This window comes from Pseudoliparis swirei, chromosome 10 (genome assembly GCF_029220125.1).
Source record: "Pseudoliparis swirei isolate HS2019 ecotype Mariana Trench chromosome 10, NWPU_hadal_v1, whole genome shotgun sequence".
In the NCBI taxonomy this organism is placed as follows: Eukaryota; Metazoa; Chordata; class Actinopteri; order Perciformes; family Liparidae; genus Pseudoliparis; species Pseudoliparis swirei.
In genome coordinates, this window is record NC_079397.1 from 6,107,256 (window position 1) to 6,218,094 (window position 110,839).

Consider the following 110,839-nt stretch of genomic DNA (forward strand, 5'->3'; position numbering starts at 1 on the left):
CAGGGAGGATTTAATGCCATTCAATAGAATGTTTTTGTCCAAGGATGGTGACTTGTATGCAGTCAGGTTGGTGATTGGCATGTTGAATCATCATGAATGTGTATGAATGCGAGTGTGTGTGTGTGTGTGTGTGTGTAGCTAGGCGGAGGAACTGAACCCCCCGCCACCGTCACATTGCATTACCGACTCAGCGGCACGGTATCATCACATCAAATTAGTCTTAATGAACACAAGCGAGTCGACTGAGGAGAGAGATAATCAAACTTTTATTAAATGACTTCATCTTCTGTACATGCATAATGTCATGGAAAGAGAGAGATGCGTGTGTGTGTGTGTGTGTGTGTGTGATGTCTGCCCGCGACGGGGTTGATTACGTGGCAGCTTCCTATCCATCGGCCGACGACCACCTGCAGATGATTGGGCCGCCGTGTGGAATGAAATGATCTAAATACAGAGAGCAGAGGGCCTCGACCGTCGAGACGGTTCCCTTGAGCAAACCAAAGAGAATCAAAACATTGTGTTCCCGAAGTTCATTTGGTCCTCGTGTAGAACATTAAATGCACTGCGGCTCACTCCACACATCGTAGACGCCATAAACAGAGCAGCGGAGCATCTATCAAATATCGCAAAGATGTTAACTTGTAAACGAATTACAGGGAGATGAAAAAAGAAAAGAAAAAAATCCACATCCACAAAACATATATTGATATATATATATATGCAAGTGTTTCACCCTAAGGACAAGCAGATGTTAACGTTGAAATGCGCAAAGCATATAATTCATATAAAGTCTCATTTAAATTTGAAATACAGGTTTGTAGAAGCCCCACTGGGATTCAAATAAAACAGGAAACGATTAGAGGGAAGTGAATCTGGCACTAAGAGTTGTCAACAAGGCGCCAGACTCGCACTGTTTTTTTCAAAAAGAAGAATCGTGCCTCGCATGTTTCGCGCGGCACTCGGGCTGACGGTGCGGCCGCAGAGTTCCAAGAGTTTGTCGACAGAAGCTTCAAGTTCTCTGATGGACCTCGGACACACGTCACGCGTCTGGACGTCGTCGTATAGATCGGACCCGGGTGGCTGCGGTGTGTGTTTTATAAACCTCTAAACTTTCTTTAAATCCTTTTGGTGTGTGTGTGTGCGCGCTCGTTTGTGCAGCACATACATTCATTTCACTTTTTAAAATCTTATCAGAAATCCCACCCCCAAAAAAAATCTAAATGGCCCTATATACAATAAATTTACATTAAATATGTACGACGGCAGAGTCCGCTCAGCTTGCACAACAAATGGAACAAATCCTCCTCGTGGAATGTATTAAAGGCCGAGCGGCTCTGAACGGCTGGTTTACGGTTTCGGAAGAAGAAAAAAAAGAGACGCGATCAAACGGATTCGAGGCCGCGGTGCTGGACGTGACCCGGGGGCGGCGCCGCTCTACCTCGTCAGCTGACCCACCACCTTCAGCAGAGTCTTGTTCTCCTGCTTGAGTTGCTCGTTCTCATCTTCGATGTCATCCAGGTCCTGGGGGGGGGGGCGAGACACAAGAAGGAGAAGAGAACCGCTCCGGGGTTAGAACCGTCACATGAGAGTACTCTCAACCCTGCTGCGATGCCTCTGGGTACCCAGTCGGGTGGCAGTACTTGCCAGACCTGATAAGAGAGAGGACTCTTCAGAAGCCGTGAGCTCTCAGACGGGACTTCTCTCTTCAAAGCGAACATCAACAGGCAGATACAGCAAGTTGGCCGACATCAAGCTTTTCCTTTCTCTCCTAAATAAACTCAGAGAGTCACCGAGGGTCCAATCTTCCTCCGACTGGTTCGGCCGCTATCTGCTGCTCTCCCATCAGGCCTTGCGGGAGCCTCTCGGGGACATGTGTGATGGCTATCGCCACGCTGACCGCCACCTGACAGAAAGGGGCCCCGTGTTACGACCAGCTTCCTGCACAACGGACGCTATCCGCCTGACGCCTTCCGCAATATTGCACTCTGAGGGGAGATGGCGCGTGGGGTATGAATCATGGCGATGCGAGGATCAAGATAATAACCGAGCGACGTTCGTTCGGCTCGTGGCTGAATGTGTGCGTCGAGCGAGATCGCTCGTTTTCATTCGATTGGCTCCGCGGGGGGCCGAGCGGAGATCGCCGTCCTCGGAGCATTCGAGACGCGAAGGTCTTCGAGGTTTATCCCGTCCCGCTACGTTTCCCTTTAGAGACGATACCACAATTAGATTAAATCTACCACCTGCTCTGTGACCCAGAGACGCGGCAAAGAACTGCGAGTCGAGGAGGAATTATCGAAAGTCTGGAATGGGAGATCGACGAGGGTTCGGGGGGGAGAGTTCCCTCCGGCGGCTTGAATATAAAGAGACTTCAGCTCACATGAATATCTTCTGTGGTCTGGCTCTGATGGACGGCTGTGATTGGCGGCTGCTCTGAGCCCGAAGCTCAGAACTTGTGCACAGGTCGCACTTGCGCAACACGTGACGCCTCAAGACAACATGTGTTGACGTGACGATGGAAACGAGCGACCAAACTGTTTACGACGGGAGCAAAGCAGGAAGTCAGGTGACATTACGAGCCAGGAGCTGGAGGACGAGTCACGAAAACAATCGGACTTCCACACGGGAGAAAACGGGACGCTTCAGTTTGGAATTCCTGCGACCGACTACGCCACTGGCCTGTTGAGACTCCGCCCACTGTTGAGACTCCGCCCACTCCTCTCTACCGCCATCTGCCTGATGGATCGTGGAGGTCTCAATCGTGGAATACGCCTACTATGAACTATTCATACACTCTGTCATATTCATTGAATGTATTTTAACTCTAAATCTGTCCTTCTGTACACATTACATCTATTGCATCTGTCCATCCTGGAGAGGGATCCTCCTCTGTTGCTCTCCTGAAGGTTTCTTCCCTTTTTTCCCCCTGAAGGGTTATTTGGGAGTTTTTCCTGGTCCGATGTGAGGTTTTGGGGCAGGGATGTCTATGTGTACAGATTGTAAAGCACTCCGAGACAAATTTGTAATTTGTGAAATTGGGCTATACAAATAAACTGAATTGAATTGAAATTCAGTTCATCGAAGCTCGTTTAAAGTTTAACTGGAGCGGTCAACACAGCAACACGTCCTGAAGCCCCTGACCTGCAACCAGTGTGGGTTCAAGCTCACTCAGCTAGCTGGACTACCACCACAATGTATTGGGGGTGGAGCCAATAGAATTTCAAAAACAAATGACAGCTTGCAGGCAGCTGTAATGTGTCTGATTGTAATCTATCAGAGGCAGATTGACTAATCCAGAGTGGTGGAAGACGGCGATGTTGTCGTCTGGTGATCGTTGAGTTAGGGAAGTGAGACAGTGAGTGGTTTGTGAACTCAGTCCACTGTCTCGTGTTTCCCCGAGTGTTTTTAGCTGCCCACTGACAAGGTATTACTTATTGATCTCTTCATTCGCTGGGTTTTTCCAATATGACAAACAAAAACCTAAAATTGATGGTGACAAATGACAAAAAATATGCTTGAGACAGACAATAATGTCTAAAATTCTTATCCGCCAGGCAGCAAATTTGTTTTTGGTGGATAATTAAAAAGTATATGACTTTAGATAATGCAAAACCAGCTTTAAAGTTTAAATGTCCTAAACCACTAGTTAGTTTTTTAAATATAAATCTCACATACATCACACATCTGAATACAATATCTGCTGTCATCTGTGGATACATTCATACATAAGTAAAACCCTAATAGACCGCAAAAAAATAGCTAGAATCCCCCGTAGCCATGAAGATTTTACAACCCACACACGCCGCCCACACAAGAAAACAAAAAGGAACGCTCGAAATATCAGACATCAGAGACGAGAGTCACGTAGGCTGGACTCACTCTGTTCAGCAAGTTAATCTCCTCCCTCAGCTTCCCGATGAGGTCGTCTTGGTCCTCGTTGGATTTCAGCAACCGGTCGTTCTCCTGGCGCTCTCTGGCCAGCTCCTGAAAACCACACAGACAAACACACACACACACACACACACACATTAGCCACATGAAGTCAAAGCTCACACTGCTCCTGATGATCTTTGTTCTCACCTCTCGTTCTGAAAAGTAAAGCCAATGCGGAAGTGTCTTACATTTGCATTGTATCTTCTATAAGGGGGACAATAAAAGTAACCTTGACTTTACTACTGTCCGGCATTAGAAGGCCTCATGAGCTACGACTGTAAACAGCTGTATCCAAAATGTGAGAATAGTCAGGCCTGTGTATTAATCTGTCGGCACGTTGAGCTTCCATTAAACCTTTTACTTCCAAAAGCATCATAGGCACATTAAGAGGCGTGACAGTTTGAGTCAAATATATCATTTCAGATTTTTAACATATTCTTCAAAACAAGCAATCCATCATAATCAACATAACAGATTGTCGGTGAACAATGCATCAATGGCTCCATTTTGTTGCTGGGCTTTTGTGTTTCTTTCCAACGTTACTTGGTTGGCAGCCAGTGTGTTCCTGTTCAACACATAAACACGTGGATATTGTTCCTCACGCAGAGAGTCTCTATAAACAGATGTTTTGACACGCTCACACGTTGAAGCTGCTTTTTGTGCTCATGGCTGAAGTGAAGATCACTGCAGAATTCCCACTTCCCAGAAAAGCATGGAAACGGTTTCCATAGAAACCAATCAGGCAGAGACAGTAGAAGAAGAAAAGCATTAATGAAGCCCACATTAATGTGCTCACCGATTGTGGAGGTCTTTGAACGTCTCATTCGCTTTTTTCACAAATACAGTAATGCAGGCTGAAGAGATACTCTATATAAATGTTTATTTATTTATTAAGATCCAACATACTATACGTCTCTGTCCTTGTGAGGCTTTCATGTGATGTGTGCTGCAGGCTCAGAGGACGTAGAGATTTATTCCCCAGAAATCTCATGTGAACAGGCTTTTCGACATCCACGCCTCCGCCTTTAAAGACAGTGCACACAAATAAGTGTGTGAGATGGGATTGTGTAAGTGCTCCTGGTCATTCAGCTGAGAGAAGCGCCTCACGGTGACATCAGAGGTCAAAGCAGTACTTACTTTAAAAACATTTTTTTCCCCGAAAAAGCTGCCCGAGTGACATTTAATTCCGAGTTGAGTTCCCACGGTGGCAGCGTGGAAGGGCTGAGTGTGTAACGGCGTAGGAGGGAATCTGCACTCTGAAAGGTCGCCGCTTCAACGACACCGAGGAGGATTTCTGCCGGCGCCGAGCGGAAGTTTCCAGCCGGAACGTCAGAACGCGGGCCGGCCGCTCGCAAAGAACTCAGAGAACGTCGACGGGCCGGCACGTTTCCGTGGCGGTCGGGCTCGATTTAGATTTGGACACACGTTTTTTTCTTGTCTACTTTGCTGCTGATCAGCAAGAGACGGTTATAGCATGTATTATTGATCCGGTACGTTTCGGCGTTTGAAGGTGAGCTTTAAGGGGTCCAGTAAGAAAGTCATGATGAATGTTTCTTACCGTTTCCTTGACGAACTAATCTAATCTCTTCCTGGCATCAGCTCCGTTTTGATCTCCTTATACAATTCTTGGCGAGAAAATATCAAACTATTCCTTTAAAAGACTATTTAATTAATTAATAATTAATGCCTTTTACCTTTCTTTAGTTATTTTACTTTGTACTCCATGCTTATCATTTGGTGGTATGTAGTTTGATTGTTTGGCCCTTCCCTCCCTCCTCATTGGGTCCTACTCTTGGAGGGTATAAACATGTGGGAGGGGATGGGTGGGAATCTTTGGCGGGTATTTATGTGGATATGGATGGATTTAGATGTGTGCTGATTTTATTTTTTTGTAGATATATTATTTATTTTATTTTTTTCCTCGATGTCAAGGAATAATCTGTTTGTGGAAAATGCAAAATAAAAAGTTATAAAAAAATAAAAGACTTTAACTGGCCTGTGTTCCCACTGATGAGTATTAGCCGTGACTGTAACCAACGGTAATACGAACGGCGGGGTCTGAGGACGTACCTTCTCCAGCTCCTCCATCCTTTTCTCCAAAGTCCCCGGCGCCGCGGCGCCTTCGTCTCTGGCGTGACGGTTGTGTCGTTGTCTGCCGTTGCCGCCCACCTCTTCCTCAGATCCCGCAGAGCTGCAACGAACACACACAGGACCGTGAATACGAGACAGGATGCAACTCTCAACGCTCACGTTCCTCTCCACGTGACGAAGAAGGATTTTGTGCACATCTCCACCATTCAAGGAGTCCAATACCGGCTTCACACCGGCGCCGCTTTAAGGCACGAGTCACACCCACATGATTACGCTTCAATGGAATGAAACATCCATCATCGAAAGAACAGGTGGGCATATCGTCTGCGTCTGCCCTTTCAATTAGACGTGCATTATTAACGACCCCTCCGCCTTTCATTCCATTCATGGAGAAAAAGCCGTCGCGGTTTTTTACAACTTTGGTGCAAAACGGATTCTGATTAAGATCAAATTGACATAATAACTTCAAATAGGCTCAAGAATGGCAGAGGGAACACGTGCGTCACTGTTCTTAAGGTGAGAAAAAAATAAGTGGGTTTGCACGTAGCTCGAGCGGAAACATTAACCTCATCGCCTCTTCACCTTCTCACCACTCAGAGACAGATGATGGTGGGAAGCCGGGCAACAACATTCACGTGCGGTTCATTCGCTTATTGCCCTCGTTTCGATAATCGTCGACGAGGAAACTTTGGAACGAGTTGCTGGCTCTGCACCCCGACTACAGCACGCCCCGCTCCCCAGCAGGAACAGGTTGTACCAGGTTTCGACTAAATCTCCCTGGGAATCAAATTATTGTGCGTGCGACTGAAGGGGCCGTGTGCACATTTCTACAGCTGAAACAGACATGAGAGCTGCTGGCAAGACAAACGGACAAATACCACTCGTTTGTACCAAATATAATGTTCCCAGTACGTTACTCTACATGTGAATGCTCTGAATATCCTATATAGAAAGAAAAAATGTATGTGCTTTGGAAATATTTCCAAATCGTGTCTTTGTCCAGTGCTGCCACAGAACACAGCATTGTGGATTATTAGCAATGCTGCAGTTTTATTATTCATCTAAAAGTGAATTATTCCAGAACGCCAACCATTCCCTTTAATCGGTCGTTACCCGTGTACGCCAAGATGAAGTGCATTTTGTTTGTCTCTCTCATTGTTGTCTCTTCATTACAAAACGAGACAACAAATACATCCCCACAGCGTGAGGCCGAAGACACACACACACACACACACACACACACACACACACACACGTCCCCAGAGCAGTGTTGACTGCGTGTTACCGGCTGCACTTGGTGGTGATGAATCTGGTCAATAAGTACATTTTTCTTCAAGTGCTACAAAAATTGGACTATTATTTCAGAAATATTGTAATATAATGGAAGCAGATGAAAGAACAGTTATTTTTACCAACATGTTCTTGCTCTGCGCCAAAACGAAAAAGAAGAAAAAATATCGACCGTAAATTGAACGAAATGAAAAGAAAAACCTTCTGCCCGGGAGCTACAAACATCAATCTCTCTTTTTTGGAGGTTTCTTTGGGAAGAAGTTTGAAAGCCCTCATCAAACGCAATCTCGCAGAGCAATCTCGACCGCAGGGACCCACGCAGTTTAGAAACGTTTCAAAGCTAATTATTTACTTTCAGCACAGCGGTGTCATCGACAGTCATCTTTCTTCAGCCATAAAAGCAGGAAAAGAGCAGCAGCGAGGGAGATAAAAGTTTTTTTTTTTTTTAAAGGATCGTCTCTGCTCTCCTAGTTAATGACTCAAAGTGCCGTTTCTCATCCCGGCCGCCGTCCCCTTCCCTTGAAGCAGATAAACTCCTCTCGGGGTCGGGATGTGAAAACCATTCTCACCTCTTCTGGCGGCCGCTCCCAGATCTGGGGGTCTCCTGAAACAAAAAAAGGAAACAATCACCTTCAGTCCACAAACCGTAAACGCCGTATTTATAATGGAAAAGTGCTGTTCAATTTCAGAAAAGCGGTGGATATCGGAATTAGTTTGCAGGTGTCGTTTGTTGTGTTCATCTGCCCTGGGTGGCGTTGGCTCGCCACAAAACCATCTACAGGACCAGATCAATTCATCAGGAGCAACATTCATATAAAAAGCCTTTAGGATGTGTATGAGCTGATCTATAGATGAGCTTTGTTCCATTTAATAGTTCAGCAGGAGCTCTGTCGCCCCAAGACGAAGAAGGCAATCTCGTTTTGCAACACGGAGGTGCGCGTTCATCTTCTCTTTTTCCCATTATTGTATCATCTAAAGCTTGTTTAGATCTGTACTGCAGCGACGCTCCAATAAAACAGCCTTCGGTTAATAAAGCGTTTCCCCTCAAAAGAAAAAAAACCCAGGCGCGTTAGATGAATGCGCATCACCTCCTTCCTGAGGTCCTGTGCAGTGAAGGGTCCCGGGGTTTGATCGAGGAGCCGTGGCTCTGCTGCAATCCGTCAGGCCCGACGTGGCTTTACTAAATAATACATCATCTGCACACAACACCCGGTTCGAGAAGCGCCTGGATTTGGGACTTGGGAGCGCTTTGACACAATTTGTTTTAGAGATTTACATTTTTCGAGGATTTGGTGAAATCAGCCAGCTGCCACGCCCGGACTCCACACGCCAGTTGTGTAGCCGGTCAGATTTTTCGGGAATTCAGTCGAAGGCAGACAGATGGTGTAACTCGTCACGTGTGCCGAGTTGGAAAAGAAGAACCAGACTGTGCACGCTGGGTTTTAGTTTATTAAACGTCCGTTTAAATTTCCCGACAATTTCCAAATTGCTTGTTTTGTGTGATTGAGAAGTTCCTGATTTCACATCGATTGATATTTGCGTTGATCCAGTCTGCGTTTCAGACATCCTCCTCCTCCTCCTCCTCCTCCTCCTCCCAGAGTAATTGATGAGATAATGGGGTACCAAATCAGTCATCTAAAGACGAGACAGAAAAGGAGGAAGAAAGACTATATTTCGGTCGATGTGTGATGGATATTGACACTGTAAGCCTCCAACGGCCTCCAGTCCATACAGATCCCGGCGTAGTAACAGAAAATGCTGTCTATATGTAAATGTGTGTTTACGCTGTGGCCTCGACAGTCAAGTGTAACTTGAATAAACCAACAGGAGTTATTTGAATATACAATTGACCTGGAAACCCAGTGTGCTGTCCAGGAACACAGTCCACTTCCTGACTATGTAGGAAACAGGCGTTTGGCTTCACATCTCCAAAGAAAACGTTAATACATCCGTTTGATAAGATCTGGCATCAATATCGGGAGTCCGTTTGTCTTCTGAGGAGTTCTTGAGATTATAATTGAGAGCGAAAGCAGAAGGGTTTTTCACCCGCTGCATCTCAGCAAAAGTTTGGGGTCACTTGGAAATGTCTTTATTTTTCAAAGAAAAGCAGTTTTTTCAATAAAGATAACATTAATCAAAAATACACACTATACATTGTTAATGTGGTAAATGACTATTCTAGGTGGAAACGTCTGGTTTCTAATGAAATATCTCCATAGGTGTATAGAGGCCCATTTCCATCAACTATCACTCCAGTGTTCTAATGGTACATTGTGTTTGCTAATCGCCTTAGAAGACTAATATCTGATTAGAAAACCCTTGTGCAATTATGTTAGCACAGCTGAAAACAGTTATGCTGGTGATATAAGCTATACAACTGGCCTTCCTTTGAGCTTGAAGTTTGTAGAACAAAATTAATACTTCAAATATTAATCATTATTTCTAACCTTGTCAATGTCTTGACTATATGTTCTATGAAATGTTCAATTCATTTGATAAATAAAAGTGTGAGTTTTCATGGAATACACGAAATTGTCTGGGTGACCCCAAACTTTTGAACGGTAGTGTATGTATAACTCCTCACTAATACCAAGGTTTACGCTTGTATGCGGCAGCTTGCAGGCCATCGTGCCTTCCGTCAGCAAGGAACGACGAAAGGTTCAACGCCCTCGTCTCCGACAACCCGAGCAGGAAATCACACGGCGTTGACAGAAGACCTCCCAGACTTCATTCGCCGCTCTTTTCACGGTGCCTCGCGTCGGGGACGCCAAACTGCGAGACGCGGCCGGCGCAATTCATGCGCGACTTCGTCACTGCGCACCACGCAAGCAACTTTATTCATCGCGCTTGAGCTGCGCCGACAGCTGCCGTGAGCCCGACTGCAGAGCTCCTGAGAATAGAGACGAATATCAACAATAAAACGAGTGCTTGATGATCATCATCCAGCAGGGTGCAACCTAATGTGCATTTCTTTGTGTAGGGGGGGGGGGGGGTATCCTGACGTGAAGTATGATTTAAGTCGACTGCTCGTTAAATGCAGAAATCAGTCAAGGAATGCCATTAAAGATGATATTTGCTTTGCCCGCCCGTGCAGCACACTGTACAAAGCTGATGGAGGTCACGATTCTACAGGAGGCCTCCAGTAGGAGAAAGAGATGCTCTTTGAAGAAGCTCACATGATTGACGTAATGATAATTCATGATAAGCAGACAAGGGAAACGACCCTGGGAGAGATCTCTGGCGAGTAAATACGGTGACGTGTCGCTGTATTGTTGGAGCAGCGATGCTTTGCAGTTCTCACACACACTTTTTTAATTTATTTACATGCTAACCAAAACTGTCTGTCTCGGTCTTTGATGTCGGCTGGAGAAATAAATGTAAAAATAGCAACATCCATCCATCCATCCAGGTCTGAAGATGAAAACACTGGAAACAGCTGCAGACAGTCAGGGCGACGCTCGCCCCACACAATGCCTGTAATATAATTAATTTAAAAAACAGGCTGCCTAACATGCAACAGCCCCTCCTTTTTAGGTTTCAAATGGCATCTGAATAAAGTTTGATTAGAGCTGGTTGCGCTGTGAAAATGTTTATCAGTTCCTCGCCAGCTACCTAAACTATTTTTGCAGCTCAAAGTCCCGTCACGGATAAACATTGGTGCCGTTCAGTTGGCTTGGACAACAGCAATCCTTCAAATCTTGAATCAACAAGTGAGTGTGATCCAAATATTGTTTCAGGCAACCAGATGAAATTCGCTTCGCAGCGATTACAGAGGCTCCAGTCTGGAAGCGCCATGCGCTCATCTACCGCATGGCGCTCATCTACCGCATGGCGCTCATCTACCGCATGGCGCTCATCTAGCGCATGGCGCTCATCTAAGGCATGGCGCTCATCTACCGCATGGCGCTCATCTAAGGCATGGCGCTCATCTAAGGCATGGCGCTCATCTAGCGCATGACTCATCTACCGCATGGCGCTCATCTACCGCATGGCGCTCATCTAGGGCATGGCGCTCATCTAACGCATGACTCATCTACCGCATGGCGCTCATCTAGGGCATGGCGCTCATCTAACGCATGACGCTCATCTAGGGCATGGCGCTCATCTAGCGCATGACTCATCTACCGCATGGCGCTCATCTAGGGCATGGCGCTCATCTACCGCATGGCGCTCATCTACCGCATGACGCTCATCTACCGCATGGCGCTCATCTAACGCATGACGCTCATCTAGGGCATGGCGCTCATCTAACGCATGACGCTCATCTAGGGCATGGCGCTCATCTACCGCATGGCGCTCATCTAGCGCATGGCGCTCATCTAACGCATGGCGCTCATCTAGCGCATGGCGCTCATCTACCGCATGGCGCTCATCTACCGCATGGCGCTCATCTACCGCATGGCGCTCATCTAACGCATGGCGCTCATCTAGCGCATGGCGCTCATCTACCGCATGGCGCTCATCTAGCGCATGGCGCTCATCTAACGCATGGCGCTCATCTACCGCATGGCGCTCATCTACCGCATGGCGCTCATCTACCGCATGGCGCTCATCTAGGGCATGGCGCTCATCTACCGCATGGCGCTCCGGTCGGAACGGTGCAAATCAGGCTCCTCAGAAAGCGATGGATGCCGTAAGTGTTTCCCATTTGAGAGGCAGAGGCAGAACAACAGAACTGTTGTGGACCTGGCGCCACATTTAATGCAGATGATCCCGAGGAATGTTCCAGATGGTTCTGACGGCTAGATCACTGGAACGGGTTTTCTTGTAGGACTTAGGACATACCAGAGGGGGGGGGGTGTAAGGCCCGATAACAAGGACCACATGCCTGCAGAGGGCCTCTCTGACCGGCACATATTGGAGACAGAGCTCTCTCTCTCTCTCGCTCTCTCTCGCACTCTCGAAGCAGATCTAAATGGAGCACAGGTCCCGAGAAAGAAAGAAAAAACAGGGAAAAGGAGAATAATTAAAACGGCCAAACTTCCAGGAGTTTCCATTCAGTCTTCCTCCTGTTAACATCCTCGGAGACCTGCGGGGAGGCTGTTAACAAAGATTCCTAAAGGAGAAGCGTTCTGTCCAGATATCTTGATACCCGCTCAGCCCGGCTGGGCGCTGTACATCATGACGGGCCTGACACGCCGATTGCTCGTCTCCCGCTTGAGGCCCGAGGGGGGCGGCACATTTCTTTGGGATGCTCCATCTTTACAGATGTCTTACCGACAGCTCGGCAGTAAATCCACTGACCACACTGGAGCCCTCCGGCTCTTTATTCCCCTCTTCGTGAGCAGGCTGGCGCAGCGGAATACGAATGTCAGTTCCATACGAGTACCAGAGAGACATCTAATGTGAACTTCAGCGGCAATAGATTCAGCCGGCATTAAGGGACACCGCGCCTTTAAATGACGGGACTCTAGAGACCAACAGGTAGAAGCTGCAGCGCACGGATTCTCTTGAAATGCTTGTCGTTTGTTTGTGTGTAGTCTAGCTCATGTAAATAGGGAAAATATTCCTTTGTGTGACTACGGGGGCTTCTTCTCAGCAGGTGCCGTCACAATCTTCTCGTGAGTGTGTGTTGTTTGTGTACATATACATTCACAAGTCCTCGCGGCGTGTAAACAGCCTCAGACGGGTCCAGCCCAAAAAGCCAAATAAGCCCGCTGACGCATTGCAGCCGATCCATCTGGACCGCAGCGCTGAGCCACATCCACAAGAGGGGCGCAGCCTCGCGAGGTTTATATTTATTTAGTATTTACTTTAAAAAAATAAAAAAAGTTCATGTAAATCAGATGACGTTTTACAGAAATACAAACAGGGCTCTATCCGTCGTTACACAGGTGGATGCTTTTCATATCCTGCGTGTGCGTCGTGCCCTCCTGCACCACTCGATGTGAACTACTACTCGAGACATGATAAAAAGACTCAAATTACGAGCGTGTCATTTCTGATTTGGTTTCCTGTTTTCCAACTGATTTGTGTCGGTTATCTGGAGGAAGAGCAGACTGTCTGCACGGATTAACTTTTGATCTAATAAGCACAATGTTGCTCGCTAAGATTAAAAGAAAGATGACAACAGTTCCTGACTCACACGGTGAGGAAGCAGACACCTTGTACACAAAGCAGATCCAAACCCCCAGTTTGATGAACGTGTCTTTGACCCTCGCGCTGCACAGAATCAATAACGCTCATCTAGATACAAGCGAAACACATCTCTAGAAAGTCACATGAACATTAACTACTTCATTAGTCAACCAGCTTGACGTAAAAGAAAATTTCTGGTTGACACCGGCCAAAAAATTATAAAAAAGGGCCCCAGACCTGTGAGAAAGAGTCTCTCCAAGTAGCTTTCACAGGATTCCAGAGCGATTCTTACCCTCACTGATTTCACACAGTGATGATGAAATACCAAAACACCTTTTGGGTTTTGCGTCACCGCAGATTTTTTTTTTACTCGGCTCCTGAGCTCTCCGGGTGTCTCCCTGAGCAACAGTGCCTCTGTTTGGCAGCAGCGATGTATCGATCTGAACAAATATTCTGCTCGAAAAGCAGAGCATCACACGGCTGGATGGGAGAAAACACCGGTCGAGACATGCAGTCTTTTTTTGGATCCTGGCTGGATGACTCAGAACACTTGTGTTTATTTAACCTTCAGTGAATTAAAGTGGCGGCTGAATTATCGAGAGACACAACCAATATGTAGCAAGTCTTCCTTCCTCCTCCCGTCGCGTTGCTTCTTACCATTAAGTGGCCGATGGCAGGGTCAGCTGTCATGGCCTCGTTCTGGAAAGTGTTGGCCTGCACCAGCTCCTCCTCCTTCCTGTCCTTCTGCCCGGCGTTGTCGTCGTCCAGCTCATCCAGGCTCTGCGAGAAGAGGAAGACAGTGATAGATCCGATCAGATCGGCATCGGGGGGGAAGCGAGTGCAGCCACAGAGGACGCCATTACGTGAACAAGGGAGCGGGTTACGGGGGGGAAAGTGTTGTGAGGGGACAATTGTCTGCAATCGTTTGCGAAATGAGACAAAGCAAAGATTTGCTGTGCAGAAAAATCCCGTTCATCTAATTTCCTTACGAACTAGTGAATCATTTATTTAACCCTTGTGTTGCCTTAGGGTCATTTTGACCCGAATCAATATTACACCCTCCCCCCGCTTTAGGATTAATTTGACCCCATTCAATGTTTAATGTCGGTGTTCTTTCGGTAGTCAACAAACAAACATAAAGTGCCTCACACTTAAACTTGGAAAACAATATTAATTCTAATAATTTTCTGGAGGTTTTAATTGCTGGCGTCAAATTGAACCCAAAGGGTAAAATATGTTAGTAAATATAAAGGTAACAGGAGGGTGAAACATTGATTCGGGTCAAAATGACCCTAAGGCAACACAAGGGTTAAGAGTGTTTTTCATCTCTCAATCACACATTACTAACTCTGCTTTCTCCCCGGAGTCCTTTTGACTTCACGTCTCATGGGGTCATCGGACCCTATGAGACGGCATAGATCCTATCTGCCTGATGGATCATCGAGGTCTGGGTCGTGGAATTCCTGCTCCTGACTACGCCACTGTCCTGTTGAGACTCCGCCCACTGTTGAGACTCCGCCCACTCCTCTCTACCTCCATCTGCCTGATGGATCGTGGAGGTCTCCATCGTGGAATATGCCTACTATGAACTATTCATACACTCTGTCATATTCATTGAATGTATTTTAACTCTAAATCTGTCCTTCTGTACACATTACATCTATTGCATCTGTCCATCCTAGGAGAGGGATCCTCCTCTGTTGCTCTCCTGAAGGTTTCTTCCCTTTTTTCCCCCTGAAGTGTTATTTGGGAGTTTTTCCTGATCCGATGTGAGGTTTTGGGGCAGGGATGTCTATGTGTACAGATTGTAAAGCACTCCGAGACAAATTTGTAATTTGTGAAATTGGACTATACAAATAAACTGAATGTCTCGTATGCTGAATGTCATGCAAACTGTTAAAATAAATGAGCTGATAGCAACATGAATTGCGTTCCACTTCGGATTAACAAAAGCTAATGAAGATATTACAATCCTGCTTATTTGCATAGAAAGTTTGAAACAGGTTGTACATTTGTCATTTAAATAGAAGCAAACAGCGCAGATGGACTGAGACGCTATGTGCTTCTTCCCCTGTGTGCAGGTTTTGGGGTCGCAAACGCTGTAAAATCCTTTTGTGAATTTGCCCTTCAGTATTGGATTTTAGCATTTTGGATACAGAGATGAACAGCTGTGTGTTGAAGGCCCCTTTAATCCCACGACTAATGCTGCCTCAGCTATACCTTCTTATTCGTCGGGCTCTTGAAAGAAGACAGACGCGTGTTAGAAACGTGCTCGTACAACCTGGCAGAGAAATCAGCTTTCTGCAACACATAGCCAGGTTCCTCTAATCCCCAACTCTGGTTTTTGAGAAACTTCTGCCTCCATGAAGTTCAGTCAGAGGTAACTCGTTGGAATGTCACTTGAAAACCCAACAAGAGACAAACATCCCTTTAACAGACGAGTCGGGGGGGGGCAGAACCTCCCAACTCTCCTTGTAATCCGAGCTTTATCGTGAGATATGTGCACAGCCTCGGCTTCCTATTTGCGTTGCTCGGCGGTCGTCTGTGCGGCGGAGTTCATCCGTCGGGGAGCGGTGACGGAAACGGAGCTCCACGCTCGGATGGGTGGACGGTTGGAACGCGACGAGGCCGCGGCCAAACTCCCAGAGGGGTCGCCGTGCAAACCAGTCCTTCCCGTTTGGAGCGAAGCGGCGGAGAACCAAAGGCGGCCGCTCAAAAGGCCTTTTAGCAGTCAAAATAGCCGTACAAGGTCAACGAGGAATGCAGTCATTTGCGAGGCCTTTCCTGTCAAACGGTTTATCAGTTGTCCTTGGAGAGGGGGGGGGGGGGGGGCAGCGCCTTTCTTTTTGACTCCAACTGTGGGTGAAACCATAGCCTCCTCCTCCTCCTCCTGATGCAACTCACTGCCAACCATCCCTCTCTCCATCTCTAGCATGCATGTGCGCACAGGGGTGGATGCAACAACGCAAACAAACACTGGAATAAACTAGAACGGGCACCTTCGCATATCACAAGATTGGGCATTGAATTATGAACATTTTGGCATTAGTTGCATGCCAATTGGATAGAAATTGACCGTGCTATGGTAAAAAGAAGATTTTGACCTTTCCATGACCTTGACCTTTGACCAGATCGATCCCAAAATCGAATCAAATGGTCCCCGGATAATAACCAATCATCCCACCAAATGTCATGCGATTGGGTTTAAAACTTTTTTTGTTATGCGAGGAACACGCATACAAATAAATAAATAAATACACGGCGATAAAAACATAACCTTCCGCATTTTCAATGCAAAGGTAATCAAGCCGATCTGATGTCAGAGAGATGTTGTGCTGAAACGTGAAACTTCTTCTTGCAGCAGCTTCTGGTCGCCAACTCGACAGCTTCAAGTTGAGGACCCGACTCCATGTGGGAAATAGAGGGCAGAGGTTCTGGAGATTAAAAGCTAAAAAGTAAACAGCAGTTTGTCTGTGTCAACACAAAGGGGAACTGTGCAGTGACTCACCACAACGCGATGCACAAACTTGCTTGAAATGTGGAATCGGGAATCTGAAAGTTTACTTTGGATAGAGATGCAGCCCGTTCTGCCCTCCAGAGTCTAGTATTCCAAATTGATGTGCATTTCTTCTATTTAAAAAAAAAAAAAGAAGAAGAAGGGGAAAGCGGGATCTGTGTGCAACCATATAAGGGATGTTTTTGCATCTGAATTCATAAAAACAAAAAAGAAGAAAAAAAAGGAGTCAGTGTAATTTTCGGGCCAATTTCTTACCTTGGACCGTGGAAACAAGCGACGAAAGGTGTGGAGGGATGAATGAGCGGGGCTTTGACTTTGAATGTTTTGAGGAATGTGTTCACATATGTTCGCCGCAACGCGTGCAAAACGAAGAGTTACCCAAGATGGGGTCATTCTGAGCACAAACAGTGACACGGCTACAGAGCACGGCGTCCACTTCTAACGCTCCTCTTCAGTTGATATGACCAATTGTGAAAGAAGTGTGCAGCAGAGAGTGTTGCCTTGAAGAAAGTGAAAGAGAAATACACTTTATTTGGAGCCTAACAGAGTGCATACCTTTTGTGTCCTGCATTTTCTGAGTTATGGGAACATTTTGCACCAGTTTTCTTCCCTCCATAAAGGGTCATAGTAAAATCGGCTGCTGTCAATCTCAATTACACTTTCGGTTACTTTTAAATTGATGAATATACAAAAATCTCAAATACTGCTAAATTGCATGATTATTTATCCTGGAAATAAAGTAAATATACATTCATCTCTGATGAACCGACCCCGAAGGAGTTAGAATTCCGGTTAAAGCTGTAAAATGCAGCCCCAAGTCGATGCACGCGGCAAAAATCTAAGAGATTAGAAAGACGTGCAGCCAGATTCCCCAGAATCCTCTCTGCTTCCTGTTTACAGCAGGACTGAAGAGTCATCGCCTCGCGAGAGTGTGTTTACTTTAGTGAAACAAGTAAAACACATATTGTGGTCCGGCCTGGAGAACCATGTCCACGACTCCACACGGGAAGAATTTAAGATGCTTCCTCTGCAGCGGAGCTCCTCGGTTTACTGGAACGTCTGTTGGAGCTAGAAACCGTTTCTTTGGAGAGGAACATATTCAGCCACCTATTCCAGAGCTGAAGGCAGTTTGATTCTTTTGTCTGCACAACAAAAGGCAGCGGGCTTTAAGCTCTTCTCCTCTGTCACAATGTTTCATGAAAGGAAAATATCAAAGTGATGTGAAACAGTAAGAAATCATCACCCAAATGTAAACTGCGGTGGAATTTAGGCGAACAAATCCATTTGAAACTAGAACGGGCACTCGGTAGAGCGCATAGCTTCGCATATCACAAGATTGGGCATCGAATTATGAACATTTTGGCATTAGTTGCATGCCAATTGGATAACAATTGACCGCGCTATGGTAAAAAGAAGATCATGACCTTGACCTTTGACCCAATCGATCCCAAAATCTAATCAAATGGTCCCCGGATAATAACCAATCATCCCACCAAATGTCATGCGAATCGGTTTAATACTTTTTGAGTTATGCGAGTAACACGCATACAAATAAATAAATAAATAAATACACGCCGATCAAAACATTACCTTCCGCATTTTCAATGCGAAGGTAATAAAGATGGAACTCTAAATGAAGCATTAAAAGGGACAGTGTGAGGGATTAAGTGGCATCTTGTGGTGAAGTTGCAGATTGCGACCAGTTGAATACGCCTCCACCCACCCGTCCTGTCAAAATGCAAAGAATTTTTTTTCTTTTTTCCGGCTCGAACCCAAACCCTCTTTGAGATCCAGTATGAACATCCATGCGGCCCGGTCAGCCTGCCAGTCCCCGGTCCACTTAGCCCACAGATGTATCTCTGAACAAGCAAAGGGCACCGGTGGAGGTGCACTCGCATATAATGACTTGTGTGTGTGTGTGTTAATCACCTGCCACTCGCCACAGCACAGTGGCTTCATTAAGATGATGTATTGGAGAAGAGGGGAGGCGGGCACACCGACGCCCACTGTCCGTCACTCAGGGCTGCCCGTCAGCTCCGGCATCAGAGCGGCGCTGTGCTCGGGTATGGCGGAGATCAAAGTGAGGACATCCACCCCGGAGCTGCTGGCTGATTAGTGCGACACCGCAGACGGCCGGGGTCACGCGATAGGTCCAGGAGGGGGACGCCAACTCTGAGCCGGAGCGAGACATCAACACCCGACAGCCTCAGAAAAGGTGCGACTGAACCTTCGCTGATGAGTGGGAAACATATTACCTTTAATCCTGTGAGGGAAGACTAATATGTTCCGTCACCCGCTGGGACCTTTATCCCAAATAATTACGTATTCTTCAAGATATCGCGATGTGACTGGGTTGTCCGAGCAAAGCTAAGTGGAAGGTACTCGATGCCCCCATCACCACCGTTATATATAAAACTAGAACAGGCACTCGGTAGAGCGCATACCTTCGCATATTACAAGATTGGGCATTGAATTATGAACATTTTGGCATTAGTTGCATGCCAATTGGATAGAAATTGACTATGGTAAAAAGAAGATTTTGACCTTTTCATGACCTTGACCTTTGACCCGATCGATCCCAAAATCTAATCAAATGGTCCCCGGATAATAACCAATCATCCCACCAAATTTCATGCGATTCGGTTTAATACTTTTTTAGTTATGCGAGTAACACGCATACAAATAAATAAATAAATAAATACACGGCGATCAAAACATAACCTTCCGCATTTTCAATGCGAAGGTAACAATCCAAGCTAATTGTTCTCAGCATGTGTTCAACCAGAATGGATCACAATGTCAAGTTGAGGTCAAAATGGCGGCGTAATTATGTTCCACGATCCGAGGAAGAAAAGTTATGACGGGAAGGAAAATACAAAAAGTCATTAAAAGCAGATTTAAAAACACAATTGGTCAGCAAAAAGTAAATCTGCGCATTTTCCTGGTTTACAACCACTCCACTCAAGATGCATCCCCATAGTCTGCTTTCATGCCCGCGTTCCAAAATCTGATGCAAAGTCGGGGTTGTTTGGGGACAGAGTCGAGTCAACCGGCGAACAAAACACTCCAGAATCAAAGTTTGTACTGGCCACAAAGCCTCAGCTTTCTCTCATCTTGAGCGTTTGTAATATTAGTTAGCTTGACCCTATATTCCCCCATATTCACTCAAAGTCAGACTTTAAAATTTGAATCAGCACTCAGCCAGGCCTCAACACCGGTTGGCTTTTCAGTGGCTATTGCAGTGAAATAAATAAAAAACTCAGCTTTTAAAGCAAACAAACAGGGGGTCAGGCTGTGATTGTTGACCCAGAGATAGCAGCATCAGCATTCCTCTGGATGCGTCGGACGGAGCTGAGGCCCTGCCGGTCAGACTCAGCAGGGCTGGACTCAGATCTTTAACTGTCTAATACGTTTGTGGGGAAACGGCCATTTGTACACTTTAAGTTTGCCGAACTTGTTCTCTGGTCTAAAACCTCCAAAGTCGGTTTGGAACAAAGCGACGGTTTTCCACCGGGCTCGAGTCTGGCTGCTGGGGCTCACGTGTTCGAAGGAGACTTACACTCCAACACCGTAGACCTCCACAGAAAAACCACGTAGCCCCCACTCGGCCCTCCGCTCCGAGACGTCTGGCTTGGCGAGAAGAGGGCAACTGGAGCGGCCCGGTGCTTCGGCAGGCCGATACCACGGAGCCGTCTATCGGTGTTCGCCGGCATGTAGAAAAGAAGTGGCGAAGCAGCAAACGGCAGTTTAAAAAATCGGCAGCGATTCTACGACGTGTTCTCGTTTCAAAATACCAGGGCAACTAACCGCCAATCATCCTTCCAACGCCTTGGAGCAGAACAGCGGGCCCCGTGGCCAAAGGGGCTCTTCAAGGGGCCAATAGAAGACCGCGAATAAATCTCTGCACTGCTTTTTAAAGCGGCTTACTCGCAGCCCCACGCTGTGCCTCTGACCCTCCGCAGACCATAATGGCCTCGTGACTGTGGCCCCTCCGCATGCACAAACGGACGGGCTTTCAAGGAGAGTGTGGTTTACCGAGCGTTTACCGACATCACCGGCGCTGTGTGAGCTCCACCGAGCTGAATGTTAAGCCGATGAATAGCCGATCGGAAAAAAAACGGCGACGCGTCAACCTCGGGTGCAAAACAATGATTATCAATTCCAACCTGGATCCAGCTGTGGATGAGCTCCCGAGGGCTCATCGAGGGCCGCGCAATCCAAAAGACGGGTGACATCCAAAGCTGCACGGAAGCAACACTTAATGAGTCATCCAGCAAAACCACGAGGTTACGTGACAGGAGGCGTGAAACGGCTAAACACTGCCAGTGGATGACATGACCGGATTACATTTAATGCCAAGGAATTATTCAGAATCAAGGAAAATTGTGTAATTACGTGGTTAAGTTGACTTTATGCATCGCGGAAAATGCCAAATCTGTTTGATTAACTGAAAATGCCATATTTTGCCTCTCAAGATGCAAAATAAATAAACAAAAAACAAATCACCTCCATCCTGTAGCTGAATCTGAGTTTTGCATCCACGACACCTCGCTGAGGATACTAAAGAAACAAGATTTGAGTAAAGACAATTTTAAAGTGTGAAACACATTTGCTCTTGGTTAACCCTCCTGTTACCTTCGGGTCAATTTGACCCCATTCAATGTTTAATGTCGGTGTTCTTTCGGGTCAATTTGACCCCAGGCTGTTTTTCACTGTGTCAAACATATAAGAAATATCAACTTTTTTATATATTTAAAGGGCTATTTAGGTAGTCAACAAACAAACATAAAGTATCTCACACTTAAACTTGGGAAACAATATTAATTCTAATAATTTTCTGGAGGTTTTAATTGCTGGGGTCAAATTGACCCCAAGGGTAAAAGATGTCAGTAAATATAAAGGTAACATGAGGGTTAAACATTGAATGGGGTCAAATTGACCCTAAGGCAACAGGAGGGTTAATAAAATCAGAAGAATGTCTGTTTCCTGTTTCTTGTTTCTTGTATTATTTTTCCCTTCAGGTATAAACATTGCCATCCCCGGAAATTGAGTGCAGGATAACTTTTTTTCCTCCTGTTGTGCTGGAAGTCTTCGTCTTGAACGCTGCTCACTGGCTTCCCAGTGGAGGTTTTAGAAGTCCATGTCACCGAGCAGCAGGTCGAGGCACAATTACATCTCCAGTTTATTAAACTGTTGCCGGAGATGTCGAGATGTTCCGTCATGTTTTCTCACATGGAATCGAGTCATTAAATTAAGTGAAATCTGGATGCGTCGCTCTGGTCCTCCGGCTAGACAAAGGCTTTGATTTCTTACTGCAAGTGCAGAATAAAAGACTCTCAGCCGTCATCCGAAACCTGAGTTGTGCAATCCATCACAGTGAACGTGTCAAAACTACATTATCATTACACAAGTCTTTTTTTATAATCTGCACTTTAAGCGCATTACCGTGCGACAATAATGTGACACGGCCGATGATCACTGGGAAGGATTATAAAACTCAAGCAAGTGATAATGTAATTTCATACTCTGACAGTAATGGCTGTAAAACAATGGTAGCCGAGAATAATATGGGTATAAAAAAATGCGGTTTTATTGAGCCAAAACTCGCACACAAAAAGGAAAACAAGGCCATTAAAACGGTATAAATACCGTCTACTTAATACGAAATGAAGGTGTATCGAGGAGGAAACTCGATAGCGTACGATGTTTAAATGAATATAACTGTTCGTGAAAGCAGCACATGTGTGAAATATGACGACTACGGTTGCTTTCTGCAGAGCAGCACACATGTTGAGCCGCCCTGACGTCCCCGTACTGACACGCATCCTCCTGATGCTCGACGCTGAGTAATGACCGCTCGCTCCCTCGGCCTGGACGCCGGCTCCGGGCTGAGGGAGCGAGGCGGGATGGTTTTGCCATCTGTGCGTCCCGGCCGCAGACCGGGTCGGCTGCAACTCGAGCCGGATCGAGACGGCGGGGCATCGGGCCGGCGGCGATGGCTGCAGGAGCGTTTATCCCGGCGGCCCCCCCAGAGCCCCGCGTCCCGGTAATGAATCCTGTTCCTGCAAACCGGTCCTGTGTTTTGTCGGGCGCACGTCTTCCTTCCTGTCTCGATGTTTTCCGTCCTACCGAGCTGCTGCACTTTTATTGTGCGTTATTTCTGCCTCTCACGACTGCATTTTCATTTCTCAACCCTCCCGTTACCTTTAGGGTATATTTGACCCCATTCAATGTTTAATGTCGGTGTTCTTTGGGGTCAATTTGACCCCAGGCTGTTTTTCACTGTGTCAAACATATAAGAAATATCAACTTTTTTATATATTTAAAGGGCTATTTAGGTAGTCAACAAACAAACATAAAGTACCTCACACTTAAACTTGGGAAACAACATTAATTCTAATAATTTTCTGGAGGTTTTAATTGCTGGGGTCAAATTGACCCCGAGGGTAAAACATGTTAGTAAATGTTAAGGCACTGCAACTGATATTCAATTTAGTGTTTTTTTTTTTAACCCTTTTTAAATGTTTCAATGAACGTTTCTAAATGTTTTCTTTCGCATTATGTTTTGATGCTTTTAATTGTTTCATGTGAAGCACTTTGAATCGCCTTGTTGTTGAAATGTGCTATACACACAAACTTCCCTCGTCTAGATAGAAATGTTTCTACAGAACCGCCGACTCACCCGGTCGTTTTCTATCTCACAGCGTATCGTCCAAATGCAGCGAGGATTCAGAAAGACTGATAACACAGAGGAGCGAAAGGAGGATGAAAAGCCAGGAAGTGAAAGGGCACAGGAGCGGCGTTTAGACATCCCGCTGAGTTCAGGTGTCACACTCCAGCCTCCATCGTCTTCTGCTCCTCCGCATTCGGGCTATTTAGGTTTTCTAAAAACAATAGTACAATGTCACATCCTGGTGACCCATGTGTTAAATCACCTCTACACTGATCCCCTGGCATCCGTCCACTGCCTGCTGTCTAATAAAATAAAAAGGAGAATTATGTATTCCTCTGCGTGGGGATCGAGGAAAGTTCATCCAATTTTGAAATGTTTGAGAAGAAGTATTCAATGAGCTGCATTTCCTGGTCTTCATCGGCAGACAGAGTGGTTATCATCGCTAGAGGACGCCGTGTCGTGTAAACGGAGGCGTCTTCTTGCAGCTGGAAGCAGAACACCTTTTGAGAAACAAAGGCCCATAAAAACTGGTATTGTTCTCGATTTGATCAGACCTGCGATCTGCCGTTTGGATATCTCGGAAATCAAACACCAAGCCCCGATAACTGTGAGCCTCGGCCGTCTCTTTAATAAGTTCGGCGTGCGTCCCGACTGCATGCATGTTTGCACTCGTGACAGAGATGGACAAGAAGGAGATCTTGTGCCTCCGAGTTAATAACTTCTTATCTCGCGGGTATTTTATCAGCAGACTCCAACGTGACCTCTGACCCGGCGCTGTTCTGGTCTCGCCGTGTTGAGGATATGGCGTCAGGTTCTCAGTTGAGTCTGTTTCTAATTATCCAGAAATGAACTGGATTATGTTCATTTCCCCGTAACAAGTCCCAACACTGAGATTTGAACACCGATCTCATATCTACAGATGTAGAAGGTTTAGTATACACTCCAGAATTAATTGTATTTTTTACATATTTTTATTACCAATTATATTGGTAATAGTCTCTTGTATCGACATCAGAGACTATAATGGAAATAAATGCTGAACTTTGCGTTGTATTTAACTTTTTTTGGAAGTTACGTGTAGTTTCACATTTTTTATTTTTGTCACGTCAATTAAAATGCATAGAAAATACCGTATCTGGCAGAACCCCTTGAGCCATCACGGCGAGTATTTCCTGCAGCTGCTTTCAGAATGCGTTGCGTTTGATGCCCCCAATTATCACATTATGCACCAGAGTGAGCGACCGCCGAGGCCAGAGTGTAAAGCGACACACAATCAAAGTGCCGTGTGGAAAAGTAAAGAGTGAATTCCTCTTCCGTCGGGAGCAAAAGGAAACGCAAAGCCCTACGACGCCCACGACATGCCCGTGTGCAATAATAGACTCTTCTGCACAGCGCACACGGCCAGAACCGAGATGGCCCGTACCTGCTGAGTGACTGATTATGAAGACAGCTGCTGAGAGAACAGAAGTGGGAAGTCAGCCTCGCCCTCAGCATGTGTGCGCGTGTGTGTGTGTGTGTGTGTGTGTGTGTGTGTGTGTGTGTGTGTTTGCGTGCCTGCAGCTGGAGAGCAGTAGCAGCCTGAGGGCACCTGATGGCAGTGCTTAACCATCCAACACCTGAACAACACACCTGGCAATAAAAGGTTTCTGGGTTGTTTCACATCTCCTGGTAAACACAGGTGCTGCCGTCTCACCGGAGAAAGACCAAAAACCATTCTGGAAAAAACACCGGCGTGGCTGAACGGTCCTTTCGGAATGTGCCGGTCCATTTCTTTTCGTGCCAAAATCTATTTCTCTAATCTATATCTATTGCTTTTTTTAAATTCTCGAACAGTGGTTGTCCCCTCCCACAGGCGGTACGGTCACGTGACCCGCTTTCATCTTTAGTCAATGCGACGCAAACTGCCTTTGGCTGAGGTCTCTTTGAAGATCTGTTTGCAGAGAGTTTGGAAAGCGTCCGCGTAGACAATCAGTAAGGTGGCCAGGAGGTTTGTTGCATCACCTGAACAAATCGACTCACCTCTGCGACCTTCTGAGTGCTCACACTTTTGCTACTTCTTGTGGCACTGCCAAACCGGATCAAACCAGAAATAACCTCCATAATTGAATTTATTACGCCTTTTAATGGACAATATGCACGTTTGTGATATTTTCATGTCCGAGCTTCGTATTAAAGCAAACTTCCAGATACAGGAATGCAATTAAAAACTAATTTTCCGGTAAAAACAAGAAGAATGTGTTCTGCTCAAGATGCCACAGCGCTCGGGTGATGCAGTTTGCTCAGAGCCTTGATCCAGTCATTACTGGAGAGTGGCTCGAAAAGCAACGATTTCCCCCTGAGATTGTTTCCTTTTTATCGTATTAAAAAGGGTCCGGCATGTAGAGGAATTTTTAAGCCGAATTTACAGCCTAATTAAAGATACGGCGTATCGTAGATACATAACAAATACCTCTGGCAAGCAGCTTAGGAACGGGTCACAATTCAATTATTTGTGGACGATACATCTTGCCAAGGGCCGGCTCTGGGATTAGGCTGCTTTAAAGGAAATAAATTGCCTTCTTTGTCATGTTGGCGCCTTTTGTTTTTTTTGTTTCCATCTTTTGAAGATTTTCCCTTGATGTCAAAGAATGGAAATCATCATAGCTGTAATAACTATAACAAAAGAATGCTACGAGCATAAGGGGGCTGTTTGTAGACACGCTGAAGAAACTGGTCTGGGAATTTACAATTTCCTTATAATGCATGCCATCTGGGAGACGACTCTAAAGGGGCGTTCACACCAAAAGCGAAACCATTTTTCGCGTCGCCCAAAACGCGTGAGTTTACTCGCTCGACCATTCGCCGTGTTCAAGCCATGAGCGTCGAGACGCTCCGCGAGGGGCGGGGCTTATCTCCGTGTCTCGTCTCCGTAAAGACCGTGATCATTTCCTTCATCCACCAGAATAACTAACCACTGGTTCTGCTTTATATTTGTTGTGAACATCCCACCCACTAACGCCCTCGTGTTTGGGTTCATGACATCACCCGTAGGATCACTCAGCTCGGTCACTTTCACCGATGAAGTTACTGTTACGTCTGAAAGACTTCCGCTTCCAGCGCTACGAAAGCGGAACTCAAGAGCTGATTGGCCCGAGTTGCGAGATGACCGCCTCAAAGTTGAAATATTTCAACTAGGGGCGAAAATTGCGCCGCTGTAAACGCGTCGCCCCAAACGCGCCGCCCGGGAAAATATCGCGTCTATCGCAGCCACACGCCTCTGTACGTTGACTTTTCATGGGATTCGGTCGTGCGAAAAAATTGTTTCGCTTTTGGTGTGAACGCACCTTTAGAGCTAAATAGGCCCCTTCCACGACAAAAGGGATGAATCCACCAGTCGTACGTGTTATTTGTTCAAACGCCTTTTTTTATTGTAGGATCGAGTTAGCCTAATTATTCACAGGACAAGACATTTCCTTGGATCCCCGGGGGCGTCTGCACTATGGTGGTACAGTAAGGGTGAACGCTTTGGCCCAAGCATTGCATTACTGGGCGACGCTGACATTCAGGCTTTAAAAAGGCTTTAAAAAGGCTTTGTCGTTGTTCAAACAAACGGGAGCTGCATTGCGACTCCCACTTTGCCGACGTGGGTGTTGGTTATCCGGGAATTACCGTTGAAAAGAAATCCATTTAATCCAATATATTATAATCTCTCCATTCATCGTGTGCACTTTGGCTACTTTGGAGGACTTTTTTTGCAGAACATGCGTGCAGCAGAATCCGAAAGGCCTTTTGAAAGGCCACACACGCAGCGCACACGACGTGTACGTGCGTCCGGGTCACCAGACAAGACCGACAGATTTTGTTTTTGGGACCGTTTCTTCAGTTTTTGGGCCGTGAAACTTCTACTTTTGCAACAAGTTTGTTTACTTCGAGTATGTTAACATCTACTGACTACAGCGGGCTATTCGAGAGACAAAGTGACGAAGCAACCTCCGGCTGGTACTGACACACAGAAACATACAACACTGACATCAATATGTTTAGTTCTTGTTCTTTGTAGTTTAATCTCAACAAAATATAGACACTATTAACCATTTCCTGATCCGATGTGAGGTTTTGGGACACGGATGTCTATGTGTTCAGATTGTAAAGCACTCCGAGACAAATTTGTAATTTGTGAAATTGGGCTATACAAATAAACTGAATTAAATTTAATTTAATTGAATTGAACTATTTCTGTGTAAAAGAGCCAAACACACCTCACCTCGTATTCCAGAGTGCCGTGTACCCACGTCAAATCGTGCAGGCGTGCATCAAACCCATTCCAAACCCCACATTTGCCCAACAACATAATCACATGAGAAATGTGCAATGAAAAACGATGCCACATTGTAAGTGCCTCTAAATATCAGGTCTTTAGCTCCCATGTGTGCCTCACATTGCATGACGACCTGCGTGGCTGAGCCCACATGTGGAATCCACAGCTAAGCCCTGTTAAAGCCCGTCGGGGTAGCTCCTCCAAACAAACACAGGGCTGAGTGCCGGCGACCTACCGCACGCCGCAGCAGGAGAGAGGCCTCTGGAGGCGACTGTAGCCGTGATCGACGCCGCTTCGGAGGAAAAACAAAGGAGCGGAAAAAACACGGGGAATACTTCTATTTAAAGCCCACGTCTGCCAGCCTGCTCTCCATGCGATCCCATTCCCCGTTTTCATTTCTATTCACGACGGCTCCCGTTGAGAGGAGAGGCCGTTTCGGATGAAAGCGGATGATGGATACGGCGAAGGAGCATTCGCAATCCAAGAAGAAGAAAAAAAGGGTCGTTACGCGCACAGAGTTCCCTCGTCACTGTGGGCAAGAGCGTCGAAATGAGATGTGAAACAGGGATGCGACCTTCAGCGTCCGTGTTCAACAGCTGCGCACATGTTGCGAGCCCGCAAGCGGCGCGATCACGTCACCGCAACAACACATGCTCAAACCATTTGGGACCGTTTAGACGAGAAGCATGCGCCGTTTACAGCGTGTTCCCTTTGTAAAGCGAGAGGATTACAGGGTGTTCACGGGGACTCGACTGATACACCGGGGTTGTAAAAGTGAGATGTCAACATGAGGCAGAAGTCTGACTTGAGCCGATCGGGAATGCGACGCATGACTGTTCAGCAGATGAGATGAGAAGAGAAGTTAATGGTGTCTTTAACCCTCCTGTTATGTTGCGGGTCAAATTGACCCGTTTCAAAGTTTGAAAATCTAGGAAAAATACTTCAAAGTACTCTTTCTGTATAAAACTTCTTCTGCTTACCTTATTTAGTGTAATCAACGTTAAAAAAAATACAAAAAAAATATCATGTATTTGCAACCCCCCCCTGCAGGTTTATATAACAGAGATGATGTTCCCGGGTCAATCTGACCCGGCTGTGAAAGTGAAGGCTAAAAGTCATCAGAAGAGTCACGTTTAGACTATTTCTTTCTTTGTAAATGGAGGGCAGTCTTTCTTACTCCCTCCCACCAAGTTTCAACACACACACTCACACTAACACACGTGCGCACAGACACCAACACACACACAAACACACATATCAGCACACACACACCCCGTTCACAACCCCATATATAAAGTTGTACACATTTCAAACTTCAAACAAAAGAATCAGGTGGTTGTTATGGGAACCATCTCTATCCTGCTGTGTGCCCATCACCCTACATGAGAAACACACCTTACAGACGAAACAATGTTTATCATCTTCTAACTTTCCCCCTAAATACACCTTTATTGGACATGGGACACTATTGTGAGGGCTTCTTTCATGTCACAACCAATAAATATGTAGTATAGTTCTTCTAATATACTTTCTGTCTGACTGGGAGAGACACACACCCTGTCTCATCCCAATCTCAGACCCACACACATTCTCTTTCTAACGACCCCAGCTGTGCGAGAAATACAGATACTACTTTGACGGGAACCTTTATTTTTCCCTGTGGGAAAACTCCACGCACGCCTTAGCAGGGGAGGGCCAAACATACAAAATGGTTGCTGAGCAGTCCTACAACATTACACTCTGCAGATACATACGAATGCACCAAGAGGATGGCTGTGTGCTGGCCTTTGGTCATCTTTTATCATATAATGTATGCATCTTAACACTAAAAATAAACATAACTAAAGTTTACTTTCAATACAAATCCTTTATGACTCATTTGGCTTGATTTTTAGTGGGCGGGTCATTATGACCCTGAATAGCACAGGTGTCTCATCTCTATTTATCTACATCACCCCATGAAAAAAAAAAATTACAAAATGCAAATAAAATTTAGGAGAAAATACATGTTATGGTAGACTAATGCAATTTAGATTTAGATTCTTTCAATGTTCCTAAAAAATTGTTTGAACATGTATTTTTCATTAAAACGAGTGAGTGCTCCTGATCGAACTCTGATCTATGGAGGGGTAAATAACTCAATTCCACTAAAAACTGATTTAATTGTTAGTAATGTTGTTGGTGATGATGTACAAACTATAGTTTTTAGAATTTTTTGGTTTCTGACCACTTTTGGATGATTCAACATTAACCGGGTCAAATTGACCCGGGAACATCACGGCTGTATGTAAGAAACGAACATAACAGGAGGGTTAAAGAACGGCAAAACGAGTAAAAGAACCAAAAATAAACCTTTAATGAAGGTGTAGACTGGGAGTATAATCTGTATATAAACTATATAAATACATTATTAATAAGTAAGGCTTTCGATCTCTACGGGTAACAATGTTTCTTTTATCTGCTGCCCGAGTGGCCCTCGAGTATTCAACTTATAATTAAAACATTTGAGGTACTTGTGCTTTACTTTATTATTTTCATTGTATACTTTTGAGATGGGAATATTGCATTTTTGACGACCCTACTTTTTAAAGTAACTGCAAATTAAGATGTTATATACAAAACCGTAGCTGGTACTGTTACAGATTAAATATTATAGCTTGCCCGACCTACTTCTGTACCTTTTCTCCTACTACTCGTAGACTTCTTTCACCGCTGTTTTTCTTTGTCTTTATAAATCTTATGAGCTTTTACAAGCAGCTCTTAAAAGCAGTTATTCCTCTGCATGACTCCACAATAATCTATTTTATATCTTAATCTCATCCCCGAAACCGGGGGTCTTGTTTATATGAGAAAGATAACGGCAGAAAGCAAACAATAACCCGATGACTTGAGATCATTACGACGTGGAGGAATACAAACGAGAGCCCTGACCCCTCACGGTGACCTCCCCACCGAGCGGTTTGCTTTTTCTCCACGAAAATGAAAACGTGCCGCGGGAGCGACGGTGCGTGGGAGTTTCTATTGCTGGAGGAACGGATCATCAGCGAGCCGGGTTCCAATATCAGAGGAATTTCAATGAACTGCGAGTTGATCCCCAGAGCCTCGGCAGTGGGACACTCATCAACTTTCTGCGGCTTTGCTTTGGCAGGTTGCGCCGCATTCTCTCTTTGGAGAGAGCTCTCCTCGCCAGCAGAGATGAGTAGCAGACACTTAGGAAAATACCCCCCCCCCACAAGGTGCAGCTGCCGAACATAAACATGGCATCTGGTGGAACCGTTAAACCTGTGTGGCCACTAGTCACTCGGGCCAAACCGGACTCGCTACCTACTTGCAGATTTTTTGTGGGAGTAGAATTTTTTTTTAAACAGAGCTCTAAACGACGGAGGACGCCGTGGCGTGGACTTTGCCCCCGTGAGAACAATGAGACTTATCTCGCTTCGGCAGGCACGTATCAAAACACGAGACGGTCAAGATACCGCGGAGAGGAAAGTGAGTTACTGCCACCGGGCGCGAGAGGGCTCGCCGTGTGCGTCGGCGCCTCAAAACACGCTTTGTTTCCGTTCAGTATCAAATCTTCCAGGTTGACGAATCTTTGAGTTTTAGCAACTCATATTTATTTATTACGTTCTTACACTAAACATTCAATAATAACATTTTGTTTGCTATGGCTTCAGACAGCACCTTCTCAGTCATTGCTCTCAACAGTTCATCACACTGATCCATGTATTGCCGTAAAAACACATGGGTACATTTCTTCCTTTTTATCTTTTATTTCATGGAATAACTTTTGGAAAGCCGGTTCCAAATGAACATAAAAGTTGATTTTTGTTTTGGCTCGGAGACTTTCCTGGAACAAGTCTCGCAACTAACTGCCCACAGCTCGTTTTGAAATCTGGTCCAGCAGCAGCAGCAGCTACTCCTCTGACATAACAATATCGGGCCTTTAGTATGCACACTCAGTGCGTTTACATGATGGTATAATTCGAATCTTGCTTTAGTCGGACTATGCTATCTTTTGGGGGATCTGCTGTTATCCCAATATACATGGCAGTGAGTAATTCGAATCATTGGGGAAGCATGTCATATCCGATACGATAGGTGGCGCTGTTTTCATTACAACTCGTGGTGATACAGCCATTTCCGCTTGACCTCTTCACCACCACCAACAACAACATTTCGAGAAAGATGGCGAACAGAGAGCAAGGCGGTACATCCCTCTGCTATTCTTCCATGGTGTTAATAGGAGTACAGCAAATGCAAATGGCGCTATTGGCTGAATTGATAACGGAGAGAAGACGCCGCCGCTTGCGGAGAATTTAATTTATCGCTTTAACTTCGGGTCCGACATGGGAGGAGGAGGAGGGCGGAGGAGGATCTCTCTGCGCAAAAAGAGCGTCAAGTGTCAATTCAATTCAGAGTTACATGCCGCGAGAGGAATTATCAACTGGATCGGACCGAGCTATCGAGGGTGTTATCGGGACCAGTCGGACCCGCATCATAGCCGACTTAAGGGTGCATGAACGGATAATTCGATTTCAGTCCGACTAAGCCAATAATTCGATTGCATGTAACCGCACTGACTGACACATTTGAGCAAATTTTATTTAATTAACTCAAAAGCTGCTCAGAATTCAGATGAAGTCTGGAGACGAGAAACAGCGAACCCTCTCCTCCCAAAAACAACATGTCCAGCATCGCTGGAAGCTCTTCAACAGTAAGATAAGGGTAGAAGAAGCTGGATATGGGAAGCCTTCAGTGTGTGTGTGTGTGTGTGTGTGTGTGTGTGTGGTGTGTACACAGTCTCTCTCTCTCTCTTCTTCTGTCTCCAGCATTAATGCGTCCATAGGGGGGCCATTATCTGTTTCGGGGGTCTGGTTTTCCAATGCAGGCCATCCCTCGTCCCTCAAGGGGCGAGAACGCCACGGAGAGAAAACGTCAAGCCGCCATCTGCTCTCCTCGAGGCCAAACTCCCTGGAGCAATCGACGCTGCAGCTCCAACCGTAGAGCAGCGGTTGGAACAGAGCGGACTGCAGCAGCCGCGACGAGCCTCGTGGTGCGGTTCAAGTCGACGACACATGCCGACATGCTCGGTGCGGGGACGATCAAACGGGGAAAGAAGAACTCGCCACAGTTACGGGAACTTCTAATTAAATTCCTCCGCGTGCTCCGAGGAAGGCGACATTGCAGCACGGCGCGTAATCAAATTCAACAAAGACAAAACACAAACTGGTGGTCGGTCTTAATGTCGCTGTGGTTTTAATAATTAAAATGGCAGGCTTCTTAAAAAGGCTTTGATGTCACAGATCTTCGACACGTTGGACACAGAAATCGTCGCGATTAATGATTTCAACTGACTATACTGTACTTTGAGATGATAATAGGAGGAACGGTTGACGCTTCTATTAGAACAGTCATGCAAAGCCAACTACCGGTGTCACGGAAAACTAGGGCTCAATCCTCCAGGAGGATGATAAATGTATTTTGGCATTCGTTGAACAGAAAAATGTCAATGCATGTTCTTCAACCTGCAAAAACACGACATGAACAGCCGATATCTTATATCGAATGTCCATTTACTGCAGGAACCACTGCAGGTCAACCAAGACCAGCAGTCGGATCCCAGTTGGGATTTGGGCAGCGCAAACTCTTTACAATACTTTTTTGGAGGTTTTTTTCCTTTCATTGCATTTGTGGCGTTGAAGCGACGAGGAACGGTTCGGTTGGGTTTCAACGTGCCGTTGCGTCTTGCACTTTGCCTGTTGACATTTCCCGTGGTTGCGTTTCACAAGACAAAATTATACTCTGTGAGCGGCTCCGTGTATTTATAGATGGTGTAAAGCAGACCGATTAAAATGGTCCAGTAGCTCTGCAGGGAAGTGGAAAGACAAACAGTCGTGCTAACTGAGTGTTTTAAGTCCTCTTGAATAACTGTTAACCACCGCTGTAAACGGGCCGCCTGTTCTCTGGGGAACTTTAATGTCACGGTAAATCCTAAATAGCGAGATAAATGTGTTTTGGACTGCTCGACCTTTGCGGTGAAGTCTGCTTTAAGAGACACAGTACAAAAGAGGAAAGATATTTAAAATAAAATGTATATACATAATTTGATGTTCGTGATATTATTTTTTTTCTAAGTTATCAGTAGTTCACATTTGCCTTTTATTATTATTTTTACTATGTCTCTTTCTTTTTCAATTTGGAGCTTGCAATGAAGATGCTGGTTAAATCCAGCGGCGGCTCGTTTAGGAGCGACGGTGGAGGCGAGTGGCTTAAATCAGAGAAGCAGAGGCAGTTACTCGATACGTGTGGAGCGCCGGCCTCAAGCAGACGACAACGCCGATCACTTCTTTTCCAATAAAATGGTGGAGATACAGACGGCTCCATTCAGCTTCCCTCTAAAGAGTTTCGAGTAATCTCTGACAAACTGTCGTGCTTGAGTACTCTAATCCCCCCCGGTGCATCAATCGGGACGACGTCATAAGGTGAATACTCGGTTTCCTGACCGTCACCACGGTAACAATCTGCCGACGGGGAGGGGAGCCGAGTGGACCCGATGCCGCTGCATCTCAAATCTGTAATTTCTGTTGAAAATCTGTAATTTCCAGATGGAAAATAGTCTGCAGAATACTCAAAGGGAAGTTTAAAATTAGCCGAATGAAAAAATGCACTCTGCAGGCGAAGCGATCAAACCATTTGATCTCCAGATCCACACTTTATTTTCTGATGGGAGTGCAACAGAGCTGCGATATAGTCGTACTGCAGGAGCAGCGCGGTGGAGGAAACAACACGTCTTATGCAAAGCATGCAGCTCCTGTGCAGACAGTTATTGGTTGACGGGCGTTTACTGTCTCATGAAATATGTTGAAGTCGACACAGAGGACTTTAAGGACACGCTGCGGGGAAACGACATGCGCGCTGCGGATATCTGAGGATGTGAGAACAAAATGTGGGACGGGTGAGTCGTGGAGGCTGTGAGAGCAGAGAGAAGACACCGTGAAGAATACCAGCGAGTGTCGTCCGTGGTGCAGTTCGGCCTGGATTACTGATTGCGTCACAACATTCCCGTCATAGCGAGACAAGAGGGCAGGATTGGGATCTTAAGAGGGATCTAAAACACGTCTCGCTGCTTTGAATCTCGACGTCTTGTATGGAGAGAGAGAGAGAGAAACGGTTGCCAAGTGCAGACAAAAGCCAATGTGGCTGGCAAGGGCAGGGCAGTTACGTGATTAGTGCATTCCTCACCACTCTACCCCATCCGATGACACACACACACACACATCCCTTCTAGCTCTCTCTACAGGGCTGATTCAACGCATCGCTGCATCCCCGTATTTACATACAAATAAGAGAGGCTGTGGATAGTTATATGACCCCACGAGACACACACTTTGACCCCTGCATATAACATATCCAAAGTATGAGGAGCAGTGGGGTGCTCTTAAGTGTCTATATCAAGGGCACTTTGACATGCAGACAGTAGGACATGGGGTAGCCACAGAAGGGACAGATATCGGCCTGCCTCCAAACTTAAAGGTGTGAGCGGACAGCAGCTGGAGGCCGACGGGCTTTTGAATACGGCGTCCTCCTGCGAGCCGCGTGAACCCGCCTGCGTCGCTGCTCCATCGTAGCAGGCGGGTTTACGCTCATCCCGCTGCTCCCCTTCCTTAAGTCTCGCCCGCAGAGAGGATCAACCCAGATATTTGCAATAAACTCGGCGGGGCTTTCAGAAGCAGCCTGGAGATCGAAGGTGAGAAGGCGGCGAGGCAGAGAGTTGGCGTGAACTCACTCCCCTGAGCAAAGCTCTGTTTGTTATTCACGAGGCCGCCGGCTCTCCTCGTGAGACTCGGGGGGGGGGGGGCGGAAATTGGACCGTGGGTCTGGACGCATTAACTGCTTTTCTTTCGGCGCTGGGCTGAAATGGCGGCTGCCAATCCAGTCAGTCTACCGCGCCCTGCTGTGGCTTATGTTGCTCAGCAGAAGAAGGAGAAGAACACAATATATTCGGTGAGTCTGCGAGAGGAGGAGGGAAAGACAGAGGGGAAAGCAAGAGATTGAGTGGGGGAATTAGTTCAGTATTTCGCTAATGGATATCCTTGGAAAAATCCCAACCGCTTATCTGGGCATGGAAAGGGGGGGGGGGAGGACTATGTAGGGAGGAAGAGAAAATGGATGAAGACAGAGTGCAAAGCAAAAGAATGTGCATTGAAGCATGTCCTAAATTGGATTTAAATTTGATAAAGTAAAGATGCCGTGGGGCCAATAGTTCCTTCTGACATTTTTTTTTACCACAAAAGTTACATGAAAATACACACAATCTAAAATAGTTTGAAAAAATTTAAAAAAGTACAAAAGTTATTTAAAGTAAAAAAGTTACAAAAATACAAAGGTAACTAAAAAGTAATTAAAAATTAAAAAGTAATACTAAAGTAAAAAAGTAATGAAAGAAAAAAGGAATGCAAATTAAAAAAGTAATACAAAAGTAAAAAAGTAATGAAAAGTAAAGTAATGAAAAAGTACCAAATTAATTAAAAAGTTAAAAAAATAATAAAAAGTAAAAAAAGTAATGAAAAAGTACAAAAGTAATAAAAGGTAATAAAGTAACACAAAAGTGAAGGCAGTTCCTCCTTAGAGACACACACAACCACGGGATAGCAACACAACAACGTATCGTCACACAAAGTTACTCCGCCAAGTTTCCTTATGAAAGCATGCGACGCCTGTCAATTACCGCTTGTTGCGTGCAAAAGGAACTCAGTCAGGTTTATGCAAAAAACTACTTTAGTAATAGATCATCATGTGGATTAAAATAACCTAATTAAAAAGTGTTGTTACTCAAGTATGGAAGTTACATGAAAAAAAACCAAAGATTGACCTCCCGTTTCATACGGGGATCGGACGGAGTCAACATCACTTGCATTACAGCACATGCACTGGAACGATCCCTAATATATATATATATATACACATTTATGAATCATTCTCCACTGAGGCAGGCGAGATTAACTCGGAGGAGACGCCGTCGTCATAGAAACACAACAGGGACGCCTGCCGCTGCGTTGCGGCCTTCAGAGTTTCATCCTCCTCCCTCCTGTGCAGGAAGACGTGCTAAGTCCTCCACTCAAAAAAAGGACTCAAAGTGGAGGGTGGAGGGTGGACACTATTTTAAGAAGAGACATGCCTCCCATTAACTCTGAGCGAGTGGGAGGAGGGTGGACTGGCGATAAAGACGGCTGGGAAACGAGTGTGCTGTGTGACGACGCAAAAAGGGGAGTTATTACCGCTCGTGGTATTTCAGGGCAGCTTGTTTCTTAAACACCAAGACATTTCCCTCTTGCTCCCCCGAGAGAGACTTTGAGAACAGGAAGGCCGGAGCACACGAGGACAAGCCTGCCATTCGGCATGCGACCGCCTGCGTCTTTAGGCCACACCCCCACAGCTTTCACACAGTAATCAAGAATGTTCATGAATGTGCCGCAAGGTCCCGGAGGAGCTCGACTTCCAGTCAGAAGCGCTGCACTTTGAAACACTTCCCGTTTCCTTCCAAAATGTGTAAAAAAATGTGACATTCTAGTCGTTTGTTTCATTCGTTATTTTGACGGTTTTACATCCTATGGTTTGCCTGAAATTGTCCTATTCAACTTTTGTTTGTTCTAAACCCCGCCCCCTCGTGTCACTTATGGTTACAAAAAACAAGAAACCCAAAACCGTATTTCCAAACGTGATGCTTTAAACCAGCAGTTACAAACCAACAGGTGACATACAGTCTACGGTTGCAACCCAATAGTTGTTTGTGGTAATGATGTACAACTTATTTAATAAAGCATTAGTGAATTATCTATGAACCCATAATAAAGTCAGACAATCATAAACCTGTTATGGAGTGGGCCTTTTTTAGAAAAGCATTCCCATTTAATTATAGGAGTTCCAAAGCAACTAATCTCCTGAACTTTAACATCAACTGACTGATCGCAAAGATTCCAGATACAATCTTTTTTTAAATATATATTTTTAAAAAGGATACCGTGTGCGTTTGTCGGTCGGGGGTGTGTGCGTTGTGAAGGGCACCTTGCCTGCTTGCTCCAGTAACACAATACTCTGATACACAGTATCGGAAACTGTTGAAGAATGTTTTGCATTCCAGCGGGAGAGAGGCCGGACTATTGTGTACGGAGGCCATTGTGTCCGCTGGCAGACAGCAAAACCAGACCGTGAGTCATGCTCAGCGCAGTCTGAGCTCCCCCAGCAGCAGCTCCCAGCGCGGGCTGAGGGAGGTCACCGCCTGCTCGCCACGCAGCCTCTCCATTCAGGCCTGCTTCTACCGTGTGGAAGGTGCCTGGTTGGTCGTGGCAGCTGACGAGCACACGATAGGACGAAAGTACACGAGCTTGGAAATAAATAAAAAAGTGCCGCGGAAAGGGCAGGCAGCGTGTAAATACCGTCTGCTGCAGAGACCGCACACCTGTAGGAGAACGAGCACGGAAAACAGGAAATCCAATTCCCCCTCGTCACTCCGGGATCACGCGGTTGCGCTCCAGTAAACGGGAGACACTCGGTGCGTTTACATGATGGTATAATTAGAATATTGCTTTAGTCGGACTCTGCTCTCTTTTGGGGGATCTGCTGTTATCCCAATATACATGGCAGTGAGTAATTCTAATCATTGGCCTTTGAAGGCATGTCATATCCGATACGATAGGTGGCGCTGTTTTCATTACAACTCGTGGTGATACAGCCATTTCCGCTTGACCTCTTCACCACTACCAACAACTACCAACAACAACAACATAAGCATAAATTCTGTCTGCTCTTCGGTCCAGAAATGTGTGGTGGCTCTTGTGTTCTCCATAGCGTTGTTTGTTTGTTTTCTGCCGGCCAGGCTCCCGGCAGTGACAACTTATCGTCTCTTTCGACTTCCGGGTCGCGACATGGGAGGGAGGGGGGAGGAGGCCGGCGGGATCTCAAGCATGCGCAAAGACGCAAAGTCCAGTTCCTAATCCAATTCACCGTTACATGCCGCGATAGTCGAATTATCAACCGGATGCGGGACTACTTGTAGTTCCTAGTCTTAAAAAGTAGAATGGGAGCCAGAGCCTTTAGTTATCAAGCTCCTCTTTTATGGAACCAGCTTCCAATTTCAGTCCGGGAGGCAGACACAGTCACCTCGTTTAAGAGTAGACTTAAGACCTTCCTCTTTGACAGAGCTTATAGTTCGGGCTGAATCAGGTTCACCTGGTCCAGCCCCTTGATATGCTGCTATAGGCTTATAGCTGCCGGGGGACGTTTAGGATGCACTGAGCACCTATCTCCTCTTTTTTCTCTCCTTAAGGATGAATTTTCATCTCTCAATCACACGTTACTAAATCTGCTTTCTCCCCGGAGTCCTTTTGACTTCACGTCTCATGGGGTCATCGGACCCTATGAGACGGCATAGATCCTATCTGCCTGATGGATCATCGAGGTCTGGGTCGTGGAATTCCTGCTCCTGACTACGCCACTGTCCTGTTGAGACTCCGCCCACTGTTGAGACTCCGCCCACTCCTCCTCCCCACCGCCATCTGCCTGATGGATCGTGGAGGTCTCCATCGTGGAATATGCCTACTATGAACTATTCATACACTGTCATATTCATTGAATGTATTTTAACTCTAAATCTGTCCTTCTGTACACATTACATCTATTGTTCTGTCCATCCTGGAGAGGGATCCTCCTCTGTTGCTCTCCTGCAGGTTTCTTCCCTTTTTTTCCCCCTGAAGGGTTATTTGGGAGTTTTTCCTGGTCCGATGTGAGGTTTTGGGGCAGGGATGTCTATGTGTACAGATTGTAAAGCACTCGAGACAAATTTGTAATTTGTGAAATTGGGCTATACAAATAAACTGAATTGAATTGAATCGGATCGAGTTATCCAGGGGTGTTAATCGGATCGTAGTCGGACCGCACATAGTCGAACAAAGGTGTTTACATGAAACGGATAATTCGATTTCAGTCCGACTAAGCCAGTTATTCGAATGCATGTAAACACGGTCATTGACTCGTCAGATTATGAGGTTGTTGTTTTTTCTCACGCTGGATCTGCCTTCTGTCCTGGTGGAGGCAGTGAGCGAGTTATACCAGAAAAGAAACCAGCAATTGAGTTTTATTTCATCATCAACATATGAAAGTGTCTCGACACGCACACACTACTCCCATGATGAATACGTGCTTTAAAAAGCAACATATGCAGGTCAATGAAGTATTTGTTCACTCACTTGCTCAGGTGAAGGACTATATATTCTAATGAGCCTGCATGAGAGACATGGAGGCGAGCAAAATATGAATGACTTGTTGAGTCATGTCTCCTGATGCAGGCAGCCATCAAACTACTGACTTGGCCGTGTTTTTTGGGTTGGGTGTCCCTCCAGATTCCCAAATGTATGTGCACAAGCACATGCTCCACAATGTGTCCCCTTTGATGCACAACATGGGAAACTGAAAGAATGTCAAATGTAGTCATCACTGCAGTTTTCCACATGAAAATAAATATGAATCAATCGTGTGGCCACAAATACGTCATCTTCTTTTCTTTCACACAAAGACAGCTGGAGCGTCGTTTTCTTTCTTCTTTTTGCTGCCGCTGCTGCAAATTCGGTTGTTTTGAGGCACAACAATAACTCACCAGACTGTCATGGGCCCAATCTGCAAAGCCTAAACTACTTGGTGATACGGCAGGTGTGTTTGGATGTGAACGTCCCGCCTGGCTGGGTGACACGAAAGTCAGATATTATAGAGCTGTCGTGCATTCCTTTCCTCCAGAAGCACCCCGTCTACGATCAGTGACGTCTCTAAATAACTCCCAGGAGAACACGCCGAACACGACGCGATGGCGGGCCGACGTCTGTTTGCACTCGATTGCGTGGCCTCTCGGGGAAGATAAGTCCAGCCCCGAGGACAGACGGAGCCGGTCACACCGGGCCGCTCATCCGGCCCTGGACAGCCTCACATTTGAATGCCGGAAAAGAGCCGAGGAGAAAGAGAGGAGAGGGCACAGAGGCCACACACAGCTACACCTCATGTCTACTTATGAGCTTAAAGCCTGAGCGCAAACCAATCATTATGGCCATAAGCAGGGGTTGAGGTTGGATATACTGACGAGCTGCTGGAGGAGCTTTTTTTATGAGAACAAAAAAGAATGAAAGGGGGAAATAAACCATAAGCATCCACAGGCCAAGTACCAGAAGACGGATGAAATATAGAGAATTGGACCAGAGAAAAATGCAAATGGTAAAAAAAAAAAAGACGTTGAGCATCCTGTGAAGAAAATCCAATGCATCACTCTGAACTGAGGACTTTCATTGGCTATGAATCTTTTAGGAGGCCGTCGACGCCACGGGCGAAGCTGAATGCCACAGGGCGAGGCCGCTCGGCTTCTGAATCTGTCCGTTCAACTTTCACTTCAGCAAACAATTCCAAGCAGCATCAATCATGCAGCGGCTTGCGATCAAGTGAGGGGAGAAAGCAGAAAAAACAGGACCAACGTGTGAAGGTCAGATATCAGAGTCAACACAAATTAAAGCGTCGCGTTCCTGCTCTTCGCCTTGACCTTCCGTCCCGATCGTGACGGGCATCGTGGATGAATTCATTGACAGCGGCACTACTCTTGGAAAAAGAAGAAACAAATCAGTCCGTCTGCCACCCCGTGCGCACGTCTAACCCGCACAGTTTGTTTTATAATCAGTCGCCAACGACATGAAGGGCATTCCGGAGCAATGACCGCGGTGACCTGATTACTGGTGAACGCCCACAAAACGGGCAAAGTCATCACGAAAACATCCGCAGCAACAGGAGAGCTTGGCAATAGGCCGGCCCTTCTGCAGGCTGCAGGTTCCTTTGTTGGGAAGACGGGTTTAGAGATCAAGGCTGCGTGCGATTGGCAGCTCAGGTCTACGTATTCATTCCGGCTGAATTCCTGGGTGGCTCTCACCTCTGTTGTCCTTTCGAAGAGGAACTTGCTGTGATTAAATCCTCTCCATGTATCTAATATTCAGTCCGCCTGAAGAGGAAAATCAAATCAACCCGCTGGCGCTAAAAATATTTTCACTTGGGTCGGAGGTGCCAGATAAATCTTCATCCTCCTTAAATCCTCTTAGTTTTCATTCAAGCGCCAAGAGCACTACTGCAGTTTAGTAGTGACATTTTTTTCTTGCAATTCAGTTTGTGAAAATGTTAATTTTTTGTCCCCCGCAGGATGTAAGAAGTAAGAAGTGAAGCAAAAACACTGGCGAGACTCAAAACCCTCATCCTAACCAGCCATTATTACTCCATCCTAGTCCTAAACGTTCCTTTATCCTAACCAGCCATTATTACTCCATCCTAGTCCTAAACGTTCCCTCATCCTAACCAGCCATTATTACTCCATCCTAGTCCTAAACGTTCCCTCATCCTAACCAGCCATTATTACTCCATCCTAGTCCTAAACATTCCTTCATCCTGACCCACAGGAGGAAAGACACGTTGTATTTATCCTTCCTCAGGAAAAGGTTTGGTTACACAAATATGAATAGCAGCTCGTCATATTACACATACATACACAATATACCTCAACATGCGTTACACGTAAAGTGATAATTGACCCATAATTGGTCAGATTTGGACTGAAACACATCTCAAGGCTTCGCTTTCTGTCATCGGAAAACTTGAAAACGACCGACCTGGTGGAGGTTCAATATTTCAAACAGGAACTCCACATATGTACTGAAAATTAAAGTACTTTATCATCTTTCCATTGAAATATTGGAATTTATTCATATATCGTCTAAACTGATCACAAAAACACACCAACTCAGAAATGTAACTATTTATTTTATTTTTTAATCTGTATTTGTGTGCATGCATAAAAACAGTGTACAGATGGAAATATTTATCTCATTTTATCTCTGTAATTTCACTTTTTGCGTGAACAATCTTAATTGGGTTAGAAAACACTCAGTACTTTAAATTTGTTCACTTATTTAATAGATACAGGAGGATTCCAAAAATAGACTTTACCATTTCAAACACTAGCAAGAAAACATGCTACATCTTCACACGCAAACATGTATCAGTGTGTTATCGCGATATGAAATTACCTATATATTGTGATGGGAGATTATGGACATGTCGCCCGGCTCTATTTAAAAAAACCTCCTCATGATTATAAAACGGGCAACTACGCTCTCATTTGTCTCTCGTGTCATTTGCAAGAAAAAACGATTCATTCATCTTTTCTTTTTTTTCTCTTTAAGTTACAACATCTGGCTTTTGAAAGATCCTCGTTATAAATCTTGAATTCCTCTCCGGCTCGCAGATCACGGCGTTCAGAAGAGTGAAAACAGGCCAACGAGTCCAAGAATTTCAAATAGAACGGAGTGGGGAAAGGGGAGACTCGGGTCTCCAAGTAATTCTACTTTAATGAACACAAACAGACGAGCTCGAAAATGCCTCATCATGCAGAGTGGCCTGATTAGGGCCCACTTACCAAATCCCCACAGACGGACACACACACACACACAGGAATGTCCGACAAATCGCTTCCACATCACAGACGCACAAAATCCCAACAGACCCTCACCTGCAACTCACTTGCTTAACAAACCCCCGCTGTTTGTGTGTCTGCGCGCTGTCAAACTAGCAAGACTGCCGGCAGCAACAACCACACACACACGCACACACACACACACTTATTTCGAAAACTGGAAGTGTAAAAGCGTTTATCGCTCGTCTCGCCACGCCTCCCATGAACTACCGGGATTAAAATCCCAGTACATTGCTATAAACTGCATGTCAGTGACCGCTACACCCCCCCAGGATCTCTAATGTTCTCAGCGTGAAAGCTGGTCATGAGGTGGGAACATTTGAGAGGGGGAATAAACTAATAACTAAATAATAAAGTAGACCAAAAGGCGTACTATCTTTTGAGTTTGAACTTTCAGAGCAAAACAACAAGCCGACTGCGGGGCTTTTCCCTTTTGACATAGTTTTGGGTTGGATTGGGTTAATTATTCACACACTGGGTTCAACCGGTTCATTCATCGCAGCCCCCCCCCCCCCCCCCACAACATATGAATGATGTAAATTCCAGAGGATCAATCATTCCTGCTCAATGGGGTTTACTTTTGGGCATCGTTTCTTCAGAAATAATCTACTTTCTGTTCCGCGAAGCACCTGAGCAGCCATGACTCCAGAGCAGTGACCTGGATTCTTTCCTCTTTTTTTTTTTTTTTTTAAATGGACTTTTAAACTTTGCGCAAATACTGTTGCGATAACAAGCCAAGCAGCATTCAGAGGAGCCTTTCATCTGCTCCTGAAATCAAGTTCACCAAAGTTGATATCAAAACTTCGTATAAACCTTTTACAACAATGTCATGCTGAACCCTAAGAACAGAGGAAGTGTGAACTATTTGGGAGGTCTAACAAACAACTGGATGTAAATCATCGTGTGCCTCATTTACTGGAATCTATCTCTATAATATATAATATATATATATTTCATATTTCCTTCTCACAGCCTCCTTCCGCTCTAATCCAGTGATCTGATGCCATCTGACAGCCTAATGGACCCCTCACCTCGTCAGGGGTCACTTTAATGGGAGATGAAGTTTACGGGAACATTCTGACAAACCGAACAAGACCCCGTGCCGCGGGCCCACTGGGAGGGCGCTGCGCGACGAGCTGCCGAGAGACCCCCGAGGTACCTCTCTGGGAAAAGGGCCCGGGCTGGGAACGACTTCATCGCGGGAAACAGAGAACACTTCCTCCTTCTTTGCCCTCTTTGGAATTCCCTTAAAATTTCACAGAGCAGCTCAGACGGGACTTTTGCTTCCATTCCCCCCCTCCCCCCCCCCTTTGAAACGTGGCCCTCATAAACAATCCAGAGTTCACTCCAGGAAGTAGACCAAACTCAATTGTTCTTCTTGGCTTTGGGGAAACTGAAACAGTTTGAGAAACATGTGCTCTAATTTTTTTTTTTAAAGAGTTTGGCTTCTCTGCTGTTCGACTAAAGTGAAACAAAGGGAAACACAACACCGTGCCTAAATAGCTGCTTGCTTACCTAAGTCCATGATAAAACCCCCGTGGTATTCACTGTGATGATGTGACCTTGTTTGGAGAGGCTTTTAACAGCAAGTCAAACGAGCTCCACCACATGCAAATTAACATTCCTGCCTTCTTTTGCACCGCTGTGAATGGAGAGACTTGTTTTTCATTCAATAAACAAACAACCGGGAGGATGTTTAGGAGGGCAGCGAGTCTCGGGATTCATTAGTCGGGACGTGTCAGAGATCATGTAATAATGTTAAGGGGTGTTGAGAATGCACCTTTAGTTTCCACACAACGCCTTCAGGAAGCCGTCGGAGCAGAAAAGAGGAATCTGCTTGAACATATGGACAAAGGAGCAAATATGTTGCCGATCTATTGTATATTCAGACTTCAAAAACGCATGAGCAGCAGTCAGTCAGCCGACGACACCGGAATAGAGATCGCACCGGGCCGAGGGAGGCAACAGAAACACACACATCAGTGCTCATTTTATTAAACCAGTGTCAAAACACACAGAACCGGACGTCTCCCTCTCTGCCTCCCGCCTTCAAACGCACAACGTCACCCTCCGCTGAGCTTCACCACGGAATAAAATGGAGCATCAGCACATTTGTGCACAAACAAGACGCATCTGCCGATTTATGTCGGCGCAGCCAAGAGAGCAGATGAAAGGGTTGACGCCAAAATGCACACATCCTCATTGGATATGTCACTGTCACACACACACACAATGTAACTTTTATTTGGCATATGAATCAGTCATTTTAAAAGGATGACTTTACAATTTATTTATTTTTGTAATGTAGGCTTTAAATGTCACTTGAATCGAGTTAAAAGGAAGAACACACTTGGCAAACCAACTCCTCTTTCCCCCTTGTTATCACTCCCTGAAGCAGCGATGAGGCTGTTGAAGTCAGAATTGTTCACGCGTTCTGACGGTAACACATCGCATATCGACTTGTTTCTAATGGCTGCGCCACTATCATAAAATGTACTCCTTCGCATTCTATTCACATCATTTTAAAAACCGTTCCCGAGTTATGGGGCTTCTTTAGAAACGTCGGGATCGCAGCTAGAAGCTAAAATTAAAAAAAGATCGGTGTGTTTGAGCAGACTTTGGCAGGCGGGTCAGCGGTGTTTGAGAGGTCGACGTACGTTTGTGTGACATTAAACTTATTAACAAAGGATCCGGTTGGACAAGGACCCCTCTCGTCTGCCACGTCCGCCTATCACAAGAGTGCTCGCGGGAAACACGAGTTCACGCTCCCCATTGTGTGTCCGACCGCGGCCTCGCAACTCAATGAGCTCGTAACAAAAAAAAGAAAGCGCACAATGAGCCACCGGACAGCATGCGGCGGGAAAACATGCTGACATCACAACCCAAAACATTATCATACGAGTGTTGCGGCTAAGCTTGACCGACCCCACACCCACCTCTCTCTCTCTCTGTGTGTGTGTGTGTCTGTCTGTCTGTCTGTCTGTCTGTCTGTGTCTGTGTCTGTTGCGAAAGCAAGTCGTGAGTAAGGTCAAAGGTCAGCGTCAACAACAATGCCCTCTGGTTCGAGGCAGGCGGGCCGGGCGAGAGAAAGGAGACACCTTCATGAGAGCGGGGGGCTCTTTATGGGGCCTCAACGGGCAGAAGAGTGGGGCCCCCGATACTCTGACGCTCAACAGCTGTTCTGCTGCACCGAGCGAGCGGGGAGACCGTCCCAGGCATCTCTTTTCACACCTGTCCGCTCACGCTCACAAAGAGGGCCTGTGTGAGGGGAGGCCTCATTTGCATAGTTTGGTCCTCTTGATACGCAACACCAGCAGAAAGGGGAACGTCACATAAAAAGGAATGAATATCTCCGGTTCCGCCAGTTGTAGCAGATTTTTTTTCTTCATTTCAAAAAAAATGTTTGTCTCTGATTTCCAAAGCTTGCAGAAAAGCTGCGCTGCCAAACAATACACGTTATATTAATTTCATTAAATACATTCTTAGCCAACCGACATTCTTCGGTGACTAGTTTGTTGATTAGTTGAGCGACGGAGCTGGAAAATGTAGTTTCTCCACAAATGTTCTTTGGAAATACGCCAATCAGCATCAACAAAGCATGAAGAACGATTAACCGACTACAGAGATTAGTCAACTGAAAGCAAAGCGTCCGACGAGTCGACCGCTGCACTAAAAGCGGGCAGCACTACGGCGACCAACATTACTATTAAAACATTAGTTAAGTAAATTATCAGGCAGAAAGCAACATATCTACTTGTAACCACGTGGATATGTTTGCACTGCAACTCACAATTATTCTTATTGTTGATGAATCTGTAGATTATTGTGTCAATTCATTGTTTTGATTAATAAAATGTCAGAAAAAAGGGAAAAATGGCCATCATAACTTGTCAAATTGCTTGGTTGACGAAAAGTCCCCAAAAAAATGACAATGTTCTTACTCTTTCTGTTCCTCATATTCCTAAATTAATTAACTTAAGTTCATTAATGATTAGACATCTGTATACCCATCCATCAGAGTATTCCAATGTGAGTCTCCCATCAGAACTCGGACTGTCACATGACACTCCAAGAGGCCAATCACAGCCGGGATACTAGTGGACATGTCAAAGTGCTCGCTGTATCTCGCCGATAAGGAGCCGACTCCGGGACACTTGTGCAAATAGCCTGAGACCACAGGCCTCCGGGTTGGGACTTCCAGTTCTTTCTCTCCGCCTCACTCGCACAAATCAGCAAACCACTTCATCAGATAATCCCCTAACCCCCGAATAACAGTCTGCTCGCCCACTTTACTCCATAATCAGCTGCCCACGGGCTCGACCCAACATATCTGGCACAGCCCAGAGTGCTGAAGCCCAGCATTAAGGCCTGGCCAGGGACCAGCTCTCAAGCGGCTCCGCTGAGCACCTCAGAACAGGATGTGGAGCGCCAACTGCAACGAGAACTGGTCAAACTCCAAGTCGTAGGAGAAGGCGATACGGGAGGCAGGGTGGTTATGGAGCAACGCCGCCATCACCTTCATGAGAAAACATATTCAGACGAGGTTTTAAAGTGAGTGAACATAATCACAGAACAGCCCCGTGAGCGCGTGTTGGCGGCCAAGGCTTCATATCAGAGCTCCTGCATGTGTCCCAAATACAGGAATTAAGCATGAACGCCTCTCTCTCTCTCCCTCCCTCTCTCTCCCCCTCCCCCTCCCTCAGTTTCGTCTCCCTCCCTCAGTTTCGTCTCCCCCTCCCCAACGTCTGAGAGACGCTTACAATTTCTCTCGCCACAGAGGGTCAATTAAAAGCGACACGTACATGGGAGGAACTCTGAGAGTTTTGGAAAGCTTTTCTTCGATTTTATTTATTGATGGACGTCAGACACGCAGAATCCGATGTAAAAATAACATGTTCAGTGACATTATTCCAACCCGAGGCATTCAAAATTAGTATGGCAGGACAAACTAACCCTGGTATTGATATTCATATGAAAATATATAACCCCCGACCTAATCCAGAGAAGGATATACTCTGTATGGAGTCAACTTTATATTTAACAAAATGCAGGTTTACTGTTTGGCTTCTTGCCATTTTAATAACTTTGATTTATATGAACTGGCTGTGATGTTGACAAGTAAATGGACCGTAATTATCTTTTGTTGGCCTGATCAATAAAGAAAAAGTGGTCCGACTTGATCAGCCGACACAAACACAACATGCATCGGCATCTTCGTACACGTCACCGGATAAAATGACAGAGCTGGTAAATTAAAGATGAATGAATGAATAAAGACACATTCATCATTGGTGACACTGTTAGCTTTACTTCATCTCATGTTTTTCATCGCTCAGAGTTCTTAGATTCCCCAGAGGCTCTGGAAAAGTGTGTTTGTGACAATAGACTAAACAACCTAAGTATTACTCCAAAAGTGATTCATGGAAGATTAAAATAGTTTGTTTTGTCCAACTGCATAAATTCTTAACTTAACATCTAAGGGGTTGTATTAAACATATGTGCAGGGTAAGTTTAGGTTGTGTTTATAGTTTCAAATATTGATATTGCTCCAGTAAAACTCATCACCAGCCATCTCGTGGCATCGCTTGACCCCCTGACCCCAACACCTCATCCCCCGGCAGGCTGGTGGAGACTCGACTCCCGAGGAGAAAAGGTGCTTTCCCTGCAGGTAGAATAAACATTACATATTTAAAAAGCAGGCCTGACTCACCTCACTGGATGGTATGCTGACGACACCTGTAGATCTCCTCTTCTCCCTCAGCTTCCTCTTCTCGATCTGCCCTTTGCCCTTCTTCGTGCTGGGCCCGGTGCTGTTCTTCTCCTTGACCTTCCCGGGCGACGGGCTCCCCTTGTCGCTGTCGTTGCACGCCATGGGGCCGGAGTCCGGGGAGTCACACGGAGCCGGCTCCGGCTGAGAGGCGGCCTTCTTCGGGCTGCTCCCCGGCGGGGTGACGGCTGTGGGCGAAGCAGGGCGGGCAGGAGGGTGGTGGTGGGGGGGCGTCTCCTCCTCGGGTCTCTTTAAAGCCGTGCCGGAGGAAGAGCGAGCCACCGCGTAGGAGGAAGAGGAGTTGGAGGAGGCGGCGGAGGGAGGGGGGAGGCAGTTCCCGGCGGAGGCGCTCCGGTCCGGGCTGCCGTTGTTGGTGAGCTCGGCGTGGCGGTTACCGGGGTGGTTGTTCGGGTTGCTGGCAACCAAAGGCGCGCCGGTCGCCGCGGCTATGTCCCCCAACATTTTGATGCGCACTTTCTCCCGTTTCGCCTTCCACTCCTCCAAGAAGTCCGTCGCGGCGTTTGGTTTAAATCCGCCGGTTGCCATTATGCCCTCTTCGTGTTTGATAGGTTGAGAAAATAAAGTTGAAGTTGATGTGAAGTTTCGGCTTAGTTAATGGCCCCGCATTCCTCACGTGAGTACCGAGCGCTGCTGACAAGTAGGAAAGGAAATAAAAGTCACGAAACACTTTAAACCCTGCGCGTGTGTGTGTTTTTTTTAATGGTGCTTCGTTAAAACCACGAGACGTTTATAGCTAAATGACACGTCGTGACACTTCGCGTATCTAAACGTCAACAGCAGCATCTTCATAAAGTTCGCCGCGAGCTTAAAACGCGAAAAAGTTGCAACTCCAGTGCTCTTCTCTCGACTTAAAAGTTCCACAAGTGTTGAAAAGTTGCTCCGAAGTGTCGCGCCGCGTGGGAACTCACCTGCGTGGAGCCGTGTCTGGCGCTGAGCTGCTCTCCTCTGTCCGACCAGGTGTGCCCGCGGTCCTCTCTGATGAATGGCGCTGGTCTCGCGCGTTTTGGAACCGCTGCGCTCGGCGCTCTGCCCTCTGGCGCACCGGGGGAGTCCGACGACGCCCGAACGCTTCCGACTAAAGCCGAAGCGACTGGAAACTCAGCCCGACATTTATTTTTATTTTTTATTAAATATTCCCACAAGAGCTTGTGTTTGACTTTTTAAAGGCGTTGATGGTATTTTTTAGCATTCATGTGTTATTTCCAAAAATGCACTTATTAGTACAGACAGGATCAGAGCAGCGGGTGCACATTAGAGAATTAATACAAAATAAAAGATACAAATAAAACACAATCTAAATACTAATACTGAAATGCTAAATATACAGAGAAAACCAAATATATACACAAGGCAGTGATCAAAGTGAATTCCCAGCAGGTTAAAATATATATATATATATATACATACTTTATTCATGAAAACATATAAATGAAAGTGTATACAGTGTATATAAAGTGAAAGCATTGCAAGGTGTATTGATGTTGTTCAATTGAAGGAGGATCTGTCCCGAGGTGATTTATTATAAAGTATACAGCAGTTATGAATGTTCTCCTGTATATTTGACAGTAGCACGTTTAAAGAGCAACGAGCCATCGTCTCCCACTCAGATCCCACAGAGCGACTCCCTGAGGCTCCGGCCGACTCGTCCAACCAGCTCTGATCCGAGGAGAACCTCCTTGTTCATCTCCCGCGGATGTTCACACTTCACTCCGGCTAAAGGGAAGGTTGATAATAAAGATTGACAGGTGTTTTATTTGCTCTCATCATTTTTACAGCAGGGTCACCAAATGACTTGACATACGAGAAGATAAAGAAATAAAACACGTACACACAAAACTAATGAATACTTTAAGATGAGTTTCCAGTGATACTTCGATCTTAAAACACAGCTTATTATATTTGTGTATGAACACATTGACATGCATATAGGAGGAGGGAGGTAGAGATGGTTTTAGCAAGTTTCATCTTTGATATTATCATTATGTCTATTTATTTGTTTTATTTTAGGTTATATTTATGCTATTTCCTCATTCTAATGTCTTTTATTTGTTCAGTGCATGTTGGTTTCTAAAGAAGAAGTATGCAACACATTACTACTCTAAGTCCAAGTCAGTGTAGCATTACTTGGAAAATGTACTTAAAGTATCAACATTAAAAGAGAGATTCAGAGAAATGTGCCCCTTAATTGCAGTCCAATTATACGTTATATTATTTGGATTATTATTCCCGAGGCAGCAATTCGTAAGCAGGGTTTAACCGTTGTAGTTTATACGCTCATCATACATTTTGTATGTACATATTTAACTGTATCAAACAGCAAGTATAGCATGAAATGCAAAAATACTCAAGTAAAGTACCTCAAATTTAAACTGTACCAAAATTTTAAAAAACAGGCTACTTTTTAAATGTGTTTTTTGTGTGCAGCACTTTGTAATTATATTTTGAAACATGCTACATATAACACAAAGAGACAGAAGAGGCACAGGTCCACGTCGGTGAGTGGGAGACGAGGCTTTCGGCCGTTATCTCTGCCAGTGCCAACACCGTTGTGCAGATAATGAGGACAAACTCGGGTGAAGGAAGGAGGGAGGGATTGAGGGAGGGAGGGAGGCGCCTTCTCCCTCCTCAAAACAAACCCTGATCTGTGGACTCAGGTCACAGTGATGCATGGTTAGCACATTTCCGTCTGCTCTCGAGGAGGAAAAACGAGAACGAGGGTTTGTCGTTGACTCGTTTTCCTCTCCATCACAGACTCTAACTGCATCCTGTCCAAGACTCCACGTTAGTGTTTTATTCAAGGAGGAGGAGCCTCTCTCATGGTCACACACAGTCGTCGTCGTCCCCCCCCCCCCCACACACACACACACATTTAGCCACAAAAAACAAAAAGCTCACATTCAATTTGCAACCACGTACTTCTTTAACAAACTATAACAATTATAAATCAATTATAAATCAATTCCTCGTGAATAAAATCAACATTTTATTAGATGCTTTATCCACAGTCATTTTTTATTAACTGAAACTCCTTCTCCAAATGGCCTCGACTTCCATTCACATATTTAAAAAAAAATTGGATTTTTAATCACATTTAGCGTTTTCTTCTCAAATGGGAATTCTACATTTCAGACATAATACATCAAATTATGCATCCTAAAATGTTTGGAGTTACAGTTTTAACACAATCTTCCACAGACCTTTAATATTCCCTTAGCCATTAGGAGGCCTGAAGATGTCCTCTTGGCCCTTGAGCCAACCAAATGTCACAAAAAGGCATTCAATCAAACCAATTGACATGCCACAGTATTTTTTCTTTAAGCCACAAATCTGTCTAAAAGTGTTGTTCTTATTTAATTTTTCCGCCCGCGCCGGTTGAGGGAGCTCGTCCAGACACAAAGCAGACTCCCCGACAACGTGCTGAGGCAGTGGAAAAGTAGAGAGGCCAGACCCTCCAGCAATCAGCGCAGATCCCAGAGATGATCCTGCGGAGCCTCATCGGCAGGATCGGCGGCCTTCATCCCGGACATGAAGAGAAAGTCTTCATCACCGTCATGTAAATCACACAGTCTGCACCCAGGGATCCCAAATGGAGCCGATTAATGAGTGGGAATGGTTTGAGTCTCTGTAATCAGAGAAGTCTATTAAAACAATGTAGAGTCCACCAGAGCGAGTCTGCAAAGTGTGCACCATCTACTGGTGTGATGGTGGAGAGGCTCAATATCGTCAGTTATGATTCATATTGTGGTATTAATCATGTCGTCGATAGAGACATGAGGGTGAGTGTAAATTTAAATGTATTTAAGACAGAATCGGCTTTTTGCGCTGACGTGTACAATTATAGTTACAAGCACTCACAAATACAATCATTATAAAGCATTTTATTATAAAAAAGTATTATTTAATTAAATGTAATTTATAAATCACATTAAAACCGTGATAATACATTGTGTAGGTGTCAAAGGCTTATATGAAAAGATTATGACATTAAAAGAGGTTAGTTCACCCAAATAGTTCTTTTAAATTATTTTACACCCCTTTACTCTTTATAATCCAAAAACATAACTTTAAAACACAACTATTTTCCGTCAAAGAAACAAATCAGTGACTTTTGATAATACTATCGTTTTATGAAGATATTTTGCTGCGTTGTATTGAGTAATCTCTGAAGTTCTTATTTTCTCATTTTATTTAACATTTATCAAACGAGAAAAGCCTCCTGGGTTAGAGTCCTGGCCGAGAGAGGAAGCAATAACAAGACAGTTGCGACAAAATATCCCACAAAAAAGGATAAAATCTGATTTTATAATATAATAACCGGTCTGATACCATGTAAAGAAGAAGATGTCATCCTCGAAATAAAAATCAAAGCCCAATCAAAAACAATACGATACAGAGACATTACCTTCTAGATCCATTTTTACAAATTAAATGATTGTAGATGAGCATATAATAGTAAAAACACACGTGAATAATCAGACGGGGGAACTTTCCAATGTACAAGTTTATTTTTAATGAACTCTTCAGTGGTTGGTAGTCACAGCACAGCTTGCATGTATTAAGCCACACACCTATTTTACAAGATGACGGGAAATAAAATAAAGAAAAAACAAACTAAAAGGTCTAAACCAGAGTAGATAGTCATCAGTCCATCTACAGTGACTTTTTCTGTAACTTCTTTTACTTAAAATATCCTTAAAAAGGCCACTGAAATGCATAACATGTTTTCAGATGCATGGAATATTTGACGTTGGTGATATGCTTCAACCTGACATAAAGACTCCTCACATGGCATCGACAGTGCATGTAGACATTCGTAAAAAGGACTGGGTTAGCGATACCTAAAGATATTATTTTTCTTTTTTTGTGACAACACCATGGCTCTAATAATACTACAGCGTTTACAAAATAAAAAAAATAAAAAGGAAACAAATTTAACAGCACTCTTCCAAGTTACTGAACACAACGAAAGTGAAATGTAGTGAAGTCATTATTTTCTTTATCTCACAAGTATGTGAACACTTATTTTAAACTGGGAAAAAAAAAAAAAAAAAAAAAAGTAGCGCTGAACACCTGACAGTCCCGTATCGGAGCGAGAGGCTCCAACTGCACTGTATCCAATGTCTTTAGACTATAACAGAAAAATAATTAAAAACACACCTTTTTGTCCTCTGGAATTTGTATACTTTTAATAGTAACAGACGGGAGCCATAAACGCATGCCATGTGCTGGTCTCAAACAAATACATACAGGTATATACAGCATCACTCAGTACCTGCTAAAACAAAGTGAGAAATACAGAGTATAAACGGAATACACTACAAACTTAAAAAAAAAAAAAAAAAAGAGAGAAAGAGGAAGGTGAGCGATGAAAGCGGTGGAAGAGTGACAAATCCTACATGTGATGACTCTTTAAAGCATTTTTTTTTTTTTTTGAAAACAAAAAAAAAGAAAAGAAATGCATATTGCACATACAGTGAAAGCTTAAATTCCACCAGGTCCGCCTCGTTTCGCTAAAGCGAGATTTCAAAACAAACAAAAAAGTTCCCTCTTGGAGGAAGACACAGAGGGTGTGTGTACATGTGTGTATATGTGCGTGTGAGGGGGGGATGAATGGATAAATGAGGGGGCCACAAGGATTTGATATCAGGGTAGAAGTGGCACTTTGAGGGGGTTAAGCGGGGGGAGGGGGGGGGCTGCACAGCACACAACACTAACACGGGGAGAAGAAACACACACACACACACACAAGAAAGAAAAGAAAAAAGAGAGATCGTGGCACGAATAAAATCAGGCGTTGGATAATATCTGTTCTCCGGCGATCGCCGAGACAGGGGAGGAGAGAGCGCTGCGAGTGTTTCTCTTTCCGTTTTCTCGTTATGTACAACTAAGGCTTATTGGTTAAATAGTTTGCAGGCGTCCCCGCCCACAATGCGCTCACATGCTCACCACACAACGCGTTCTCCTTTTGCTCTGTAAACTCAGCGGTTCAATGGGGACAGCAGCCACACAGTCGAGTGGGGAATAGTGGAGGCGGTGGCGCAGGGGTGGGTGGATGGTGGAGGTGGAGCAAAAGGGAGATAAAGAGCTGAGAGGATATAAAAGAAGAAGAAGAAAAGTCTCGTCTCTGATGTCTGTTGCAATTAATAACTAAATGTGCAATTCCATTAGTCACTGCCATGGGGGACTAGGGGGGGGGGTGTTCTACTTGGAAAGCTTGCTAATGACTCGGATGAGCGCTCCGTTCTCGTCCTTTAGTCTCTGGTTGTCTGCTTTCAAGTCTGGGAGCATCTGAAAGGGAACAGAAAGGAAACGAGGAAAGGGAGGAGGAGACAGAATGAGAGAGAGAGAGAGAGAGAGAGAGAGAGGGCTTAGACAAGTCTCCACAGATGCATGGAGTCGTTACACCAGTCAGGCCAGTATCACAAACTGTTAATTGCAGCCTTGCAATCTTGGGAGTCACACAGCACCTCTCATGTTTTGTTTTTCTTCTTAAAAAAATGTAAAACAACTTTCCAAAAAAAAAAACACACACTTCCTTGTTCCAGGTCAAAAAAAGAGAGCACATGAGTAGAAGCGGGAACGCCACAGGCCGACGATCTGGAGGAAGCCATGCACACTCTGAACGGAAAGAGGAGTCCCTGTTGGATCCTCGTTCGGGGACCCGGAGCTCTTCGATTCCTTTGTACAAATTAGGAACTGATGCCGTCAGAAATACCGTGACACGTCACTTTAAGTTACAGGCGGCTTCCATTGCAGACCCTCAACGCGCTACTGTGCGGATGTTGTTACAGCGACATTTAATCAGACACGACTCTACAGCCGAAACCGACATGTTTACACTTTGGTGCGAAATACATATTTAGTCTGCGGCCGATATCGGCCACAAAACATCAGATTTGGTCAACTTAAATTTAAGCTGTCGTTATACGAAACTGAATTAACTGTAAAATATTAAATAGAATGGCCCCTGATAAAACCTCACGTTTGGGCAGCGGTGTGTCTTTAATTCTCGGGGAATACGGATATTAATTTTGAAGTATTCTGGTGTTTACTCTTCTTCAAGGATAAACGTATAGATGCTGTGAGAAGTAGAAACTCATGTTCATCGCTCAACAAGAGATTTCAGTGCCCTTAGAAACAAAAACATGTATAAAATACAAATGACGATCAGCTGCGAGCTCAAATGTGTCGCGGGTTCTTTCATCCTCGATGCTGATCAGACTGTCGGTCCATGCGGCTGACTTCTATGTCATTCGTCGAATGTCAAATGTGGGGAATAAGGAAAGAAGTCTGAAGATTTGGGGCCAAACGGGAAGCCGGTTCATGCAAAGAAGCCAGAACAAGCCAAACTGAACCACTGAGCTCCTCCGGCTCTACAAAGAGGACACTTTCCTTTACAGCCAACTTTGATTCAACTCCGGCTCTGAAGTCGTACTCACCGTTTTGTTTCATCTACCATGAGGGTCGAGGATGTTTTTTGAAAACAAATTTGATGTACTGAAATGTGTTTTGTTTTTTTAAATCACCTGCCAGATGTGTTCTGTAGAAGGAGTGTGTCCTGTTGTAAGAACTAAACAAAAGAAACGCCGTCCCCAAAAGCTCTGGGGAGGCAGGGGGGGGCGGAACGGTTACAGAACCGGAGATGGTTGAGCGGCTGGACACCTGCCTGTCTATGCAGCGCACGGATGGAGCATGAGAAGAATGGTGTTTGAGGAGGGGAGTGGGGGTGAGAAGGTGAGGAAGAAAGAGGAAGAGGAGGAGATGGTGGTGGCGGACAGACGGACGTGGCTTAGAGGTCGACGGTGGGCAGCTGGCTGCAGGCGGACTGCGAGAGCTTCGCCAACACTCGGGACAGGGCCCGGTTCTCAGCCTGCAGCCGCTCCTTCACCTGCCGCAGGGCCTGAACCTGCTTTACCTGGGGGAGGTTCTGCAGGGAGGGGAGGGGGCGGAGGGAGGGGAGGACAACAACAACAACAACCACAACACAAAAAACAAAAAGAGAGAGAGAGGAGGAAGAGAGGAGAGGGAGAATGGTAGAAGAGGAAAAGGAGGAACGTGTTTGAACCAAAAAAAATCAAGAGAGAGAGAGAGAAATGGTTTTAATGAAAGACAGGACAATATAAATTAATAGAGAAGGGGGACCGAGGAAGAGGAGGAGGAGAAGGGGGAAACAGAAGAGGAAGATTGTTAGAAAATGGGGACAGATTTTGGAAACCGACGGAACCATTAAGAGCTTGGAAGGGAAAAGTGACCCTGGTCAGATCAGCCGGCCGCCGGGAAACAAACGCGATTAATCTGTGCTCCGAAAATGAAAAGAACTCCGTCTTCAAGAGAAGGAGCGTTTAGTTCGCCGGCTCGGTAGAAGAGCTTAAATGTCACGTCCAAATAAATGACAACAGCTGACCTGAGATCTGCCCCGGGCAGAAGAGGAGAAGCACATTTAGGAGGTGAACCGGGAGTCCGTCATGGGGGCGGGGGGGAGGGGCCGTATTGGGCAGAATGTAATCCGGTTTAAGGCCGGGCATCACGCATGGAGGAGTTCCAGGTTCTATTATATTCTGGATTATATTAAAAGGTCTATACATGGAAATATTGGCAACATTAGATAGATCCTCTATTGTGTCTTTGTGGTCATAAAAGCCGTGCTCATCTTAGAGAGGTGTATGTGTAACTTTCTGATGATGACGACGCTGCAGATTATTTTTCACGTTGATATTTGTATTAGGTATCCCAAAAAGTTGTTTAACCCGACAGCAGCGCGTGAGACGAGCTTTACGAGCTGCGTGTCTCTGGGGATTAGTTTGTTTTATATTCCGTCCAATACGTTATCTTGGGTTCAAAACTCAACCGAACATCGTACTTGATGACTGGCAGCTGTGTTTTCATCAGCCATATCATGTCCGGCATTAATAGCCCCTTAATAAACAGACCACATGTACACAGAATCCTTTCTGTAGTTCATCCTCCCTCCCGGCAGGATGAAGGCACTCCCCTGCTCGTGTTTCTTAAGATTCTAGAAATCATCTCAACGATCATTAATCCATATAAGTGACGGATAAACCATGACAATAAGACCCAAGACATGAGTGGCATCTGTTGGCACCGTGGTGGAACTCACGCGCTGTGACCTGGACTCCTTTAATGGGAACTCTTCTGAACCTGCGCGTGACGAGAGAATACAGTGTGTGACTGTGTGCGGTGGTACCTTAAGCTCCTCCTCCATCTCAGAAATCTTCCTTTCGAGAGCTCTTCTTTCCTGCGGGGGGGGGGAGAGGGCGACAGGAGAGCGGATTAACTCGGGACTCGGCACACTTCATAATGAGACACTATTAGCAAAAAGCACACTGCATCGAATACGGTGGGGCAGACGGTGAGGGTGGAGCGGTAGCACACACACACACGTCTTGTGAGGCGTCTGCAAGCAACGGCCAGTAACAGACTTGGATATTCAGTGGAAACATCGTTTAGATTTTAAGATGGGGAGCTGTAGATACTTAGAGGTTCGTTAAAGGGAAGTTAAATAAATGACTCATGGACATTTTTGTATTGTACAAAGTTGTGATGACAAATGGAGGATGGTCTTAAAGTTACTGCAAGGATCTTTTAACTGGTTGCAACAGTCTCAGCTCGATACCGATGCCTCTGTAGGATCGACGTATGCCAACGAGACGATCAGACGAAGTTTCTATATCGGCGTTTCTAACGCCCCGACATCGTCCGATGACCCGGACGGCACGCAATCCCACGAGAGACTCGGTGCGCTGCGACACTCCCGCTTCCGTCCACGGGGAGCGAGCGCCTCAACACAAAGAGTAGAGCTCCTTGGAGTAGCTTTAAATGTGGCCTAAAAATAAAAGGGATGGCTTTTACAGATTTAAGAGGTTGTGGTTTCATGGCTACGAAAGAACATGAACACACACACACACACATGCAGAGGTTCCTTCAAAAGCAGTTCAACAGTCTACAATTGCTCTACTTCCTGCATACATTGAGATAAACACACACACACACACACACATAACAAAATAAGCAGTCAAGAGGTGACCACACGCTGCCTCTGAGGTTTTAGAAACAGGTGAGAGAGAAGTTGGCGGTGTTCTGGGTGGCGAGGAGGGAGGAGGTCCCTCTGACCCCCGACTACATGTGTGACACGGCAGCCAGCAGCAGAGAGTAGACTGACACGGAGAGTCAGCTGAGGATCATACCAACACCCAGGTGATATAGGGGCCTGCTCGTTACCTTCAGACATAATAAACCCAGTGGTCGTGTCACCGGCATGTTTGGAGCAGGGCGGATTGATCAAAAACAACAACGGGAGGACTTCGGAGTTCTAGATTTACTTTGAGATAAACTTGAGACAGAAGTTACACGTATGTTCCGTTGTTTGTTCCTAGTGTTGCGAAACAAAAGGACACGAGTGAGAGAGCGCAATGAACTGCCGTTACCCTTTTCTCCATCTCAAGCTGTGATCGGTCGGCATAGCGTTCCTGCCTCTGCAAAGGGAGGGAGAGAGGTGGGGGGGGGGGGGGTAAAGAGTTATCGGGATGTCCCAATCGTCTTATTAACACCGATCAGCCGAAGCAGCGAGAGCTCCCAGTACCTGCGTGGCCTTCTCGAGCTGTAGCTTCAAGTCTGCCAGCTCCAGGTCCGTGTCGCGTAACTGGGCCTTCAACTTCTCGTTCTCGGCTAAGATCTGTTCGTAGAGCTGCAGCGAGGAGACAACTCGGGCAGTCAGAGGGGGGAGCAAGCAAACCACCTTCAGAATGATACAACTATTCAAATATGGCAAAGAAAATAGCTTCAAACCTAAAAAAAAGTGTATAAACATATATATTGATATGAACACTCACACACAGTATAAGCATTATAATATAGCACAAAGAGGCCACTGCATGACATATTGTGATGTAGATTATTATTATGGTATCATGTTGGCTTATGTCAGGGAGAGCTTATAGTGATTGATGTGCTCTCGTCATTCGTCGGCACGGGGCTTTACCGTCTCACCGGCTCACAAACCTTCTTGTAGTCCGTGGTGTCGTCTCGGTCCAGGCGGCTCGAGTACGTCCTCCGACTCTCCCCGTAGCCGCGGGTGAAGAGGATGTCGTTGCGATCTAAAGATGAAGTGCTATCGTTCCTTCGACAGCAACAACAGGCGATCGTTACAAATACAGATATATCACACACAAACACGAGGGACAATGATAAGAGAGAGCAAAATACAATGACGTGGGTGTAACATACCTGGACAATCTGTCGCTCTGTAAGAAAGCAAAAATGAGAGCGGATGTTAATGTTGATAAAGATAAAAAGTGACTTAATGAAACTAGAGATGCAGCGATTGAAGCCGGTTGTGCGCACACACACACTTTTAAGAAGACATAAAAGCTCCAAGAATAAAGAAATAAGCAGAGTGTGTTTTGAGGTCTGTTTAACCGTTTACTTCTGATTCATGATGATAAAGTGAAATACATGACGATGTTTATTCAGTAGTGCTTTTATTTTGGAATTCGTTTGAGTGACAGTGTGAGAAAGTCTTGTTATTTGGCGTTTTTCATTTTTAATAAAAGAAAGGTTTGAAAAAGATTCCGTCTCCGCTGTCAATAAACGTTCTTAGAAAGGAAGAAAATTGGAAATGTACGCGGCAGGTCACATTTAAAAATAATCTACCAATAAAATTACAATCTGTTGATCTTTTCACAGAAACTGAAAGCAGACCCGTCTTCATCTGGTGGATGAACAGGAGGACTGCTTATACCTTTGTAATAAGCATATACATAGAAAAGCAGAAGGATGAAAGAGGGCATTTTAAAACTAAAAACCTCCACTTTCAGACTATTTAGACTCTCTGGATGAATCAGCACCTGGCCAGCAAAGTGCCTCGAGGAGGCCTACCGTGAGAAAAGGGTCCCGGCATCAGATGGAGAGGGGCGGTCTCGATTTCGTGACATTTTTACCAGTAATTCACACGTATTCTCCGCATTACTTAAACTCTGTATTTGTACATGTTGATTGCCATGTTGCCGGGCAGGAATGCCGTCCAATCTCTATGGGGAGATAATTCCTTTCTTCTGTCCTACTGACAGACTGGAAGCTGTGTGTATATCCCAGCTGACTGTACTCAAGTAAACTACAGCCTCCTGCTCTCTGAGTGGGAGTGTCTCCTGCAGCAACAACACAGACCGGATGTTCCTCCAGCCAGCGATATTTCCACAACACTGCGGCTTTCTGCTCTTCCGTGCGACCGGATAAACACATTTAAATTGGTTGCAAAAGCTCATGGGTAGTTTTTATCGTTTATTTTCTGGGACTGCAAGGCTGCTTAGTCCATGTCTTATCAAGTTAATTTTTGCCTATTCTTATTTGCTGACTTCATATGAAGAAGTAAAGAGCACAAACTGAGGGTTGAGACGCGTTCCGTTGCTCCTGAATCTCATTTCAAAATGGAAAACATCTCATTCGTGTGTGTGTGTGGTTTGACCCCAGTGACCCAGACTTCCTTGCCTTTGTCCGTCTGCATGTTTTTAAAAAACCCACTGATCTATGGCTGAGGCCACACGTTTGCACGGTCACCACGGCGACCAGACAATCTCCAGAAGATGGAAGCGGCGGGGGGGAACAATACCAAATTCAAAGGCTGCAGACGGTGCAACGGAAAGATTCGTGGGAGGCGAGGAAATCAGAGCTGCACAGGGAAGAGGAGCGAATATCAAAGATGGTCAAAAGCGGATGATTTATAGAGATTTACAAAAGGTGCATTTTTACTGTTTTTATATGCAAACTCCATTAAATGCACAAGACTCCCGATCGTCTACTTTTACTGAAGAGTTGGCGACGGATTGAATAATGTAGTTCATGCTGAGTAGAGGAGCGAATATCAAAGATGGCTGAACTTCACGCGACACGAGGGAGGACCAGAATTGACAATAAATGAGGAAGGGCGAGAATCAAACAGAGGTCGGGGCCACGCAGGAAAAGAAATAGGACTTCTGGCTGCATGGCTCAATTTGAGCTACTTTCTACCCATTGTATGGGCGTGTGTGTGTGTATGTGTGTGTGCATGTGTGTGTGCATAGTTACCTGTGGCTCTCCCTTGATGCTACTCTCCTCCGAGCCGGACAGCTGGTCGGGGTCATTTTCGTCACCCTGGACGGAGGCAGATAAAAAAGCACGACCATCCAAATGATCAGAGGGGAGCAGAAATATGTTATGAATTGTTGCTCCGCTTCATCAAGAGCGCTTTACATACTTATGAAGGCCAAAAAAAGTTTGTCCTTGAAATCGTACCTCATGGGTCCAGAAGGAGACGCCAGTGGAGCGCCTCTTCTCGCGGGGCCGCCTGCGATCCCGTATGGAGCGGGGCTGGGACTTGTCCTCGCCCTCCTTCTCCTCCTCCTTTTTGTCCATTTCTGTCAAATTCCAGAAGAGCGACGGCACGTTAACGAGACCAAACGCACAGCGGTTATGTTGCTGCCACGACACCAAAATGACAGCAGATGAAAAAAATATATTTCAAAAATTAAATAAATAAAGAGAAGAACGGATGCAAAATGATGAACGCCTGTGTAAACAGCATGAACTACATTATTCAATCCGTCGCCAACTCTTCAGTAAAAGAACACGATCGGGAGTCTTGTGCATTTAATGGAGTTTGCATATAAAAACAGTAAAAATGCACCTTTTGTAAATCTCTATAAATCATCCGCTTTTGACCTCTGGTCAGTATTTCACGAGAGCACTATTTGACGCTCACTATTTTGACATCAACAGGATCACTATGAGGACATGTGCACACTAAGAATAATTCAAAAGTGAGAAGCAGAAAAGTCCAGGTGAAACAAGACTTCAAAAGACACGATGTGGACAACAACTCCACTTGGCTCCCGTTCAGAGAAGAAGAGGCGGCTATTATGTCGGTTGGAGAACAAAGAGGTCAGTGTTTCCTTCCGCTGAAAAGACTCAAACGACCTTCTATTTTCCCAGAGATGCTTCGTGGATGTATTTGTTCAGAGAGGAGTGACATCATTTTAAATGCAACCCAATTCCCCCTCGGTGTGGATGCCCTTAATCAGCGTGTGGGACTGAGCCCATGAGAACGTGGACCTCGCGGTTTTCTCTCCATCTCTGAAATGCGTCACTGATACCGATGTGTGTTTAATTGGGTTTATTCCCTCTCGTTTTGTGCACTGTTATATTGTGCTTTCGCTATGTGAAGGGAGGTGCACATCTGCATTTGAAGAACAGCCAATAGGAGCGCCCTCTTCTCTCTGAAAGTCTCAGACGGTTCAGAGGTCTAGTTCTCTCAAGAGCCCTGGAATTAAAATATGCTGAGAGATTATTATGGAGGAATTAAAACGTCCCTCCCCAGCGGTGAGATAACCAAAGTGGGCTTTTAAACCATGTTAGCACACCACGACTGTTCAAAAGGTTGGGGTCACTTAGAAATGTCCATATTTTTCTACGAAAATAACATTAGATTAATCAGAAATACACTCTATCCATTGTTAATGTGGTAAATGACTATTCTAGGTGGAAACATCTGGTTTCTAATGAAATATCTACAAAGGTGTATAGAGGCCTATCTCCAGTGTTCTAATGGTACATTGTGTCATCGCCTTAGAAGACTAACGGAGGGTTAGAAAACCCTTGAGAACCCTTTATGCTAGCACAGCTGAAAACAGTTATGCTGCTGAGAAGCTATAGAACTGGCTTTCCTTTGAGCGACAAGTTTGAAGAACAAAATTAATATTTCAAATAAAAATCATTATTGATTTGACTTTATTTTTGAAATTAATTTGATAAATAAAAGTGTGAGTTTTCATGGAAAACACAAAATGGTTTGGGTGACCCCAAACTTTTGGACGATAGTGTACATTTAACAAATAATCAAATAGTTCTTGATTAGAAACAGGTAACAGGGGAATAAAGTTCTACACACTATTGCAACAACAACAACAACAACATCTGTGTAGTGACTCTGAATGGGGTTAACACACCCCGTCATGGGGAACTCGATTGGCCATGTCGCTGCTGTAGAGATGCATTTGGGCGGGAAAGGCACCAACCTTTTTCCGTGTCTCTGGAGGAGCGGCTGTAGGAGGAGGTGATGCCCGTCAGACTGTTGGGCCGGTTGAGGGAGCTGGAGGACAACGCGGTGCTAGTGTACGGGGTGGAGGCTGTGGAAATGGCGGAGGTAGAGGAGGAAGACGAAGGCCGGTAGCTCTGGAGAGAGAGAGAGAGAGAGAGAGAGAGAGAGAGAGTCGGGGCTATTCAGATGTTCACGGTGTCGATGCAGTAATTGGTCGTTCCAAAAGCTCGGAGCAGAAACGTACCTCTTCGAAGCTGCGGTACTTCGATCGGTAATCGTCTTCCTTCACCTCCATCTCCTTCTTCTCCTCCTGCTGCTTCTCCTTGTCCTGCTTCTCTTTCTCCTCCTTCTCCTCCTCTCGGGTCTTTGGGGTACGACTCTTGTCGAATGTTTTCTCGGCCTCTTGCAGGTCAGTCAGAGTCACGCCCTGCGAGAAGAGAGCAACGCGCCACCTTTAGCGTTTGAATCATCTAGAAATAATCCCCGAGGAGAAAGTCGGATCTTTACAATGGGAAACATTTTAGTGTCGTCAACGTAGCTCGTAAAAGGAGCAGCTCTTTGTTCAGGACCGTGACGTTAAGCGCCAACTGTGTAAACAAGCAGGAGAAGAACGTCTACGTCGAACAGTCTGTGGCTTTACAACCATAATGCAGACCAGGGACACGGAGGAGTCACTGGCATGTGGAACGCGGTCCTTTTACTGGTTTTAGGCGTAATGGAGGAACACATTTCCACATCAGAGGTGATAATATCGGTAATAACTCACCTGGGTGGACCTCCTTGACTGTCGAGCTTGTCTGGAACGAGCTTTCCTTTGGGACTCTGACTCCTCGTCTCGCACTGGCGTCAGGTATGACCTGAAACACACACACACACACGGTTAATTATTTAAAAGACACTAATCTCTAGAATCAGATGACTGCCGGGTTGGGTCAACTGAATGAACCCAATGCATTAGTTTCTGGTTATTATATAAATAGGTCTGGCAGTAATTGTTCTGCTACCAGACGACACTGGAAACAACCTGTAGTTTAACCACGCAGAACAAAAATAAGTTGCCTTGATCGGTTAGTGTCGTTGCGTCACTTTGGCGTTTTAAAATGTTGAGTTTCGGATTCTTCAAAGTCACACAACGACCCAAAATAACCCAACATAGGGCGGCAGCGGGCGACCAGCCTTCCTTTGTTCCGCAGGTAATGACTTTATTTTTGTCAATGGAGTCTCGTCTTTGAAGAGAGCAGAGATCACGGTTCAGTTCCCCGTCTATCTGCTCTGTAAATATCGATGTGTTGGTTTTCAAGTGGCTGGTTTTTTTTAGGCGTACGTTTTGTGTAAATAAAGAAATTCTGGAGGAAGCGGTTCAGCATCGGGTCCAACAGGCAGCACTTTCTCCGCGTGCCTCTGAAGCGTCAGTGCAGCCTCGGCCTCGAGAAACAAAGTGCAGCTTCTGCACACTTTCCTTAAAAGGAAGCGTCGCTGGAGCGCTCCGGGCTGTGAACCCCCGCCCCCCCCCCGACAGGTGGCTTGTTTCAGCACTGCAGCAGGAAGACGTGCACTTGACCCCACTCGGGCAAACACAAGCTTTCTGTGACACTCTCTGTCTTACATGAGGACAGACTGTCTCCTCCCCTCCCTAATGTGTGTGTGTGTACAGAGTTGAACATCACACACATCTCACGCACACACACACCCTGTTCTCAAACAGAGGAAATGCATCCGGATTACCGTTTGACCGACGGGAGCTTTCTACGGTTCATGCCAATATTTCTGGAAGCCGCTTACAGTAAATGTTTTGTTCAAATCTCCAAGCTACCCAATTGTTTAAAAAAAAGTCATACTAAAAGGAATATAGTCAATAAGTAAAGTTTCAAATAATAACATTTTAAAGGGCACACGTCAAGAGAAAAAACATAATGCCATGGGACGCTGAACGTCGAAATGGCAACTTCACAAAAACTACAAATTATACCCAAACAAACAAAATCCCCATCCAGCATCAGGAAATAAAAACAATGCAACACTAATCCAGATAACATTTACCTGAAGGGAATAAAACAACACAGCGGCACCGTCGGGTATTTAAACGTATGAACACACTACGGCAAAACAATTCACTCCTCTTGCTTCCACGACTCCTCCCGTATTCTCGTTTTCACAGTACTTTTCTAAATGTTGTCGATTGATATCGTTTCAGTGTCGAGATAAAGTCATAAAGTCATAAAGTCATAATCAAGGTATTGACAGCAGGCGGCGCGCTCGCGTTACCTGCGTCTTTCAGAACCAGTGACAATGCCAGTGGTGGTAGTGGTAGATATGGCGCTGGTGGTAGTGGTAGACGTGCTGGTCGTAGTCGAGCCAGTGTTCATAGTGGGGATGACTGCAGCAGACTCCTTCTCCTTCTCCTTTTCCCTCTCTGCACTCTCCTCTGACCAGTACCTGTTTACACACACAAGCATTTTAGAAAGAAACATGCTCAGCCTGACAGATTATTCCATTTGAATTGCTTGTAAGCGAAGTCACATGTCCACTGGCAGCCTCTTTGAAGGTGAAGATAATGTAACATTCCTCTACCCATATCAAATGCAACGCTTATGCTATGCGTCTACTACCCCTTTAGCTCCAAATAAGGGCAAAATATCCCAGAGATGTGTTTTTAAAAATTGAGGAAAAGTTCTAAAGTTCGTGGAATGTCTCCACGCTGTGCATGAAAAGGTGTTCACAGGTATCCCTCTGCTCAGGCCCGGCTGACGGCTGTGCCCACTGTGTACCTGCTGGTGAGACTGGTGGAGCCAGTGCGAGTGGAGGAGGAGCCCAGGCTGGAGAGCAGGCTGCGGTGGCCTGTGGGCGAGGTAACAGATGAGGTGGTGGTGGTGGTGGTGGCGGTGGTGGTGGAGGGCGTAGAGGAGGAGGTGGTCGAGGAACTCAGGTCCTCGGATCGTCTGCCAAAGGAGCCGCTGGAGGACAAAGCGTCAAGACATGAAACATGCAGAGTCAGCAGGAAGTCAGAGCTGGACACAAATACAGCCAAGAGATTAAAGTCACAGAGGCTAATATGTCTGCAATTGATGCCCTAATCAAATTATACTTCAAATGGGAATAGTCAGGATTGTATTCAGATTGCTGCGAATTTGGATTTTCGCAAATCGTAGAGAATATTATTTTTTCCCCTGAATTTTTCTTGGAATATTACTCTCCTTCCCCCAGGCTCATATTTGTTACATATATATTTACAATGGCCCTAACTCACCATCACACTTAAAACACTGATAGTGAAAGGGCCGTTAGTTTTGTCTTTAGGAGAAGTGCTATTTTATATATTTTTGCCATTTCTGAACAAGTTTTATACTCAATGACATTAGTATTCGAACTTGGCAGACTTTCCAATCAAGATCAACAAGCATCTCTTTCTCGATATTCATTTGGACATTGAATGCAACACGGTACACATGGGGGGGGCTACAGCAGAGCAGGGACACGGGGTGCGGCTAGAGTACCTGCGGTAAATGCTGTACGACTGGTAGTGGGAGGAGGGCGGCTGCCAGGGTTTAGTGTTACAGGCGTTAGGGTCCAAGCTGGAGGTGGACGAAGACTTGGCTGGCACGTCCCGCGTGCTGCCGCTCCGCCCTAGTGCTAGCGTGTGGGACGTGCTGGCAGGCGGGTGGGCGGGTGAAGAGAGGCAAGTTAGCGGTGGAGGCACGCGCGCACACACACACACACACACACACTCTGACAGATATAGTAAAAGAAACGGAGCTATTTTAAGACTATTAAGCTTTGACAAACTATGGCTGAATTCATGTCATATGGAGATCAAAGGAACAGAGAAGGTTTCATGGAGAAGCCGTAAATCAGAGTTTGTGTATTTTTTTGATTGCAAACACTCTGTTTAGTAAACACACACACACTTAGTTCTCCGGTGATTTAAAGAGAGAATTAGAAAAAAAAATATTATGATATATGATGCGCTTTTCCCCATATGACATGCATGCATCACAAGTCCATGTTTAGGTTTTGTGCCACAAACAACTCTGGCTACAAGATAAATCAAATTCACAGACAGGTATGTCGGCTTGTAAAATGCAATGAGTGATGCGTCGCAAAGCCAGTGGCACAGCAACCTGACCGGACCGGTAGTCACGCAGCAGACCGTGTGGCAGTGGAAGAGACGAGCTTGTGCGTACACATCTCTAATGACGTCATCCAAACAAAACGTACAGCAGATGATTGGTGAACGGCTATCGATGGCAGTGGATTTAGTTCCACAGCTTTGCACGAACACCATATGAGACGGAGCAGAGATCTGATGAGCGATGGCGGCTTCGCATGGCAGTAGCAGCTCACCTGCGCTGGTAGCTGGGGGTTCGGTTGGTGGAGGCGGTTCCGTCGCTGTTCTTCAGGTCGTCGTCCCAGCGCCGCCGGGTGTACGAGCCGCTCCGTATCAGAGGAGTAGAGTCCCTGGGGAACCACAAGCTTCGATCGTACCTCAGGCTTCCCCAAACAGACACTGATGGCAGGTCTGTGTCAAATGATTATTTCCCCCATTTAACTCTAGTCTACGCTCTGGGAAATCCACCCGAACCATCGCTGCCCAACTTAACGAACTGAAGGCCGTTCTTAGGGCCACACACACAACATGCAGAGGCCTATTGCCTGCAACACATAGCAGTGGGCAGCAGGGGAAGCTTCACCTGTTCTCCTTCTCGTCAATGTCTGAAGTACTGGCCAGTCTCCTGGGGATGGTGGGAGCCACGTAGGCCAGACGAGTTCCTTTATCCTTTTCCTGTTGACAGAGGGACACAAACAGAGGAAATCCTACGTTATGGAAGATGTGTCGTATCAACTTTACTTACGATGAACGATGGACTCCTTTTTCAAATACATGCATGCTGTATTAAGTTGGGAAATACAAGAAAAGACAATGACTACAATTGGATTTCTGTATTCTATACAATAGTTGACCTTCTCTTTGTCTTTGTTGTCCAGAGAGGAGGAGAGGCGAGGGCTCGAGGCCGAGCGCATCACGCCGGTCGTGTCCTTCTCCCGCTGAGCCTCCTTGGTGGCGGTGATCTCCGCTAGCGCCCCGTAGCTGCCCGTCTTCCTCAAACCCAGCCGCCACGATGCCGGAGACTCGTCCTTCCTCTCCTCCTCCTTCCTCTCCTCCTCCTTCCTCTCCTCCTCCTTCCTCTCCTCCTCCACCACTTTAGTCGAGACCTTTTCAGCAGGCTGAGTGAGCTAAGAGGGGTGGGGGGGGGGGAGAAGGGACAGCGGCTTAGTGTGCAGAGTAACCATTAAAAGTGGCGTAAAGATGTTATATTAGTCGTATTGGTGAGTAACACAAACGTCAATCGGGTCAAAAACTGGCTGCAAAGATGAGACCATTAGGAGGACGTTTTTTGTGTCGGGGCATGCCGGTTAAGAGATCACGTCCAATGCCACAACTACCGGACTAAAGGTTATTTCAGATTCTATGCAATTCTCAAAATATGATAATTGTGTAGCGCAATCAAAAAGGTTTGGTTGATGGTTTTCAGATCTGGCAACAAATTATAACTTTTTAGGAATCGATGCAAACCCGTGAGCGAGTAAACAAAACACAGACACACGGTGAAAAGCACAACCAGGACAGTCCTTTTTTTTCCTTTTCTGTTTTTTGTTGTTGATTACAAGTGGCAACAACACCATGTGGGGTTGATGAGTGGAAGTCAGCATCGCCCGGGTCGGGCCAGGGCGGTTAGAGCGGGGGTGGGGGGGGTGAGTACGTTGTCAGTGCACAGGTGCATGTAGGATAAGAGAACGACTCCGGTGCTCACCAATGCCTCACCATGGGTTTTTTGGGCACTAGAGAAATGCCAGTTTTGCGCAAGCCTTGACGCCACAATGCAGGACCGCCTGGCTCCGCCACAGGCATGAGGGGAGTAATACAATCAAGCTAAAGCCAACCGAGACAAGAGCCCAGGATGAGGAAAGACGCAGAGAGAAGGGAGGGCAGGGAGGAGGTTGACAGAGAAAAAGCCAGAATAAGACAGAAGCAGCAGCAAAAGAAACACACTTTACGGCAAGGACAGTTTTTTTCTTCTTCTTCTTTTTAAAAAAAGCGTAGTCACACCACACAATGCTGACTGCCACACCAGTTGGAATAAGTGACGGCTCCAACAAACATGTGGTAGTGTCAAAATCTGGATGTTGTTAATGTTTTTCTCACTCTTGTTAGACAGAAGACATCGTGAGGTGTGAGCGCGAGGCTTCAAAGCAGGACGGGACGAGGAGATCGTTGAGAGTAAAGAAGCAGAAAGAGAAGCAGTAACGACGCCCAGAGCGTCTTTGGATCGGCGGCCGCCGATTGCAGGACGTCGACTAAACGGTGCAAAGTCAGAGCGACAGAAGGCTGTAAAGGAAGAGCTCCTCTGGCGGCTGCAAAGAGTTTGAAATGATGATGAATCGCCTGATATGTCAGACTTAATGGAATGAGCCTCAGGGCTTGTATTCAGGGATTTAGTTCTAAATGTCAACTTTGGGCACACAAAACACTGGAAACTGTTGTTCCAACAGTGAAAGTGGCCTCTGTCATGTCTTGTTTGTCCCAAAACAAGCAAACAACTTCTGTTTATAGATTTAAAAAAAAGCCCCAAACTTATTATCTATTTTATAAATTATTTTCCAGTTGCCTTTGCTCCATGCGTTATGGATTTGTTTCTCTTGTGAAGCACTTTGAGCTGCATTTGATACAGAGAGAGGTGCTTCAATCGTAAAGCATATTATTATTATTATTTATACCCATTATGTCACATTCAGTATTTGTTTAAACCTGTGGACTTATGAAGCGGACTAAAGTCACCGGGTTCCCTGCTTGGCCTCGTGTTGCCAGCAGAGGGCAGCAGACTCACTACCATGCACGCCCTCGTTTACTTCCTAAAAGCAAAACACATTCTCTCGCCACTCTAGCCTCCTGCCTTCCTAAAAGTCTTCGGGGTAAACCGTTAACGTTGTTCCGCCGCCGATGAACTGTGCAGCTCGTTGCCGTGTTGGTTAAACGCCGCCGACGTTTCGTAGTAAATGTCATTCCCAGGGCGTCCGTGACATTTGTGAGCCGCGTGCGCTCACTGCAGATCACAAGCAGGGACAACTATCTCTGCGATGGCCTGGAGTATGAACCGCAAACTCATTGACGCAAACCGCCAGCCGACTGTGAAATTAGGTTTGTGTTCAAGGGGGAGGATAAACTAAATAGACGGTGAATTTCACTGATTTGTGTACAGAATGAGGCGCTGACGTGTCTCCGGAGAGCACAGAGTTACTACTTGAAGTGGTTTGAGGGTAGAATAGTGACGTCGTTACACCACGGATTTGCTGCAGCATTTAATTTACTTTTTACCATTTTTTTAAAACCAATCAGCTGCTAATTTGAGTGAGACCCAGTTTTTCTTTTTCTTTTTTTTGTTATGCCAGTTCTGCGACAGCCGTGTGCGCAGGGCGGGATGACGAACATTTGTGCACCCGGTCGCACCTTGTTTTACCGGCGAAGGGGGGGTTGTCACCTGGTTGGTTGGGCTAGTCGGAGGCGACACGGTGTTGCTGTTGGGGGCGGGCGTCGTGCTGTTGCTCAACGATGCTGAAGGCTTGCTCTTGTCTGGAGGGATCAGGAAGGAAGAAAAACAAAAAAGTGAGAGTTGTTGACGCGCACACACACACACACAAACAAACACTGACAGATATATTCAAAGAAACAGAGCTATTTTAAGACTATTAAGCTTTGACAAACTATTGCTGAATTCATGTCATCTGGGGATCAAAGCAACAGAGAAGGTTTCATGGAGAAGCCGTAAATCAGGGTTTGTGTATTTTTTTGATTGCAAATACTCCATTTAGTAAACACGCACTTAGTTCTCCGGTGATTTAATGAGAGAATTAGAACAAAATATATTATGAATTAGAGAGTTGTTGAAAATGTAAAACAAGTAGGAAACGTGTTGCAGTTAAAACATGCTCTGTGAGAATGATGCAATTAACTGACAACAAGCGAATGCTTTGTCTTCACACCGGATTTCCTGGAGTCAAAAACAAACTTCACACACACACACACACACACACACACACACAGTACCTGCTTCAGTCTCCGACTCTGAATCTTCGTCGTCCTCGTCCTCACTGGAGCAGCTCGATTCGTCCTTCTTCCCCTCCTCTCCTTCGTCCACCTTCTCCGGCTCCAAGGCCTCGATGTGCGGGGCGATCTTCTCCGGCTCCAGAAGCAGAGTTTCTTTGCTGCAACACACATTTGAACACCATCAGCACACAACTACAGCAGAGTGCAAAGTCACAGAAACAATATAATATATTAAAACTTTTACTTATGCCTTTAATGTAACTGGTTTAATAATCATAAAACTAATTTAGTGGGGACATTTCCGTTGATTATTTTTCTCCATTAAGCCATTTACCTCTTGAGTGGTTTCAGAGATTGGTTGTTGTCCCCGGTGGTTGTCGTTTCAATCAAAGGAGATTTCGTAACTTCTTTCTTGTCACCGATCAGCTGGAATGAAGAAAACGAAGCAAGGCATACAATCATAAAACAGTGAAAACACGTGAATCTTATTCTTCTTTACCGATCAGGGCCTCTCAAAAACATTGACAGAACTTCTTCGACTATTAAAACAATACAGTGTCGTGTACAGATATAAGTCCTTATAAAATTACCAGACACATCTACTAACCAGATTCTGTTTCTTTTGTAGTTCTTCCAAGTTTCCAAGAATATCTTCGTCTGCTACATCAAAAGCTGTCTGGCCCTGAGGGAAAGAAATAAAACAAAAGTTATCTAAAGTATAGATTGCACAGAAATGAGTGGCAGGACTCTTGACAGTTCCTCACCATTTTATTGATGAGGTCCATGTCGCATAGACCCTCCACCAGTATCTTACACGCCTCCTCTTTGCCCCAGTGTGAGGCCGCATGCAGCGGAGTCCAGCCATCGTAGTCCTTAATATTTACATCATACCCTGTTTGGATTAAAAGCCTGCAAGAATGACGGAGCGGGGAGATTGAGAGAGAGAGGGAACACAAAGCAAAGTGTGTTAGAGTATGCTAATCTGGACTTCTTGGATTTGATTTTGTAAACTAATGTCGTAAGGTGCCGAGAGAGAAGTGCGTCAGCGTTGTGACCCTAGATCAGATTTATGAGATGCACAGTCCACCCCTCTCCCCCCTAAACACACGGACACATAATCTGAGAATCGCAGTCATTGCCGAGCGAGAGCAGAAGGAGTTCTGGCAAAAAAAATTAGAATAATATTTCAGCACATAAACCTGCCATGACGGCGGGAAACATTTAGATCCCCGTCTTGTATACTGTCGTGGTGCTAAACATCAGAGATCCTAGAGATATCTATGGCTGTGGAGTCTGCTGGCCGGCTGCCCAGACCAGATTCACAGGTGGCTGCGGTTCCTTTCCTCGAGCAGCGTCTCTGTATCAACAAGACAATGTCGGAAGAACGCGTTGACGAGACGCAGAGACCCAGATACGTTTGGCTTCGGCACAGAAAACACCCGATGCGACGCCTCCCCGCTGCCGGTAAATAGTATTTATATAACGCAGCACACTGAAAAAACTTTGTGCGACAGCGAGCAAACAATGAGTTGGTTGTTAAAATTCTTTGTTCGTTTTCCCAACAGAGAGGGAAAAAAAACACAGACGAACCGGGGTTTTATGAACTCAAGACCACCGCTTACTTTAAAACCTCGACGTAGCCTTTCGCGGCGGCGACGTGGAGCGCCGTCCCTCCGGACTTGACGTGCCGGCTGTCCTGGATCTGGCCGCTGTTGAGCCACTGCCGGGCGTCCCGCAGCATGATCCGCTCCTCCTCCTTCCGGGCGGCCTCGATGTCCACCCCTGGGGAGAGACGGCGGAGGCCGATACCGTCAACGTGGCATTGAAAGGATTACCCGCTACTTAGGAACATCACCGAGGATCTGACATGGTCAACAAACACAGACACTCTGGTGAGAAAGGCAAGGCAGCGCCTCTACCACCTCAGGCAGCTGAGGAAATTTAAAGTTTCCCAGAGGATCCTTCAGTCCTTCTACTCTGGAGCTGTAGAGAGCGTCCTGACAGGAAGCATCACAGCCTGGTTTGGCAACTGCTCCGCTCAGGACAGGAAGGCTCTGCAGAGAGTAGTGCGTTCGGCTGAGCGCACTATTGGAACTACACTCCCCACCCTGCAGGACTTGTACACCAGGAGGTGCAGAACCAGAGCCGGCAGGATCATGAAGGATCCTCACCACCCCAACAACAGACTGTTTCAGCTGCTGCGGTCAGGCAGGCGCCTCCGTAGTCACGCTGCAAGAACAGAGAGACTGAGACGGAGTTTCTTTCCTCAGGCCATCAGGATTGTGAACTCCGACCTCACCAGGACCCCCACATAGACCCACACAACTGCCCCTCTTAGGCACACACACACACACACACTTACTGTAAATATTGTGTTGTTTTTTATTTGTAAATAGTGTGTACTTGTTGCCCTTGCACATTCCTGCTGAGCATTGCCACTTTCATTTCACTGCACACCCTGTGTGTGTATGTGACAAATAAAACATCTTGAATCTTGAATCTTGAGCTGCCAGCTGGAACACTTAACCCAGAGACCGGCGGCGCGGGGCAGAGTCACATCGAGGTATTTATAATGAGTGTCTTGCATCCAGGTGAAAAAAATAAAATAAATAAAAGGTATGGGAGTGTTTGTAATATATGGTATATAAGGAGAGAAAATGGATTATTATGTTTTAATACACAGCTGTGAAATGAATTTGTGCCTATTTACACATGGTTGATAATAGAGACGATAATATTAGCAATGAAGTCTCTTTTAAACATTCAACCCATGCACCTTTGTGCTTTTATGACATTTTAAAAACCTCGATGAAACACTAGAGGGTGTCGTTCTGCCTCGGCAAAAAAAAAATTTATAAAAAAAATAGGGAAAAGTCTTGTGCCAAAGTTCTGTCAATTCTTCTATGAAATAATGTCTGCCGATAATAAACAAACCCAAGCCTCGTCCAGTTAAGTGGGTCAATATGCCGACGCGCTGCATGCAGTGACAACAGGCCCGTGTTGTCGTGTTGACACTGGGTTGGAACACGAGACGGGGCTGAAATGCACCGCTGCATGAGCCGCTGACTCGTCAGCCGAGTGTTAACTACGGTCGGCTGCATAAACAGCGGTCCGAGGATTGCTCTGGGGTCCGAGCCAAAACTTCAGCTGATCTTAAAGGTTTTTTTTGTTCTACCCCCAAGGACGCATCATCGCTTATTTCCTGACACTCGAGAAAGCTCTTAGGTTGCCTCGAGCTACGAAACCAATCAAAGAGGACATCTGCATCTGCTCCACGTTTGGCTCAAGAAGTGCAGGCGGAGGTAATCTTTACACGGGTCCAGCCTTCGTCGCTGGAGAGGAGCCGGGATCCGTTGAGCAGGAAGAGGTCGCTCGGCCCCCCCAACAAAGTCACCAAGACACCCGCTGTGAACTCTTTTGCTCTTAAATATCAATAGTTGCAACACAGGCTTAACTTTAACTCAACTAGCTCTGTAATCATAGTAGTCTGGCTCGTTTGAAACAGGACAGACATGCTCATTAGTGGGCTGAAGTATAAAATAAACAAAACGGGAAGAAGACGACGACTCGGTGTCTGAGTTTATGTTTGACTGGATTCAAAGTTTAATTTTCAAACATTTAAAATTAAGAGACTGTGACGGAGACCATACCAGTGTCTCTCTCTGATTGGCTGGCCAGCGCAGCAGGGACTCGGTAATGCCCGCCAATATATTGTCAGATTGTTTCGTGACAGAAATCCCCAAAAACAATCTCAGCTGAAAAATTACAATACTTTCACATTAATGTACAAATGACTGAGAAATGTAAATTAAAGACTTCCCGGCTTTTTGACAAGAAATGTCCATATGTGACCGAGCCTCGATTGACATCACACCATCAACACATTAGTTTCAAAATGCTTCACGTATGTAAGATCAAACTTTAAAAAAAAGGATAGACAGAAAAGCTACAACTGGAGGAAAATGAAACCACACTTCCTTGGAAGGCAGTCGAGTTAAAGAAGGCAATGGGAGCCGGCCAGGTAGGCCAACGTCCCGTGATCTCTTGGGACGTAGCCTACACTGGGTCTATAAAAAGCAGCGAGCCTAATGGCCTCTAAGTAGAACTACAGAACAAGAGGAGCAGAGTGGAAGCGTTGGCAGCAGTTTAAAGTTGAGGTTCTGCAAGAGAACGTCTTCCACACGAGAAAATACAAGAGAACCAAAAAAAGTTCTCCCCTCTTCTTTTACCTGACGGACAATATACCTTCAATATTGTGGGGTAAAGACAACATTTAATATCCACAGAAATCTAGAAAGCACCAGGATCCTCAGACTTAAGGGATACTGGCTGTAAAATATAATTTTTTTAAAGTGCATAACAATTCATGATTTTATGCTAAGCTAAGAGGAAACTACCGTCGGAGCTACTTTACCTAATCAGGGTCAAGGAGAGGATCGAGAGGTTGTCTCTGCCAAGGAGAAACCATGGCCACTTGCTAACAAGTTTAACCTCATGACTGGTATCTCTTTGAGAGGAGAAAATCACATTACAATCATACAGGATTGTTACACAACAGCTAGTTGCATAATGTTGCCTCTCGCCCAGAGAACTGTGCTGCGGATTGTCTGCAGCTGCCCCGAGGCCGAGAGGAGCCGCGCAAATGCACTCTCCAGTATTTTATCCCGAAAGCAGTTTAATAGGCAACTAGAACGGGCACTCGGTAGAGCGCATACCTTCGCATATCACATGATTGGGCATTGAATTATGAACATTTTGGCATTAGTTGCATGCCAATTGGATAGAAATTGACCGCGCTATGGTAAAAAGAAGATGTTGACCTTTTCATGACCTTTGACCCGATCGATCCCAAAATCTAAACAAATGGTCCCCGGATAATAACCAATCATCCCACCAAATTTCATACGATTCGGTTTAATACTTTTTGAGTTATGAGAGTAACACGCATACAAATAAATACACGGCGATCAAAACATAACTTTCCGCATTTTCAATGCGAAGGTAATAAGTACACATTATGATTATACGAGCACGGTGAATAAAGATGCATATTTGTGTGGTTTATTTTGGTTAGTGGTGGATCTGTGCGGATGCTTCGGACCAGGCAGCTCCTCTGTTCCGGGCGAATAAAAGCTGACAGCCGCCGCCGCCTGAGATGTTTGAGGCCCGGCGGGGCGTATGTCTAGCCGCCGTTGTGCAACGAGGGAAAAGGAGCTCAACACTGATGTCATGTGCTTTTAGAAACACTTGGACCTCGTTTGAAAACAACCGTGACGTGGCCGACAGCTCACAGAAGGCGGGGGTTTTTCTAGATACTCGTCATCAAACACAATGCACTTCAAACTGCGTGGATATAGTGGTGGCCTTATCCTGTCTATTACCTGGAGACGGTGCCTCTGTAACAGTTTAGCTCCACGCCTTCCTTTTTGTAATAGTTGTTTTCATCCTGTCACACCATCTCGTCAATCCAACTCCCCTCACCTGCCTCTGATCACCTCGTTAGTCCCTCATTCCCTTCACCTGGTCCTCACACCTTCTCACCTGCCTCTGATCACCTCGTTAGTCCCTCATTCCCTTCACCTGGTCCTCACGCCCTTCTCACCTGCAGCCCATCCCCTCATTAGTCCCTCACTATTTAGCTCCCTCACTTCCACTTGTCCTCTGCCAGATTGTCTTGTGTTTTCGTGCCACGTTCTCCAGCGTTATTAGAGTATATTCCTGACCTGCCTGTTCTGACCCTGCCTGCCTGCCCTGACCTCTGATTCTCTGCCCCGCCCCTTTTTGGACTTGTTTGCTTCTTCGACTGATCTCCCGGTTTTGACCCAGCCTGTTTCCAACCACTGAGTCGTGCTATTGGGTCCACTCTAATAGTGCCGTGACAGCCTCATCTGACCCCGAGCACAAGCCTATTCTTCACCACTAAACGGGGCTCACGGGACGGGTTCAGACATTGCTTTTCACACCTCAACTGTAAACCATCAACGGCTGTGGCGATAAAATGTAGCATTTCACGCCGCGGTAAAAGAGAGAGAACGTACCGCTGTGCTTTCAAAAGAAAATGGTGCCGCGGAGAAGGGCAAGCCGGCCGACCTTTACGAGTGAGCCGAGGAGCACCCCTCTGGCCCAGGGCCAGTTTGCACGTCTGAGCGAGGGCTCTCACCGTAGGGGAGGGCCTTTCATCCTCTCAAGAATGCCTCAGCCCAAAATAGAACGACTCGACTTCTCGAATCATCACACGAGTGAGCACAACCTGGCTGGGTGACTTACGATATTATGCAAGTCGTATTCAAGCGGAGCTTGAGCTCAGATTCTATTTGACAACATACTCATCCGTGCGTGACATGCATCGGGCCCCTAACAGCTCCATGCTGAACACATCGCGACCGTTTAATGATGCGTTTGAGCTTGATCACAATGCAACACTTGATACTTGTGCATTAAATGATTACAGTCGATTTCTACTATTGACTGGTCATCTTTGCCACTCTGGGTCACTGTCGCCGTCATACAACCCACTGAAAGAAAGCACTGTGCACAAACGCATACAGTTTGACCACATTAGCGATCGTATGTTACGGTTAAAGCAACGCACTTTTTATGAAAGACGACCCAGAGGTCTATTGAGTTCATGGCGTCTTTGGTACGGTACCTTGTCTGTTGATCTCATTCTGAAGGAGCTCCTCCATCGCCTCCTCTTCAGCGATGTCCAGAGGCGTCTCACCTTCACTGTTCACACCGCCAACACTGGCACCCTGGGCGATGAGATACCTGCAACACACACACACACTTTTAGTTTGAACTAAAGAGGTATTTATATAAACATCATTCTACATTTTTGCCCCGTCAGGTTGTTTCTTTGTCCTGAACAGTTACTCGCTCCCCTGACTAGGTGAAAAGGAAAGGAGGCAGAGGCATCCGTCGCTTCCTTCAACTGATGAGGAAACAGTTGGACGGGAATTGTACGTTGTTGCTTCTGGTTCACACGACACCAGAGTCTGCATCTCCTACTTTAACACAGGTTATGTGAATCAGATTAATTTGAATATATAAATGGAATTATCTGTTGCAAAATCGTTGCTGCTTAAAATCCAAGCCAATAGAAATGTTCTAATATGGGGGGGAGAGTAGATTATGAGCATCAAATCGGTCGTCTCTAAACGAAGTTGGATCCCTTGTACATGAGGGGATCCTCTTGCAGAAATCTATATTTACCTTCACATTGAAAATGCGGAAGGTTATGTTTTGATCGCTGTGTATTTATTTATATGTATGCGTGTTACTCGCATAACTAAAAAAGTATTAAACCGAATCGCATGATATTTGGTGGGATGATTGGTTATTATCCGGGGACCATTTGATTCGATTTTGGGATCGATCGGGTAAAAGGTCAAGGTCATGAAAAGGTCAACATCTTCTTGAATTGCATGAAATTTAGTGGGATGATTGGTTATTATCCGGGGACCATTTGATTCGATTTTGGGATCTATCGGGTCAAAGGTCAAGGTCATGAAAAGGTCAACATCTTCTTTTTACCATAGAGCGGTCAATTTCTATCCAATTGGCATGCAACTAATGCCAACATGTTCATAATGCAATGCCCAATCTTGTGATATGCGAAGGTATGCGCTCTACCAAGTGCCCGTTCTAGTTTCATATGCATCTGCATTTACAGACCAGGAGTGAAGCCATAACATCCTCTATGACTTACAGCAGACCACCAAAATACACATTTAACACTTAAAGCCATAAAAAGGGTTAAATCACCGTCTGCCCCCAGCAGAGAGTCAAGACTTTTCTCTTTCTACCCATTCAACATCTTGACTTCAGCTGCTTCTAGTTAAAGCTGCGGTGAGACTCGGGCCCGTCTCATTAAACCAACACACCACTTGAAACGGGTTCACTGCTTATGACTCGCCCCCAAACGGAAACTGACTGACGTTTCAAAGGTTTACATCTCCTTGATTGGACTTTCTATTCGGCCTATTTCGGGTCAGCTCCGCTTGGATCGGTGGCTTTGTGGCGTGTCGTCCCACTGTGGGATCCTTAACCAAACCCGAGCATCAGACGGCCGCGGTGACACCGCGGGCTTCGAGATGCAATCCTGCTCTGGAGTTCCCGTTACTGGGAATGAGGATGCTGGTATTAAGAATTGTCAACAGGGAGCTCGCCACCCACACGAGCTCGCAGAGTTTTCTCTCTGTGACACAATTCCTCCATTAGTCACCCGCATCGGGCCGACCACTTGACCTTTTCATTCATTAGGAGACAAAAAACATCTTGTTTCCTGCAATAGTAGCCCAGTGTTGTGCCGTGTTCAAGAGGCCTACTGGACACTACATTGCTGGGTTTTAAAAGTTAACGCTTAAATATCTACTTGTTGTTGCAAGGCCAATACATCATTTAATCACAACATAAATACCACGCAGAAGTCCGCCTTGCAACTCATTGCTTTGCCACTACAATGTTTACCTCCTTACATCCTGTAGCAATTGTTACTTTTCTGGTAAAAGAAGAGGAGAAAAAAGACAATAATAATGGGAATAAACCTGTAGGCCGGTTGCTGTAATGTAACACAGAAGTAAAGCAGGTCACAGCACACTCCCAATATGCTGAACAATGAGCACAACTGAGCTCCTTCAGTCGGTTTTAAAAAAAACAACTCAGATAATATCTCTGTGTGGTGCTCGTGCGCGGTGAGCAGTCGGCTTACCTGAAAAAGACCAGGGGCAGGAAAATACTACAGTGCAACTCTAGAGCTGGATTCCCGATGTAGTGGCCCGATATCTCCGTATTCGATTACATAACCCGGACAAAAGGTGCACCTGAGCCTCCAAATGAGATCCGGCTCCCGTCAAAATGTGGCGAGGACTGTGCGTGACTGAAAATGATGAATTCGGACGTTCTGGCACGCGAGCTGAAGCGACCCTTTTTTTAAAAATGGTTAACGTGCGCCAATTGGCAGCCGTTGAGCACGGTGAGGACTTCAAAATTAAATTAGTCGAAACAATGTTCGTTTCATTACGGAAGATGGCAAAAGCCAGTCTGGAGTGCTGCTGTGCATCGGTAGACTTATCGGACAGAAATCTAAATTTATTGAGCTAAAACAGGATTATAGCGAGGCAGTACCGAGAAGAAGAGCACTCTTGCTAGCACCAATATAAAGACAGCGGTTACTAATTGCGGAGGCGGGGGGACAGGACAGTGCAGACCTCAGCTGGAGTCTAGCCATGTCAGCCTTGATGTCACCGGGTTGACCTTTACACAGGAACCTCACTGTACTTGGCACACACGCATGTTCACCCAATCTGAACCGGAAAGGCGCACAGAGTGCTGCAGTTACACGTTTCTGAGAAGATACAGGACAGGATGCGGGGATGAGTTTGCAGAAATCTAACCCGATGTAACGGATACTGCTGCGTCTTAGAAACCGATTAAACCGGCTTCTTGAGAGGCCTCTGAATACTCACTGTGCGATGTCTAGGTATCCGCAGGAGGCTGCGGCGTGGAGGGGGATCCAGCCCTCATTGTCCGGCTGGTTGATGCCGGCTCCATGCTCCACCAGGAAAGTCACCATTTCAATATTGTCGTCTATGCATGCCTGAGAGAGAGAGAGAGAGAGAGAGAGAGAGAGAGAGATAGTAAGTCAGATGCAAGGAGTGTGACCTGCCTTGTGTGTCTGTAGACACATTCATATGAGCTTATGTCAGTGTGATGGCCCGTGCTATAGTTAGCAGCGCGCATGGAAAGAGCATTGCCCAGTGAGACCCGAATTGTTGGGGAATTTTGGCAGCCGGCGCGTTCCCAAAACGCCTGCACATAGCAGGGGCGCCTGCAATACCACACGACGTCGTACCGCCGATGGAGCCGCTGTGCATTTATGCAAAAATCTTATACTTTTTGTATAAGATTTCATTTGAGAGACACTTTCACAGAGTGCTTCGACTGAAGTGTTGAGCTTCGCAGATCGGCCAAATCGTCGCTCACGCGTGTGGCGAGTCAAAGCCCTCCACGGTAAAAAAACGGCCACGCTTTTCTTCACAGTGAGCAGCTGATGGATCGCTTCACTCGATCCACATCTTCGGTCGAGCAAAAGTCAAAACAAAGCTTCATCCTCTTTATTTAAAACGGTTTATCATGAGGAGCTGTAGCGGCAGACCTGAGGCCATTCTCTAATGAAGGACAGGAGGACGTCCGTAACAGGCGGGTCATTAGCTGGGAGAGGGATATCGGAATACAACGACATCTATTAAGTCGCAGTTCGAACGTAATTTAGGATAAACATTAAGATTGCTTGCTGGAGAGGGCGGTACGATCAGCAGCTGACAGCCGATGGAAAAAGATCGCCACATCTGTTTTGGCAGAGGACATCTCAGATTTCCCAAAATGAAATCATATCACACACACACACACACCAAAGTGTCAAATTTTTTTCACACCATCGATAATGTCATTTCACCATTCTATGAAAATCCTCAGTGCAGCTAGTGAAATAAATAGCAGCTGCAAGTGGGAGGGATCTATTTTAAGATTTGCTGATGAATTAAGTGGGCGATGTTGTGATTTTACCAACATTATGAAACAGAATTTGCACCGGGGTGGGAGGACTTTGTGTTCCTGTTGTGCATTTAATTAGCACTTGACTGTTGAAGCGTAGACTAATCTACATTTCTGTAAGATCAGTATTGTATTTTGGATTAGACCTACAACTGGCCGATCTAATATTTATTTTGAAGATGCATATATTGTTATTCATACACAGCCAGGACGAGCCACAAGTGAGGGAGATGGAGCAAACGGACGAGGTCACATATATTCTCAAAATCCAAAACAACGAGACAGAGAAGAAGAAAAAAAGCAGCCATGGAGAGCACTTTACATTTAGGAAGTACAGACTTAAGAAGTTATTATTATTATTATATTGAAATCAAACTTTGCCTCCCCCCCCCCCCCATGACTAGAACACCGTGCCTGGACTGTCTCGCTCTCTGGCCCCAGGGTTGCTATGACAACAAAAGCGTTGACAAGAGAAACAGATACACATGGACACACGGCGGCCTCACGTTCGGGGCACACGACTTTCTGGCTGGAATCCGTGTCCAAATTTGGGCCGTTTACAACGCCGTACATGGCCACAGCTGAGGTGCGCCTGAAAAGGCCTCACGGAGCTTATCTAACAGTGTGTGTGTGTGTGTGTGATGTGGTTTAGTTGTGTGTGGGAGCTCAGACACAGAGTTCCTCCAGGTGCAGATGACCTCATTATCAGAGTGGCTTAAATGAGAAGGAGACGGTGACTTTAACGTGCTGCAGGCTGCCGCTCTCGCCACTGGTGAAAGGTCCCCGCTGTGGGTTTCGCTCGCTGGAGGTCACCATCAGGTGCAAATGCTGCGGCTGCCCGGTGCCAACACATGGCAGCCAGTGGTCCCACATCCAAGATGCGATTTGAAAATGTCAACAAAAACAGCCGTGTGGCTCACGCGACGCCGAACACTTCCAAACAGGATCGAGTCAGCTCTCCTATCGTGTCATGGCAGGGTTCTTACACATGTTGACCGATGGATTTCCAGGACTTTAAACCAAATTTCCATGACCAAACTGAAATCTCGGTATAAACATGAACATTTTTGAAAATTGTGCGTATTGAGAGCGTACGCCGGCTTATATTTTGAGCGTCTTTCTTTTTTTTTTAAACGTATTAATTATTTCAAACGCGGCGTAAATGAACATGTGATTATAACACATTGCCATGACTTTTCCCAAACTTTTATGATTTAAGTTTTTTTCAAGGCTTTTCCAGGCCTGGAAATAACCATTTTAAAATTCCATGACTTTTCCAGGTTTTCCATGCCCGTACGAACCCTGCATGGGAAGCGCCACGGTGTATTTCCCAAGCGTTGGTCGGGTTCATGTGTGGCCAAGTCTGCCTTCCAGATATTTATTATACTTCCTTCAGGATTTGAAACAAAGATGAGTGTCAGCCGGCGGCTGTTGAATTAGAACATCAATCAGTAAGTGCGGGTGAGCCGTCTGACACTTTTAGTACGATCCCTAAATTTAATTCCATCGCCTTTCATTTTTCTCCTTTGACAAGATTGACATATTTTTGCTCATCTGTAATCTTAACGACACGTTCAGTATAACTTTTAACAGGAGACATCCAACATATAGCATTTTAATCAGTCAGCATGGAATTAGGGGATCAGGTACCTTTTACGTGTACGCCGACTTTCCCCTTCTTTTTGTCTGCTGACACAGGACTGGGAAAATAAATGGATTCTTGCAGCTTTCTGCCTCTCGTCTGAAAACTGTCCTCCCGTGTCCTCATCTCAATCCTCCCCTTCGGTCATTCCCCACACACTTATTATCTCTTCAAAGTCTTCCCCTTCTCCAAGAATGGAAACAAGCCCCTTAAGGCAAACACCGTGGTGGAGGTGACCCCTCCCCTCTCCAGCGTCACCAGCCTTTCCTCCGCTGGCTCCTCCCAGCAGCTATCGGAGCCCAACAAAGGTAATCCCCTAATTGTGTGTGTGGCTGACAGGTGCCAGAGTGACAGCCGGCGTTAGGCGCACGCATAATGTAGTGGAGCGGCCGGAGGGAGAGGATAAAGGGGAAAGTATCACGGCTCGAGCTTCTAACGTAAAGACGTTGAATGGGGTTGCATGGTTCATAGTCATCGACACAGACAAGATGCTGTACAGGAGGCAGAGGAGGGGGATCCGGCCATTAATTGACGTGATGTTAAGTGTAGGGATGCAGCGATCTGAGGGTTTTGATATAGTTAGCGGAAGGATTTAAGTGGCAACATCCGGTTTTGCAAAGTTAGCGGAAAGAAGCACGTGAAACAACATCCGTTTTTCAAAATAAGATGTCGACAAATCATACACGAACATATAAAAGTAAACTATGAACTGATTTTGTATCTTTATAGATCGTTTCTGAGATTTAGCTTAAATTATGCTAACATTAAAACATTTTTACTGGACCAAGGAAGAGTTTATCAAAATAAGTCAGACTTTTGTATGTTTAAAAAAGTCCTGTAAATAGATTTCCCCAAGAGTTCCAGGAAATTAATGATGCAGATGTGTTCCATACATATCTGAAATCCCCTACAATAGCAATCAAACAATTTTAATGTATCAATTAGGACATTTTTCAAAGTAAAAGTCCTAAATGTTTAAAGAAATCGGTAATTTCTTTCATGTTTGAGTTGCTTTATATATGTATCTCCTCATAGTCCTAGGCAATAATGCTACACAATAAATAGAATGATTCAATAGACACCGTGATCGGTATTATCGGATCGGCAGATACTGATTTCAGTGATCGGTGATCGGCACCAAAAACCTGATCGGTGCATCTCTAGTTAAGTGTGCAACATTGTGGACTTAATCCCGTGTCTCGCGCAATCACAATCAGCGTGTAGGCGCTGTGCTCGGAGGGAAACGTTAAGACGTGTTATGACTCACTGCTCAAGCAGACATGTTAGCATTTAAACCCGTTTGGCCAGTGTGCGCGAGAGGGGGAGAGGAGCGCAAAGCTCGAAGGCAACGATATCGACGGCACGACGTGGCATAAACTAGGATTACAGCCTGGCGGTTGTGTGCCGTCGCCAACCGACCGGTCGAGCTGCGGTTCTGACCCATGTCGGTACAAAAGGTCACCGCGTCGTAATTTCATCCTGAGGCGTTGCTATGACCCGCAAATGAGTTATTGGCTTGTGCCCCAAAACGTTTTGACCATCAAATTATAAATCAGTTCATCCTCGAGTCCAGGTGAATGTTGAAGGCCTTCCAGACGTTCCTGAGGTAACAAGAACGGACGGGAAGACCATCTTAAAAAGACTCTCTGGCAATGCGAAGGAATAAAAAGAAGAGCAGGTAAAAGATGTGAAATACCCTTAATGCCTGAAAAACCTGAATACCACAACGACTGAAGTACCAGATACAAAATGGTGGCTTTTTGAAAAACTATTTGGGTTGATTCTTCACCATGCCATGGTCTGCTTCACATGTCCCACGGAGGATTTTAATTCATACTTAGTCACAAAGTTACACATGTAGTAGACCTGAGAAATCCACGGTTGCTGCCTTGAGAAAGAGACGGTAACACTGGCTGAAGACCTTGTGGCTGCAGCGTGTTCGATATCACTTGATGCGCATGCTGTCCGTTGGTCAGGCGGGACTGCAGGAGGAGGCCGTGGCACCCTTTGATAAAAATAACCTCCCTAGTGGAAACTGGGGCTTCTGGGAAGTTTACACAACAGGAAGAAGAACTACGAAGCTAATCAATGGACACATATAGAGTTTGTTGTACATTGTGTGGGCAAGCTTCTGGAATCGGACATTTAATCCATAAGGATTTTGTGGAGCGCCTCTAATTCGGGATTAATTGAAGTTGAAAAATCTGAACCGTGGTGAATGGAGTCAAAGGTCCAATCTGATGAAAATCCATAATCCACATAAAGTAGGCGTCGTTAAAACATTTTCCTTGAGGCTAGAAAGAGAAATGTCACATTCAACAGACTTCAGAGTTGTGTTTTCTCCCCCCGTTGGATTCACTTTCATGCTGTAAAGCGGAAACACAACACCACAGGCCATCTAAACTTTATATTGCAGGAATTCATAGTGTCGCAGAAAGCATCGCCGGAGCCCATTTGATCCTTGAGATTGTGACGGGCTGCTTAGCATCGGATTTCACAATACAGAACTGCTCCCACCATGTTCTATTTTTTTTGAAGAAGAAGAAGATTTGAGCACGCACACACACACACTGGCCTGTAAACTGGCAAACATTCGTCAGCATGCCACTAGGCCTCACCTCTTTAGTCCAACAGAAGTCACGAATGCAAATACCTCGACAGTCATGTTGACGCGTAAGAGTCGCGCTGCACTTGGGTCAAATATTCAGAGACAAAGCGATAAATACGGCTTCACACACTCATAAACTAACTGCGCCCGCACAGGGATGAATATAGACACCATCAAGAGATTAACTTCTAGATTAACCTTTCCACAGTGGGGATAAATATGGAGAAGATTAGGACAGAAACAATACACCGTCCATCATATTCGCTCGTCTAATCCGGAAAGAATATGGATGAATTCCAGCCCTACTCCCTGCTAGTGCCCAAAGAAGATGGGCTAAGCCATTTTAGGAGCAGGCCAACAAAAAAAATAAGAAATGGACCCATGACATGCACCTAAGAAAGGAGGCCAGTCTGTTGTCGTGGCAACAAAGCCAAAAAGAGAACATGGGTTCAGACCTTGTCAGGCTTTTGTAAGAAACATAAATAATTGAAGAAAGGGTTTCATTTTAAAGCACACGGGGGTTGCTCGGATCGCCCCTAAAGGCAGCACTAAGAGCAAACTACTCTTTACTTCTGTTAAATGGAGCATCTTGAGGTGCCATCTTTCTTCTTCTTTTTTTTAAACACTTGCAGGTGTGACTTTTAGCAATTCTCATGACCTTTTCTTGGGGGGGGAAAAAAGAACGATTTATTGAGCGATGACGGGAATCCCACTGCTACTTTTAATCTGATTCAAATCAATAAAACACAGTATAGTTCACAGAAATACAAGAACCAAGGTGGTGATAGCCATTCAACAAAAACGGTATCAAATCACATTATCACATTATCGCCATAGACAGGCAGAGACTTTAGGACCCCTTTAAAACTACTTTTAGATAGACCCATCTTTATTTGAATAACATCTATACAACGTTCCTCTGCCTCCAGGCCATAATGATAAAGCCACACCAGTTTACCTAAATATACTGAAACAAGCCTATCACAACATAATGCTGTCAGCTTCTGCCTTCGTGCTTTATATTTACAACAACGTCCAGCACACAAACGAAGGTAATGAGCTTCATTCCATGCCAACAGGAAGTGAAGTGGCTGACTTCAGATAGGCAAGACAGGTCCAACACCCCAGAAACAACATTTCCAAAATAAAAGTCTTCTTCATGGTATGGGTGTGTATAAAAGGGTAGATTTATTATCTTCTGGGCCATCGTGCAGAGCGCTCCGAGCTTAATTTAGCAGCACTCCACATCAAGGAGACACTTGAAGCCCCCTCCCCTCGTTGACTTCCTTTAGCACCCTCAGATGGCCAACTCCAGCTGCAGAACGCTCCCGTTGTGGCTCCTGCAGGTTTTACTGCCGAGAGTGGCACAGGCAGCCAGCTAAGCCCCGTGTGCTGGCAGATATTCGACATTTAATGACAATGGTGCATGGCCACTCTACCACTCTATCACTCTCGACCGAACCATGTGCCCACGCGGTAAGAAATGTAATGAGAACCCCCGAGTGCCACAAATCAACTTTAAAAATAAAGAAATATAGAAAAAGATCTGACAATCTCCACCCAAAAAATGCACAAACATAACTAAAAGCAGCCAGAGTGGCCAAAGTATTTCACGTGAAGCTTTAGTCAGATTTATCGCTGCATTAATTACGCTCTTTACTTTATTAAGCAAGACATTTTTTAAGTACGGTTCATTGTCTGACATACGGGCGAATTCAGCTGAGAACAACGACAAGTCTGCCGAGTGCATTTTGTTGACGTCTTATAGGAAAGTGGAGTACAGAGACGTGAAATAACCCCTCAGCAACCACTTGAATTGAACATGTGAAATATGCATGCATGAGTTTTGCCCTGAGATTACCTTTCAACACTCGTTTTACCCGATGTTCCCTGATGGTATCCAGCCTTTATTTGCCAATGGCGGTGAACGGAATTTCGTTCGTGGTGCTCAATCATTGAATACCGCCACTCGACTCAATAGAGACGTGTCTTTTCAGAAACAATGTCCAGATTCCTCGGGATAATCCACACACCTCAATGTCAACAGTTTTTTGAAGGACAACTGAACCTTCTACTGAATAAATAGTCCACATGAAAACTCCCCCCAGAGATGTTTGTGGATTACACGACATTCACTAAACGTAAAAGTACAACAGCAACAAACTAGAACAGGCACTCGGTAGAGCGCATACCTTCGCATATCATAAGATTGGGCATTGAATTATGAATATGTTGGCATTAGTTGCATGCCAATTGGATAGAAATTGACCGCGCTATGGTAAAAAGAAGATGTTGACCTTTTCATGACCTTGACCTTTGACCCGATCGATCCCAAAATCTAATCAAATGGTCCCCGGATAATAACCAATCATCCCACCAAATTTCATGCGATTCGGTTCAATACTTTTTGAGTTATGCGAGGAACACGCATACAAATAAATAAATAAATACACGCCGATCAAAACATAACCTTCCACATTTTCAATGCGAAGGTAATTAAGAGATTATCGCAGCGATGGGGAGAACAGCAGTTCAAACCCCGAACCGCAGAAGTCTTGATCCGCTCACTTTGACTGGGATCGGGCCGGGACCAAAGCACCTTTAAAAAACATGACATGTGAATGAAGAAGGTTGATATCGCGACGATTCTCTGCAAGAAAACAATCAACATTTTTTTGTGCCATCTCTTGCAATCATCTGGTGCTTTCAGGAAGCCCTTGCCAGTTTTCTTCTTTGCATTATGTGGCGGGTGGCGGGGCGTTAAAATGTCTGTAGTGAGACGGATGAAGGCCGGAAACCTCGAGTATCCGTCAGTCAAGTCTAAACACTATCTGGGTATCGTGGTATAAGGTTACTCAAACATTGCATGTACAAAAAGTTGGCTTTCAGATCGTATGCTTGGGGACATTTTCCTCAACAAAAAAAAAAAAGACCAGTTTTCTCATAAAAATCAGCTTCCTCTGGAGCTCAGAGCTGACCTCCCTCCTACTTTACTCTGTCTCTCTGTAGTGTAAAAACTTCTATCTGTAACCAGCTCACCAGTAGCAGGGTCCTGGACGAGCAAACCAGTGGAGAAATTCTCAGATAAGTAATACTCCTAGCCTTGGGGCTTCAGGCATCAGCGCTTTGGCCCCTCCTCGTGGACGACGTCATCGGCTCGGAGGCGCGCAGCCACTTCCACAAAAGGAATTCCTTCTTACCGCCTGCATGTAAGTATGAGTGCGCTATGTGTCTGCGTTTGCATGTGCGCGTTACACAAATCAGCCCAGACGACGAATGATGTGGTGAGAACGTGAACACGGGATTGGAAACGGAACAACCACGGGGAGAATAACTAAATAAAATTAAAAAAGGTCGGTGCCGAAACGAGGATCAGTGAATCAATAATTGCGAGAGAGACTTTGTTGTGAATGTTCATTCTGAAAGGTGTACATCTCTGTGTGTGTGTGTGTGTGTGTGTGTGCCTGAGACAAAGAGCTCACAGCTCCTGTGCTATTGGCTGGGTTCATGGGGCCAGAGGGTACGAGGGGGAGGGTTAGAGCGCTGCAGGGCGACCAGCTGGGTCCCTCCACGAGATGAGCCCAGTTGGGAGCCTCAACCAGACGACATGCACACACAGCCTTCAGAGCTCGAGCTGCTACTACTGAGGACGACCATATATGGCCCTGGGATTCCCATGGAAAAAAAGAAGACCAGGATTGAGGAAGGGTGTAGGAGGAGGGAAGAAAAGAAAAAAAAAATGCCGGCAAGATTGTAGCTGTATGCTTCACTTGGGCTTTCGCTCAGCAGCCAAAACAATAGGCCCACTTGAGAGCCAAATGAGTTTCCATGTGAGGGGTCCAAAGGCGAGAGAGGGGCACCGAGGTGGTGGGAGGACGGAGAAGCCACGGAGACGTGGCTGTTTACAACCTTCGATGATATTTCCAGATAATAGAACTGTTATGTGGAGGATCGTAGCCATCTGACATTTAGTCTACTAAAGAGGCATTGAGAGCGATCCACAGTGCACCCCACCCCCCTTTCCTCCTCCCCCACTGCCACCATTACCACTCATGCCAACGAGCTGCCCCCCCCCCCCCCCAAGAGGTTGAATGGATAGTGTGGGCGCCAGGGTCAGCCCTGCAGACATTCTGCCATTTTTTAGCCATTACCATCAAAGATATGGATCGTCATCAGGGTGGCACTACATCCCTACGCAGGAGCAACCGCTTGTTTGCTGCCACTCAAAGTCCAAGATCAGTTCCCACTGTTTTGAGTTGGCTGAAATAAGATGAATGCAGTGTAATCGACACTTTAAGAATAATACCCTCCTCAAATGTAAACAAACGCAACAATAAAACCTGGACACGATCATTAGATCTGGAAAAAGTATCTTGACAAGACGGATTATAGATTACCTTATATATTGATACAATGCAGACCGCAAGTCACCTCCAAATGAGAAAGGGGTCAACAACTTTATTTTTAAAGCAAGAAATCTATACACATCCAACAAAAGACGGAAGAAGGAGGAAAAAGATGAGAATACACATTTGTCTGGCTGCTTTGGGCCCGTGCAGAAAGCTGCATGTGTGTGACAACATGAGTCTAAGTTCGGCTGGTGTCAGAAATAAAAGCAGAGGGAGTGTAAGAAGCAGCCTCACTAGTGGAGCCTCAAAGAGGAAATGAGAAAAATAAACAGCCACTTCCTGTTCCTCTCTGGCCTGAAATCTCCAACACCCTGACCCCCCCCCCCCCCCCTCCATCAGTATGGAAAGACGACCAATACACCCCCCCCTCCCTCTTCCTCCCCCGAGTTCTGAGCCTGAAAACGCACAACACAAGGGCAACCGTTTTTTACTGTCCTCCCAACAACCTCAATGAGACACAAAGGGGTATGACGCTAATTAAAAGCCACTTCCTTATTTGATGGTTAGCCACATTAATAATCAATGTCATCTGCTTAAAACATGCATCTGATGCCCCAGAGATAACAAATAATGTCCACCAACTCATTGTCAGATGATAGACTACGGATTAATAGTATGGATGCAACATGTGATTAGCCCGTCATCAATTGATCCCAGAATGAGATCCCTGCACATCGGATTTTACACGAAGAGATCTATAAAACAGTCAGGGGCCTCGACGCTGAGGTTCGTAAACCGTGTCCAGGCAGGAGTGGTTGTGGCTCATTAATTATTCATTTAAACAGTCAATTAACATCTCAGCTTGATGCGACTCAGTGACCTGACATTTATGCTCTATAAAACGAGGAGATACAATTGAGTTTGAGGACTAATGAATTGTAGCATCCTTTTGTGCAATAAAACCTGATGTGAAAATTAAATGATTTGTCACCCCTCTTTGATAAATTGTTTTTATGATTATTTTCTATCACTATTTCCAGTCTAATTAAAATATATATTAGCCTTTTGTTTTGTATATTTAGTGATGTGACAGCAGGAAACCCTACTCTTCACCAGCTCGTCAATTGAGTCATGTTATTGTCCAGTGACAGCGTGCAACAAGATTTAAAAGCATTTGGGATTATTCAAAATATGAAAAACAGATCTACTAATAGAAGAAAAAATATATATAAAACACCGCCTTCGAGCGAACACAGAGGCCACGCTGCTTACGCAAGTCCATTTGAATCACAAGCCAAAGTGCTCAGCCTGTCACGGTCCAGGCCCATTTACTGACACTGCTGTTTATCTGCAGGAAGAGCACCACTCAAACACACTTATTCACAAGCGCACTAATGGGGGTAGTAGCGCCACAGCAGAGAGCAGGTTCATTCCATCTCATGGCCACTCGTGGATTAGCACCAGCAACGATAGATCCCAATGAAATAAAAAAGGAAGTGCCTTGGACTATCCAGCAATATATTGGCACGGCCTACGAGCTGATATGAGACAATGCTGAAGAGCAGGGGCGTCAAACTCATCCTTACCGTGGGCCACATCAGCATCATGGCCCCCTCTTAAAGGGCCGGTGTATCTGAAGCACTGTATAAACTACTCCCGAACATACTGTTAGATAGCCCTCTTTGCATATGATTATTCGAGAGTAGAAATATTGTACACAAGAACATTTCTCTAATATTATAACACAAATCCATGTAATTTTAAACCTTCAAAATAAAAGCACAGGATATAAAGGTGATCATATGTCTTTCAAGCCATCAGGGGCCGCATAAAATGACGTGGTGGGCCGCATTCTGCCCGCGGGCCTTGTGTTTGACACTTGTGCTGTAGAGGTACAATATACATTTTACTGGTGATGTATGCAAGATTGGGGAATAAGCCCAATTTGTTTGTTTTATTTGCACATTCAATTTAGCAACAGACCATGACAGTAAGCCATTCTCTGACAGTAAGAACAACGAATGAATAACGTATAATTAAATCGAGAACGTACAGTTATCATGTTCTGTATCTCCAGCAACAGCAACGTGTAGATTGCGGATGCGCAAGTTCACCTCTATCCCTCATTTCGTAAGCTGAAGATGCAGCCATTTTGAGAATAAATGGAAAGAATGTAACCTCACCCTTCCACAGACAACAAATGGACATGCGCCCTTTGCCTTAATTGTGCTCGCTGCTCTGGAAGACAATGAGGAATTCGCAGTCCAGGTGTTTTCAGTTCAGAAACAGCTCATAAAAAACACTCGGCGTGAGACATGCGAATGCTGCCACGCAAACAACAGCAGGATGGCTTCAAGAAGACCTGGCTTTAGTAGAAGACGGACACCATGTGCCACGGGGAGGGGGGGGGAAAACAAAAAAAAACAAGCTGAAGTCATCCCACAAACATTTCACAGCAGCTCGATACTATGCACGGCCTGGGAAAGTGTTTGTGTGTGTGTGTGGGTGGGGGGGGGGGGGGGCAATTATGCGCGCATGTTATTTCTCATCCACATTGCAGGGATGAGCGCTACAGCTTCATGTATGCGTGACGTCATCAAAACACATGAGGCGAAAGGAAGCGACAAAAACACGGCAGCCTTTGGTTTGAAAACAAATCGGCATTTTGATTTAAAAATTACATCTGGCGAAAAAGGTGAAGTGTGAAATACATTTGAAAGAATTCCACCTCCTGGACCACTTCACGTGTGCTTTTGTACGAGGTCACGTCTGCGTCCATAGCTTTGCCGTCACGTCAGCGCAGATTATATACGTGGCAGCCGGTTTACTCTCCTGAGGAATTCGCCTTACGACCCCAGGTAAACCAGTTTCAACCTGCAGCTGAGCTCGTCTGACATACTTCAGAGAACCCTCACGGTTTAGAATCCTCTGGAATATCCGCGATGCATTATAACAGCAGCGTCATAGAGTTGGGCTGCATAGGATTCACGCAGACCAGAATCAACTGAGCCACGGGTCGGGTCGACCCAATATTTTCCCATCATTGACGGATGCTTCCGTCGCACCTGAGCTAACGATGTGGCTTTGATTTCAATAGGAAAACCAACCTTGACCAAGCAACTACATTGCGAGACATTTTACAATCCTTCCAACCCATTTCGCTTACACAGTAGCTGTCTATTTTCAAAGTTGACGTGCGCAAGGAAACAGCGGCACAATGACTTCCTGCTGTTGATTATGGGGTTGGTTAAAAAAGGTTGAATGAAACAGTGAGCGAGGCCAGTGTGACAAGGAGAGACCTGCCAATCACACACACACACACACACACACGCTCTCACTCTCTCAATCATCAAGCGCGCCGAGGTAACAATAGCGCTAGTGTGATTCACTGCGGACTGGAATTCAGCATTGCATCGCAACATGACCTTTTCTTTTATGTGAGGAATGAAATTGAGGACATCGTGTTGGTCTCAGATCTGTGGATCTGAAGCACAACTGTACCGACTCAAAACACCCACAGGAGCTCAGGGGGACATGACAGCCATTGGTGCTGCACACATTTAAACCACTCTGAGCACTGGTCACACAAACCAGCTGCTGAACACAGAAACGGTGTGGTACGGTACCGGCAGAAAATCTAAGAAAACATTCCTTTATCGAACCTCACCGTCCATCCACTATTGTTTCTGGCGTTTCGTCATGGTTTGGTTGGCTTCCATCCAGACTGATGCAGACATGTTTTCTTTCTTGTAGACCTGGTGTTGCTCTAACCATCTGCTTGATCTCATTCGGTTACACATCACTTCTGCAAGAAACGTTTTGTTGCATGTAGTTTATCAATTCATGATGCAATAACATTTTCTCTACTGTACCATCAAGAAGAACTTGCACCAAAGGATAATTAAAATAATTACGATTACTCTCTTGTATACATTGAACTGGACAAAATTACACAATTCAATGGAGGCTTCTGATTTAAAACCATAATTGAAATCAAAAAAAAAAAAAATGTCATTAGCAATGATACACACAAACAACTTATATGGCAAGCAGTAACATATCTATCTATCTATTAGCCACAACTGTACACCAAAACAGGATAATAGCTAACCCAAGGAGGACTGGCTGTTAACTATTCGTGCTCGACAAAGAACAATAACATCTACACTGTCTAGATTTCAGACCATGAATTATTAAGTTGCATCTTAATGTCTTCTGCAATATTTTATACATGCATGAGTGACTGGCTGCTACTGTAAAATGGCCTTAAATCATAACAAAGAACCTGGAAGCAAAAAGCTGAAAGACATATTCTGAATGGACAGTGCCTGAGGCATGGGCAGTAATCGTTGGGCACAGGGATCCTGTTACAGTTTAAAAACCGGAATAGTTTACCAAAAAAACCCAAAGATACCTTTTCATTTTATTGAGCAAACATTTGAAACGTAGTTTAACTTCATCACGTTGACTTTAAAGCGCATTTAACAGACAATAACTCTTCAGCTGGTTATGTCATAGAGGCGGCAGCAAAGAGAAACGTTCCCTGTACGAATCCAACAAAAGAAAAGGGCATGCTGGCACTACACAGACCAGCTTGTCCCCGCCGTGGGATAGAGTCAATCGGATTTATATAGCCCAATTTTAGAATTCACGAATCTTCCTCAAAAAGGCTCAATGACACTTTAACGAACAAAGGATTGACTGAAAGGCTGCACTGTGGACGAGCTGAACGGTTTCCGAACGACATGGACAGTGAGGTTCAACAATAAGTTAAGAAAATAAAGCAGTTCATTGTGCGAGTCTACACTAAAAAAATAAAAAAAGCAGAAAATGTCACTAACATTGAAAAGGACCCCAGGGATGTTGATTTAGATCATGCGCATAAAAAGGCAGTTGATTTCCAATGATTTATAGGAAAGCACTAAATATCAGTCGGCTTCCTAATTAAACCTGAATGCAAAAGAGCATCGTCATCTGGGCTCAGTTTAGGCCACATGCGATACACACACGCACCCTAAAAACCCCACAAGCTGCTGGAAAGATGACGACAGCACTGTGCTTTACATCTCAGCCTCAAATGAGGCATCTTGGAGTTATTCTGCAGGCAGCGAGAGCCGCGACGGATGTCTGTGGGAACAGGCAAGCAGAACAGGTGAGAATACCAGGAAAGATCGGCGTTGCAATGTGCCGCTCTGCTCGTCGTAGCCGGAGAGCCTCTCCACGTGAGATGGAAGGATTTTCTCCTTCAGGCAGAAAGACAGGAGGCGTGGGGTCCATGAGAGGATGCCATGACGCCCGTGTCAGACGGACGGGGACATATCAAAGGCATTGCTTTGTTGCTCCTCTCACTGGCCAACTGGGAGCCTCAGGCACAGCTGAGAATCTCAAGGCCGGTCTGGTCCGTCGCGAGAGATCCACCACGGCAATTATGTAACGCGTTAATACGGCTGGTCCGGAAGACTCTCTCTGCTCAGCCTGTTACGCAACTCCCACTCTGTACATGCAAATCACCAAATCAAGTGACTCGCAACCTTCCCTGAGTCGTTGTCATGGAGACAGTGAAAGATAATGTTCATAGACTTCAGGCTCATAATGAGGGTGTGTAATGTCAACAGAGCAGAAGCATTGCAATCCCCTACTCGGACATGGTAAGCTGCCCCCCCGAGTCTCGTCACCTCTGTCCTCGGGATCAACACAGGCGATGAAGACTTAAGATAAAAAGTTCAGGTGTGGGTCAGCGTGAAGATTTTCTTGTGTGAGGCGACAAGCCCCGGTTACCTCCACACTAATTGCCACGATGGAGCTCAGTGGGCAACAGTCAGCTGGGCCTTGGCGTTGCATCGGGAGTAGCGAGCCAGAGAGAGAATGACGAGCGGGGAGGGGTTTAGGTGACAGCTGAGGAATGTCTGCTCTGCTCTCTCTTTGCCGTGGTTTCACGCGACTGTCACGTGAGGAATGCACGGGCTTGGACGACGGGACTTGGAATGCCATCTCCCGAGGCAAATAAAGTCGATGACATTTTGGAATCTCCACTCGTCTACCGAACTTCTCGTTCGCGCGTGCATCCTTTTTACCTCCTAAAGGATCCATTCGGAAAAACTGAATCCATTCAGTCGTGCGTGAAACAGTCTCTCTCAGACAACCACATCACAAAATAGAAATAGTGATTTTGAAATCACAATCGCTGAAATCTTAACCCTGGCGTGCAACAAAAACTGAAGGCGTCACGGAGTATTGTTAATTCTCCAAACCTCATTACTATTCACCAACAACATCCATACGCACAAGGGGGCCTGGTATAATGAATCACATTGTAGAGACAACAGAAGGGACCATGTTCACGTGTCCTTCTGCAAAAAAAAATTGTTAAGAGACAGAAGGGCTGATGACTCGCATAACGACACAGCCTCGAACATAGATGTGAGATCATGCCAGGGCTGCACTACAAAGCAACGCTACAGACTCTGAGTCATACCCAAACTTAGTATCATCTCCTGAAACCCAGTTCGGAGAACTTGTGGCGGTGGTATTTATAACCTTGCACTGGTCACCAGGATTGGGAGAGATATCGCTGCACATGGTGGGGAGAGAGTCTCTATGTAACACCATTACACACTTCAAAACAAAGCCAGAGGTCAGTCACTCTACTGCTTGTTGGTGTCACAAAATCATTTTTATTTATTCTCTGTAATAATTTTTAAAAAAAATACATCATTTGATTGTCCCTCTCCTCTTCATCATCATCATTCTTGACCGTGGTGAAATTCTGGGATTAACACTCTAAACAGAAGTCTCTACACCGCCTTCTTCAAACTCTTTATAAAAGACCCCAACGACCCCAGATCACATGCTGGACAACAGCGCAGAAACACGCGCAACAAAAAACACACACAAACACGTCAGCTTCTCGTCTCCAGAGATGGTTAGGTCTGAATAGCGGCACTGCAAATTTGTTTCTTAATTTGGCTCATCCCTGGACATCGGCCCAAATAAAAGGCAACGCTTGCAGCCAATGACTTTTCACAGGGGACCAAGCCAACTTCAGAATTCATAACAGCAGATTTTGAGCACAAAGAAAGGCTGATTTAACAGCAGGATTCAGAGAAAATGTACTAAAATGAAATACATTCATTATCATCTTAATATAAAGCTAATGTCCCATCTCAGAAATCTTACTATTACAACTTTTAATAGGTGTAACCAAGTTAATGTAGCATGGTAGTGAAACAAGCAGAACTCAGACTTACTAACACGGCACATGACTAATACGATGACATCACTGGAACTTTATTCAAGCATTAAACCTTTAATGTATGAATAATGTCATCAATTCTTAGATCATTTTAGCACTTGCTATCAAAACAAATGCAATGAAAATAAACTGAGGCAAGGGTTGTTTCCACAATAATAACTGGAACTTGTATTTGTTAAGTTGATAATTCAGGACACAAGTGCAATGTCCTAGCAACAAATCCATCCAAGTATGTTTTCTTTTGGTATTAAAAACTGAAATGAACTCTGTTGTTAATGCACAGCAGCTGATATTGTTAATATATTGATTATTGATATATTGGTTGGTTGCTAGGCGCCGCACGAGTGGCTGCCTTTCACAGCAGCTCCCATGCACTTAGAGCTTTTCTTATATTATTTGTATTTTATGTTACTCTGTTGCTACTTTTTTTTTTCCTCCCCTGACTCCCCTTGTATATTTAGTATTAGTATTTGTTTTAAGTTTTTTAGTATTTAGTTTTGTGTTTTATAATTATTTTTATTAATGCTCTGATGTGCACCGCTGCTGTGATTTTTGAAATGTCCCCACTGTGGGACGAATAAAGGTATATATCATATCATATCATATTCCATTTGTAATAAATGTCTCCAGATCCATTGACAGTTTATATCTGATATATAATACTATTTGTATGTTCCAAGTAGTTATACAGTAAAGGGTAGAGAGATGTTACATAGGGACTTAGCAGATAAGGAACAAAGTAGTAGACACTACAAATGAATCTCAACTAGTCTGACGTATTCACAAATAACACTGAAGTAATTTCACTTTCAGCGAATCTACTGTAACGTCCAGTACAGTAAACATCAGGACTCTCCTTTCTTTTGAATGCACCTACTAGCTACCACAACAACAACGATCACCATCCTGGTGTTTCAACAACCTTACAAGCTGTCATTTTGCCAGCTTGGTATGTTACAACAACAACAACAACAACGTTACACGTTACGCACCTGACGTGACCTACTAAACCAGAACGAGCTGCCATTTTCATTATTTGTCTCCGAAAGCACAGCAGCTAGTCAACGTAGCTATCCTGGTTAGCGGGCAAACACTTAGTATAGCACAGCTGGCATTCCAGCCAGACAGCCAGGTATTTGTCACACATGTTCCTGGTTCACATTAACAGTCACCAAACGTAAAATGGTCAAATCTCCAGCTCGCTGACATATGAATTAACTTCATCTTAAACCCCCAATAACAGCTAACGACAGCTAGCTTATGCTGCTAACGCACTGTTAGCATGCATTCCGCTTGGCTGATAGTTCAGTGAACTAATGCACCTTTTTGTCACATTTAAGCTAATACACACAACAGTGTTGTCAACAACGCGTGTATTACGTAAATGTCGTGTACAGTTAAGGACTCGCGAGGGTAATATCGGGCTGTAATCGAATGACGTTAGCTAGCTAGCTTCTGCTTTTTTTTTTTCCAGAGAGTAGCCGCAGACGACGGAGGAGGGTTTTATCAACAAAACCACTTTGACTGTCAGCCAGGTCGTAGCCATCGCTGTGGAGTTAGTTTCGCCTGTATGTGTGTCTCAAATCAATTACAACATAGGAGTTACGCTCCTGGCACAGCACCCGGGATGAGTGTTTCATGAATGAACCATACAAACAGCAGTGGTAGATCTGCTTGAAGGCAACTGACAACATATAAACGACCCGACAATAGTTTGAAGTGCAGCAGTACAGCAATTAGACTGCGCCCACTGACTGATGATAGACTAGGTTACTGGCTGTAAAAAGTAGTCCTCAAAGCGACGCGTTGAACTTTCCCGCTTATCTCGGATGAGGCTCTGAAAACTGCAAGCACAGCTGGGACAGTTTTGAATGCAAGTACTTCATAAGCAAGTACAGAGAGAGGCCAGTGTGTTGATCTCTATCGTTACGTCTGAACAGGATCGGGGCTTGTGCTCGGTAGGTAAACAACGGGATGGGAATGGCATCCATTTGACAGGTGTTCCAGGGCAAAGCGCTACTCGTGTCTGTTGATGCTGCCGGTGGGCTGACATTAAGAACTGGCGTTACCAGCGGGCGGACACGAACCTGGTGGAGGGCGGTGAGACCGTCCACATTGGCGTAGTTGATGTCAGCGCCCCGGTCAAGCATTCGGAGCACCTCCTCGGTATCGCCGCTTGAGCAGGCGGCCAGAAACACGGCGCCATCGTCGAACTTCACCTTCGTCTTCTTCTTTTTCAGAACAGGAGGCTCCTGGTCCGTTTCCGAGCCCAGCCACCGCTTTAACTGCTCATTCCTCTTCTGCTTGGCGTCCGCCATCTTCATCCCCCTCCTGTCTCCGGCTTCTTATCTTTCTCCGAGAGAGGATATACTTTATAGTGCCACTATCCCACAGCACACTGGGGCGTGGGAAGGGAGGGCTGGGGGAGGAGGGGGGAACCGAGAGAGAGCGAGCGAGAGAGAAAGAGCGAGAGAGAGAAGAGAGAAAGGGGGCGTCTGGATTGTTTTTCGTAATCTCGCGAGATCTGGAGCTCAGGAGCTGCAGTATAACGTCATCATGAGCAGATTATGAGGGGAGAGTGAGTTGAGTAATCCCGTATAGACTGTACGGCAAAATACTTGAAAATATGACATAACATTCAGCTAGATTTCCAGCACTTTTAGAGAGAAAGAGGCACTTTGACATAGAGTAGAAAGTATTTCTCACATCTCTCTGCTTTATGTTATAATGTATAAAGAAGATTGTTTACTGTGATGTTGGGGACCAGTCAAAGGTCACCCTTAGTTCAAATTTGTGAAAAAAATACTATCGGGTCTTACAATATATGAATAGCTTCACAAACACAAGGTCAAATTGAGCCGTCTTGTTTTAACCATATTTTTCAGCGGAGGAGGCTCAGTTGTCATGGAGATGGTTCAGTTGTTATAAGGAGATGCTGGACCATGTTTGGAGATTTTCTTCAACTCAATATAAAAATACTCTTCAAGTAGAAATTTGACATTTATTGATACTGTTTTTGTACATTTCATGTAATTAATGTGATAAACTAAAGAGCTTTAAGCGGTGGATATTTTTGTTGTTGTTTGTTTATTCTTTTTGTATGATCATCATGGAGTTTATTTTAACCCTCGATGATCAAGCATTCATCCTATCAAAATCACTCATTCATTTTAAGTAATACAAATCAATATGATAATGTTTGAGGCATCTCATAAGACCAACGTCATGTTAACGTGCATGTAGTGTCTTGAGAGTTTGTTCTTAGTCGTGCATCAGTCGACAAAACCACTAGAATAGAAAATGAGTTATAGTCCCAATCCACAAACTAGAACTCTGCATCCAGCACCAGCCGAGCTTCTGCACTTTTTTTAAAGGACTCAATTGCACCATATTCATTCTTCATCTGCATTTTCCACAGGTGGGTAGTGAAGACCAAACATGAATATATTGACAAACCAAAGACATTATCTCTAAATTAGAAATAGTTGTATTGCTGATGTGTCATAGTTTTGTTTTTCCATTCTGTCTGTTTCTTATTAAAGTATAAAGAGATAAGGTCACTATTGTCATTAGTTGTGTTTCAGTTGAACTTCTGTCCATCCTGGTTATGATATAACAGTTATTATAGTTTATACTTGTTATGTTTTTAAACAGACATGACTTGTCCTTTTTTCTTTTCATAGCAGGAATGAGTGCGCTAACAAAACTCCCTCCACACATTAACATCGCTATTCCAAAGATGTCATATGTATCATGTTTAGTTCACATCTAATAAAAACCCATTGCTCGCTGGTTGGAAAAAGAAAAGAAGAAAAAAAGCCTCCTGGCCACAAAGTACCTGGTTTTGATGGGTAACACTTGAAGTGCGAGGAAGGACTCGAGCACCGGGTGGTCCAGCTCAACCTGGACTAAACACAAGGTGGCCAAGCATAAAGTGTTTTTTTATTTTGGCCCCACCGTATGTTATTGTTGGCAGACACCGATGTGTACTCAGCGGGGCGGTAGAGTCCCCTCATACACAAGTTGCGGGTATGAGGCATGTAGCTCTTTTTTATGTCATTACAGATGTTAATGATGACATTTGAGAAAAGTGAAAATGCTGCTGCTTGTGCGTGATTAAATGCCACCCACCCAATGAACTTGAAGTTGACATCCTGAATAACAAGCCGACCCAAAACATTTACACAACTGTGTCCATGACCGTGAGCCATTGTGTGAAGTCACACCGCCACCACTTTTCCCATTTTACAACCATTTCTCATGTCACCGACACTGAAGTCGGACGGATAAAAATGATTTACAGTCCGCAAATGGAGTAAAATGAGACTCGGGTTGCAGCAGTAAGGAGACTCTGAGCCGGGACGCGGCGGTTAAGATGTGGAGAGGCACAGCTGATGCACATCCCTTATGACATGTTACACACACATTACAAGGGAGATTACGATGGTTCTGCTGAGTCATAGAGATGGTGGAACTATTAATCGCAGGCCCAGAAGAGAACAACCTGTGCTTATCTTTCAAGTTCAGTGTTTTCAAAAGGTTGTTTTCAATTAAGAACTCTGAATTTGAATAACCTTTAAATATCATGCTCTGAATAAGGAATAGCATTGATATTTACAAAATTGAACCAACAAGAAAACGGTTACATTGTGGTTTTATATCTGGTTTAGTTCTCTCTAATACCATGTGCAGGAAAGACATAAGTACCTTTCAGTAGTCACACAGGTATGCAAATATCCAAAGAAATGAGTGACTTTTAAAGCTGAATTTAAACACCACCACCACCACCACCGTCCCATGGTAGTGTGTGTCATTTGAATTTGAATACATTTAACATGCAAGCAGAAATGCACATTTTCAAAAAGTGAACTATGCAAATCTCCCCTACAGTTGGTTTAAAATCTACAACGCCGACGTGGTTACATAACAGGGGTACTGCATGTCCGCATTTACTCCACTTAAGAGCGTAACACATATCTCGGGTGTGCAGTCGAGCGTCTTGTTTATGCGTCCTGCACCCCCCCCCGCCCCCCTCCCCAGCAGCTGCAATTATCTCAGTGACAACTATGGGGCAAATAATTAGAGGTATTGAAGCGATGCCCGAAGATGCAGGAGGATTTGTTTTTGTTTTAATAATTGATCGGCATCACCTCTGACCTGCATTTGTGACTCTCCTGCAGTGCACGAGTCACGAGACTTCAGGACAAACTCCTGTCTTTCGTTACACTTCTCTTTGATCCCAGATGACTGTTTGCCGTCGTTCCTGCTCCTTGAGAGGATAAAAAGTGTCTGGGAGTGACTCGAGTGCATCGGTACCACAAAATCACACCGTCGCACTCTTAACTGTTTGTCTTCAGTCGCTGAGACGTGATTCAAACCCCACGGACAGATCTGCAAGCCGTGTCGCTGACATCACCGTCAGATCCCTCGGCACCTCTACGATGGTCCCCCCGGAGGAGGCCGTTGTTTCCTGCTTTAATTGAGTGTTTCCGAGGGGACCGGTCTCTGGTGTGGTTTGTGAAACCAGATGAGGTGTTCATGCCAAGTGTTGTGGAAAGGCACAAAGGGATTTTTGGAGGTGACTGTCTGACTTCAAGTATCTGTCTGTACAGTGTTATCAAGTCAAGTCCACTTCAGAGTGTCAGTTTTTTTTTTTTGTGAATGGTTGATAATTATATATCCTTGCTTGCTTACACCCAGAGTTAGATGGAGCATCTATTCCACTCTCACAGCTGAACTTTACATCTCTGCAGATTTTACAGTTGGGTGTTTTGTGCGTAATTGTTTGAATTTTTTAACTTTTTATTTTGCAATTGTTTATACATATGAGCAATAAGTGCATCGATGCAGATTTTACTGAGCAATTCTCATTGATTTTGGCACGAGAAAATTTAACACGAGGTCCCATAGACAAGGATTCTTGCTAATTCAAACATTATTCAACACAAGCGACACATCTATCACCACAGCCTTTTTAAATTAAATAAGAAAATAAAAAACAAGACAGATCCTTGACCCGAGACATATGTGCAGGTCTTCTTCAATCAATCTGACGAAATAAAAATGTGGTTCGTAAAAGAGAACCATTGAAGATTGTTATGAATTCCAGGAAAGGATCTTTCTATGAGAACAATATCTCTTTTATCGACGTCGGCTCAGGAGCCAAACTTGTGTAATCACTGAGGGCCGGAGTCATTGTTGTGTAATAATCATAAGGTGGTTTGTGAAGGAATCGTGAACTGTATTTTCATTATACGCGACTCCTGCTTAGGCACTAAATAGTAATACAAATTCCAGGTAAAATGTTATATCTTGGTTTGTATTCATGTTTTTCTTTGTTAAGAAGATATTGCATTTCAGAACGGCTATCAAAGGTGTCAGTCTAGGACGCCCTGCAGAAGCCACCATGCACAGTGGGATCAGACAGGGAAAATACCCCAATGATTAACTGCCGTACAGTGACTGAATCCCGTCATATCCACCAGGCGACCCAGACGAGCAGCACTCGCAGAGGGGGGTGATTGGTGACGTGTGGACAACCTGGGCCCATCTGAGAGAAGCCAGACGCTCGGCTCCCATGCTCCCGTGTCGCCCTGTGCCTGTCGTTGGCGCCTGCGACGCCGACACACTCGTCTCCTTCCCCGACGTACGGATCCAGACAACAGCGCTATCGTACAGATAGAAATAGTCACCCTTTGATGTTATTGAAAGGACGGCTAAAAAAGTGATGTTGAGAAATACCCTGATAGTGCCGGCTCAGCCCTTCAGACATTTTCAATTAGTCACCGGTGAATTGAGGAGCTTGCCCCGGCTTGTGGTATCAGGCGAGAGTTAGCAGGTCGACGGAAAGAACTGCATGGAGTATTTATGCATTGGGTTAAAAGTCTGTCACCGATGAGCCGGCGTCCACTTGTGTACTATGTATAGATAGATTTCATCGCCCAATGTCACCGTGTTCAGAGCGAGGGTGGAACGAGAAGACACGCTGTCTCCGAGGCCAATCACGTGTCAGGCAGTGAAGTGGGAGAACAGAGACACGGAGACAGGTGGGCTACGGTTGGTGTTATTATTTGTCTTTACTTGATGAATGATCTTGTTTTTTTCCCCTCAGCTGTGGATGCTGCGACACTAATGTTTGGTTTCCTGTGCTTGTGCGCTGTAAATCCACCCTCCGTCCCTTCATCGTATTTGGATTTTTGGGTCGGGACTGTAGCGGACAGACCGGAGCTGTTGCGGCCTCTCCACGGCCTGTGTGAGAAAACATGAGGTCTCAGTAAGCACGGCGGGGTTGTGGAGTGTTCATGAGGTGATCTTCCCCCCAGACGAACAGCTGAGCTCTAACCCCCCGGACAGAAATAGGGCAGCCGCTTTCACTTAGCAGAGTCTGTGCAGCTGCAGCATCCCTTGATTCTGCTCACTCAATCTCATGTCTGATATGTTGGCGTGACAACAATGCACGCTTGATTGTGCAAACTCAATTCAAATGTGTTGGTGTCAGTGAGTAATGCACACATATTTAATTTTAGGGATGTGTGTTTCTTTAAGGCCGGATGACTCGTGACAGTCTAATAAGACGAGGCTATTTGAGTGACCTTGTTTCCTAGAGAAAAGAGGCTAATAATAGGACAAAATCTGGAGCTGCGGTGAAGGCTGTTGTAGGTTAGTGCTAAAAGCTGCAATGAATCATTCCAGCCACACGAGCCATGGAAAGAAGAAAAAGAAGAAAAAAAATCACCAATTTGTTCCAGTCAGATGAAGATTAGCATGATTTATGTCTTTAAAACGATGACCAAGATCGTGGAGGAGCCTGGAAGGAAACAGATTACTAGATTACAAACTAGCAGAGAGGACCCGTAAATTAGGATATGTTCACATAAAACAGTATGGACATATCTATGCTAAAGGAGAGTTATTGGTCACTGATATTCCTATTTTCTGCACTGGCCATTAAGACAGATCAATATCCTCAAATGCAAATAGGAGGATTAATCAGATGAAGCTAGTCAAATGTAGTACCTTCCAGTAAAGGTCCTGGTAGTATTAAATCTTAATAAGACTTGTATAAGTATTTGTTGTGTTTTTTCAAGGATTCAAGGATCATTTATTGTCATTATGCAACACAGTGACGCACAACGAAGTGCAGTTGTTGCCCATTTGTAACACAAGAAAACACATGACAAGCAAAAGAAAACATTGTACATTCATTTTTGCGTATTTAGTAATTATAATCACAGGCATGTTTAGTAGAGTAAAGGGCCAGCGTGTAGCATTGAGGGTGTATTTATTGGTACAAATGTAAAATATTATGAATAAATATGTTTTCTTTAGTGTAAAATCACCTTGAAAGTAAGAATCATTGTCATTTTTCCACTTAGAAAGAGGCGTTTTAATCGGAAAAAAAGTGCTGCACCTCTATGTTTCTACAGTAGTACGTTTTTTAGCTTCCATCCTACATGCTTTTCACTCAGGGGAAGTTTCAGGTGATTGCAGTCTGCAACCACACCGGTGCCGCCATATCCTCTACACTGGCCCTTTAAGACAGGCTTTAAAGAATGTACACCTATCCTTTAAACCTGCATTCATTCATTTGTTTGGGTCACTTTACAGTCAATATCACCTGATGAAGCTGATGTGTTGAACGTGTTGCTTCAGGAGGCGTAAATAGCTTGATCAGCTCAAAAACGGTGCCTACTGTGGCTGGAAACGCTTTGAGATAAACAATGTCTAAAAGATACTAAAACGCTTCGTACAGCAGATGAGACCTAGGGGGCTTTCTTAAAAGATAATAGTGTTAAATTATGAGCTTGAGAAATCCCAGTGGTTGTACGAAGGATTGGATTCAATTAAACTATAATGCAGTTTCTGAGGTTCCGCGAAGTTATTTCCATGTAAACTGAAAAAGGACACTCATACATCCATTAGCACTATTTCTCTCTGAGATCATTTTAAAGCTCTGGTTCTCTTGTTTTAGAGTTCTTGATTTAGCCATCGAAACCCTCTGCCCTCATTATTTCCATTCACCTTGATGAAAAGAAGCATGAGCGGAAAAACAGAGCCGCATTCAGTCTTTAAAGCCTCGGCCCTCTCCGGTTTAAATACCACTAACACATTGTGAACTGTACTCAACCCTGTGGATGATCAGCGGGGTGCAAGCCCATGGGGGCGCATTCTCCGAGGTCAGAGGTCACAGACCATCTCATTTGTCATGGGCAGTACTTCAGGGCGCTTCATATGTGGTTCACGTTTCAATTAACAGGTGTCAAATATCTTATTTCCTAACTGTGCTCATCTCCCACGACCTTGGTGATCCCCAAATCTACTGCAAGTTACAATGAATACAGTGTTTCACATATTTAGTTGTGTTTCAGCCAGCGACCCATGCAGGGATATCTTCAAATACAATGGATTGCCTTTCGGAGGGGTACCAGAAAACTCATGATAGGCTATTTGGCAATAATTCTCTTTAATGCGAGCAATTCAAGTCAATATCAGACCGGAATTAAACAAGAATAGCGACCAGCATTGAGAATCCAGCTTTTAACTCCCATATCACACAGAAAGCTCCATCCACACACTTCACAAAGGAGGCCCTCAAACAGCGGCTTAAAAATAGATAAGTGTTACTTGTGCTTCTCTCCCTCTTGCAGTGAAGCCACCCACATATGATCAGAACCCTTTATGCAGCCATCTGACAGTACTATCTGCTCTAACTTCTGCAGCACACTATAAAAGCCAGAATAAAGCCTGCTGGCAAAAATATATCAAGAATAGTTTTGCTCCATCTCACATATTGGAACAAATCAATTTCTGTCAAGATGAGGCAAATCACCAGGTCGTGCAGCTTTCGAGCAGCACTGTTTGTTTGGCTGGATGTGTGATCGCAGGAAAACAGAGAGGAAGAAAATCAATTACACCCTCTGAGGCGAGATGTAATCTGGTTGAAAGTAGTTTTATATAAAGTTGTATATTTACCTCCGCTGATCTCTTATAATGTAATGCCACATGTACATTGCGTGGTACCCCTAAGCAGGCTGCACGGTGGTGTAGTGGCTAGCGCTGTCGCCTCACAGCAGGAGGGTTCGGATCCCGGTCTGGGCAGTCCTTCTGTGTGGAGTTTGCATGTTCTCCCCTGTGTCAGCGGCTTCTTCCCACAGTCTAGACATGCAGCTTAATTGGCCTCTAAATTGCCCGTATAGGAATGAAGGGTTGTCTGTCTCGATATGTGCCCTGAGATGGACTGGCAACCTGTCCAGGGTGAACCCCGCCCTGCCTCATGTCAGCTGGGATCGTCTCCAGCGCCCCGTGACCCTAAAAAGGATAAGTGGCTTGGATAATGGAATGGTACGCCACAGCTTGTGTCAATATCAATCTATTCAACTGCTTTTCCATTCGCAAAGTTTCTTGGCAGTACATGGTATGTTCTTTCGTGTCACCTCGGTCAAGGTTCCAAGCAAGATGAGCAGATAGTAGAGGGTGGAGTTAAAACATTGCTGACCAGTGATTGGTGAAAGAGAATCATGTGCAACACGGGACATCCTGAACAAAATCTTCTCAAAACCAACACACACACACACACACACTACTTAAAATACTTACACTAGTCTGTACAATTGATGAGGTGCAGAAGTGACTGAGCGATCTTTAGATACTGAGGGGGTATGCTACTATCTGCAGTGGAGAATGAAAGAGAGAAAAGCACGCGGTACCAAAAGGAAGTTGAGTTGAGCTGAGCTGAAACAGTGGAAATTAATGGCTGTAAATAATGTCACTATTTCAATGTTGTTACAGAGATGGTAGCCTAATAAGTGAACGGCCATCTGTGGTGTAGATTCGATTTCGAGTGCAATATTAAAATCATGGTGTCCAAAGTGCATCCGGAGGAATGTAATTTTGTGCATTTTGAACTCGTCGGCCGCCTGTCGTGACAAACCGAGCCTCACAGCAAGGTGACAACTGACGCTGTTCACCACATGTGGTACCTGTCAGCGGCTCTTACCTGAGCCGGAGAGGAGGATGATATAGGCGCTGGGAGTGATGGGATGGCGGAGGAAAGCAGGAAGGTTTTTTGGAGTACTACTTTACCGCCTCAAAACACCTCATGGGTGACTTTCCCCTTTCCCATGTCTGAGCTTCCAAACACAGAGAGAACAGAGCACAACTCACTTGTCACATGGGATGAGCATACAGCAACGCAATCCGGTTTTGTCTCCGCTGTACTGGAAACATAGCAAAATGTTCAGAGTTCAAGGCTTTCGGTGCCCCAGAGGAAGCCTCCTGTCCTCTTTAAGTAACCTCCCTCCCAACCTTAAGTACAGGCCAACGCTAAACTCAGTCCGACAACATTGAAGGAAATAGTTCGACGTTTTCTACAGTGTGCTTATTTTCTTTGCTGCCGAAAGTTAATTGAGAGGATTGATACTGTTAGGTTGTAATAGTTTATTTTGATAACATCTGCAGAGGTCTTATGTTTTAAATTAATACATATAGAAAGATATTATAATAGAAAATATTAGGGAGAATATTGATATTGTTATTAATGTATTATGAAGCATAGGGGTAATGTTTACTCTATGCAAATGTAAATGGCAAGAATTAATGTATATTGCATGAGAGTGACTGTATGTTCGTATTATAGATTGACGAGGCCGGTTGAATTCCGGCAAGTGACTTACAATAACAAGGGACTTTTATTGTGAAAGTGACTTTAATGCCGACAATAATAAGACAGGACTCTTATTGTGAAAATACTTGTTTAGCGACTTGACCGGAAGTGACGTTTTGACCGGGGCCAGGGACATTGAGTATAAAACTCCGTGGATTAGAGACATCGGGTCTCTTCCACAGGTATTCTCGACGCCGGAAGGAGGGCGGAGGAGCCGATGAAGATCACGATCGTGAGGCCTTGAATGTTTGTTTTACCCTTCCTGCCACTAAATGTTGATAACTTAATTCACGGGCGTCCGGAAGCCTGTTTTCCATCATTTGCGAAGTGCCCAGTTTCAGAACTACTTTACAATACCCTTACATCTGTAGA

The 110,839-nt window shown here is 45.2% G+C and overlaps 2 protein-coding genes across 11 annotated transcripts; both read right to left on the minus strand.

Annotated features, from left to right (window-relative positions):
* Window positions 1–243: 243 nt before the first annotated feature.
* On the minus strand, window positions 244–50,269 carry pawr (PRKC, apoptosis, WT1, regulator). Of its 2 annotated transcripts, none has more exons than XM_056425309.1 (7): window positions 50,120–50,269; window positions 49,134–49,838; window positions 14,047–14,169; window positions 7,881–7,915; window positions 6,001–6,121; window positions 3,877–3,981; window positions 244–1,521 (listed from the first exon to the last, which is right to left on the minus strand). In XM_056425309.1, exons 2-7 carry the CDS (start codon window positions 49,734–49,736, stop codon window positions 1,435–1,437), a joined length of 1,074 nt encoding a protein of 357 aa, XP_056281284.1. In that variant the 5' UTR covers window positions 49,737–49,838; window positions 50,120–50,269; the 3' UTR covers window positions 244–1,434. The 2 variants fall into 2 exon arrangements, with proteins under 2 accessions (XP_056281284.1, XP_056281283.1); XM_056425308.1 differs by having other exon boundaries at window positions 49,134–49,841.
* A 3,425-nt stretch (window positions 50,270–53,694) lies between these two features.
* Window positions 53,695–101,235, minus strand: ppp1r12a (protein phosphatase 1, regulatory subunit 12A). 9 transcript variants are annotated; one of them, XM_056425281.1, is made up of 28 exons: window positions 100,893–101,234; window positions 81,868–81,998; window positions 79,050–79,168; window positions 74,023–74,182; window positions 73,165–73,309; window positions 73,008–73,082; window positions 72,735–72,826; window positions 72,401–72,558; window positions 71,835–71,926; window positions 70,121–70,228; window positions 69,259–69,531; window positions 68,988–69,079; window positions 68,641–68,754; window positions 67,794–67,946; window positions 67,068–67,253; window positions 66,565–66,735; window positions 65,066–65,156; window positions 64,544–64,726; window positions 64,277–64,433; window positions 62,499–62,620; window positions 62,292–62,357; window positions 60,456–60,472; window positions 60,219–60,348; window positions 59,812–59,916; window positions 59,657–59,704; window positions 59,417–59,450; window positions 58,417–58,467; window positions 55,411–55,499 (listed from the first exon to the last, which is right to left on the minus strand). In XM_056425281.1, exons 1-27 carry the CDS (start codon window positions 101,127–101,129, stop codon window positions 58,436–58,438), a joined length of 3,291 nt encoding a protein of 1,096 aa, XP_056281256.1. In that variant the 5' UTR covers window positions 101,130–101,234; the 3' UTR covers window positions 55,411–55,499; window positions 58,417–58,435. The 9 variants fall into 9 exon arrangements, with proteins under 9 accessions (XP_056281253.1, XP_056281254.1, XP_056281256.1 ...); XM_056425282.1 differs by lacking the exon at window positions 55,411–55,499 and adding an exon at window positions 57,050–57,138 and having other exon boundaries at window positions 100,893–101,235; XM_056425278.1 differs by lacking the exon at window positions 59,417–59,450 and having other exon boundaries at window positions 53,695–55,499.
* Window positions 101,236–110,839: the final 9,604 nt, after the last annotated feature.

Excerpts from the sequence above, each read along its gene's own strand:
- ppp1r12a (XM_056425275.1), bottom strand. The coding sequence starts at position 101,129 with ATGAAGATGGCGGACGCCAAGCAGAAGAGGAATGAGCAGTTAAAGCGG. Across the intron at positions 79,169-81,867 it reads GGATACCTAGACATCGCACA|GTATCTCATCGCCCAGGGTG; the intron begins GTGAGTATTCAG and ends TGTGTGTTGCAG. Across the intron at positions 74,183-79,049 it reads GAATGAGATCAACAGACAAG|GGGTGGACATCGAGGCCGCC; the intron begins GTACCGTACCAA and ends GTCTCTCCCCAG.
- pawr (XM_056425309.1), bottom strand. The coding sequence starts at position 49,736 with ATGGCAACCGGCGGATTTAAACCAAACGCCGCGACGGACTTCTTGGAG. Across the intron at positions 6,122-7,880 it reads GGGAGCGGCCGCCAGAAGAG|CTCTGCGGGATCTGAGGAAG; the intron begins GTGAGAATGGTT and ends TGTTCGTTGCAG. Across the intron at positions 1,522-3,876 it reads AGATTAACTTGCTGAACAGA|GACCTGGATGACATCGAAGA; the intron begins GTGAGTCCAGCC and ends CCCCCCCCCCAG.